Genomic DNA, 144,179 nt, shown 5'->3' on the forward strand with positions numbered 1-144,179 from the left:
AGTGTGCAATTTGCACTTGCGCTGAGTAATTAGCCGCGGCTTCTTCTACGCCACCTTGATTACCCGTGGCTCGGGGAATGTGTGGAAATAAAGCGAACAATCCACGCATGGTACAAACGAACTCACACCCAAATGCAGACACAAAAGACCTCCGGAAGGTACTCGACACGTAAGCGGGCTGACCGCGCGGACGATAAAAAGGTATCTCGCTTTAATTACTTCCCAACGGGCGTACCCGGAAGCGCAAGCTTCATCCTCGATGGCTCAGTTTAAGCCCCCCTCCGGAGTGATGCCATTTGGTGGTTGATCCTTAATGAAGTGTTTGCTCATGGAGGTGGACGGTGTCTTTTTATTTTTCGCCGTAAAACGCGATAAAAACCGCCCGTTGCCCGGATCATTGCCTGGGTACGCGACAAGCAATTGCGACGAGATGTTTGCGCTTTTCTTTTTGTCTGCTCCTGCAAACGATAGCTGGCACGTAAATGCAGCGTGCTTTAAAAGAAAATCATGTCTTTTCTTGCTGTTAAAAAGCACCACCGCTGGGTGCTACAATATTTGTGGTGGGATTTGTACATGCTTGCAAACATTCGGAAAAGATTTTCACCCACCCAAGTGGCCGTGCGTGAAGGTGAAATTGAAAGTAACGCTCCTGGTACGTCTCATCTCCGGGGAAGTTTATGGCACGGCCATAACCCCGAACGCCCTAGCCGAGCCCCATTTTGTGGAGGAAATCCGCGAGAAAACTCCGAGGAAACACGCGACTTTAGGGCTCATACCAGCCCACCAAGGCGTACCAACGTTTGGAGGACTATAGGTTTCAATTTCCGAACGCTCACTGAAGCACCGGCTGCATTAGCCAGCCAATGGTAGGAAGTTTTTACAACCGAGGATATTGTTAAAAAACTTAAATTGGTGCTGAATAATTTATCGGCTCGGTTTGCAGAGGGAGCGGTTTGGAGGGTGATAAGGAAAATGGCATGTACGATTGGGCGGGAAAAGTTAGATACATACACGTGGGGAGGCTGAGTAGTGATGGTAGCTCATTTCACTTGCTGAACATTGAATACCGTAGAACTTATCGACTTAACAAAATCTCGTGTAATTAAGAGAAAGCTCATAAAACTGCAACGGCTTGGGAGTTTAGTCACGGATGTGAAAAGTAGCTCTTACTTACTATCATTGTAATTTTACAGCATGAATTTAAAGAGTCTAAATCTAAGGCTAGTTAGTGTTGAGTAAGTTTGCTAAAATGACAATATATTTGAAGAATTAAAACTGATGGGTTTTTATTTAATCAATTCAATTTTATTTGGTTTTCATTAGTTACACATAAAATAACATTCAGTTTGAACTAGATTTGCGCAGGTACATTCACAATGTTTATTAGATATGCTTACGTAATATTAGTTTAAATATTTCAACTGTAAAAAATTTTGATACAACATTTTATTTACATATAATACCTAAAAAATCGTGTAGTTTCAAAATGTGTTGTAATTTACCTCAAAATGCAGCTTTAATTATTGTGAATTTAATCGCTCTTTTGTTTATTAATTTAAATAAAATAGAGGTAACGCCTAAAAACCGCTACTTAAAATATGATATATTTAACCTAATTCTTCGGACATCGATTTTATGGATTAATTTGTTTGTTCTACCGAATTGGTGCCTGTAACGTCGTTTGTCGTGTAGCTTTATGATGTTTTTGTTAAGAACATACCTATAACCTTTTGAGTATCCCTCGAGAGTCAATCTCAAGGGAAATAAAATGCTATTTACTCAACTATCTGTTATAATAAAGGAGTATCCAGATTAATTGTATTTACATAAGCACATCATAACCGAATTTCTGGCATCTAAAATTAGTGGCATCATCTTTGTTCGATTGTAGCTTGCTTTCACTTGACATTCTTTCTGTCATCCGTATGTCTGAGAGAGGGATCTCACGATCACCTTGGGAATAGGATTACAACGAGCGTGTACTTTTCCCATTCACCAGCGGTGTTCGGACATTTCCTGAGCACAAGCCCCAGCCAGCTTCGTTAAACACACAAAACAAAACCCCAAACCTAGCAAAAAATAACACAAACAGATGTGCTCCAAGGGTGCAGCAAAGTGACATGTAAGGTAGAGCACACAAAAAAAAAAATGTAAATATTTAATATCCCAAACCCCGGGCATTCCGGCGCACGATTGCAACGACACGTTGCACAAAAACTGACCCCCGGACATAGCCGGCGCGCCGGTTCTCCTAGAGCGAGCGAGAGCAAATTTGATTCAAACAAATTCCATGATTAAACACAATCGCATTCGTTTGCGCGATAAAAACAGGGGCTACAGCTGTGTAATCAGAGCCGTGCGATGCCACCCGAGGGTTGTTGCGACGTTCGAGGCTGTTGGCAAACAACATATAAATACATACTAATCCCGCACGCATACCCCGAGGGTTTGGCTCCCTTTAGGACCGGGAAAGTAGTTTGCTCGCTGCATAATGCATTACAAAACACGCATGTAAGGACGCTCGTGTAAGTTGGTGGCTTCGGTCACACACAGGGTGGTTCTGTTCAGAATGCAGTTCCCCAAATCGACCGTTGGCACGTCATTTACCAATCACAAGTTTTGTGTCAAAAATCACCCAAAAGGACTCGTCATATCTGCGTCGTAAAGGAGTCAAAGTTCGATTAGAATCGCATGATGCAATGAGGTCCCTTTTTAGTGCGTTCGTTTGAGGTTGAATAATTGCCCAACATCCGTTCAGGGTCGGGTTGCAATATGGAGCTCTTTAGAGTCTTCTTACGCGAGAACGATTTGCCCTCGCGCAGGGCAGACCCGACGAATAATAAAGCCGTCCATTTTGTTTGATCCAGACGCAACCCTAACCTGAACGTCAGCTGAAGCTCCAGAATGCACCGCACGGTGAGTTTTCCACCCGACCGAGCGGGCAAATGCAGGTGATGCTTGGCATCTGCACCATCCGGTGGCGTTTCGAACGTTGGTCTAACCTGCAAGGACCTCTCGCCGATCGGTTGTTTAGGACGTGCCGGTGTTTGCCGTTCGAATTCCATCCGCTCGACCGCTGCGTTACGGTGCGAAGATTTGTAATCCGCATTTCGGTTCCCGGCTGCCCGGTAGGCGCACTAATTGGCGATTTCTTGGGCACGGGCAGCCAGCAACGATGAGACGACAGCTCGAAAACACGCCACGAAAATCCACCCAGTGTGAGCGCCATCGGACCGGGAAAAACATTCCCAATTAGTCCCACGCCAGTCCCGCAGCGGGTGGAAGCGCTACCTTTCGGTGGTGGCGTCGATAACTTCACAATTTCCATCCACGAGGTCTCGTGTCGTCGTGGGCAAGGCACCTCGTCAACCGGGTGTTGTCCGGTGTAGGCCAATTAGCTCCCGAACGCATCACACGCGCAGTTTGTAATGGAAGCTACGATTTACGCACCTGCCAGCCCGGAACCGATGATTTGGCTCCATTATGCGGCCTGTTATTAAGAAGTCGTCAAGTCCGGTTCGGGACGAGTTCATTATCGCGTGCTGGTTCGAGGTCCTTCGTCCTCGGGTGCATATTTTAACCCTGCAAATCACGTACGCAAAACGTCGACCCAACATGGGGCGCACATACAGGACGATTGACGTCGCTTCTGTCGTTGACGTTTGCTGTCCTGCCGCATGGAGATGGGTGAGTGTGTCAGTTGCTTCGTTTTTTTCAGCTCTACTCCACTTTTATCGGCACGTTTTGGGTTCGCTTTTGGTGCTCCATTTCGTGTGTTCCTTCTTGCTGGGTGTGCCTTTTTTTTTCTCTCTCTCTCTCTATCTCTCCATCGCAGCATCATTTCGTATGCCCACCGCGTCGGTATGACACTATCGTTATTAAGCCATCACGCTCGTTTACATGCGCCAGTCGGGGAGTGGACGCGCACTAGCGTCAAATAATTTACTACCGCGCCGGCTGCAGCATTCGTGGATCCGGTTCGACTTTCTCGCACTTACCGTAGCACGAGATTGATCCCCGAGCATTTTGGTAGTTTTATTTTTATGCAATTTTACTTTTTAACACACGATTTTTAAAAACATGTCTCCCCAAAACACTGCTTTGCGGGCGTCGCTTGGGAGTACTTCCCGAGAAAAAGAAATCACAATCCTTGGGGATAAACAGGGATGCTATTCAACGGGAAGCTACGGAATGGGTCCGCTGCTTTGGCCCGAGCCGGTTCCGGTCCAGAAACCCGCAGGATCTGCCCTTCATCCTTCACCACACGAAGGGATGCTATCGGTGGTCAGGCGTCTGCGTTTGAAAACGGTCTCCCCCCGGTGTCGGTGTTTTCACACGCAAGGGATTCTCTTTTCCTTTTCGTGTGGCTTGTGTGCGAGGACTATGCCAGGATATACGAGGTTTGGGGGGGGGATAAAGAATAAAAAATGAAGAAAACATTGGGAGGGAGAGTTTCCGGTTGCCAAGAGGCTCGAATTGCCTAGATTCATTGACTACCTGACTGGAAATGTGATATTTATTGAATTTTTAATGGCGTGAAGCTTCCGATTAGATTTTTGTGGAAACGTTCCTGCTTCCTTGTCGCCCCCCCTCCCCCCCCCCCGTTTCCTTACATGCTCACTCACACACGGACAGCCATTTTCTTTTCTTGCTTTACCCCAAACCCAGGGGTGTTGGCGTGTGTATATTTGTGGTAGGGATGATAGAATGACGATTCGATTTCGGCGCAGCTTCCGTCGGTCGCGTGCGGGCGTGATTTCCGAGCTCGACATTATTTCTCTTCTGTCACCGATCGTGGGCGTGTGGAAAACGGCCGGTTCCGCTCGAGCGATGCTTCGCGCTTTAAGCGATGGCCGCCTTCGGTCGCCATTTCCATCGCAGGCGGTGTATGGGATTGTGTTGATTTTGCCCCACTCTTGGAGCCGGCTGTTGAGCTGAACAGATTGGTTGAGGCTGCAGAATGGTTGCGCGTGACGAAGGTGCCTCTCCATCACGCTTATTGCGACAAGGCTTGTGCGGTGGACTTAAAGGCACTTGGCTGGTGGTGCTGAACGGTAGGCGACTTAATTGAATTCCCACACGAATGAAAATCAATCCGAGGGAGAATAAGCAGCCGGTAAAAATGCGTGTTGAAGTCGACCGAAGGCAGCAGAAAGACAAGTGCTCGAAAAGAGTACAGCTTTAATGAAACCAATTGCTTGAAATATGCAGCTATAAATGCATGTCAAAAAACGGAGATTTACATCATTAGATGCAACATTTAAGTTCTTGTGTTCTTCGATGTGTAAGAAAAATACTGAAAATCTGTAAAATTTGATAAAAAGCTTTTATTTGAACATTATTTGAAAGAATCTAACTATGCCACCTTACAATGTTGTATTTTACATTCCTTATCGTTGATACTAATTTATGTTATAGCATAAGCCAGTCAAATTAAATTACCTTTTAAGTTTAGAAATAACACTGTTTTATTATAAGTTTAAGCAGTTATTCCTCATCTTAGAGATAATAATAAAAGCAATCAATAGCAGTCAATAGACGTATAAGTAAATCTATAAGTAGTTTATCGGAACATTTGTTTTCTTTTCTCTTGCCTCAATTAATCCCCTTAAATTACTTACAAATGTTGGAATCACACACCATCACGGGCGCACAAAACAACGAAAAAAACCCCAACGGCAGCATAACGTGCAGCGCATTTTAATGCTAGCCTTCTGTAAAGAAAAAATAGCCAAACTTTCCCGCCACTAAACGCCACGAAACGCGGCTGGGACGCACGCGACGAAAGGGCAATGTTCAGGAAATTTAAAACAGCTTACTCGATACGTGCAGCGTAAAAGGTCAGCCTTCGGCAGCCCTGGGCAGCCCTGGGCAGGGAACAATTGGTCGCTCCCGGTGTGGGTGGTGCACTCAACCCCTCGCACGAAACAACCACCATTCGTGAAGGGCCCAGGGGGTCTGCGAGCCGTTTGCTGAGGTCAGGGCGGAAGATTTGTTTAGTCGCCTTTCCTTTCCCGGCCAGCAACAACAACAGCATGCAGCAACAAAAATACTCACCCACAGACGCACATGAGGCCGAGGAAAGTCGAGAAAAAGCCACCCTCGCTGTTAGGGACGACGGAAAGAAGGCACAAAAATGCCACACTTGCCGCATGCAACGACAAAGTTGCTGCCGTTGAGTTGTCGGAACGATGATTTAAAGTTCTTAAAAGCTTGCTCTGGTTTCTCGTTCCCGCACGATGCAGCTGGAGGCCAATCGTTTGAAAAAGTTGTTGCTCAGAATCGTCCGAATGCAGCATGCCCTGCAGCACAACGGAGAAGAGGTTGAACACCGAGCCAGAGAAGGAGAGCCGACCAGGGTTTCACCAAACCGCGACACTCCCTGCGGCTCGACGAGGTATTGATAATGGGCCAGGATTATTATAATAAATATTATTTTCAGCTCATCTTGCAAACCCGAACCCGGAGCGGAATAAAAACACGCGAAGTAGCAGTATCTGGGCGGTGGCAAGAACACCACTCGGTCGGGAAAACTGTCGCACTTGGAAAATTGACGACTGGCCAGCGCCAATGAGCGAAACGAGCTCGATTGGAAAGTCGGGCCAAGGGGAAATGAGCATTTTTTTGTTGCTCGTTTGTTCGTTGATTTGTTTGTTTCTTTGTTTAGCGCCCAGAAGGAATAGAAGAGATGTGGTATGAGACGTCTGAACATGTATCAGACCAACAACTTACTGGACGACTGTTAGTTGCTCCCTGTGCGACCTGTCAATGCGAGAAGAAGGCTGGCTTTAAAAGGGTGTGTCTAGTTTCGTAGCTTCCGGCTACAAAGGTTTTGGTGGAGTGAGCTACAACAAATACATACATCTAGCTAAGGTGAGTTTTGTGAGGTTGTTTGTTCTTGGATCGTGTTACCAAAATATCATTGCTCGTAGAGAAGAAGCATTCCATGAACTTTTCTCCTTCATAGAAAAGGGGTGTAAATTTAATCCTTTTTAAAAAGGCTTTGGAGGAGATTCTGAACCATTCTGGATTCTGGAAATTCCGGACTTGCAGTTTTAGTTAAGATAATCAAATGCCTCTAGGTGCATTGAATCTAGCTTGGTATATACAACTAGGAAATAAATGTAATCTAAGCTGAAAAAATAAATAAAGTATATATTTTATTTCAGTTGAAGCCGAGGTTAACTGTAAGCATCAGGACTTGGAACTATTTTATTCACTTTTTACAGTTATGAAAATATTGGAAAAGTGCTACGGTAAAGGATCATACCAAACACTAAATGAATTGATACTAAAACGCATTCAAAGTAACTCAATTTGTTTCCAATATTGCAAAACAAGCATTTCTTATTTTTCACGTATACTCAAACACGTGTACTTTTCACCGAAGCTATCCTTTTTGATATTGCTGAATTCCCATCCAAATATTCTCATATCGATAAATAAAATTGTTACTGCGAATGGTGAACCTTTCGTGGCGAAAAACGTAAGCATTTTTCCCACCGATCCGCGGAAACAACTCCAAAGCCTTGACTCACTGCACAAAAGTGCATCCAGAGTGCATTCCCGAAACGCAGTAACAAAAACGCAAACACCCACCGCCCGGTTCCGGCATCCCAGTGCCACTCTTGGTTTTTTTTGTTTGCCCCGCAAGAGGCAGTAGTTTTCCTGGCTGTTTTTTTGTTGTTTCTCTGTCCGTCCGATTGCGCCCAGTATTGTTGCGCTTCGCTTCGATATTTCAATCGAAAATGCACCGACCGGATGGTGTTCGGTGTTGGTGGGGAATGTTCATAAATCGCTCCCGCTCGCGCGAAGGATCCCACACCCGGATGCGGCGACAACCCCAATCGGCGACGGCGAAGCGATGGGGGAGGATGGAAAAAAAAGGAAGAGAAAAGACGAAGCACGCGCACGAGTGCCAGGGGAAAAGCGAGTGCACAGCTGCATCCGCCCATCCACCGTGACGGTCGAAGGTGCGGCATAAATAACAAGTTTTCCATATTTCATATTAATATGCTTTATTTGCAGCATATTTTCGCGCGATGAATATTTTCGCCCGCCAAATGTGCGCCGTGCAACTTCGCCACCATATGGTGCTTGGGGTGGGTGGTTTTTTTTTTTCTCCCAGAGGCATGGTGACGCCTCTGTTTTTCTTTTTGTTTTTGGGGGACACCAGAAGGTTGATGGGTTCGTTGTCAGGTTATCGGTAACAGGCCGGGTGCATCATCGGGTTGCGAATGATGCTTACAACAGCGCGGGTTTCAGTAGGTCACACTGTTTGCTCGCGCCATTGCTGTGTGTCTTTCGGACGAAGTGCGTTCGATGGCCGCTAGGAGGCGCTGTCAGAATTTGGAGAACCTCCTGACGCTCTGACAGGTTCGCGACGTTTGCGTTGAGGTTCAAGGTTTTTTTTGCCTCACTCTCTTGTTTGTTCTTTTCTACCCATTCCCGGTTTGGTTAAAGCCAGCTGTCATCGAGCCGCGGCTGATGACTTCCGATCCGCGAAGCTCAAAAGCGACCGCGACCTCGCGTACTACCCGGGCGACAATAAACCATCCCGTAGAGTTTCTTGGTTCCAGATGGTCAACGCTTCGTTGCGCGCGGTGAAATAAAACTGGAATTAGCTCAACCGATCGGTTCGCGAAGCGCTTGAGCTTGGTTCTGTGGAAGGGAAGCGAGTACGGAGCTAGAATCTGCCCCAGGGAACAAGCACGTTTGACCGCGCGTTATTTATGGGCCATCGTCCCTCGCAGAGAGCTCAGTTTTGAGCATGCCCCGGAATGGCAGACGCAACCATTACATGGCGATGTGTGGCCCGGTGTCGATGAGAATCCGATTCCGATTTCGCTACCGTACTCGTCCGTGCACATGATGACGCTCTGGTGGGGTTTGAAAAGACCGGAAGAGCGACTGATCGATGGGGGCAGATATCCTTCCAGGACAATGGTGCACGTGGTGGACACAAAGCACTTCGGATCAGGGCTTAACTGAGATCTAGTATCTGGCATTTTCGAAGAGTATTATCACCAAATAAAAATGATATTATGAAGTTGCTATCAAATACTGAGTAGTTTAAGTTAGGTTGTAAAATGTTACATAGCGCATAATAGCGGGAAGTTCTAGTTCCTCCTGGATAAACAACTCAATCTGATAGATATTGTAATATTCGAGATCGAAGCATAAATGATATATCTTCAAGTTTTATAACTTCACGTTGATCCATTTACTAATATTCCTGAAACGCTTAAAATTGTATTCCATCAAACTTCACATTTACTCAAGCGTTCTTTAGCCATTTTCACACACAACAACCTAATCAACCCTACGCACCCAGCCCATAGTGTGAATGGGCTCGTGTTCCGGCCTCTGTGACCCAAAAGGACGACATCCCCAAGCGTATCCGGCTTCGGCGAAAAACGGCCCAGCTTCCCAGTGCTCCCTCGTAGTCCGGTGCTGTTGCAAATTGAGCTGTCAGGCGGATGATGTAAGCGCCGTAGCACCCAACCACCCACCCACAAACCCCACCCTGCACTCCCCCCCCCCCCCGGGGGTCACATCCCTCGCATGGCCGGATAAACGATGGCTTTAATTTCGCTTCGATCAAAGGCACATTACCTCGCGGCCTCCACAAGCCACGGATCACACGGAGGTGGACAAAAGATGGCACGCGACCGCACCCATTTCCGGTTCTGGTGGTGCCGGAAGGGTGGTAGGGGGGGGGGGGTGGCTGTGCCCATTAAGGGTGCTATCGCAAATCGCTTTTTCATACGCGCCACGCTGCACGCACACAGACACGCCGCTCGGGTCACTATCCAGCGTTTACGGGCTTCTGCAACGGTTTCGTGCAATCGAATTCGATTCATGTGAGGTCTCCGGCCCTAGCCCTTACCCCGTCACTTCACCTCCAGCCCGATCGGTCCAGTTCGATCGGTTTCGCAATTAAGTTATAAAACGCCTGCACGTCATAACGCTCGTCGCCATCTCTGCTCTCCGGGGGCGCGTGTGTCCTTCTTCTCGATATCCTGACTGCGCGAGCTCACACGCATACATCCACGCGTGGGGAAACATCTTATTGACATCTCAATTATCGCCCTCCCCACCCGCAAATCACAAAACCCCTTTCTCCACGGGCAGCTAATCTTGTGGTCATCGGGTGCAAAATTGTTTATGGCCCTGGTGCATATTTATGAGCCCACCATTCCGGCTTCGTGGCACGCGCCTCGACGTTGTAACGGAAGGAGGGGTGCGAGCTTGGGGAGGAAAAATCCGGAAATAAATAAGACGACCGAGCGGACGAAACCGATACGCTCGTTTATGAGCGTTATTACTCAACCACTTTTCTGGCTTCACCAGCTTTCGGGCTCTCGGTTTTGGCGCCGCATCCTTGCTGGGTGGCCAATTTCCGCCCAACCGGGATGGTTGTGAATAAATAAAAGAGAGAGTGTGAGTGAGTGAGAGAGAGAGAGAGAGAAACGGAAAGCCAGAAAGAAGGCCAGAGCACTGTGTGCTGGTGAAGAAATCGCTTGCCACGGAGGTCGATCGTCAAAAAGTCAACCAAATAGCAATTTGGCTGCGCCCAGAATCGAACCCCCACCCCCCCAGTTGGGGAGGGGGGGGGGGGGAAGGGGGTGCTCTAAGGGCTGCAGAGGGCGCCCGGCCCCGAAGGACGATTTCGTCGTTGGCTCGGGTTTTTCCGAAAGAGTTGGCGAAATTAACCTCATTTTTTGCCAGCCCCTTTTCGTATGCTCGCTCGGTTTGGCTTCGGCGTTTTTCTTTCTTCTCGTTTTCCCGGGCACACACACACACACACACACGGTGTGCCTGTCAGTTGCCGGTGCCAAGGCGTAGGGTACGAACGGGGGAGACAGAAAAAAAAGGGACCCCAAGCGAACAGCGAACAGATGGAACCGGCGGATCAGCGAGTCATTTATCTTCAAATTCGATTATCGAATTTTATGAGCTATCATTATCTTCATTTTATTGCAAGCCTGAAACGGGCACCCGAATGGGCGTCTGCCTCCGCGCCGTGCCTCTGGTGTTCCGCTGGGTGTCGGTGGTGGTGGGAGGAGCGAGGAAAAACCCCCGAAAATAAAGGGAAAAATCAACGTTTGCTCGCCGGGCCGAGAAGACGCCCGGGGATTCGTTCTCGAAGGTGTTGATTGGAATCGGAAGGTGGTGTGAGTTTACTGCAAGATTGCCCACTCCCGGTCAGGCCATCGGTCAAGATTATCGGTCCACATCTCACATCCTTCTCAGCCCCCCGCTTTGAGGGTGGCGCTTTTCCCGCAGGTGCCTTGGAAGGGTGCCTTGGATTTTATGGCGACCGCGACGACCCATCGCTCGGTTGCAGCGACCTGCCGGAGCCGGAGCTATCACAAATCAATGCAACCAAAAACGGGGCTGCTTCCACCCACCCCACGGGACAAGTTCGCACCCACGCGGGAGGGGTGGATTTATTTTCCAACCAGCGCGTGTGTGAGCTTTTCTTTCGCTGGTGGATGGGAAATTTGGCTGCCAAATCACGCGATTCTCCATCAGCTCGGTGCACGGTTTCCCTACTCTCACGGGCTCATACTAGTCATACTGGTAAAGGATTGCTCTTCCCCATCCCTTCTTCCTCTCCCCCCCCCCCCTCTCACCACCCCGGGGGCATCTCCTAAGGACCTCTCGCGCAGCGGACAAAAGTCATAACTTCGGCAAATGTATGTTCTAGCGATGATTTAGCGCTGTTTGCCCGGCAGTTTATTGCTTTATTACGATCTGCTATTTTGACTATCAAGCCGGTTCCGCAACCCTTGCTTTCCCCCCCCCCCGCCCACCACCGCATCCCTTCCCATCCTGCGGTCCTCCCACCTCACGCTACCCCGATCGAGCCCCGTTGGCTTGCTTTCAGCAGACGGTGGCCATCGATTTGAACGAAACGGGGTTATTATTTATACACATATTTATCGGAACTAGGCGCTCCGGGCGATGGGCTGGCTGGTGAGTGGCTCATAAAATATTGAAATTAACCATTTGGATTTTCGCCGAACCGGGCGCTTGTTCGCATAAAGAAGGGCAATAACGTTCTTTTTTGTTTTTTTTGGGAGGGGTTTGCAAAATACCGTCCTCCACCGGCTCCATTTTCTCGAGCTGGCCGGCGTTCTCGAGCGGAAATCGACGCCACTCATTAGCCGTCCGCTGGCCGGTAAGGTGGCTGATTTATTCGGCGCGCTTGGGAACGCGTGGAAAATCCGCTTTCGTGTGGTCAAGTGGGCGCTTAAAAATCGTGGAGTGGGCAAATTGGAAGCGGTGCCGAAAGAAAACGCGCAAGAGAGCTGGACAAATAAAAGGAGGAAGCTGCAAAACACACACACACACAAAAATGGAAGCATCAAATCACGGCATGAAAATGAAAATGCGTTTCCTTTCGCCGTGCCCGTGGCCTGCGGTAGTCAGCGCGAACGGGACGAATGGTGCCCGCGGTGATGAGTTTGGAGGGATTTTTAATTAACGCGCAAGAATAAATCAGCGGGCAAACCGAAGAGGAGCTGGATGATGGAAGCTTCGCCTCGAACGGGTGATGATTTGATACTGTTGTTTTCTTTTAATAAAATCGCCCAGAATGAGTTGTTTTCCTTCCCCATGGTAGTAGGAAGGGCGAGCGGGGGTAGAAAGCATGCAAAGGGTGGTGTTTGGGGTTGATTTGGTGGAGAAGAAAAGCCCCGCAACCGGGCAGAAGCTGCCGAGAGCAAAGCAGGACGCGAAACGCGAGAAGCAACTGGATCGCTTTCTCGTGGCGTTTCTGTGATTTTTCGTTGCTCGTGAGGGTACGTCGGGGTGTCGGTGGTAAAGGGGTTGAAGTAAAATCGATTTTGGAAACCATCATCATCCGCTGTATCGCTCCTTCACGCTCGTTCTCGTCCCCTCGCGCTCTCGAGACGCGTAAAATCCCGACCGATCGGTAGCGACTTTTTTTTTAATTAAAAACATCTTTTCCCAACTAGCCAGCCAGCAAACGGTAGAGCAACGTGAATATCCTGAAGGACCAACCTAACGATGCCTGACGGTGCCTGACGAAGGAAAATGGCGGTTGAAATGGCGATATTACAGCCGACGGGTCGGTTCCGCGGTTAAGCTATTGGGCTCACAGAATGCGCCTAAATTTATGCAACCCTCGTCACACCTTCACGTGGTGAGCCCGTTCTCGGTTTATTCGTGCCCTTTCACGCAGCTCACGACGCTTCGCACGCCGATTGATTCTGACGGGACCGGGAATGGGCACCCTTTATCTCGTAGCCTGCGAACCGGGCGTCTTGATTGATTCGATTGGAAATGTTATGACAAACGCGCTGACGCGCCACGGCATTCCAAAAAGCAGCAGCAGCGGGCTCATGACCGGGCGCTGGTAAAACTTCGCAAACGCACAAAACGTGGGGAGGGAGCTTCCTAATTAATGAAGCTCTTACTCATCGCGCACTCGAACTCAATCACTGTCACTTGACGCGAGGGTGTGCGTCAAACACGATTACCTTTCCGGTTGGCCCTTACGCTCGGTTTGCGAAAGTTCCGTAGCCACCCGGCCCGCTAAGGGCTCGAAGCCAATCGAAACTGGTTCGTTCGTTGGCATACACGGCCACGTTGGCCCCGGTTCGGATGGAGAGTCCTTGAGGGCTTCATTATGCCGGTCAGTTTCGGGCACCTGCACTCTCACGCACAACAGTGTCCGGTTTGCGGTCAACAACATCGGTAAATACGACAGGTCAACAACGCCACCAGACGCCGATTGGCCGTGACTGCCACGAAATTTTGTCCCCACGCGATGCCTGCATCTTGAAGGGACGATGTGTTTTAACAAATGCACAGAGTGGTTCATTCATACGCGTGAAAAGGTTTGTATGGATGCAGTTTTTGATGGAACTGTTGGGAAAATGTTTTCCATTGAACTGTAATAATGACTATAATGTATTGAATCGCTATCTACTTAACTTAGCTTAGCTTTTGTACAAATTTCATGAAGCTTTATGATTCGGAGGAAACATTATGTTCTCGCGAATTGAGCATTCTTCTGTTTGTTTTACAGGTTTTTATTATGAAATCTGTAATTATCAGAGTGTACTTATCATAATTAGGGTGTCAATGAAGCAGATCATAATTATAGCGTCCATTTCAGAGTGTTGGTTATTGAATCTTTTTCATACTCGTTCACATTCTATTTGTTTCTCTCTTCCTATACTATCTCTTACCTTCCACTGGTTTATTCCTTTATGTTGAATTTCTCACTTTTATTTACCTTTTTTGATTTTCATCTTTTAGTCTTTCATGCTCTTCATATGTCTCTCCTTTCTGCTTTCTTTTTGTTTGTCTTTGATTCCCCTTTGATTGTTTTGTGTTTGCGTCTTTCTTCTTTCGTTTGTGTTTATGTTTTTCTTCTTTTCTGGCAGAGAGCAATCTCTACTTTTTGTTTTTCCGCTTGGTTCTTATATTTTCCTTGAAAATGTTACAAGTAGAAGTGTTAAATACTTCTTCAATCGGAATCGTTCCATCTTTTCCGATAAACTAATTACTAACGCACTCATTGGTGTGGCTTGCTCCCGATAACGCCCCCGTTTCGTGTCATGTGGTGGTGAGAGTGAATTCGACCATCAACGCATTAAACCACCCCATTTTCCTTCTCACGCCACCACACTAATGCCTATACTCCATCAGCCCGAATGAATCTCAACCGACCGCACCCAAAAGACCGACTCGAACTCAACCGACCAGGACTGGCTCGCAAACGCGCGCTTGTTCGTGTGTGGGGTACGAGAGAGTGGGGTGAAGACAGGGCACCGGCACCGGGTGAGGGATGCTAGAATGAAAAGCCACCGTTGCTGATGAAATTAATTTATTTCCCAGTCGTCGTGCGGCTTGGAGGTGCCACGAGGTTCCAACGCTTTTGCCGTAGGCAAAACTTTTCGCACCCCTACTCACGCTCACCCCCGCCCACTCGCAGTAACCATTTACGATGGTGGGACGGAAGTTGTAGAGAGTAGTAAGGGCTGGGGCCAGCAAGGACGAGAAAAGAACAATTTTTCCGAGCCGCGCAGGGTCGCACGGGAAAGCGCCAAAAGCGCGTCTTAATCACTTATCCTCTCATATCTCATCACTTGCCGCGTGGCACCATCAACACCTCAAGCTTCTCCTCCACCTGTCCTCCGCCCTCCCTCACTACCAGGCCCCCGCTCGTTCCAAGCCGGTGGTTGACAAAAACGTTTTCCGGCCCTGCCGAGCCGAGAAAGGCCGATTTTGGAGGGCGCCGTTGACGAGCACAAAACAAAGTGAGAAATGTAGCAACACACAGCAAGAAAAAAACACGAATACCCCTGCTTAAAGGAAACGGCACGCACGTGGCCAGTTGGGCCCAAAATGGTGAACGACAAAATGGCGAATGTTGGTGGAACGTCTATTTCCATCACCCGGCCAGAGGTCCTTGGTCGGGCCGATCCGTGTGCTGCCTCTGAAGCCTTCATTTGGAGGGCACGATCATTTTGGTGGAGGAAGGGGGTCGGAGAAAAGAGAGTGATGCCCTTTCACTTCTCCTCCCTCCCCTCCCCCCCCCCCCATCACACCAACACTCACCCCCTGAAGGCTGAAGTTTCGTCGGCCGTGGGTCGTTGTGGGCAAAAGTTTTGCGTGTCTAACTTTGGACCTTCTTTAGGTCATGCCGTTGGCACTGGTAACTGGCGGGCGGGCGATGAACAAAACAGAAGGGAGGGGTGCGAAATTTTAGCAGAGCGACACAAGCAGAAGAAGCGAGAAAGAAGGAAGTGGAGATGAATAAAATAAAATTACACTTAATGCCTACATGGTCGTTTATAATATTTCCCGTAATTTATCACGGGACAGATCGGCTCAAGGCGTAGCTGTGTGTGTGTGTGTGTGTGTGTGTGTGTGTGGGAGGATGCGTCCAACCTCTCTTCCAACCACCCTTCCCTTTCCATCCCATCCAGCTTCCCTCGGTCAACTCCCACTGAAATGCTCCACTGCAAGATGGCGTCCGGAGTCGCACGCGGTGTGGTCCTTCGAACTGGACAGGTTGCAGGGTGTCCTTAACACCCCACAGCAAACGAGGACACCCTGTACGGTACGCAAGACCCGAGGAAGAAAGGCACAACCGAGCGAGATGGCAAGATGGCTCGGGCAGAGCAATAATAACAAACGCAGCAACATCAACGTCACCAACTTGAGGTTCGCTTCTTGCGTTGCGTGCCGCTAGCCCTATGGGCGAAGCCACCGTTGGGATGTCCTATCGGATGTTTTTCGTCCTTTCGTCCTGTGGGCTTTTATTCGCTTTGCTCCAGCTTCTCGCGAGAAGCTGTTTGGCGGCCGGTTCCGTTACAAAACATGTGAGCCTGAACGCCCCGGACGGCCATTTTAAGCCTCCTTCCCACCCCCTCCCCCCCTTCTTCACTTCCCTTTCTTGCATCCTGCTCTAGCTTTCTTGCTGACGCAGGGAGTGACAAGAGAAGGGCAAAAAGGAAAGAAAAGAAAATAACGCCAACCCCTGACTTCCTGCGCTTCCTGACGCCGCATGCTGCTTATTGTTGCTGCTGGCGTTTGTCGGAGGCTGCGGAGGTTCGTCCTTGCGTTTTTCTCTCTTTTCCCCATGCTCCTGTGCATCCCTGCGCCCCTCGACCATTGCTCGACCTCTGCGGACTTTGGATACATTTTTTATGGCACCACACGGCGGTTGGTTTCAGCTTTTTTTTCTTGGTCCTGTTTTATTTGTTACCATTCCTTCTCCTGCTCGTCCTTACGAATTTTCCTCGGCCCCAGCACGTTCGCGTGCTGTCTCTCCGCTTTTCCACACCCACCTCTGCACCGCGCCGGTTCTCACCTATCACACGCCGAGGATGGTTAGGGGCCGGGCGCGTAAAGTGGAAAGGAAATAAATTAAATCAAATACGACAGTCGGATGCGGCCGGTGTCGCTCGTCGCAGCTCGTATTTAGGAAAAGCGCCACGAAAAACCGACCCCATCCGCCGGGTTCGGGAAACTGGGAAGCCTAGCGAACAGCGAGCAATAGCCGATGGATGCAGTTGTTTTCGCTTTTATTTATTTATGTATTTATTAAATTCACTCTTTATCGATATTGATCACTCGGGGGTGGGTTTTGAGAGGGAGCGGTTAGCGGTGAAATAGGCCGTGCGGTGGGCGGGAGGGAAGGGAGAGGGGTGGATGCTATTGACATGTAAAAAAAAAGCATCACAACCCATGCTTCAGAACGTTCGATTATGATTATTTGATCAAACAAACCAAAAAGATTCTGGACCCGATTAGGTATTAAAGGAGGGTTATGAAAGGGGGTGGATAGTTAAGGGATGAGTCGAATGGAAAGCAGATTGGCCATACTCTTGACACCATCGTCTAGGTGGTAAATGTTAATAGACACCTCTTTGTATCATATCTCACGAGGAAGTTCGATTAAATAAATGAAAAACGACACTTAACTGAAGAGCTTAAATGCACCAGAAAGGAAAATAAGCACTCAAAAGTTTTCCATTTCTCGTTCCAGACGCACCCATTCAAAGGGGGTTGTGTAATTGAGGGAAAAGAAAATAATATTGCAAAAAAAGGCAATACAAGGGGCTCTCGATAAGGCCACATCCATCAAGCATCCAATTAGTTTCCCGGACGATTAAAGCGCCTTGGTAGATAAATTATCCACCCCCATTTTCCAACGGCTCCACGGGCAGTTCTTTTCAAGTGCTTTGCTGCACCAACGGTGACGGGTTTTCCACCACCAATCGAACGTCGCGCCAACCCGAGACGAGTTTGGAATAATTAATCATGACAGGGGCAGAAATTAGCATTAGTTTTGCTTTCTTTCGCTTGCTCTTTAAATTCGGTTTCGTTATTAAGCGCGTCCTTTTTTTTGTTTCCTTCCCTCTTCGAGGCTTTCGCTCTCGTTCTCGTTCACTCACTCGACGCCCCATCGATTGGCAGGATTTTAGATGGAAGCGTTTTAGAGCCGTGGGGCAGGATGGATTGGTATAATTGAAGGAATTTTTCAGCCCAATTGCATAAGGTAGGCGGAAGGAGTAATTATGGAGTGGTGCTCATCGGTGCCGATTAAATGCTGTTCAATTGGTGCAACTTCCTTCATTCATTTGGTGCATGGCGCTTGCTAAAGTGGTAATGATTTTCTTATTCTTTCAGAAAGATAATTTCATGTATGGATTTTGAACCGACTGTCATCTGTTGCTTTGATGAGGTTGACATTTGCCGATATTTTATATTATTTTCAAGAAATGACCCATGGCAAAGGAAATACTCTCACAAATTGTTCAACTAGTCTCAAAATAAACGGAAACGAGTTACTTAATCAACTATTATTTCAACGTAATGTTTAATAAATACATGAAATGTTGTTTAATACATTATTTTACTGTTTAAGTGCAAAACTAAGATTTATAGAAGATTACAATTAGAAGTACATTAGACAGCGAGAAGATGTATATTCTTTGAATCAAATATTACAACTCTTAAAACTAATACTGACAATTTTCTTCACATAATTTTTATGAAGCTTCACTTGCCATCGTTCACCATTGGTTAATATTTGTTTACTCAGTATTTATTTTATGTTATTTACAGCTATATCCTGTAGATATCCGAACTATAAGCTTTGTTTTAAGACCACACTAATGAGTTGAAGTCTGGCTGCCTGAGTTCTTGAGTAGATTCTTAAATTCTTGAGAAAGTCAGAATGCTTTTCAAAGAAAAACATAAGACAGACATCTTCTAGATTCTATATTATTTGAGTTACTGGTTCATCTGGTTCTTGACACCAATGACATTTTCCATTACTTAAACAGCATGCAAACAAGGTCGGCAACATCTGCCCCAGCTCAGTCGCAGAAGACCCTCCAGAAAGGTATTCATTACTCTATCGCCTTGGCTTGGGCTGGTCATTTGAAATTTATGACTTCGTTCGAGACCAGATCATCGAAATCCGACACCCCCATTCCGTTTGATCCATCATCTTGAATTCTTCTCCCGTCCACTCCCAACTCACCTACCCCCGTACGCTTCCACCAACGAGCGGCTCAAGGATTTGCTACGGCACCATCTGGGATGCTGGGTTATGAATTTATCTTACCCGCTTCGCCGAAGAAACGCAAGAGTTAGAAACAAGCAAACGATGGAAAAAATACAAAACAATAATTCAGAACTGACAAAACGCACCCCTCATCTCTCCTCCGGCTTCACAACATCCAACGTCAAGACGCAAAAAAAGTTCAACCCGCCGCACAAACGCATCCGTATCTCTTATCGCTAATTGAGAAATTAGTGCTAAATATTCAACCCCGAACGGTGGCGGGCTTGGGCGGCATTTGAACCGCAAGGCATGTCGCTAAGTGGATGGACCAGGGAAAGGGCTGGTAGTGGAAAACGGGGGGGGGGGAGGGAGAGAGAAAAGCGTTAGAGTAAGCGAGAGAGAAAGACAGGTCAATTGGATGATTCATTACCTTCATTCGTCGGCCGCTTTGTGTGTTGCGTTTTTGTGCCCGGGCAATTTGCCAATTGGATCATTAAAGCAAGGACTTCTTTAGCGCCCCCTTCCTCCCCTTTTTCTCCCTCCCAATGCCACCCGAGGAAGGGTTACCAGTACGGGTGGAAATTGGGTCCTGTTTTCCATCGGTGAGGGAAAGTGCCGGCGGCGATTTGTATTATGAATTTGCAAAACATTACGCTGGCCATCCTGGTGTCGGGGTAGGCTTGCCGGGTGGGGTGGGGTGAAGAGGAAAGGAGCGGGGGGGGAGGTGGAAGGTTAATGTTTGATTTGGCTAGCTCGTCGAAAATGCGGTGGTGCTATTTTCTTTACACGGGTGCCATTAGGAGAAAAGGCTCGACAGACGGAGAGCTTTAAAAGGTTCTTTGGATTTGAGTAATTTTTTTTTTTCAGATGCTCCATCTTTAAATTGGATTTAATTTCATACCAGAAAGGCATGTAACGTAACGGCTGCTAACTGTTTTTGACACCGACATTAAGCTACGTTTTCAAAAAAATTCTTTAAAAAGATAAAATATCATTAGTTTTTATTATGCCTTTGTTTGTTGGTTTTTCGTTATGTGTTTATTATTACTGTGTACAATAACCTGAAGTAAACCATTTTTTTCTCAATGATTATGGAATTTTAAATGTTCTCCATTGATTGATTTCCATGACAAATAATGGATCTAGTTTTATAAATCATTTATCATTATTCAAGCCAGATCAGACCAGCGGGATTTAAGTTCAATTTTCCCCAGAGTACTTCATTCAGCAAGCTAAAAGCTGCCTAGAGATTCTTTCCGTTCAAGTTAATTATTGCGAATGAGTTTTTTCTGTTCAAAGTATAAAAATGAAATATGTTAGAATTTTAAGAAGTGCCAATGCCTCAATAAACCACCCGCGTCGAGCATTATGTCTCTAACGATGAGTTTTCCCTCGATTCCAACACGGCTGCACTGCTTTCTTCCGGTGGCTCCTGCTGCCGCGCCAGGGAAACAAATTTTCCCAACCACACGACCTTCACGCCCTTCCGCTTCCCTTCCCACCCTCTTCAACGCATTGTCAGACGTCCCGGTGCAGCAGTTTGCATAATAAAAGTGCCCTGTCTAGCGCCGCGCAACCAACGGCACGACAGGGGGCGGTGTTGCTGGAAAACTCGCACCACGATTTCATTTCTGACTTCCAGATTGATACCCACCGGTGGGGCAGCTGGGTGCTATTTGGTGCTGGTAAAGGGAGGCGATTTGGCGTCCGGGAGCAGGATCTCGCCGGGAACAATTCAGACGATCATTTTCGATTCGCGAAATGGAGTTGAGATGCCTCAACAGCTCCGCTTCGGGGCTGCCTGCGCGGCCACCATTTGCATACGACCCCTTGAGGAGAGGGGGAGGGAGGGGGTAAAAGAAGTGGTAAGGAGGCGGGAATGGAATTGAACTTTCTCGCGGTAGCACCGGGCGGGGTGGCCGGGAAAATGCCGATGCCTTACATTAGCAAATTTTCCGATCGCATCGCTCGCACGCTCTTCAGCTGGTGGGGATGGTGCTGTAGGGGGAGGGAAAGGGGTTGGAAAGGTGACCAGGGGTTGATGCCGCCGCTGGGCCCCATCTCTTTTCCGCCTTTTCCCTTGCATGCCAGGACGATGATGCTCCTTGATGCACCGAGCCCGAACGAAGGAAGCTTTTGCGGAAATGTACGCTCGGTCGACTTCCCGGCGCGTTTTAAGGGTCGAGAGCCGAGAGGCAGGCGAATGGGGAAGGGGTGCGGAAGTGGTTTTACGAGTGTGAACAGTGGTACCGCAGGCACACCGGCCCGGGGGGGGGGGCCCGGTGCGGTGGAATGGGGTGGGTTTTTGCTTCAAAAGATATGAGTATATATTTTCAATTTGCCAAATCGCATCTCAACCATTTGCCGTTCGTTTCCACTGCACGCTTCCTCTGTTGCGTTGGAGCTGGTTCCTAACTCCTTTCTCCCTCTCTCTCTCTCACACACACACACTCTCTGTCCTGCTCGAACGATCTGTCTCATCCCGAGAACTCCTATCGCGATTTGTGCACGGAAACTCGCACGGCTATATCTTCCGAGCCGGAATCCGGTGGAATCGGATGGGGAAAGGGGCACGGCGATGAAGGGGTGAAATGAAACAGACCTCGGGGAGGGGAGGGGGGGGGGGGGGTAAGGCAAAAAAGGGAAGGGGGGGGAAGGGACATGATCGGGAAATGGAAAAACTTTTGATTGCTCACATCCTTCTCATCGACATATCGACAGCCAGCGATGACGAGCGAGTTTTCCCGAGGCCGAGCCCTTTCTTCCTTCAGCTGAGGTCCTGCGGCTGCTGGCGTTGGGATAGGGTGTAGGTGCAGGGGCTAGTTCGAGGGTGGTTCGCATTTCAGGCCACGGGAAAGCAAACGACAGCCAGACAAGGACACCCCATTGATTCTCTCACTCATGCAACACACTTTTCCGATACAGGATATGCTGTTTTCGCTCTCTTTCTCTCTCGCTCTCTCTCTCTCGTATCCTTGGGTGAAGCTTGCATGGTGGAGATGAAGGAGCTGACGCGGCTAGACCGATAGATATGGGGGAGCAAAAGTCATGCCCGGTACAGGTGCACTCGATTTTGCGATGGGTTCGTCTGTCGAAGTTCCAAGTCTGCAAGGACGCAGGCAGGAAGGTGGCCGACCGGATACAAATTTTAAAATTTATGCATCGCATATCAGATCTTCCCTCTCGCTCTCTTTCACGTTCGCACATTTGTTCTCGCAGCAATCAAATTCGTTGAATCATCGGTGCATTGGAAGTGGTTGCTCCATGGTTGAACACTTGCCTACATTTAGGCGCACCAGCGCTCCGATGAGACGGTACGGTGAAATGTTTGTGTTTGTCGCCTTCCGCACCGCACGCGGCGCAATTGATTTGATTCCCCGCCCTCCCCTTCCTTCCACAGAGGTGGCCCTTCAACCCTTTTCCGTTTCACATCCCGGCAGGCAGTCTCTATCAGGCTTCAATCGAACCGTGAGAGATGCCACGTTTGCGAATCGACCCGAGACTGCTGGAGCGCTTTGCTTCGATGCTGGACTTCGCGCGGTTTTTGGGAAACCGGCTTTCAGCAGCATCCTGCCGGCCGGTAAAGGGTGGACTTTGCCAACTCGGAAGCAGCCCGACGATAAATATGCAATACAATTAGCCGATATTTTCGACTCGTGTCCCATCGCTTCGTCTCGGCTGCTGATGGATGCGGAAAAGTTGCATTTCCCGCTACCTGCGGGTGGTGCGTTTGGGGGGAAAAGTTTTCCAGAATCTGGAGCCGATTTGCAGATTGTTACTGCACGATGGTTGTAAACCGCCTAATAGAAGCATTTATTCGAAAGCCGCTGTGAAACTTTAAGCCAATCGGTGATGGAGGTTGAAGTGGTTCGGTTCTGGCGCGATGTTCTGCCTTCGGTTGGTGGATGCAACTCCAGGCAGATAGGCTATCGAAGGAGCTTTTAAGCCCAGATTTAGGAAAAGTTTGTGCAAATCCTTGATGCAAAACTTTTAAAAACATGATATGAGAGAAATTTTCTACAGCAATTCTAATGGAAAACTTCTTCAATCTTACAAAAAAAGTTTGGTTTAGTTTCATCTAAACTCGTTTTTTTAATTATTTAATAATAGTTATTATTTAATTGATCAAATTATTAATAATTAAAATTGTTGAGGTAAATAAATATCTATGTACAAGAGATTAACATTTGTTGGTGATTCATACCAACCGTTTTTTTTTAGCAAAATGAACATTTAAGAGCCTTCCTTCGTTATGGTGCATTGGGCATTTTACACCAATCTGACGAGCTTGCGAGGAATAATCTATGGAGATTTATGAAGCTAAAAAGATTGATTCAAGCATTAAAGAAATGTAGCAGTTCACATGAGAATGGATTCATAACAACGCTCCGTCTTTTTGTGAGATTGTTGAGGCCTTGTCAGAGATATAAAACTTCTAGAAAAATTGCAGCTATTAATAAAACGGGTTCGTTGAAAATCTAATTTATAGAAAATTAGTAATCGACACAAGTCCTTTCATACGTTTGTCAATAGAATCGTATTTGATGTTTTGAATGTTGTCATTCTTAAGCCAATTATAGAAAAAAGACTCGTTTTTATAAATGCTTTCATTTAAGTTTAGCATATTGCCTTGACAGCTCTATGTTGAATGTTTATTGTAGATGTCCTAACGATTCTTTATGAACTGACATTTATACTCGTTGCATTTATTTCCTGCTTCAGCTATCTCTAGCAGCTTTATTAAGGACGAACCTCGTTGAAAGAAAGGACGCTCGTAAGACTCAAACCCAACGTCACATTCGCCACTCGTGCGCTACTCGCTTGGTCTGGATATTGATCTCCCATCCATCGTCGGCCTACATTCGCGTCCCATTGCAGGGCATGCGTAAATAAGGGAGCAAAAAAAAAAGGAAGCTACCCTGGGGGTTTTTCGTTCAATTTCCTTCGGCACCCCGTCGCGGTGTCCTGCGCCCAGCGGTGCCCATTAATAAAGGACCCGAGAATGGTTGGGGTGCGCACCAGGACGATGCTGGCCACCCTCTCCATCCAGTGGAAATCTTCCGAGAGTTCGTCATCGAGAGTTTTCCCTTCGGTGGGCGAACTTTTCCCGCTCCCGATGCTCGAGGAGCCAATTCTCAGCTCATCACCGAAAAATTACCACTCGTTTATGAAATCACCTCCCCACCGAAGCAGCTTTTCCATGTTCGCATTCGGTCCGGGAAAAGTGGTCGGAAAAGCGAGTCAGGGATGCAGCTGGCCCGGCCCGGATGTGATAGGGTGTAAAATATGGCGAACGAGATCGCAAAAGCGAACGCGGCGAAGGGCGCACACCGAACCGGGCGGCCCGAAGGAGCTCATTTTCATCAAAATATTTATGATGATAAACAATTTTCCTTCCCCCACTGGACCGGTCCTGGAAGCAACCTTCCCGGCGAAGCGAAACAAAGCGAACGGGCGAAAAATAATATCATCAAACCCAGCCCGCAGGCCTGAATGTCCTGGAGCGCGTCCTTACCGTCGAGGCCGGGATCGAACGCTCGTCAGATGGTCCTTTTTTTTTCGACTCGTCCTTTTTCCCGGGCTTGAACTGCGTGCTGGTGCTGGTGGGCACTTAACGCGCCCCGAATTTCTCACGCGGTTTTCCAAAGCTTCGTTCTTTCGACCGCTCGTTTGCTGTTGTGTCTCGCTTTAACGCTGTTTTCGAACCAGAAGGGGTCTCAGCTGGGACTGTGCGAGTTTTCGCGACATTACGTTGCTGCTGGTACAACACTCTGGCTTGGAAGGCTTTTCAGGGGCTTCTGATTAAGCTACCGGTTACGGAGACAGACGATTTGTGGCATCAATTCGAGCTATCGGGACATCCAAGGTGAACATGCAATCTGGATGCGCTTTCTGATCTATTTTTAGTTGCCGAATGCATTGTTGAAGGAATTTTAGTTGCCTTTGTTTGGTGTTCTCGAGAACTCGATACTGGAATAAAAATGCTGTGAGAAAGATCAGGAAATTATTTATAGCTATTTTGTGTTATTTTTCACTCTTTTAGTCGTGAGTTTGCAACTCCAAAGCGTTTAAAAGTCAACACGTCGACATGAGTTTACAAGCTTTTACAAGGCAGTGTTTACATGTTCCCATTAAAGGATTGAAATTGAGATCAATGTTGGATATGTTGTTTTTTTACAGGAGAAGCTCATTCATAAATAAAGGTGCATGTATTGTTTATCAGATAGTAAATATCATCTATTCAAACCTTATCACATAGATTGTATCTTAATTCTAATCTATAATTCTCGTTTTGTCTCATTGTTTGTAACATAAGGAATATAAATGACAGCGGCTCTAAAAAATGCACAATGATTTGTAAAATGTTAGTAAAATCAAAACGTTTTGAGGTTAGAAGATAAAGTGTTGAAACGCAGCTTGATTTATATCCTATAAGATGATTTTTCCCAGAAAAAACAGTTAAGATATTGTGCAAAATACAATTAAAATATATTGTGGGTTATCACGAGCTCCAAACAATTTAAACTTTCAAATGATTCACAATAATGAAAAAACTAAATTGCCTATTAAAATGTTTTATGGTAGTTATGCTGATGTTTCGATGGTAAGATTTTGAGAAATGCAACTGTAAAGTAAGTTAAAAAAAATGAAAAGATCGCATTCAATTTTTAAATAAAGGCTACTTGTGATAACAATATATTTGTAAAAATCCATCGTAGTATGGAGCAATATATTTCTGATCACCAGCTCGTTGTGGCTCGGATTCCAAACACATTCACCACCAGATGCACCCATTTCCAAGGAAGTCACTCACGCGTTCGTTGTACCAGGCACGTTTTCCGCACGACCGTGCGCAAACCACACTTCGCGCCCTTAATTTCTTCCCATCCCTCCCGCCCTGGGCACCATTTCGTTGGGTTAAATATTTTATCCGCAATTCACCGGCCCAGCCCAGTGATGGGCCGCGAGATGAGGCAATAATTTCCCGCCGGTCCTGGCCCGTCCCGAGGCGCGAGCCCGTGAATTGTTAATGCCGGCTGGGCCCTGCAGGGCGTTGCGCAGTTGAGACCGTGAACGTGACGAAGCATTAGCATGCCTCCACCTGCCGATGGGCACGACCTAATCTGTCACCTCAACAGCCACCGAGGCGCCCAAACGGCGATAAGCAAGACGGGCCGCGATGTGCGATATACACACCCTGCCAAGCGTATGATTTACTGCCACGCCACCCTGAAGGCAACACCTTCAGGGCGCAGGTGTCTCAGGAAGTGGGCACGAGCCCTTAGGGATGGTGGCACACCAGCAGGCAGGACTTCCGCTTCATCGAACGTTCCGCTGGTGGCGTGGTGTGGAGGTTAATTTAGTTTCGCGCCACGGGGACAGTTGGGGTTTTCGGAGTCACCCTGTGTCGTTGTGAAGGAGTGCGTACGTGCGAAAGCGCGTTGGTTAGTTGAGGGGCATTTGTTTATTTATTTTGGTGAGGTTTTTTTTCCAGCGAATTGCAAGTCCAGGGTTTCCACGAGCGTGCAAATTGAGCAGTTTATATCGAACTATGAAGCATTGCAATATGTAGTGCAGCATGGAAACATTTATACTGAGAATTTTAAACTGTAATATAGTAAAAAACCGTTGTGTATTATAACGAGTACCGCGTAGAGATCTATTTCTGCTCTATTTAATGCTTTTCTCTACGAAACAAGCACAAACATGGCACCATATTAACGATTAATGCGAGATACAGGGTGTTCTTTCGGTTTACACGCCTTCGTCGAGCGCTCGAAAGCCTTAAATTACGCGCGAAACCGTAAGCAAATTTTTATTCACTCGTTGGTGTCTTCGAAAACCATCTACAGCGTAATAGCGAGGCAGCTTAACTCATCTGCTTGCTTTGATCGCCTTAGATAGCACGATCGTGGTCCTATCAGGCGTTCAGCGTTCGGTTTTCTAGCATAACAGCAAACAACACCTCACTCACTCTAACGCCCATTGCATGATCCGTGTCCCAACGAATAAAAAAAAAGGTGAAATATAAAAACAAAAATGTGAAAATTCCATCTTTCAGCGAGCTTTTATCCCGGGCGCTTATCCACTCTTAGCACTGACGACAACCGAAACAACGCCACCGACGTTGACGCCATGGTGGGTGAGGCACAAAAAGAAGAGATAAAGAGAGAAAGAAAGAGAGAGAGAGAGGGATACGGAAAAAAGCAGGAAAAACCATCTAAACCACAACGTAAACCGGGCGATGCAAACCAAACCCCCAGCCTCGTTGGCCACCAGCTCGGGATAAACCCTGTTCCGGATCGTTACCACGACGAAATCCTCGCCGAAATCCGGATGACCGATGCTTTGTGATGGGCGTGCAGCCGATGGGGCGATGGTGGGACGTTTGAAGGTGCAGATGGAGGGGGTTCCGAATCCTCGCCCCGCTTTACACCCATCCCCCCGGGGCCTGTCGGTCAACTAGTCCGTAACATTTAATTTATTAGACCTTGGTTTCTCGCTTCGGTCGGGGCTATTTATTAAATTCGTCTTCTCATCCTCGTGTGCGGAAATGGAACCTAAGAATGCGGGAAGCTTCGCGGTGGGCAGTGGATTAGGGGAGGGGAAAAGGGTGGGGTGGGGGAGTATAATAACACGGAATAAGAAGAAAGAAAAAGGCTGCTTATTTTGAGCGCAGATTTTCTCAGATCGAGCGTTAAAGGACGCACTGTATTTAGGGACAATTTTATGAGCCCTTACCCGTGGAAGGTTAAAAATAATGCGTGAAAAAATAACTCATAAACAACATGTGAGTTTGTGTGGGTGTGAAGTATATATTTTTAAGGAGCTTCTAAACTCTTCTTCTTCAAAATTAACCGAAAAGTTTACCATATCAGGTTGTTTTTTCTTTGAGCTAATTCGTCTCTGAGCTTCTTTTTAACATCCTTAAAATCATTTTCAAGGATCTCACTATCCGCCAGAAGAGAAGGGGTTTGATCGTAAAATGTAATCTTCGCGAATTAATTAACGCTCGATGCGCACTTTCCGTCTCGGGGAGTTTTATCTCGAACACTTTCAATGCCGTGAGTCGAGCTGTGAAAATGGGCCAATTTTTTAATGGTACGCTATCTTTTTGCTAAAATAATATAAACCAGCTCAGGCAGCTATCAGCAAGGTATTGGTATGGGTGGTGGAAAAAAACGGGTGTGTTTCGACGTTAATTTTTGATAATTTTTATGCTTGAAAGGTGGCTTTTTATGCAATTAATTCAACCCTGCAAATAAGGCCGTAACATGTATTTAAAGGATTTTTCTACTCGATGAAAATGAGTGAGTTTATTTTTACCTTTTCGAATTTGTCTTTTTCCTCATTAAGGAAGAAATTAACCTATGACTTACCAAGAATTTTGTTGATTTAGTAAATCATGTATGCATGTATTTTTAGGTTGCTAAACATGCAACAGAACGTTTAATTTTTGGACAATTAAAAAGCCTCAAATGATTCAAGATTAAGGTTGACAAATAACATTTGATTTGATAATAGCTACTTCTGTTTGGTATTGTTCAAGTTCGTAATATTATCATCATATCGCAGCATCAAAACGAAACACATAAATTAGAAGCGAATGCCTATTGCCCCATCGAATTCCCAGTCATGAACCATTTTCAGACAATTCGATGCTAGCCAATCAACGCATTGAAACCTATTTGCTATCCGAACTGGAAGCATCCTGGCAAATGGCTTCCAAAGTATGCTCAAATCTTCCCGGAAAGCTGTAATTACGATCCACCCGATTCTGGGAGAACATTTCTCTGGCGTTCTCGTAGAAAAAAAATGCAAGAAAAAAGCACACAAAAACAAACCTTAGCTCCCGCTCGAACAGATGCTGGCCCGCAACACTCAATAATGCTGAATTATCAACAAGCTACGCTCCGTGTGGGCCTTCCCCCACCATGCACTCTACATAGCTGGGGGGGGGAAATTGCTCAAATCCAATTTAAATGACACGATCCCTGCCATATCGCGGGAGTGATGATAAATTGAATTTCCCCCGCGAGCACTCGCCGATTCGTTTTCTATAAATCAAAACTTTTGTTCTCGCGGTGCGGCTCGGAAACTTCTCGCGAGGGGGTGTGGGAGTTGAAGACGACCGGGCGAGGGGTAGGCTTCGAGGGGTTGCACAGGAAAGCGCTTCCGTCCGGCTATGTTGGGGTGGGGAAAACATTTCCCGTGGAAAATTTCACCGGACCTAGATACATTCGCACGGAATCGGCTCGTGCCAACGTTCCTCACTCACACACGCACGCGCCTGGGGTGCTCCATTCGCAGGAGACATATTTCTTTGTTTGCTTCCAACCCCCCCCCCCCCCTCCCACACACACCCCACGCCTCAGTCCCCACCCACGACGGATAATGCATATTTTACAAGCATAATTTAATAAACATGCAAAATGCTTTCTCGCCAAAACGACTCCTGGTGGAGAGGGAGCGGAGGGGTTGCGGAAGGAGGGGTGCATGGAAATCTCCACCCCCCCCCCCCTCCCCTTTTCCGAAACGGGCGAAATAAAACAATGCCAAGGGCCGGTGGCGTCATTGGGCGACGATATTCGCTCATCAAGCAACCGGGCGGCGGTGGCAAATGTGGGGAGAATAAAAAACAGGAAATGAAGAGAGAGAGAGAGAGAGAGAGAGAGAGAGAGAGAGAGAGAGAGAGGAAAAACCATCACACCATTGGCTGGGGGGTGGTGGAAAAAGACCCCAGAAGCTGTAGCTGGACAAACGTGAGAACTTTCGCAAAAGGATAGGCCGGAACGCGAGAATGGTTGCTGAGCCTTTAGAAGGAGGAACAAGAAAAAAGGATTCTTCCAGCAGAAGATTGACTAAATCAACAGCGAAGGATGCGAGTCCTGTGGCCCACGAGCGGAACGGTGAAGGAATGCGTTACTCTGATCTGGCACCAAAAAAAAGCAGAGAAGAATGTTGCAGGGAAAACCACTCCTTGGTAGGGGTTAATTTTTTACCTCATTTTCTTAAGACGACAACACCAAGCAAACCGTTCCAGCGATGCCGGGAATTTCTTCATCTCGTCCGTCACAATCCCAGCCACTGTCCCAGCAGTCGTCCTGCGAGCCATTTCCCTATCCCTGGAAAACCCCAAAGTCACCATGCTCCTTCGCTTGCATTACCTTCGAGCGCGTGCACCGAAGCTGCAGCCTCCGTTCAGCAGGGAAGGTAATTGCATCGCGCGTCACTGCTTTTTCGGAAGGGCAGCACCATAATTCATTTATTTAGACGTTTAACTTCCGTGATTTATGGTGCCGCGTGCGTGTTGTAGCCGGGCGACATGGCTTTTGTGCTTGCGTGGGCACATGTCCTGACGCAGGCCGGAAAAGCGCGACCGCACGGGCGCTTCTGCTATCATCTTGAGCCTTTTGCTCGTGGTGCCTTGGACCGGGACCTTGTCTCACCTTCAACCCGGAAGCCGGAAGCAGCCAACCGGAACCACCCCCGAAGGGCCGGTGTCGCGTGGATCAGCTTTTCTTGTCCGCAACCAGTCAAAGCGTATCCCGTATGTGGGGCACGTACGAATTATTACAGTTTCAGCATTTATTATTGCGAAGGATAGATGTATCAGCATCACCGTACGGTCGACTCGGGTCAGCAGGAGCCGTGGTGCTGCTTTGATTACACGCCGGCGTACGAACGGTTCGAGACGTGTTGCTTCGTTCGGTTTCTCTGCTTTTTAAATTATTTGCTGCCCATTCCACACGCCCACGAGCTGTCTCGTTCGGTGTTCGATTGATTGGATTGCTGGCCGTTGGCTTTTCTTTTTTCCCTTCGTCAGGCTGATTGAAATTGATAAAAAAAAGCCGCCGCCTCACCGCAGCAGCTCGAGGCAGCGTGGTGAGAAAGTTTAAAGTGTGTTTTATTCGGCCCACTGAACCTTCACGGGATGCGTTTAGATGGTTCGAGACGTTTTCTTCTCACTCTTAAGCGGTGTTTGTCTCGCTCTTAACTGCAACCACACAAGCAACCCAGCCAGGGCATGAATATTGCATGTCTGACACGTTAGAGTAATAAAAAAAAGTGGCACGTTAAGTGGCGGGGGAAAAAATCGACGACATTACGAATGCTGTGAAATATTTCATAATGCGATCGAACTCGCAGGACTAGCCGCGTGCGCGTCCGGTGGCACATCACTGGCCCAAGCACTGAGAATGATGCTGAGAGCGTCCTCGTCAGCATCCTGCGAACTCTTGGCTCGAGCTGAGCTAACAACTGCAAATGACGACGCCTCTCCTAAACGCGCCGAAATTGATAGAGGTTCGCTGGGTACGTCTTAGTTTCGGGCATCCATCCATTTGGTCCTTTCCACCCGCGCGAAAGCGAGAGGGCGTGTGAGTGAGTGAGCGCGCGAGAAAAAAAAAAGAGAAGGGATTTCAATTCACTTAATCAACCATGTTTTATTAATTAAACTGACACCGCTCATGAATACCAACGAGAGGAAGAGTGCCAAGCTTTTCGGTGGTGTGAAGAGGGAAAAAGCGAGCGTGGGGGTGGAGGCGGAAAAACCCGGGAGCGGTGCGGTTGGGAAGAGAGATAGAGAAGGCACGAAATTTACGAGCGTGCGGCAGCCGAATTCCTGAAAAGCGAGCTAACCGACCACACTTTCGAGCCCCATTTTGCTCGGTGATGCACGCGAGCGGTTCGTTTTCACTTTCACGCTCGGACCCTAATTTCCACATCCGCAGCCGGGCAGGTCCTGGAAGGTTCTGGTGCTGGGTGTGGGCGACTTTCGAGTGGAACCCAAAATTCCGTGGTTCCTGCAGAACGCCTCCGTGCCGGCGATGGCGACGACGAAAACGGTCCTTTGTCGGTGGAATAAAAGACACGGATTAATCGCGAGGATTACGCGTGGGTGGAGGCTGATTGGGAAAAACGGGTCGGTAACGTTCGTGTAACGGTTGGTAACGGGGATCAGTTCCAGCGAATTTGCATGTACTCGGGACGATTCACATTCCGAGCGTTTTTTTCTGCGAAGAGGTCAGTGGTTTTTATGCAATGAGACGAACAAATAACAACGCACATTTTTTACCAGTTTCTAGTTAGAGCATTTTATGCTCAATTTACTTTTTTTTCATGTGTAAAATTCGGCATAATTTATAACATTTTTATTAAAAGCTTTTAGAAGCATTTTTGAGTTATTTATTTAGAGACATAATTTGTTCACTGGATGGAATGATCATTTAAAAAAAGAATTGTTTATTTTCATATCAGCTTCTTTCTTCATCAATGTGTTCATTTAATATATGATTGTTTGAGCTTTAATAATATTTCTACATATGTAAGGCTATTTTTTTTTAAATAAATTTTGTTGTATCGATATTAATGAAACAAATGTATCAATACTATCGCTACAAATGTTTCATTACACAAGTATCATTTCAAACGTTTCTTTTAGTCGTTAAATAGGAAAGAATTTGTTTATAAATATTATAATTTTTCCAAACTATTTGTGTATTCACAAATTTGTATATATTAATTTGTATATATTAAAAATCAATAGAAAGTAGAATTTTTAAACTTGTTTATGGAAAAGAGCAGAATTTAAAGTAATTTTTATTTTCGAGAGATTTTGATTTTAAAAGGATTGCTAATGGATCACTTCAATAAGTGAGGCAAGTAATAAAAATTGTGCTTTGATGATGCGCAAAAAAATATAACATTTTATCACTGAGGTTTTACGATACAATAGCAATACATCTTAAATTGTCCAAACAATTCAACATTTTATGTACGATTATGAATTTTGTAGCCCAAAAACAAATAAAGTAAATCTCATTACGACAATGCATTTGTTCCCGGCGACCCTGCCATAGACAGTTCCATCATACTGCAGGCTGAAGAAGAAGCGAACTCCGTTGAGAATATTGACCCACTTCAACGTTCGCGTCACTGCAGCCAACATACGGCTCATTATAAAAGCAATCGTATCCTTTCACCGCCACTGGGCATCGATTGCATTGGCGCTGGCACTGGCCACAAAAAAAAAGGATATTGTGTGAAATCGGCCAGCCCGCTGTCCGGCTGTAAATGAATGGGGAAAAATTCGAGATTGCACTCGGGCTGTTCGGTGTAAGCTCTCACCCCTCGGTTTCGAGAGTGAAAGGAAGGGCACACGAGGGCCAAAAGGAAACAAAAAAGGATACAACGCAAAGCTGCGAAACCGTGATGGCTCACATGCCCGCCGCACACAAGATCCTGCAGCCGAAGGAAAGGAATAAAAAGAAAGGGGTCGAATCGTCCGCAAATCAGCATTCATTCGCAATGACATTTGGACGATTTGATCCCAATCCAATTGCTACTTGCCTCCTGCACCCGTTCACCATCACCGCCGCCCCAGTGTCCTTCGAAAGGGCCATCATCCTGGCGGCACGAGCCTTTGCACGAGCCTTCGAAACAAAGCACGGTCGCGTGGCACGTGGCGCGAGGCGCAAAAACGAACCGAAAACGGCACGCCATTGCCCCTCGGTTCAGCGCGGTAGGTCAGCAGCTCTCTCCCTCCCCCCCCCCCCCCGCACACCACCGTGTCACCCATCCGCATGCTCTATCTATACAAACATCATCAAAATCCTCACTCTTCTGCTGATGCGGCCTGATAAACCACGCAAAATATACGATAATCTTTTTAAAAGTATTGCCGAAAGTGCCATCATGCTTCGATGGGGTGCGCTTCTTTTCTCTTTTCGCCCTTTATGCCCTTCACCTCCCGCCCTTTCCCACCTCATGCCGGAGCTGCAATAATAAAACCAATGCCAAAGCGTGGCAGCAGCCGCCCTTTGGTCCTTTGGTACCGGCTTCGGGGGGCTGCAAAAATGTGGAAGATTGCTTCCCATGCCCCACCGAGTGGCCAGAGGGTGGTGGGTTGCGGAGGGTGACATGAAGCAAACTTTATCCCGCATGGGGTGGGGTTCGAGAGCGTCTCACGTATCGATACTCGCATGTGGACACATGTACGAAAGGGAGAAAATGCAAGCTGTGGCTGGGCAAACAAATTGTACCCCAGTGGAGGGGAGAGGGGTTTGTGGGGATGGAAAGGGAAGGACGTGTGCTCGTGCCGTGATCCTTTCGCCCTTTTGGGTGAGACACGCGGAATGGTTGACAGGGTGCAAAGAAAAGCGGAAAACTGTTCCGATGCGATCTTGAGCAGCGCGTTAAGCGGGGCTTGGATCGTGGCGGAAAGGCAGGATATTGTGTGTTGTGTGTGTGTGTGTGTGTTTGTGTATGCGTGTGTGTGTGTCCTCTAACCCTCTAAGCCCACCTCACCACCCCAGTGGACCCCGAAAGACCCATCAGGATCCTTACAATTCCATTCACACCCTACGTTCACCCGACGCCATTTTCCACGAAGCGACTTACAGGGCCACCGATTTGCTCTTCACTTCCGGCTTTCCCTTCGTGGATGGGTGTTTTCCCTCCCACAGGACTGGGGTGGGCGTGTGGGCTCGCTTGCAGTACATCGGAAGCACCTCCTCGAGGACGGTAACCGATACGCGCGCAAACCGATAATGTTCAAACCCGCTCAACGACAACGCGGAAACGGGTGCCCGGGAGTGTGAGCGAGCTCCATGACTCGCTTACCTTTGCCCTCATGTGCTTTGTGCTGCTGTAAGAGAGGGTGAGTGAGGAAAAAAAACCTGCTGACTTTACACGCACTTGAAGTCGAAATAAAAATACAACAAACACCGGCAGAACGAAGCTCGCGGCGCGCGATGGTGTATTTGATCGCACTGACGTCGCACCCTCGTGAGGGGTGAATTATAGAAAAACACACACATTGACTTCCTCCCCCCCCCACACACACACACCCTTCGACTCGGAGCGACTTCAGCATCGACTTTAATCTCCGCCGGGCATCTGCCTTTCATTTGTTTGGTTTTGTTTTGGTTTTTTTTTTCTCCTCCAACGGTTTTTCCGGCTTTATCCGGTGGTTTTCCTTTCCGGTGTGCTTTGATCTCGATGCTGGGCTGCGGAGCGGAGTGGAAGGTGGATGACAAGTTCTTCGATTACCGATTGTTGGTCGAGGGGGGGCAAGATGTACAAGCCGAGATTAATGGCTGCTGGTCGAGAACTCGGGCACGTTTCGGTTTCTCAAGGATAGAACGTTTGACATTGAATTTTGGGAAAATAAGCGATCGTGGGGCGTGATGGAAGGGCTAGTTTAAAGCCAGTTGATGTTGTTTGGACCATTTCAACCAAGGATGAAGAGCTGTATGAAGTGCAAACTAGAAGCGGAAGCAGAATGTCTCCTTTTCTTCCCATCACGAGAAGAAACAAATACTGGTTGAGCTCTCAGAATTACACCGGAACTTCAAACCGTTCAAGTTCTCCAACAGCTATTGGACTTCATCCACCAGTTACCAAGTCAATAGCAAGTAGTAAAAAAAAGTTCAAGGTTTAAGACATTCGTCTTAGTTTAGTATCCAAAAGACATAAAATGTTTTCATAACATCCTGAAATCAAAACCAAACCAAGCTTGGTGGTGAAATTCGAATGATTTGGTTGGGATTAGTCACCAAGAGCGACCAGAGATAAGCTGCACCAATGTTTACGGTTATAGGATTAGTTTTGTGAATAGAATCGTATTCATGAAGAACTTTGACATCGTTAATCCGAGTGCAACGTTTCCCGTGCAATGTTCAAGGGAAAAATGTCATATGCAAAAGCAATAACCGGTCGTTTTCAGTTTATTGAAAGTCATGAGATGTTCAGAACTGCAAAAATCTAGTGTTACGGGCTTATTTATGGAAAAGCTAGAGCAATGCTTTAACGAAATAAACCTTTAACAAAATAAAGAATAGTAGAAAACGAAAACTTTGAGAGAAATCCTAATAAAATTCCCACTATTGCTTGCTTGTTTAGATTGCTTTAGGTTCTTGGATATAGCATTCTACTGAGATAAATAACCTCAGCAGCATTTAAGAACTATTTTTAACACTCCAATGTAGTCAATGTGTAAGATCCTGTTCTGCAGATCTTTAGAACGTCCAGTGTAATGGACTTCACTTGCACTTCAACTCCACATTGCGACAATTTACGCGAATTTTAAAAGATCCCACGCTGTCGGACAACTTGACACGTCATCGCTCAGTTGTCGCTCTTCATCCCTCTCCTGTCCCCTTCCACCGGACGTCTCTCGATACAACAAAACGAACCGTGGGCAGAAATCCCACGCAATGCGTAGGTGAAGCCCATTATTTGATGTTCCTCCAGCAGCCTACAAAATGGAATGTTCAATAGCGGAAAGAAAAAGAAAGCCTCTCCCATGAAATGCCGCTCCACACCCAAGCGAAACATGTCTCCATCTCGCTCTGCTCCTTTCACGAACATGTCATCTGCAGGGTTCGTCCCACGAGCGACAACGAACGGGCTCAAAACGGGAACGCCACCGGAAGAATCTTTAATATTGCGCCACGGGAAAGCGAGGAAAACTCTCGAGCGTCTGTACCACCCGCGATGTAACGGTTTTCCTGTCGGCTCAGGGTTTAATTTGCGGCCCAACTCCCTGGTCTTTGCGAGCTGCAGATGCATCCAAGACCCACACCCTTCGGACCATCCTTCGGATCTCCTGAACGCTCAGGCCTTTCGCCATTTCTGATTGAGCCGTCGCAAGCCGTGAGCAGACTGATTCGATTTGACACACGACGCTCGGTGACGTGGACCGGAGAGGGTGGGCCAACAAAGGGCTGACAGCGTTCATTCATTCCCCTCTCTCCATCCCTCAACCCCTTCCGCTTTTTCCTTCGTCCTTTCTTCCACCCCTACGCGGGTCAACGGGGTCGCAATATGATGCTTTTATAAATAATTTATGACGAATCCTTGCGCGCGCGTTTCGTGTTTGGGTTTCGCCCAGTAACCCTCCATCGTCCTGTGTGGTGGTGTTTTATATTCACCCCGCCATCAACCCCTCATTCCCCAATGCAGAGATACACCGAGAGTGGATCCGGGTTTGGTCACGACATTTTTTTTTTGCTTGCTTGCTTGCGTGATGCGGCTGTTGTTTTCACCCTACTTATTCAAATGATGTATCCCTTTCCCGGACGGTTTCCAGCTGGTTCCGGCTCGGATTCGTTCTTTACCGATGACGGAGATGTTACCGGGCCACGGATTTGGTCTCGGGGTAAGAAACCCGTTCCGGGTCGGGGTTGAATGTGGGGAGGCGAGCTACAAAGAAAAAACAAAATCAAAACTTTTTCCGCACATGAAATGGTGCGCTCGATTGTCCGGTTCAGTCGTATCGGTTTGGGATTAGCAGATTTATTTATCCGCAGCATATATGGGTGACGTGCGCGAGGTTCGTGCTGATAGGTCAAATCGGTTGTGTGTATTTGATTGATGCGGTAAACCTTATAATTTGACGTTTTTAAATAAATTTCTAATGTAAAGATTGAGTGTGATGCATTTTAAATGCATAATTGAACTATATTTCATTTCACTTGCTATTTAAAAACACTCTTTCAAAAATAAACTCATTACCTATATTTTAAGAAGTTATTGAATGTGAGTTCAGTAAGTCATTTCTGCACCCCTACACTACTCTTCACTCGCCCGTGGCAAAAGAAAAGAGAAAAATGTCCGATTTGGTCGTTACTCAGTCAATCGAGTAGCTGACGCGAACGGTGCATTACACGCAAACTCGCGTCCCGATTGACCCTTAGCGCAAAGGTCGTGGTGTGAGTGGAAGCAAATGGAATGGATGCTTCTCCCCACCGCCAACCGCACCATCTCCGGAAAAAAACCGGAAGCCCAAGTTTTCCAATATAAATTATCTTATCAAAGCGTCCAATCTTTGCCCAACCACGTCGGGACTCGGAGAGGAGGAAACAATGGCGAATGGTTGCAACAACAAAAAAAAATGGTCGACGTAGGGCTTGTTCGAAAATGGAACCACCCTCCATCGTCCCGGAAGTGTTTGGGGTTTTCCGCGAGGAAGCACGAAAAACGGAAGATATGGGGAGATATATCGAAAGAAACTGCCCTTACGTGCTAACGCTCGTGGAGCCGGCTCGAGACCCCGGGCCGTTGTTCGTTGCGATGATGGCACGCGATGGTTGCAGATTCAGTAGAGCCCTTTCTTGTGGAGCAAAGAAGCCCCTAAAACTTCCCCCAAAAAGCAGCAAAAAAAGCCCCTCACACACGCGCCCCAAAGAAAAGAAAAAAGGGCCGTGAGATGTTGACGACAATCCGGAAGACTCGAATAGTTTCCTTGTGCTCTGGTCGCTCGAGGGTGACGTGAGCGAGTAGACCGAACCCGGCTGAGCCGGTGTCACTCCATCATCGTGTGGGGTGAAGCCTTCGGAAAACGGGATGTGAGCACGTGGGCGAAGTTGTCCGTTACGATCTCGAGAACCAATCGCCGAACTGTGGCGCAATCTTCGAATCTCATGCAAGAAAAATGCGCTCCCAACGCCGGGCACGCGACCTTTTGCTGGCTCAAACTGTGACAACCATGCAGTGAGGGTGCTGCTGTCCCACCCCACCCCCGGGGTTCCATTTTAATCCATCGGTTTTGTCCGATTCGCCTGCAAGGAGCTTCATGGAGCATTGAGAGAGCGGAAAGATTGAAATGGGGTTTTCGACACCTCCGCGAACCGCAAGTCAACTGCCTTATGGAAGGGAGAAAGTTGGGGTTTCTTCACCCTCGCAATCCCAATTGTTCGCCCGTTGCCGTATCATGGCGTGATTTCGTGCTTCGAGCAGTTTTGGGAAACGAAAATAAGGCACGAGAAAAACGTAAGAGGTAAGTGGGAAAAAGTTGGTGATGGAGGCTTTTTTTCTGCAACCGCTGCATGACTGCACATAGAGGTATGACTGACGGTTCTGCAATGCCGATGGAGACGCCTGGTGGTTGATGGAGACGCCTGGTGGTTGATGGAGACGCCTGGTGGCTGATGGAGACGCCTGGTGACGTTCAGCTACAAAGTGCCTGCGTCTGTTTAGCGTGCACAAAGTATGCAGCCTTTTTCTTTTTCTAATATTTTCTGAACGAGTTTTATTTTTTTTTTACACTCCCGATGAATGAAAAAGTAAGTTCTATTCACGGAGTCAAATGTGAAGAGAGGGATGGTCAAACACGCACACAGCTTTGCTTCCCCGGCAACGACGCCATTCCACCGTCATCTACAACGTTGCGGTAAGCGTCTTTTTACGCCATTGCTTCTTACCCACCCACACGAATGGGGGATTGGGTAGAGAGTGAAGGAAAGAACGGTAATAAAACGGTGATTGAGAGGTGACTGATGGCGTTTCGATCATGTTTGATGAGTTTTAATATATTTATAGACGATGACAAGTGATGAACTGTCAGTACGTCCGCTTTTACGCGTCATTTTGAGCCCGCGTAGCCCCACTTGACCGAGCCCGGCCACTGTTTGCCTACTGCCGATTCTGATAAACCCGCGTCTTTGGAAGGAGCCTTTTTGTGGCCATTTTCTCATCTCTCGGCTCGTTCATCCTCCCTTATGCACTGTTTTGTGTCATGAGCAGCATCCAGTGGGGGTTGTTTTTTCTCTGCCTTTCTCTCTCTCTCTTTCATTCTTCCCTTTGCGTAAGGGGTTGGCCCACAGGATACTTCCGATCTTGGTTGGCCGCAAAGATGGGGTGAAGATTAATGACTGAAACGTGAATGATTAGTTGGGGCGTTTGGGCCAAAACAGACCTGGGGAAGGATTCACCCTTGGGTCCAGCCAGTTTGAGGGTGGTTTGTGGTTCCATCCCCCTTCCAGGGCCGGTGGCGAGTGGGATGAATACATCTTTATCTTCTTGTTTGCAGCAAATGGATGCGATAACGTGCCCATTAGCTGACACTTGACTTTGGTCGTCTCGGGCGGGAATATTGTGGGGCTTAATGAAGAGCAGAGGCTTAGCGAACTTAGCAGGTTTTAAAATGCTGTATATCAGCTTTGTTTTTTTGCGTTATTTTTGAACGGCTTATTTAAATTAATGTTTATTCTTGTCTGGACGAAGCTCCAAAAAGTTGGATCAACTATTGCTTTTTAGCCGAGCTTTTCCATTATAAAACATGTCTCGAATGCTTCATTCAACATTCAACAAAACTTTAAAGTAACATTTGGAAACATGCATTTTTTTCGCCATTCCTAATCAAATTTTCTCCATAAAACGTACAACACCACAAGGTTCTCTAAAGTTCAGCAAAACTTTACCGCGCGACACAAATAAGCATAAACCATCAAAAACGCTGATTTGCCATCGAACAACCCCTGATTGGGATGTAAACACCGAAAGCGGGCGCCCAGTTTCATGGTCCCGCGATAAGGGGCAACCTGTTTGCCATAAAAATTGATTGTAAAGCTCGACCGACCACGACCGCGGGTGCTTGGCGTCGGAATCGATCACGAGCCAAGAACCAGCCAGCCCCCAAGAGCGACTTCTAGCGCCGTTTACAGTCGACCGATAATTTTAAGCGCTTACGCCCTCAGCTGGTCAATATCAAATCAATGCTTTATTGCCACCGCTCGAACCGCCGGTGCTGGTTGGAGAGCAATTAAAATCGCAACTTTCACCCTGTGTGCAAGGAGTCACCCTTCGAGCTCGTGGTTGCGCCTTTGAGATGGCAAAATGACGATCATTCGTCGATTTTGTGACTGGGTTGAAAGTTTTCCAGTGGCGAAAATGTGGCAGGGTTGCAAGGAATCAATTGACTGTCATTATTTTAAATCCTTATAAAATATTTTTTGAGCCAAACTCGTTTGTATAACAATGAGCTTTTATTTAAAGGAGCTGTAAATGTAGTCAATATAAAAAGATGAAGTCAATTTAATAGCACGGGAACATGATATTGTACTAAATTTCTTTAAAACAGCCACCAACCCTGCCTTTAACGACGAAGGATGCTTACTTAGTGCCGAACTTCACCGGCATAAAACATCGAGCTCTGGTTGCGCGGTTCTAAGTGTGCCATAGCCACACTCGAAACTCGACTCCTCTGTATCGACACCCCACACAACTGCAGCTGCATCCAGCAAAATCACAACCCACAATAGCCCAGACGAACGGAACCCAGCGGAAGATAAATAAACGTCCAAAATAGGTCAAACGATGTAATGGTAATCTTGCCCAACCGCGCGCTGCATTTCACCTCACGCGCGCCTGGCAAACTGCGCAGGAAAGCGCAATTTTTGCGACCGAAACCTCGAAACACTAACTCACTTCTTGACACTTTTCCTTCCGGTACGGAGGCCTCCCGCACCGTACCGAATCGATTTCTTTATCTTTTATTTCACTTTCCGTCATTTACTGCTCGCATTCGAGCGCCACTTGGTTTGGTGAGGGAAAGCGCTTGGGTTCGGAGGTTCGCCGGCGAAAGGAAAACTGTTTGGCTTGTAGCCCTGTTTCACCGCCACCAGCGGCCGGTCACTTCTAATGGCGGATGCCATTGTGTGCAAGCATGCCCGGGCGTAGTAGTGTCGGAGCGATAGCCAAGGCAGGCGGATGCGAACGGTGCTGGTGCTGGGAAAGTTGTCAAAAATGTTTTGCGACTCAGGCACTTCCCAACTTCGATCCTACTGAAACCCGGTGCCTGAGCTAGCCGGGACCAGCAGGAGCTAGAGAAACGCCAAGACGGCCTTTGCAACAACGGCATCCTTGTAGTTTTCCGGCTGTCTAGTTCGGGCGATCGTGGGATGGAATGCTTGCTCCACGTTCGAGGCGGCAACGTATTCGATACGGCTGGAGCGTTGCGTTTGTTGATTGTTTTTCAATTAAAACTTATTGGAAAACATAACCTCTTACAAGGTACGGCAATATTTTGTGTTAATTAAGGGGTTTTGCAAATTGAAGTGAATTTGGCCACAACGTATTCCCTATGAAACGCTTGTGCACGGAAGATGATTCAATTTTGCTGAGAAATTTCCATAAAGCTCATCGAGTGCGTTTAATTTACCATAAAAGAAAACAAAACGGCCTCAAATAAATGCGTTAAATTGAATTGGTTATTTCTAGTCATTTTGAATCCATCAGATTGTTCGGTTTTGTCAGGACAACTCTTTGTTTAAAATGATATTCTCAATTTTGACGCAAAAAGTAATATTCACAAAAATTTTCTCATGATTTAGATTGAAAATTTCTTTCGAGAAGTTAGCAAAAACAACCTATCTAAGCATAAAACATTAACCATTTATATATTTTATCATCTCCACATGTTATTCGCGACGTTTGATTATGCTATATTTAAAGTATGAATGTGGTATTAAAATGAAATATAATAAAATAAAAAATACAATCGCCAGCTGTCCAGCTTTTACAAGCACATCTCACGACACATTGACCTTTCGATCGAAAGATGCAACCAAACGCAGTGTAAACTGAGAAGCAAAACGCCGTCTTGCACTTCAGCTCAAAAGTGCCCTTCACATGCAACGAGCACACACACTTAAAAAAAAAACAAGAAGCATAAATTAAGGCACCACTCCACGAGCCCCCCGGCCACCGGCACGTAAAATCGATGACTTCAGTTCTCGCTCCTTCCACAAACGCACGTGCCCCTCGAAATACTGCAACCACTGGTGCATTTTTGTGCAGCTCCAAGTGCACGAGCGGTCGCCTTTGCGGTTGGAAAACTCGAGCGCATCGCAACGCGGGCTCGAATTCCCCCGGCGCGGCGCAGTCAAACAAACATTCGACGAAAACTGCAACCCATCGTCGCCCTTCAGCGTGACACCTAAGAGTCGGAGCGAACCATCGAAAAGAAGCGACAAACGAAAAGCAAAAAAGATGGTGTGTCGAAACAAAAACACCCAAAAAAAAAAAAAGCTGGGGGCGAGAACAGAGAAAAAAAAACAACGCTCGCACACAAGAGAGCCAAAATCCGACCCCGGCCGTGCACGTACTTAACACACGTTTTACAACGGCCCGCCTGGTGGTGGTTCGAGGCTCACCGTCGGTCCACTCCGATGGGAGCGATTTTTCCGACCAGCCTTGGGGTTTTTCGTTCATTTTTTGTGTTTTGCTTTTGCAGCCAGCTTCTGGTTTTCCGGCAGCGGAATGCGAGCGAAAATGGTTCCGCTGGTTTAATAACAGTGCAGCCGTAGGAAAAATGGCGCACAATGAAGTCACCTCACGCTGGTGGAAAGCTACGCCGAGAAAGGGATGAAAGTGGGAGCATTTTCGTTTATTTTTTTACCATCACATCCCACCCATGCTTGTGCTGTAAAACGAGAGGGAATATAAAATTTAACAAACAAACGAAACCGACGAAAAGCGTGTGAGAAGCGTGCGCTGGTCCGCTGGGTGAATGGGCAGGGTGGGAGCGAGTTATGGGGTGGTGAAAAACAGAATGTCCTCGGAAAAACCGGCCACCCCCACCGCGCAACCACCTCCTTGCCGGCGTCCCAAACGAGCCGGAATGAAGCGAAACAGAGCGCGCGCGGAATGAACCGGACCGGCTTTATTGAGAAACATTAATCATTGGACGTGATGCACTCGGCCCTTTATTCGGGTTGTTTTTAACTCGCGCGCACTCCGCAAGCGAAATCAAAGGAGAAGTGGCGTCGGAACAACCCGGGAGCTGTCTCGCCCTGTTTTTCCACCATCCCTGACGGTCGCTCGCTCGTTTCGACGCGGTCAAATGTCAGCTCGAGCCGTGTTTGGGACGCGTGCGTACGGAATTTCCCTGCACGCTTTTCCACCGCGCGTCGTAAAAGAAAAGCACAAACGCACACATGCCTCAAAACAACGAAAAAAAAACCACTCACACGACACACAAGAAACAAACCGACAAACGGGTAGCATGTGTGCGCGAACAGCGTGAATGGTGGGCGATTTTCTGGACCGAGAAAATGCGGTCTTTTCATCCCGACCGGTCCGGTCGTGTGCGTGCCATTTTTCCAGGAGCCTCGAGCCGTTACATCTTCGTTCAGCACGGGTTGCCCTTCGGTGGGCATTTCTTTTCAATCGCTCACCACGCGAGATTCATCACGCAAATGCAACCGATTTGATGCCGGTCCGGGTCCGACCGAATGGTGCTCTCCGAGGTTCGCGATGGGACCGAGTTTTCCGAGCTCGGTGGTGGACGTCCGCAGGCTGCTGTTCAGCTTCGGTGAATTAGTAATCAAGCGATGGCGCTGCACAGCTCGGAAATTGAGCTTAATTCAACGGAACGGTGAAAAATGCTCCATTTAATTGATAGTGTCTCCATTTCGCAAAGGGTTCATGGAAGGCGACACGTGTCGTTGGCTCAAAGCGACTTTGTATGATTATTTGACTAAATGTTATCCACTATATGGAAGCAAACGAGAGTTTTTATACTCGTACTGGTTTATGAATCTAAAAATGGAAAACAAAAACGGCTCAAAAACGGCCCGATCTGCTACTCTTGCGAACAACACTGTAGCGGTTACATAAAATGGTGTTTCCGATCTGCCGTGGGAAGCATTTTAAAGTGCCGTTTCGACTACTCCTACGGCTCCGTCTCTGTACCCACACGAATCAGCCAATTCGCTTCGTCGTTTTCCTCCCTCCTCACCCCATCCACCACACTTCCCTGCTCGTTTTCCTCTAGCAACGGCAATAGTTTCGCTTGCGCGCGCGGTTGTGTAATGCTCGGTGCAAAATTTGTTAGAATTTTCCCATCCCCGTCCGCGCACTCTCGCGTTGGGTAATCGAAGAGGGCAACCGAGCCATGGGACCGGTGGGGTCGGTTCTAGGTTGGCACGTGACTTGGTTGAAATTATCACCGTTTTCAATCGCGGCCTCGCGTGCATGCGAAGGGCGCTCCATTTAAATGCCAATGTCTCCAGCCGGACCTTCGGCGTGAGTGCGGGTCGCAAGTACATCACACATTCGTGTCCTGCCCGGGCTCGTTTCGCCCTCACCAGCTCGGTGATGAAAGCAGACGGGGTTGAAAAGGAAAAGAAAGAGAAAAAAAACGAGGGATTTTTATTGCAATCCATTTTCCTTCATTATTGTCTTATCTGTAATATGTACATGAAGATCGCATTTTGCGCCGGACGCACCGGACCCCCATTGGATGCTGGCATCGAGCCTGGGAGTCCTTGTCGTCCTGGGTATGTTTGTGTGTGAGTAAGAGAGAAAGAGAGAAAGAAAGAGAGAGATAGAGAGCGAGAAGAGAGAGAAAGATAGCCCGACGACAGCCCCGGGACCGTGCCGAGGGTGTTGTAAATTTTGCACGCGTACGCTAACTTTGCGCTGTTTAATAGGGTTTTATGGGATCCCCTTGCTTCGGTCCCGCGAAAAACCCTTCGAAGGGCCATCCCCTTTTTGTGGTGCCCGGGGCGGGTGCCAGCGGATGGTGCAAAGAAAGGCGGCGTACGCGAGGACACACATATATCCGCGCGTGGACCGAACCAGTTTCCGGGCGGGCGTCGTAATCGTTACTTCCGAAATCGAAATCGGACCCATCGCTGGCGAGTGACCGAGCGCTGGCACCGCGCGGTGATGGCCCAGGCGGGAAAAACGTGTGAGTAGAGCGTGGTGGAAGGGAAAAGTCCCCCGCGACTGAGCTGGAAAGTGGGGCCGTATAAATCCGTTGAAAGCGTTTATGCTTTGATAGGTTCGCTTGCGGCCGTCTCGCTCGCACTTCCGGTTCCGAGGGGAGCACGGGAGGGAGGGAGGGGGGGGGGAAGGACAATGGGAGAGAGGCAGGCGGGAGAAGAGTTAGTTTGTTTTTCCGCCATGCCAATTGGCCATCGGGAGCACACGAGAGGATTAAATCCGATTACAACAAAACGATATGGTGCCAAAGACGACGGTAGTAGGGAGGGAAACTGCAGAGGAGGGAGGAGGGAAATGACAGTAGTTTTCCGGCACGACGATGAACCCTTTCCCACCCACCCTCCCACCAAACAAGGAGCCACCAGAGCGGGAGGATTGGACGGATTAAACGATTGCATCAAAATCGTTCCATCTGACCAGCGCTGGCGTCCTGCGTTGCGTTTTCCCAGCTGCCCGGGTGGCTGGTGGCTACATAAACACATACTTACACACATACAGCGGACCCCTTCACCCTTGCGCTCTGGCCTCAGGGCGGTTGGGCTCAATTTATATGCAACAAAACGATTTGGCCGCTCCGTCGTCAGGGTCTTCGCTTCCCGTTTCGGCCTTAAGAAGAGCCTCAACCCATGTAAAGGTTGGCGGGTCCTAAGGGTGCTCGGAGGGAGGAAAAGGGAGGCACACGCTGCGATCCTGCACGGCCGAAACGAGGATGGGATCGTGGGAAATTCAAATTTCCACTCCAATGTATATGCGTGGTTCTTTTTCGTCTTCTTTCACCAGTACCGTTCAAACTGTCGTTTGGTTTCGTTTTATATCGCTTGTTTAATATTTCTCTGCTCCCTGGAACCCCACAACGGAGCCAAAAGTGGCTCTGGTTTGGGGAATGGATCGTGCCTGTGGGCACTGAGCGAGCTGCCCGATGTTGGACATGGGAAAATGGCGCCACTGGGTAGTTTTTTGATTTGCTTCCGAACGCTTTTATTTGCATTTCTAACTGATTTTTTAAAAGGCGTCATCGTCGTCACGTCATCGGGGGATTATTTCGTTTATATATTTTTGTGGTTTTGCTGCTCGAAGAGCCTCGGAAACGGTTCATCACAGAACCGGTGCGAGGGAGCGCACTTGACAGCTTCGATCTGTCAGTATCACTTGACAGCTGCCACCAGCGCCATCTGCCGAAAGGAACGACGACGCATATGGTGCCGTCGATCAGGCTCATCTTCCAACCCATCCACTAGGCTGTACTCCAACAGGCGTTTGCAGAGTGGCGAAGGGAAGCATCTCCTGCAGCAGAGTCAACCGAGTCAATCATCATTCCGAGGCATTACACTCCAAACAGGCCCGCTTTAGTCCTCTCTATCGCTCCCAGATCCGGTCATCTTCCCTTTCCATCATTCCGCAGCAAGCCGGATCTCGTGCGAAATTATGCCCGTTGTCGAAACGGTTAGCGAGACCAGCTGAGACCCGAATGCGCTAGATTCGATTTATGTCAATGCCGCTGTCACGATTTTTTCGCCTCCCAGCTACTCCATTTTGAAACCGAACCCCTGCCAGAGACTCCCAGGGCGCGCAGTGTTGAAGGCGCCGCTTTTTATTTCCCACCCCGACGCCAACACACACGTTCGGCTGCCTCGGTTACATTCCTTCCTCATCATGTGAAGGAAAATGGAAAAGGCTGCCGACACGCGGCGGTAATAAAATTAAACCTCGACGACGGCTCTCCAGCGAGGCTCTCCGGCAGAGGAACGCTGCCAGCGGAGGAGCAAGAAAATTCGCCAACCCGTTTCCGGCCGGAAGCGGCGGCCCGGTTCCGCCCTGTCAGTGTGACAAAATTCGTAAATGCCTCCCCAGCGTCCCAAGGCCGCAGCGGATCGGGCGGGCTCGATAGATTTGTGGAAATTCAGGCTAATTTAGTCAGTCGGCACGAATTGCTTGTAGAATGCATAATCGAAATCCATCCCGGTCGGGGTTTTGTTGATTATTTTCTGCTAGATTTTCCGGCGGCCTCGTTTTTCCGAGCCCACCGTGAACGTGCTCGATTGTCGTGGCGCGCTAGCAACAAGCCGATGCGGACTGGCGGGAACCACTTACACCGATGAGGTTCGATTGGGTCCTGGGTTTTTGGGTGTCAATGTGTCTGTTTCGAGCGTTCGTTTTTATGTTTTATCACCACCGGATGCGTGTGTGTTTTTAAGAACACTTTTTTTCCACCGCTAGTGAACAATGGCTACCAAGCGGTGACCATAAATTACGCCGCTGGTATTAGTAAGGGTGCATTTTTAGATGTGTTTTCCTTTGGACCGGTGGTTGTAAAAATAACATTTAAAACCAGCACACCTTGAGTGATGGCTGAGAACTTTATTTCCTCGCGACCTCCAGGGGAAGCTAACGCATATTTATAAGCTCCTTCAGAGCTCCTTCAGATGCCATTTTACTTCCTTCGACACGACAATTGCACGACCACCCTTAAAGGTAACAACGACGCGAGACGTTATAAAATTAAGCGCCTGTGAGAGCGAAAAAAATCCCCGACAACTCGCGCCATGCATAATTTAGTTGCCAAGACAAACGTTACGCGCTGCAACGGCAGACGGAAAGTTACCGACTTCTGGCTGCGTTCGTGCCGGTAAAGTTTGCTCACCGGAAAACTTTCGCCCGAAATTTGCCGCTCAAAAGGAGATGCTTCGAGATCACGTTACACCTCGCAGCACATTCCTGGCCGTGGGATGATGGCGGGCGATTACTGGCGGCAATGGGGCTCCAATTACCGATGGAGCGGCTCTGGATGTGCAAATGAAATGAGCTGCTTAGCGCTGATGTGAGAGGAAAAACTACGCCGAGTTAGCTAAATGGTGCAGTTTTGAGTGTATTGCGTGTGGAAAATGGGAAGATATTTATGTGAGACGAACACGACGTTACTAACAACTATTGGACTTAATTCAGACCAATGTACTGGTGATCCTTCTGTGCCTAAATAAGGTTCTTCTAAGGTATTATAAACCTCTCTTTCGTATTGAGTTGAACCATTTTCCACATCATTAGAACAGTAGTTAAAGCTTTAATGCCATTTAGTTCAGGTGATCTTTTACATAAAAAGCCCTTTAATAGTCTTCAGTAGTTCAATATGTTGCGGAAAATTACACACAAAAATACTCCACAAAACGTAGCGCTACAACTCCAAAAGATGTAGAAGGTTCGGCTTCTCAATATGCGCTGATTCCGAAGGGTCGTGTCCTATGAAAAATAACCCAACTGAAAGAGAGGAAGCGAACAAAAAAAATGCACGCAAATGAAGTTAGCCTCAAACCAAGCGACCGCGCTTCATTTTCATTTTTAAAGTTCGTTCCCTTTTTCCCTGAAGCAAACGATGGTGGAGCACATAATCATAACCGGTGTCTCGGGTCAGCCTCAGAAATTTCCCTCATCCTGGCGGGTGGAAAACCGGCCTCCCCGGAAATGCGGCAAGAAGCGCGCACAAGCGAAAGTGGTTTTACAAAGTACCGTCCGCAACATGAGCCGCGGGAGAAGTGCAAAAGGAGAGTTGAAGACAATAATTGACCGAGCGGGAGCCTAAGTAACGCTTCTCGAGCGGGTTCGTACGGTACTGACCTCCAAATGCTTTCCAGCGCTTGTGCCTTAACACAGGTACATGGCACGCTTTTGGGTTTTAATGAGAAATTTGCTTGCCATCCACACGGCTCTTAACCTGCCGGCAGAGAGAGGCCCAAAAAGCACTCAACCCCAAGGCAGCGCCTAATGATCGCATCGACTACGCCACTGATCGGGAAGCCCACTCGAGACGGAAAAGTTTGGCCTTTGGTTTTTTTTTGGTCTTCGATTTTTCACGTTCCTTTTTTCACCCTGACCCCCACTTTACAAGAAGGATGCGAATCTCAACGATGATGAATTAATTCTCGAAGGCTCGCAACGGCAGGAATCGATCAGAGGGTGTTCCGAGTGGGCTTCAGAGTGAGCCGTGGTAAAAAAGCGCGAAGAAGCATCGCCTGGTAGAGCCATCTAGCCATCTAGCCGACCAAGCGGCGTGTTTATGTTGCCAACAACAACACCACCCGGAACAACACCGCCTAGCGTCACGCTTCCACGAACCCGAGCACGAGAAAGAAACCCATCGTTGGGGTTGGAGATGGAGGCACAAAAATGCGAAGTTATTATGCTTAAACAATATCAATATCCTTGAGCGAGTGAGCCGCCCGACCGTGCAAGTAACTCGACCACCCAAATAAGCCACCAATCCAGCTGACAGAAGGTCCTTTTTTTCACAAACGCCCGGCACTCTCGCTGCACAAAACCGGACACCTGACCAAACGCCCGACGACACCCGCTTTCGGAACTCAATCACTCAAACACCATCCCAGCACTCACAACCAACCGAACGAGATGCCAATCATCATCATCATCCCAATCGGGCACTCACACGGGCGGATGCTGTGGGCTCGTGTTCGGGTCGGGTTTTCCGGATGCTGCGCTTCGGGTTCGCGATGCCTCTCGGGTCGGTATTCGGGTGCCGACCGTTACGAGCCAACGTTTTGGGGTTGGCCCTCGAACTCGCCATCATGGCCCCCTTTTGCTCAGTAGTGCCCGTATCCTTGCGTGTGTTGCAGCTGCAGCAACACCAGCCACCGTGTCTCGCCGGAACCGGAATCGAGGCGTAACTTCGGACGCGCGTCACGCGGGTGTGTTGTGCGCGTTTTTGTTTTTTTTTTTGCGACCGTAGTCGCGTGTCGCCTAGTGCCCAGGTGGCAGGTGTTTCACGGGGTTGGTTGGTTGATTGGGTGGTAATTTTCAGGTTGTTCGGTGGGTGGGTTGTGAGGGTCCCTGGGGGGAGGGGGGGGAGATTTCCAGCGGGGGCTCGATCGAGCTACCACGCCCAAACGTGCATCGTACAGCGCCCTATCGCGGCTCTTCGGTGGCTGTCAGTTGCACGAGTGACAGAAGTTGGCTGGGCCAGCCAATGGCGTTGACTTTTCTCGACGTTCATCCGACGAAGGCTAGAGCTTTGGGAGGCCAACGGTAGAGTGGACCAGTTTTCAAACCCCACGCATTCAAAACCCAATCTATCCGGTGCCGTTGTTTCTTCGAGCGGAATTTTATATGGGACACGAATTTGGGTTAAATTGTTCGTACCACTCACCGATTGCCTAATCGCGCTCGCAAATGGGAGCGAACCTCGAAAGGGTACCTCAGCTGTACTACGCCGAAGAAACGTGCCAACCTTCAGCTGCCGCAGAGTGTGAAGAAAAAATGTGCCATAAAAGACATCGCGTTACATTGGGGTGGTTTCTGGGTTTAATTTTCACTGTTGCTCTTGCGTTTTCTTTCCCAACCGCGCCCAAACAGTGCGTGCACCTCGTGCTTTCGGTGACGTAGAGTAGTGACGTTGTGGTACCAGTGGAAACGCGCCTCCGGACGCACGCAGCCCATCAATTGCACCAATCAAACGCACCGTGTGCCATGCCACGTTTGGGCGTCTTCTGACTGCGAGTGCTGTGGTTGAAGTTGTAGTGAAGTCCTACCCTCGAAAAATGGTGCTCCTGATGCAGCTGCTACGTTGGATTCCCATCTGTACGGTGTTGGTTGTGATACAAGGTAGGTGTTTCTGAGGTTCCTCAACCTCCCGGGTGTTGTGCAGGCTTTTGGCGCGTCTCGTAAAGCGTTGTACGATCACAAATGAGGGCCACAGAGCTTCTTCCTGACGTGAGCTGCCAGTGGCTGTATTATTCGCGACAGCTTCGCGGCTGTTTCCCGGAACCCATTAAAATAATCGTTGCCGGTAGGGGGAAAACGCACCACCCGGTATCAACCGGGTGGTTTGGTGCCATTCGCTCGCTGAACCTCCGAGAAAACCTCACAACACTCGCGTGCGAACACGTTGCTCGAGTGGAATTAATCTGGTTTTGATTAAAAGTACTCACTCCTCGTAGCACCGACACCACGCGGAAGGTGAACGTCGATACGATACAGCTGAATAATGCATCGAGAGCCCCCGGATCAATCGAGATCACGCGCAAAAAGGGAAAACGCGTTCCCGTTTTTGCTTTCCCGTTCGGAAGGGCGTCGAATTTCGGGAGCACACCATGGAAGGTGGCTTCCTGGTAAAGGGCAAATGGTTCCGGTACGGTTCCGTGCCGCCGAGCGCGAGTTATTCCGGATGCGTGTTTCGCGGGAAAAGGCGTACCGGTTGGTATGGGGGAGGGAAAATTATGATTCCACGAAGCCACCGATACTGCCCGGTGGAAAGCGAACGAGCTGACACGCGCATCAGTTTCTATTGCGGCTATTTACGAGTCAAGCGTGTCAATCACACACGGGAATATTTTAACAGGAATGCTTTTAGCGCGAATCGATCGCTGTACTTGGGGATGTTGGCTTTTTCATACTGGCTTTTAGAAACCGGCTGTTGAAATGTGATTTCAAGCTTAAGAAAATTCGGATTAAATCATTGGAAAGCTTAAGCTTAAATTATCATAAAAAAACAAGCTATCTGTCATGCATCAACAACAGTTCTTTCCAAAAACCAAATCAACTCACATTTGAATTTGGAAAAGGACGAAGTTGTTATGCCCTTACAAGAAATCCCTCAAGAAATGATGCACTATCAATTAAATGGTCAGGCGTCACATAAACTCCGCTTCGTAAGCACCTCTAATCCTATTTCGCATCATTATAGCTCTCGACCGTGCCGGCACAATGTAGTCCAGCACCCTGAGCGTCCCATTTCGCACAAGTCCCTCCATTAATGAGCATATTGTCCTAATACCATGTAGCGTACAGCAATTAATTTTTGCCGTAGAACCCTTCTGCGGGTACAGCAGCACACATGCATTCTATGTTTCTCGAGTAGCTCTACGGCTATTACTGCGTCGTCGGAGCGAGTGTAACGAGTCGTTAACTAGAATTGCGATTCGCAAACTTCTTTGGGACTTTCCAGGCCGGTATGTTGCCATTGTGAGGGTGCTTATTTTCGCCGGCATTGGTACGTTTCTTTCCATCTTGCTTCGGAGACCTCGCAGAACATCCTACCGTTGTTGAAGTCGCGTACTCTCGTTACTAAAATTGTATAAAAAAGCAGCTAGCGCACGCATGCCGCTGTTGATCGCCTGATAAACGCTATTATCAAATTTCATCAATGCCAAATGCCGCGGCAACTAATAGAAAGACGTCACAGCTCGTTTGTACGTGTTGAAGCTCAAATTTTTATATTTGCGTGCCGTTGTGCACCCCTTTTGCAGACGAGCGTACCACGATTTGCCACTCTTCGAACCACAAAAGCTCCCAACACTCAAGCCGGCAAGTAACCCATCCGGGACCATAAACCCAACCCCCCAACACCAAGCGCCGAAAGACGTGTCGACGGCCAGTTTTGACACGTCTGGCGCGGTTCCGCTTCCGGGCGATATTTTATTCAATACATCAAATTGAATCATTCTCGCCTCCGTCGGTTCGGCCGCCCTGATCGATCGGGGCATGTGTTACACTTGTCAGTCGGCAGGACGACCCTTAGCACACCGGTTTCTCTGTCACCTCGCTTTCGGGGGGCGGGGTATGCAAATGTGATCCATTTCCGCGCGTTCACCAAACCCCGGGCGCACAATAATCATGAAATATGAAGCTGCGTGTGACGAGTGTTCGAACTCGGGCGAAAAGTGTTCGCACGGATGAGTCGCGGACGCCCCTACGTGGCGCGTCCTGGGGCCCTTGTGAGGTACGTGCTCAGGTTCGGATCGGGGAACGTGCCGGAATGGCTCGTCAAACGCCGCCGGCACGAACACAAAATGGCGCAAAATGGCACGCCGTGTGGTGGCCAAATGATGGCCTAGAGTGTACGACACCCCCCACGAGAGCATGACGGCCTCGGTCGACGTTCGATCGAACGGAGGCTGAACGGCTGAAAACGATATGCAAAACTCGTTCGCCCGCCTAATTCAGCAGTCACCCGCCAGGGGGCGGGCTCGGGATTCATTAGAGTGGAGCTAGGGTAGAACGGTGACTGCGAACGCACGGCAACGTTGATGCAATAAAGAAGCTGTTGCACCTTCTGACGAGCTGCCAAAAACTGCGAGGATGGATCACTCTCGGCGGGTGGATGGAAAAATTCCGTCCAACTCCCCCCCCCCCTTTTTCCAACAGGTGGCCTGCAAGGCGAGGGTGTCTGATTGGCTACTGCTCACCTGACGGTTTCCGCAACATCCACAAGAACGCTGAACATGCCGGATGCGGCCGCGTGCGATCGCAATCGGATTTCCGGCTAACCATTAAGACGGCTTTCGATGGCGAGGTCCTTCGACCGAGGCTGTTGGCGTTGGCAACCTGCGATGACAGATAATGATGCAGAATGGAGCTACGAGGACGAACCTGCGATGCTACAATGTAATACCATCGTTTGGAACTGGCGGTGATTCAGAGTTGCATCAGCAACTGCTGGAGGTTTTTGCTTCGAATTTCATGACGTAGCTCTTGGAAGTTGGAGCTACGGGTAGTTTTTCCTTCTGCATGCTACTGCAACATTGAAGCCGATGGGCAAATGAACTGCTGTCTTCGTACACATCCTGCACTCGGCTTAGGGATAGTGCATTATGGCTCTTTTGCATTTGCCTCCTCATTGCTCCACGGTCACGCTGAAGTATCCGCAAACAAAAGCATGCACAGAAGTTTTACATGTCATGAAGAATCTTAAAATTGGACGTCGACTAGAAGTTCATGTCAGGCTTAGAAAGGGTTGTGGAAAGGTTTTAAAAAACAAGAAAACTCTTCAGGGAAATTGAGATGAAGCTGATTGCGGAATTGAGGTCATTTTTGAGAGTTTTCATTTCAAATCGCACTGAAAATACAATAATAAATTTAAGCCTTAAGTAGTAAAATATTTAGGCACTCTTTGGATGTATAATCAGATAAATGAAAATATTGTATCAGATAAATGAAAAGAAAAGCTCCCGTTTGAGTCTTTCTTTTTCGTTTGTACCTGATAATGATTTATATATATATATATATATATATATATATATATATATATATATATATATATATATATATATATATATATATATATATATATATATGTATATATGTATATATATATATGTATATATATGCGAAGTTCGCCTTGGTTCGACGATTAAATTTCAGTTCCTTTTTTTGAGATGTTAAAAGGAAACGTTCAAAATTCAACAGAAAATAAATTTCGATTCCTTAATGGCAGACGCAATAGCCCTTCCATGTAAGATTTCTTCTCCATAAGAAGAGACCAGACTTCAAGCGATTTGATCTTGGTACTCGACAATATTGAGCAATAATTTCACCCCGATTAAAGCTACTGCCACTTTCGATTCCAAGCATCGCAACCATGACTGTATTATCACATTCCAACCCACACCCCCGTTAGCGTTTCTTCCATACGATAAACACATTAAGCCGCCACCCTGTTCACCGAAATCAGCCATTTATCTCGCAATCTGAATGCATTTGTGTTATCGACATCTCGGGCGAAAGGATTACCGCGCGCAAAAGCACACCCAAGCGCTAAGCGGAATCCTTTTCGAGAGCATTCAACCCCTCAAATCGAGCGAATTCGCCCGGGCACCGAATTAATCGCCGACAAGCCCCGGCTAGCCAATGTTACGCCACGGTCGGACGATTTTCCGATCCGACTGCTCCCAACCACGGTCCATCACCTGGTACCGCTTCCTTCGAACCACCAGCAGCTGCCATCATCGCCACAGCTAATGTGCAAGATAACGCCCGGCTTAACGTACCGAGAATCAATTACCACCTGATCGTGCGATTTCGGCATTCATTTATGCTGATTAGCCGATGCCTAAGTGCTGGAAGTTAATTTGAATGTTTTTGTTCCGCGTCTCGCGCTTTCCCAACCGGGGCGTGGTGCGTTTTCCGGCCAAGATTAACTGTGGAGCAAAATAAATAATTATCAAGCAGCGAGGAAGCGAAGCGCCCCGGAGCGTGGATGACGGTGGGTTTTCCACAACCCGGAGGCCGTGAAGGAAGCACCAGTATTGGGGCACAAAAGAAGAAAAATGGAAAACCCCCCCCCCCCCCCCCCCCGGACGGTTCCTTGCGTCATTCTACGCCCCCCCCCCCGAAGGCGCCTAAATGTATGCACTGCACGTAGCACGGCAGCATTGCGCCTGGCTGCTCGCCACCGATCGGGCTGTTGTTTTGCCTAATTCAGGCCTTATCCAGGGACCGAGTCGGGATGATTTGACGGAGGATGATCGCAGCCGCACGCGAACGGGGGGGGGGGGGGTGAGACAAGCCGTGCTCGCCTCGACGAAGAACCATCGACGGGTGGATTATGGCCGCGCCGAGGAATGAATTCATTTAAATGTTAATTAAAAGATGGAAAACAAAACCGGCGCTTCCTGGCCGGGCTTTGGCTGGTGGTGGTGAGTGCGAACCGGAACCGGGTGGTGCCGTCGCGACGTGCTTTTGCGGGGGTTGCGTTGTTTTTCTGAGCGTGGTGTAGATTGCACTCTTTGCGCTTGGATTTTTCCGCACGCCGGGCACGCATAATTGGCGGTAAGCGATGGATTCCGCTCGCTTGCGTGCTTCGGTGCGGGTGCTGGATGGTAATGGAATTATTTTTAGGCTTCAAAGGGAAGGAAACGGATTTAAAGACACACCAAGTGGACGCGTTTCCGGGTCGTTTTCTTGCTTGAGATGCGTTCAGAAATTGTTGTTAAATACATTCGTTTGTGGGATGAAAATTGTGACAAGCTTTCTACAAGGACGTGCTTGTGGAGCTTTTTTATGATAATTCTTTAAAAATAATTCATTGCAAAGAAAGCTTATGAATGTCTGAATGAATTTTAAAAGAGGTTTTAAATAGAATTTGCTATAATTTAAAGTTTGTTCTATATTAAATTCAACTGAAATTAGGCACTTTCAAGGAACGAATGGATCTTTAGCAGCTTTCATGAGTTATTTCTCCTTTCTTTGGAATTGCTTTCTGCCTTTGGCAAAATCAAGACTAATAACTGTCAAGTTGAAGTTCGTGCACACCTATCTGTCATCAGTTGAGTCACATTCCACGTTAAGCATACCAGCAAGCAAGCGATTCCAGCGGTTGAAATTGGCTGTCGATCGGTTCGCCACCGTTTTACCAAAAAAAGCATCACCCAAAACGCCCGACACCGATAAGCGGCTTACGCTGGCGTGCAATTTAAACGTTCCGCTTCGGTCGGAAATGCTCGCGCCTAATAAACCGGGGCCCTCTTTCACGAACTCTCGCCCGAACCAAGAAGCATTCAAGCGTCCCTAATGCCAGCCCAAGTCGCACATTTCGTGCTCGAGAGCGTTCGTGTAATTAAAGCGGCGAAAAATCTACGCCTCCACGCAACAATGGCAGGCGCAACGGAATCGACCAGCGAGTGGTTGGGTTGGGGTTGGTTTTTCCTAAAATTTTCCCACCAACTGCGAGTTTCCATTTCCTTCCCCGTCTTATCACCCACTCGCCGTGTAATGCAGTTAATTATAATTGAGAAAATATGATGTGATATTGTTGTAAAATGTGTTTCACCCAAAACGATTCGCCGCCGGCTTCGCGCCGTTTGCGCCACTTCGAAGATCGGGCACGGGCGAGCGCGGAATCGAGAAACAAAAACTTTATCGCCATTTTCCCAACCCCCACCCCCACCGCATGCTCCCCTTGGGGAAAAGTCGCGCAACCAAATCCGCACCACGGCAACCCAACATTGTTCCCGGTTGGCGCTTCCGGCTCATGTCCCACCAGTTAGCTCTGCTGTCTGTCTACGTTTCGGGCGGTTTTGGGTTCGTTTTCTTCATTTTTCCATTTTCTTCCGCAAAAGGTTTTTGTTTTTCTTCTTTTGCTTCAAGAAGTAATCGGAACGCCGCGAAATCTGGCATCGTAACCCGCGCGGAGGCGACAACCCGTCCGTCGCCCGTGGAATAATTGCGTTAGCCGAGCTTCAAGCCCACTCGCTGCAAAGGGCGCTCAGATTAACTGATGAAGTTTTCAGTTTCATGAACTCCACCACCCTTGCGGGCACACCCTTCAGTGGTGGCCCTTGGCGGTGCCTTTGCGCCTCGTAATCCCATTTTCCGGTCGGCTGTTTGGTTGCGCGTTTGTTGTACCATTTTTTTTTTGTGTACTCCCGGAAGCTTCTAGGCAACTATTCCCGAGCGTGTCGCGAATTTCAGTTTCGCCGTCTTGCCGGAGGTGGTGTAACTCAATGCGGCGTCTTAACTGATGGAAACTAATTGCGCAACAATTAATGCTCAACTCCACGTGCCACTGGCACAGGGCCGTTGCTTTGGGAATGACTTTCCGTGTCCGTTTAAAGCCCGGATGGGCGACGAAATCGCTCGGGAAGGGATAATGTAAGGCGAGTTATTGCGAAAATGTGCTGTGAAAATTCGTCTGAGCTGGAAAAGCGTCATTTGGAAGCAGAACACCAATCTGACGTTTTTTACAAATTTACTATCATGGAAAATGTAATAAATGGTGTATAAATGTTCTTGAAAATAAGACTACGAACGACAGCATTAAGCATAAATTTCCTATCGTTGGATGCGCACATTAATTATGGAAATGCTTTCAAAAAGGATCTCTAAAGAAGTGTTTTGACATAAAGTAAAAGCTAAGTTTTAGTGAGATTTAGACAATTTTTAATATATATCGATCAATAATGTTGAATTCAAACAACATTATTGTTAAGAAATCTACTTTTTCACTACTCAGCCTCAACTTATCACTTAACCAGCTTGTGAAGGTTACTAAGTATGTGACAATATTTAGTTATACTGCTAAGTTTCAACAGGAACTAATATAAGCAAAGTTTGAATTTACAGAATAAATTCCAAAAGTGTCGCTTTATAAAAGAAAGAGTTTAAACGTCTTTTAACCTAACCTTTAGCTACAATATAGCATCAAAATCAGAAAAGAAGTATATAAATCAAAAACATTTCAAAATAAGATATGAAATTGATGTAGAACTGATGACCTTATAAGCTGATTAAGCAAGTAATGAATGTAAAACCCCATAACACCTTTCCCACAATCGATGATTTGATTGAAAAACGGATGGAGACGGAAACATTTCCATCGAACGGCAGCTTTACTGCTGCAACCGACACATCCACCGCTCAGCTCAACCAACGCCAGACCATTAAGCATGTCATCGAAAGAAATAAAGACGTACGGATGTGCTGCACCACAGGCACCCGAGGCCATCGATGCCATCGGGCATTAGTACCCCAAACCGAGCTCGTAATGGTTTTGCGGAATGATTAATTTCTCCAAAGCACTCGGATCGGTTACGGCCACGCGCAGGACCTCGTCCTTGTGCATTTTGTGAGTGCACCGGAACAGCGCGGCGTGTCCGAATGAATTCTACCTTCTCATTATCGAGCCGGTAGCGTGAAGCGGGCTAAGCGAGCGTTGAGCGGGAAAGCTGGTAAACGTAAACCGCAAATCTATCCGTGGCCCGATTTTCCCGCGGCTCCTGTGCCGGAAAAGCGCTGCCGGTGCAGTTTTGGAAATCATTTCAACCGACCAAATACCGGAGCACGAGTGCCACGTCAGGGAAGGTGGCGTAGAGCGGCTTTAAAGAATGGACCCAGCTATGATTGTCCGTGCCATGGAAAGGACATGCGAGGCCCGTTCGTTTACAACGTGGTATGAATTTTAGGCCAAGCCCATCCGTTTGCTACCCTCGCGCGAAGGGTTTCATTTAATTTCATTTCAGCGATGCCATCCGCGAGCCCGTCCATTGCAATCATGCAAATGCGCGAGGTGTACAAACGTCCCGGCTGGGATGTAATGGATGTAAAAATATTTTATCACCAATATGGTCGGGCTTAAATTAGCCGACGTAACCGGGGCACGAGCGTGGGTTTCGCAGCGAATGTGATAATTGATTCATTTGTCGCGAGGCGCCGTTAGGACATGGCACCTGGATGCATTTGCATGTGCACTGGCGAGTCCATTACAGGGGACTGTGACTGGTACGCTATAGCGATGATCCTGGGATTTAGAATGAAGCTCATATGCTAATGAAGCTTTTGTAATTATTTACTGTAATTGAGATGGAGATGGAGATGCAGATGGAGATGGATTCCACGTCTTATTACACTAAATTGACAAAGAAATATAAAAATAGAAACGATGAGTCAAACATTTTTTTTTCATTACCTACGTGTTCCGGGCTTTAAAACCTTCTGTTCTTCTAAATAAAAAAAGCTTTTATTGAGTATCTCACCTTGTACCCGTCCAAAAGCAGTCTAGACTTGATCGTGTTAAAAAAAAAGTCTATGAACGACACGAAAGCGCAAAGAATCGCAATCGCAAAAGACTGCATTCAACCAGAAATGGCAGAAATTAATTTCATGCGCCAAAGAGCAATCGGTTTGTGGCCCCGTAGACACCCCCTTCTCGTTCTTCTCTTTTTCCATCCGATTCCACCCCCGAACCCGAACACCCTTAGAACAAAATCAACCCAACGCTAGGCGCCCGCTTAAAAATCTAAGCTCATTACATTCACAACCATGAAATTTGTCGCACCGTCCGACTCAGTGGCAAATTGATCCCATCTGTTTCCGCGCGCACGTTTCGGAAAAGCAACCGGCCAGTAATCGGCGGCAATGGCCGGGCTAACCGTGCGGCCAGATAAAAGATGGAAAGCGTTTAAGGAAGGCCGAAAGCGCATAATTAATGACACCGAAAGCAGGTGCACTCACAGGAAGCGAGTGGGCGTGATTTCTTTTCCAACTGTTACAGCGTGTTTTTTTTTTCCTTTTTCGCTCACCGGCAAGGATCAAGATTCAAAGAGATAAAGAGATGCGCTGGTTCGATGAAGCAAAAGAAAAAAATCGGACGCGTGCGGTTGATGGACGGTTGCCGGCGAATTTCCACAAGATGGCTGGTGGCGGGTCGAAGATTAGTGTCGCCCGGCGCAATGCATCCGAGCGAGGAAAGCGCTTGCTAAATGATCCCAAATCCTCTTGTGAGCATCCCAACTATTCGAGCGATGGGCACGGGGATTAGACGCCCTTTTTGGCCCAAGCACAGCGGCGCACGCGGAATGGGAAGCGCAAAAAAGGGCAACCCTAATTCTATCTAATCTCCTCAGGATATAATAACATTATTTCGAGCCCCAAGAGAACCGGCCCAGCGGCGGGAAGCAGAGTTTCCCGAAGGCTCGCGAAAGGGGTCACTGGCTGCGTTCCTTTAGGGTGCCATTTTTTTTTCTCGTTTGTTTTTGCTGCCGTTGGTTGCCTTTCGAGTGTTTTGGTGATGCCGATTCGGCCGATTCGTCCTTTTCGGGGGGCTTCGCTTTCCGCATCGTTAGCACCGAGACGATTCCGTTCGGCGCTGATTTGCTTCGGAGATTTATGACTAACGATCAAATGTTCGAGTTCGCTGGCCATCTTCCGGGACTCTTTCTCTATCTCTCTCTCTCTCTCTCTCTCTCTCTCTCTCTCTCTCTCTCTCGATCCTTAAATATCCCTGCTGCATGGTTCATGAGACACTGGAAAATGGTGCAACCAAGGGTGACTTTTCGAGGGAAAAATGCAATCGAGCGATCGAAAGCTTTACTCCCATTTGTTAACGTGTATGTGTGTGTGCTTCAGTGAGGACATCTAAGCCGCCAGCAGGCACTTTTATGAGTCTCCCGCCCCCCCTTTATTTGTGAGTGTATTTTTTTTTTTTGGCTGCTTTTCGTACACCCCATCCCAAGGGCAGCCGGTTCGGGTACCGTATGCTTCGTCCGGTCGCTTTAATTTCCTCGATCGCGTGCTCCGGCATGGATGTCCTGGCTGGTGGAGGGGGTAGGAAGGGAGAAGGGGGGGGGATATATATTTTTTCCACTACTCGTTTCTTTTTTCTCTCTCTCCAACGTCGAGGCATAAGCATCGCCAACAGACGGCGGTAAAAGTGCCCCATTCGCAAAAGGGCGAAGGATTAGGTGGCTTTCCCGGAGCCTTTTCCCAGTGCAAGAAAACCCTCCCATCTTAGGTGAACCTGGTGCTCCCTTCTTCAGCCAGAGACGAGACAACGAATAAATACACACACACACACACACACACAGTCATACAAAAAACAAGCGCAAGATCGCTTCGAGGCTGCGACACTTTTCTTGCGCCGGCTAGGAAAATGGGAAAAGCGAGAGGTGGCATAAAGTATGCAACCCGGGGGGTTTTGGGGTGCGCGCTGCAGGGGAGAGGAAATCATTTATTCTCTAAATTGAGCGTAAAATCTCTGCAGCAAACCTCGTTCCAAATCTGTTCGTAGCTCGGCCATTTTTTGTCTTTTTTTCTTTATTTTGCTTCTCTTTCTCCCTCGCGCGCGCGCGCGCGTTCGTCCTTTCCCTTTCCTTGATTCAGCCGGGACGAGAGACTAGAGTGGCTGATGTTTGTTGTTTTCTCTTTGCTCAACCCCCCGCCCGCCGTTCGGGAAATTTCTCCCCCACCACCCACGGGGGTTGCATCTTTCGCTGGGGGCAGTGCAAGCAAATAATAATGCGAAACATAAACAGAGTGCTCGTCGCAGCACGAGAGCACTCGGCCGGTTTTGAGATGAGACGGCGAGGGTCGCTTTTTCGCTTATCCCAAGAAAATCTTCCACGGGGGCAACTTAGAGCAATGCGAATGCACTCACTCGACCGAACGCCGAAGAGGAGTGGGGAAAAAGCGTTCAAAAAATAAGTAGAGAAAAAAAAAACCGAACACCACGATCTCTAGAGCACACGAAATGGGTGGTATAGGGGTGTGGGGGGGGTGGAATTTTCCTCGCCACCCATTGGGCTGCGGCATTAGGGAAAACGCGGTGTCAACGTGCGAACTCGGTGGGGAAAAAAAAGGGGATGAAAAGGGGGGTTGGGTTTAGAAGCGAAAAGGGGGGGAGGGAGTTAAATAAACGAACCCGAGGTGGAAATTGGAGATTGCAATTGTTGAAAGGATAAGAAAAACTGCCTTGCGATGCTTTATTTTTTTTTTGTTTGCTGTGTTTGTCAGAGAAGGACCTTTTGCAGGGTGCAGCTTTCGAGCAGGATGGAATCCTTTTATTCAAAATGCACCCAATCGTGGTTGATGCTGATGATTTTCGCCACTTTCCGGTCCATTTTTGGTTATCCTGCAACCTGACCAACGGGCATCGCTTGGGTGATTAAAGCACCTTTATTAGCTCATCACCGGTTGAGGAGTTGTTGAGCGCGAGTCGGAATGCAATTAAGACCGGTTGTATAATCGCTAAATCTATTTTCTTAAACAGCTCAACTATCAAAATGGACCCGAAGGGGTGAAATTTTTGCTTCTTTTTTTAACCTTAGACAAGATAATATTTCAAGTAATTGTTGATTGTTTGAGGAAGTGGAAGTAACGCTCCAGTAATCGGCTTGAATCGTGCAAATATCCTGGCTTTTCTAAGAATTCCTAGATAAAGAAATCTAAAACATTCACTCAGCATCTGGTTTTAAAGTTAATGAACATTTTTTATTCGATTTGTTTAATAAGTTGCTTAACAAATCTGTATTATTTTTTAGAAAATCATTACCAAAATCTAGAAAATCATTACGTAATTAATGTTATTATGAAAATTCAGAAATTGATTGACCAGAAAACGATATTACCTATAAAGTAAACAAATCCTCCAATGAAGTTCTCAACTGTCACCTGTCAAACAACTTGTTATTCCTCAGGTCAAGATCAGGTGCCACGTCAGCAACTCACGTGATCAATTATCAGTCTCGATCTCCGAGGTGAAAATTCGTCCAAAAAACCCCAAAAGCCTCCAGCATCTTCAAGCGCTCAATCTGAGGCGCTGGCTTGCATTCAACTTCCCAAACCAGCGCACCAGTTATCGCCTGGTGAAGTGGACAAACTTTTTTCATTATTTAAATTACTTGATTTCGCCCGCTTCCTGATGGATGACGCCGCCCAAACTCGAGCCAGCCCACCGGTGGCAAGCTTGCGGAGGGCCGGAAAAACTTTATCATGTGTGGTGCAACATTGCGATAACAATCGGCGCCGAGCGTCGAGAATGTCGGGTGCATTTGCCGGCTTCCGGTGCCATTTAGCGCCCACGGACGACGGGCTGGTATGCCGGTCTCGTTAGCCCGGCTGTGGAATTTCTTGCGGACACCCACCACCCACCAGTGTCCATTTGAATTCCTCTCCCATCGGGATAGAGTTTTTGCTGTATTTTGTTGCTTTCTTTCTTTTTTTTTGGTGCCAGTTCCCGTCCAACCAGGACGTCTTGCTTTGCAATTCCCTGCCGAGTGAAATACTGCTGACACGAGCGCAAAGCAAACAAGAACTATTACCCAAACCACGTACGAGCTGGGAAATCGTCGGCTTTAAAAGCAAGGAAGTGTGGTGACTGGTACAACGCAGAGTGAAAAAAGGATAATGCTACACCGGCAGCATTTTGTTTTTTTGCGAGCCACACCTGAGCACCTGCAGCTTTGTACTGCGGCAGCATGAAGAACCAATAGGATGGGCAGCTTTTTCCAGCGCGTAGTGTGAGAAAAACGAGCGAAAAGAAAAACACACCAGACGCCGGTGACTTGCCAATGCAGCTGTCAAAAATCAGAGCACCCAATCGAGGGGCCACCAGGTGCAGGAGTTCAGACTTACCAGGCTATACTTAAGACTCTCCACATCTCTGTCTCTCGGCTTGGAGAGCTTTCATCTGGCGTTTCGTTCCCTGCGGGCCTGGAATTGCACACATTTCTGCACCACCTGAGCAGGTGCTGGGGTCAAGCGTGCCTGGCTGTCTGGGTTGCATTCCTCGTGAACACCCCTTCCACCTCTGTTCCCAACCCATCCCCTGCCCACTTCCTGTCACGCAACGTGGCAGGATGACAGTAGGATGGTAGCTTCTGGGATCGTAGCGTGAAGCGAACCAAGTGAGGCGAAATATGGGAAAAGTTTCGGATATGGAATTTATGTTGCTTACTTTTCGCACCTTTTGCCTTCCCCTCGTGGTGGCCAATCGCCCTTTCCCACCCTGTGCTCGCTGCCTGCCGCAAGTCCTTGAGAAAGGAAGCTCGTCGTTAGTGACTGACCATGGTTGCCTTTTTTTGTGCTTCTTTTATTCCGGTTTGACAAACCAAACAGTGGTCACTTGGTGTGTGCCCCCTCACGCCTTTCCTCCTCTATCTCTCCTCACTTTTCCTACCCACACAGGGTGGTGCAACTTGCCGGCTTTCGGGCTTTGTCGCCGTCGGTTGCTCGTGCGCTTTGTTTGAGTTCGTTTCTTATCTTGAAATTTCCGCCCCACAACCGGAAGGCGCCGTGTGCTTGAGTGTTTGTATGCGTGGGTGTGTGTGTGTGTGTTTCATCCTCTTGGCGTGTCGCTTCCCCAACCCTAAGGACATTCAAAGGCACATTCCGTTCGTGCCACGCCGCCAGCCAAAGCGAAGAGATATCACTCACGGGACGAAACGAAACTGCATGCAAAACTTTCCGTTTCCAAGAGAACACTTTCGCTGGGCGCGCGCCATTTCCACCACTTCCTCGGATCGCTTCCACCGGAACACGGGTGCCCCACGGACGGTGAGCGCTCAATTTTTGCTTACCCACCGCCTGCCCGGCGCCCTAAAAAGCACAAAAAAGGGTAGCATTCCCCGGTGCGGCGACTTTTCCGTCCCGGGACAGAAGTTCGGAAAATTAAGTTAGCTCGCCCGCTCGGGTGCACTGAGGGTTGTGTGTGTGCGCAACAGGACGCGCCCTTCTACGGCGCAAAGGGTCGTTCGATTCGGCCGAAAGGATCCCCAAGATGGTCGTCGTCGACAAAGAAGCATCCAACGGGGGCACATACACGTAGAAGGAAAAAAGAAAGAAACAGAAACCCCCCCCCCCAGCCCAATGGCGTGCGCCGTGCAATCAAGGGAAGGAGCAGACATTCCGCTCGATAAGCCGTGAAGAAGGGTGGGTGATGTAACCTTTTCCCAGCAACGTGGCGGGTGGCGCCCTTTTGCGCCCGATGGACACGCATTAGCCCGGTGCCGGGAGTCGTTACGCAGTCATTACGCAGTCCATCGGGGTCACGAACACGTGTCGGGCAAGTTTGTCGCTTCATCGATTTCATCTCGCTTTCTGCCCTCGACGGAAAGGGCAGCCTGTCGCCGACGTTTTCCCATTTGTGCGAACGGTTTTGCTGGTTCGGGGCCCCTTTCTTTCGCTGCTTTGGCGTGTCACACAGTGGGATTTGGTGGCTGGTTTTCTTGGCTAAAAACCTGGAACCGCTTCGAATGCCTTAAGAGTTAAAGAACAAATAAAAAGCCAGCAATACCAATACCAACTGTAAGACTTGAGTGCTTTGATTACAAAAAAAAAATCGTGAAGATACCAAGAAAAATCACAATTGTGAAAGTAAACGATGAAATAAACCACCAAATAATGCTGAAAATAACGAAATACAATCGTCTCTGTATCGAAACGAATTCAAATTAGCTCGTGTGGCTTGTTAACGTTTGTTTCTGCAATTAATTAATTAAGGCACCTAGCTGTATGCAACAAGCTCATCACTGTCCGACAACGCTCCCTTCCGATGCGCCATTCGTGGAAAAGAGCAAACTACGCGCACACTAACAAGACGAACGCGTGTTAATAAAAACGTGATAAAAATACGCCAACCAGCGTCCCCAGCCGGTGGCACCGACCTTTCGGACGGCTCATTGGCGCGCCCAACCGGACGAAGGAGTTGCTATTTATGGGAATGTCCTGCCAGCCATGCAATGATCTTGTTTTGCGAGCGAACCCCGAACCTCAGTCCCAGGGGGTCGTAAAGCCCGGCGAGCGAATTAATGATGCGAAAGTCGTAACCGAGCTTCGGGACCGGGTCGGGTCGAGCGACTTGTTGAAGTTATGATTGATTGTCGATTGCATGCATGCGTGCCAAGTATGCGAACGATGAATGCCAAGTGGCGGGTCGTCGGGAAGCGAACTTTGGGCAACCAGGATTGATGGGTATCGATTGGTTCCTGCTGGCTGGTTGGTGTCCGCTATGGTCGATTAGGTGCAGGTTTTGCTGCTGCCCGTAGCTGCGTATGTTAACCCGTTCCGGTCTGGTGGAGATGCGCGGTGACGTCGAGATCCAGGAGGAACTAGAGAAAAGAATCGACGGTTTAAAGTTTTTCGTCGAATGTTATCGGTTAAGGGAATATTACGTTGTTGCTGCTGCTTCTTTTCATCAGCAGTTCCTTCATTCGAAGAAAATGATGAACTAAGCGAGGTTTTGAGAACATTTTCCCAATTTTGGGATGACTAACATTCTTATTTTCGAAAGCTCAATGTTTGATTTGATGGGCAGGAATTACATGACAGTAAGATGATTTAAATAATAATTTTGATGAGTTATCGACCCAAATTCCAAGCACAAATGTGAACAAGAAATGTTGTAATTTTTTAAGGCAATTAAACTGTCAAATCAAACTGTAAAACAACAAGTAGCTTTATTTCCATTTCATGATTATTTCTTAAAGGTTAAAGCTTTTCTAACATTGATCAAAAAGAATCCACGTGGCTTTCTGCAAACATAACGTAATGCACATCATCAAATAAAGCACTTCCGGCAACCGGTTGGACCATTTAGCGATAGGTTCCCTGCACACCGACCGTATACTTATTGGTTCAAAACTTGAGCACACCCAAGAGCTTCTCCTTTTCCCGAACACCAACCAAACCCAGAAGAGCCATTCCACCCGAATCGAAGGAATGCCAAAATTAAACAAGAAAGACCACAATATTTCCCAATCGCCCAGCTGCTACCTGCCGTCAGCGGTTAAATTGGAAGAATCCCTCTCCCCCAGCCCGGGGTCAGGGCGATGTTGTCACGTGCGGGTTCCAAACGCAACCCCAGCTGCTTGCGATCCAAAAACACCGTCCAGCCGCCATTAAAGAGCGCAAACAGTGCTTAAAAAAAGCACGACGAAAAAGAGCAACGAGGAGAAGTAGTAAAAAAAAGCATGAAGAAAAAGCAACAAGACGCTCCCACAACTGGCCCGGTAGTTTCGTTAGGACTTTCCGGCGAAACTTTTGTACATCTTCCCGCCACGTTTCGGGTATCGTTAGGGTATCCGGTGCTATCAGCGAGCCCTTTTCCCATCGCTGGCTTCCGTTTTGTGCTTGACTCAGGCGGCGACCGCAAAGTCTTCCCGCGGAGTTCCCGCGGGGCACGGTTCCACCACACGGAGTGGAGCTAACTCTCGTTAGCTTTCGGGAAGTGAAGCGCAAAACCGTGTCACGCACCTGCCCACCTTCCCAGCGCCCTCTAGCGGGGAATGCCGCGGGAACTACTGGACGTGGTGCTTCTTGCTGGCGTCGAGGCTTTCACCGAGGAAGCCGCGAATGTGCGCCCTTACCGGTGGCTGGCAAGTGGCCCCTGGACTTCCTTTCGGGCTGGTGAGGTACCGCCCAGGGCATTAACTCCCTTCACCTCTCGCCCAACGGAGCTCGTGCTTCTTTGAAAGGACGATCGGATCGCGCCATCTTGCTTTCGCTCGTCCTGCCGTGGTGGGAGGTTGCTTAAGAAGCAGCAAATTAAAATAGATTGAAACTTTTGACTTTCGCCCCTCGCCCCTCGCGACCACTCGTTTCTCTTCCTCCCCCACCCTTTCCTTTTTGCCAAACCTCCACCCCTTCTGAAGCGGATCAATAATGCTTTTAAACACTTTATACACCACTTACCGATTCGTTCCGTGCCAACCAAGCGATGCTCGCAGCCGTGCCAAGCCGTCGATGGTGGCGTTTGGGTTCGCCATTTTCTTCCTCCCCCCCCCCCTCGCTCTTCACTCCCCTCAAGCCACTCTCCCAGCAGCGGTTCGAGTAGCAATCGAACTTGAAGAGGCGAACCGGCATCAAGTATCACTCCGGTGCAGGAGCAAACGTAAACTTCCCGCACTCGAAGGTCCGTGCGCGCCTACATCACTACCTTCCCCCCCCCCCCCTCCCAAAACCCCTTTACGCCCCTTGGGGATGACAGTTTCCCGAAGGGGGTGGTTGTAGGTCGCAGTGTTGTTGCAACACCCCGTGCCAGTGAAGAGAGCGCAGGTGGCCAACTCGAGCCACCGAGTCCGAGCGAGTGGCACCGAAGCGGACGGTTTTCCCATGCGCGGAAATTCATTTCCACCACCCCCGGGGAGGGGGGGTGCCCTCGCAGCCGGAAAGTGGTGACCCAAAATTAAACAGCACGAAAACGCCGAGAGAACGGAAAGAAACACACAAGAAGTGGCTGACGAAAAAAAAAAAAACACCCCGCCGCGGAAGAAAAACCCCAGCGATGAGAATATAAAATAAATAAGAGTGATCGCTCGATTTGCACTAACGGGAGAGTTGGGTGAGGAAAAGGGGAGGGGAGGGGAGGGGGTTGCCGGTGACTTGAAGGAGCTTGCAGGGGCGAGTGACTTGAAGAAGCTCGGGAGCGAGCAGAAAAGAAAAAGAAAATAACTTTAATGCAGCTGCGCCAAGTTGCGCTTGCATTTTCCCGCTAACGGCGTGGTTCCGCTTTGCCTGGTGTGTTTAGTTTCCGTTTGCCGAAAGGATTTGGCCCCGTTGCAACCTCCTTTCCGCACCTTTAGCCTGCAAGGAAGAAAAAAAACACCCAACGGCCAAGGGTGGCCGGTGTGCTATTTGGCGCGAAAATTTGCCTTTCTGATATAGATTAATTTAAATTGCAAAATTTTTACCGTCAGCTGGCGTTCGAAGGGGGGGGGGGGTGGTTGTTGTTGATAGGGAGGAGGTGGGTGGTTGGGTGGGATGCCTGTACAAAGTGGCAACTTTCTGGCGAACTGGCGGAAGCAAAAGGAATGGAAGGAAAACACCGACAAATACGTCGATTTGGCAGCACGAGAAGAAGGATAATTGACCGAAGGGGGGAAGACCACTGCAGGTGGGTAGGTGGGTAGAGTTGTCGGTACCACCCCCTCACCCCCTTTCGCTCTGTCTTCCTCAACCCTCTGCCTCCGTCAACACATCCACAGCTGGCCAAGTTTTAATCCACCCGATCCGACAGCTTGAAGGAGTGAAAAAATCGAACCGGACGCTGAATCGGAAAAAGGGGTTGTGATCTTTGCTCGCGTTTTCCTACGGAGGTACGACGGTACGTGCATGTGCACCCTTCCAAAGAGTGAAAGAGATAGCGAGAGAGAGAGAGAGAGAGAGAGAGAGAGAAATATCGGGTGGTGTTATCACTTGTTTCAAAGCTTGTTTTCCGTGAGATAAGCAAACATCTTTACCCATCCCGCTGCAACCGAATGACGAGCCAGTAGAAGGCGCCATTGGCCATTTGGCTTATTGGAGGTCCTTGCAGGATCCTTCCGTCGGGGGTGCTACACCCACTCACCCCATCGGGCGGAAGTTTGTGCGAAAGAAAACCCGGGCGGTCCTTAGCAAAGTCAACAATTTGACACTTTACACGGGCACTCACGCTCGCCATTGTTCGTCACTTTGCAACCGGAACCGGAAAGCTTACCCGTGCTCACACACACACACACACGTATGGGGCACGTATCCGGGTAAATGGGAACGACGAACTTAAGCCACCCACCACCCCAAGCAGGGATGTGACCAGCGTAAACCCCTCACACTGCTGAGTCTGTCGAGCTTTCAGCCAGGAAGAAGTCGGCGAGTGAAAAGCCGCCCCTAAAATAACCCTCCCCTAGCCGGTAGGACAACAAAGTGGTCTGTCTGGTGCTGCCACACCATTATGATCCCCCCCTACACACACTCACCCTTCCACTATCCCCCATCATGCCTCGAACGTGAGGCACGTTTCCGGGACGGAAAGGACTCCAGAGCTTCCGGAGCTTGCAGGTGGACGGAAGGGTGAGTTGTGTGTGGGATTTCCACCCCCAAGGATACTGTTTCCACCCACACAGGCGTACGTACGAGCTTGTTACGGAGGCGCATTTTTTATTCTTTTTCCTGTTTTGTTTGTTTTTTTTTTCGTCCCTGCTCCTTTTTTCTTCACGACGTTCCGCTGGAACGTCACCAAGTTTTCCCGGATGGGCTCGTGGGGGAGGTGGCGTTTTCAGCCACTTTCCGGCGTCACCCGGTGGCGGGTCGTCACCTCAGGTTCCGGCTTATGTTTTCTTGGAAAATTGAGAAAATAAGGGATAATATTTATCCATTCGTGTGTGTACCGGCCCTTGCGGATTCGGCTGAAAAGTGAGCTGTCGCAAGGCTCCCGTAAACGGAAAATGCACTTTACGTGTGTGTTTGTAGAGGTGCTCATGGGTGTAGAGGTTTGACAGGCACCTCACCTGATCACCCAAACACTGGGCACCGGAATGCAAGTGTCAAAAGTGCAGCCTTCTCAAGCGAGTTCCTAACAATTCTCGAACTTCTTCGGGCGTTGGTTTAGACCCAAGTGGTGTTGGTGAGCTTAATGAAGCCCACCAATACTAGTTCAGCCGCTTAAAGGCTCACGAGAGGGCTGAAATCAAGATGCGGTTACACTCTTAATCTCGCAATCAAACGCACCGCCCAACGAGATCTCGCTTTTATGAGACACATACAAGAATCGCTCGCTCAACAGTTGCTCATTTAGGGCGCAATGCATGCAAAGTAGCGACGTTACATTGGCTTCCAGCCAAGCGAAACTTTACGCGTCCATTACAGGACTCCCTGCGGAAGATAGGTGTGCGGATCGCCAGAAGCTTGGGGTGATTTTTGGGCAGTTTGTCATCGAAGCTCCAGGCGTTAGGGCACTGAAACTGAACTGCTCGTACGAATATTACTGACGGAACAGGAAGAGGAAGTACTCTAGGCCTCATCTCTCATTTTCAACGGACGGCTTCCACGGAACCCACTAAATGATGAACTTGCCACCAGAGAATACACGCCACGTGCCTCAAGTTTCTGACATCCTCCCAAATATGGCCCCCAAAATCGAAGACCTCACGCTGGTGAATAAAAGATGTGTTGCGTTCCTGCTACCTGTTTTGGCGCTTCCTTTTTCTTTCGTTTCCCTGTTTTTTTTTGTCCATAACTTCCACGAATCCCGTTGCTTTACATGCTTTCGGTAGCAGGTTTTCCCCACGTTCGGGATTTTCCTCAGAATTTCGTTCCCCAAAACGGTGCCAGATGGCGGTGCCGGGCAGGGACGATAGATGGCGATGGAATTTTATAAATCACTTCCACTAGCCTGCTGGTCTTGCAGGGTCGTCCGGATCCGCCCGAAACACACGCGCCAGGTGCCCTTGTGGGGTCGAGGATTGATGGATATCTGCGTCCCGTGAGCAACATGTTGCAGGATCACCTTCAACACGACCTGGCCCCGGGGTATATCGGCTACATCGGTGGTGCTGCGTGTTCGATCTGGGGTTCCATGTAGAGAATCGAAGCACGTCAAGCGCCTCGTGTACCTCAGCGGGTTCGATTCCACACGGTACGTTGTAATAGCTTCTGCCCATCCACCGTGAGTGCTTTAGCGAATAATGCCAATCCTGCTCGTGGTTTCCTGGATGGCCTTCTGGTGAAGCAACGACACGCTCGGTATGCAAAAGGCAAATCGGTGGCCACCCGAACCAGTGCAAGAAACATCGCGTACCATCGCGGATGGCTTCATCAGATCAGATCGGATAACGTTTATTTTTATTGCTTGTTTTATATTTCGACGGTTTGCGCTAAATCGTTTACGAGTTTTCGCGCCCGCCTGCGGTGGTGGTCTGGGATTCAATAATCGTGAATTTGGCACCACTGCCAGTCCTGTTTTTGGAGGGGGGAAGTCCTTACCGTGTCTGTGTTGCGTATTTTCACGCTTTGATGCTTTGATCCGCACATTCATCTGGCGATGTTGCTGGTGTATTGCGCCTGTTGCTTCCGGAAGCGTCTCAACAATCAACGCCCCGGTTGATACGAGTGGTTGTTGGGCCTTCTTTTTATCTCACCACGATTCTTCTCGCTTTATCGCGTTTGGTGCCTTTTTCCAAGAGCTTTTACGGTGAGCTTTCAATCGCGGGTATGTATTTTTAAATTTCCTAAAACAGTCACCGACCACGCCGCAGCTGTGACTTTAGGCTTTTTCTCCAGCGACACTTTGCTTCAATTTGAGACCATTTTCCCGTTCCCTTCGCAATGAAATCTCGAACCACGGTCGCGGTTCGGGCGGTGCGAACGGTTCTCCTAATCGCTTTGGGCGCATTAAGCGATGACGATTGAATTTACAAAACTTTGCGCCGGCTCGGCGAGGGGCGAGTGTGAAATCGCTCGTTGTTGACGCGAGATGGATGGGAACGTCCGCTAGGGGCATCAGTCTTGCCGAGAAAGGGGCCGGAGGAGCTGTGAAAACTAATTAATGCCTAATCCAGAAATATTTGAGTAATTTATCTACCAACCCCCAACGAGCGTTTTCTTGAAACGAGCAGATCGGTGTCGGAGGGCTAAACGGGCCAGTAGAATGGTTGAGTTTTCCGGCGCTGAGTGTGGTTTTCCAGCGAGATCGGGTATCGGTCTCGCAACCGCGATCCGGCAGCCCAGATAATGCCCCTTCGAAACCGCAAAACCCGGGCCCGTAACTGATTAATGTTTATCTATAAAACAATCCTCACCGGCACCGGCCGCAAGGAGCCTCAATTTAAGCCGATACCGATGCTGCTAAGCGGTGACACATTGGTTGGGTTGGGAAATGTGGAATTATACAACCGTTTTAAAATGTACCGCGAACTTGGTGATTCGCGAGAGCGGTGTAACTATTATTTAAGGATTTTTTGCTTCATTTTGGAAGTTCCCAAGCTTGACGTTTTCCACTGGAAACTTGTGATGCAAGTTATTCGAGAAGCTGGAAATGCTCAAGAAGCTTTAACGTTTCTGCGAGCGAGGTACTTGCACGGAATTTACGCGATCCATCTGTCCCAACGAGCGAGGCTCAATGTTGGGAAAATTCATCAGGTACTCTAGGCAAAATTGTTCCCTCGAAAATGCTGAAGTTCATTCGTAAAGGCTTGATACCGAGCTGAACAAATCTGTAAATTCTCAGAACATTTGACTCTGTAAAGCATCAAAGAAGTTACAATGAAAATTGATAACGCGCTCTAAAATCGAGTCTTCAGACTTCTTTCTAGATGATTTTGAAGTGATAATTTTGCGAAATGTAATCATTTTAGCGTGCTAATTTGTCTGCCGATCAATTACACATGTTTTCTGAAACTATATTTGGTCAACAGCATGTATTTTTTCTTTAACGGATGAGAAATTGTTAAAAATTTCTAAAAATGTTTGGCAAAGCTTTTTTTACAACAAAGGCAGCTGTTTTGTCACGTTTAATGTCACCAACAAATATCACTCCTTTTTAATAGGTTCTATTTAAAAATATTTAGTTTAAAAGTGTTAGATAGGGTTATTCATATAGATGTGCCTGATTAAAATTTCATAAGTCTCGATGTTCTCGAAAAATATTCTAGGAAAAACCATTCAAAATTCAACCAATGTGTCAAAAGCTCGAATTCGTGTGAACAAAAGTGTTAAGCCTCTTGTTTAATATGCTGTATGAACAAACTGAGTTGTTATACATGATGCCCGACAATGGTTGTCAGCTCAGTCCCACATTTCATCGCACAATGTAGCGAATAATGTTTTGTATTATGTGCTGTGATACATGAGCCATATCACTACCTGATTGGCTCCAACATTGACGTGGTGTGTGGTACATGAGGCGTGCATTCAGTCGATCAATTTTCTCGGAAAAAGTATCCATTACACACAAACACAAACAGCTTCTTTTTTGCCAAGCCTCTCTACTGCTTCAACCACGATTTTCCCAAAAACTCGCACGAGGTGAAATTTATCCCGCACGTGGAGTTCTGCAACAAACGTCAAATTTCTTCTCGATCCCATAAATTAGCTCCCCGTGTCGAGGACCTGCGAATGATACGATTGATTGATTAGCCTCGCATCCTTCTCCAGCTTTTCCTGCGGGTTTTTCGGCAACCATCCCCGTGCCAAAGCGTCACGCGTTCGGCGGTAAATCTTTCGCTAAATTAGCAGAACGATTCGGTGCCACTCTTCGAAGCGATGAAGTTCGCCAAAGTTGCACCTTTCGCATTCACGCCACGCAAGTGCATCCCCGGAAGCAGCAGCAGCAGCAGCAGAAACGGTCCATTATCGGCGAGGGAGAACCAATTTAACGCTATCGCCATTTCCCCGTGGCACGCCTCACATCCAATTAACTGCTCCAGAGTCGGCTTCCGGTGCTACCCCAACGCCTAGCCAAGTAGCCGCGATGTGCTTCTCTCGCCATCACCACGCTTGCCGTCTCGAGATGTGCTGGAAGGCTCGAAAACTTCATCCACGGTCTGTGTCGGTGCATGCACACCCGAACTGTAACTACGCGAGGGTACTTCCTTCCGGCGTGGTTCACCTTTCCCGAAGGTTACGGCAGGTGGATCAGGTTGCGAAGAGTGCCATCGTTATGAAATATGAACTATAGATGCTGACATAGCCTAAACAGGCCGCCCTCGAGGACCGACGACGGCGACAAACGAGCGAAAGAGCTCAAACGAGCAGTCGCTCGATGAGATCGTTGTTTAGCAAAATGTTTGTCTTTTCTTTTTTTTTTTACTGTGAAGCCCTTTTCAAGGCACCTTGGGCAGGTGTACGAGTGCCCTGAGAGGCTCAATTGTAAACCAAAACGAGGAATGTGCGGCGGATTTATGCCTGCATGTGGCACAACACAAACGCCCCAGAATGGGCCGGAAACGTTTCTTTATTCATCTCGCAGCGCTCCCAGGCCTGTGACAGGTCGCACTTCGCGTAAGCAGCCGCTTCAAACCAACTGCACTTCACGGTTCCGAGTGCACGAGCCTACGAGTGTGGGTTTCGTACCGTACCGAAAAGGAAAAATCGGTAGCGAGCGAATTGTGAACAAAAACCACCATCCACCTGCCGGAAAAGTGGACCGACCCGCAAAACGCCTGTGACAGCTTCCGGGTGGGGTGGTCGAGATGAGAGAAAATGGCGACAGACGGGGAGGCGACTTTATTCACCGAAACCGGCACGGGACAAATTACAATAATGGTGACGACTCGTCAAGTTTGCGGTGGCTATAATTTCTCCGCTTGCCTGCCATTTTGCTTTGTACTGTTTGTGGGTATGTTTGTTCTTTTTTTGTGTATATATTTTGGAACGCTTCCGAGCGCATTCATCCCCAGCGCCTTTCCCAAGCTCACCGAGCGGCGGATGCTGCACTTGGGGCAAATCTTGCGCTCGCTGTTGACGTTTGTGTGTTTTCTTTATTTTTCCGGCTGAGTGGTACGGGAAAAGCGAAGCAACCAGAGGGTGGTGGAAAAGTTCTAGCTGTAAATGGCCCGATTTAATGAGTGGCGCAGTTTGTGACGTGACGTGAAGTTTGATCATTTGGCGGGCGCAAGAATAATGGCGAATGAGGGTGAATATAAAACAACAAAAAAACAACAGGGAAACAGGAAATGAAGAGCCCGCTAAGAGCTGTTAGCGGCACGAGTAAGTGGGTGAACTTTAGGCGACTTCCAACGGCACCGGAACTTCATTGTGCTTCGTTTGGCGTTTCGTTTATCGTTTAATTACTCTGTTACCGTAAATTATTATTATGCCATTTTCTTGCTTTTCCGCACGCCATTGCTATGGAATAGTTTTCATAGAAAAACTACTGCAGATATACAGCGTTTTTGGTGCTTTGCAAAAAAACACCCAGGAATGTTTTGAACCACACTGTAGTCAGTTGTAATTCACACGCCACTGTCAGATAACCTGCTCGAGCTGAGCCAACATATATCATGACAAGCCAACCTACTCAATTATGACATTCACCGCTGCTTAATATTAGCGAAGCAATCGCCCAGGATATCGCTCGCAGTGTTGGTGCCGCGGATGTTTGAGTATTCAAATGATTTGTTTAAACGACGGCAAGCGAAAAGCTCGAGCGTGTCTGCTCGAGGCAACGAAGCTACACCGTCTCGTCTCCGGCTGGTCGATGCAATTGCGCCGCGAAACGTCAAATCCTCTGCAGCAAATTCCCACATTTCGCTCGACTCGCTACGATTGTTCCCGCAAACAACAGCAGCCCTGCCTAGGACCTTCCACCATACACTTCCACCTCGAGCGGGGGCACACGATTGTAGCGCGAAACGAAGCACGCTGCGGTGTCACTGCATGTTAACGAATTTCCACCGTTTAGCAGCACGTTCCCGGGTGTCGGTATCGGGGCCGCACGTGAACGTGCCAACGAAAACGACACCGTAAGGGCACGCTGTGCGAGCGAAACGGGAGCGAAGAAGAGCAGCAACAAAAAAAAAGGGGGGGGGTGGGAAAAAAAGGAACCCACGAACGCGCTTCCTTCCGCCGGCGAGAAGGGTGAATTTCCACACGCGCGAACCTGCGGCAAAGAGCGAAAGAAGAAAGCACAAAAGTTTGCGTGAAGCCGCGGAACGGGCGCTTGTTTCGGCTGCAACCCCCGTCGCCAACGCAGCCAGCTGCACGAAATGGAAGAAAAACAGATCATAATTAGGTTCGACGTTCGGCAAACGGATCCCCGGAGGCAGGCCAACGGGACGCAATCAGAGGGCACCTTCACACACACACACACAAAAAGCCCCTTCATCGGGCCATTCTAGCATGGCAGCGTTAGGGGGGGGGGGGTTCTCTTTGCAGCCCCCCCTTTTGACAGGTGTGCCGGCGCCCGAATGGCGGCAACACACACGACAGGCAAATATATATTTATTTATCTTTTTTAATTGTGTACGCGCACCGTTCGCCAACTGGTGGCACGGAAGAGTGGGAAGGAAGGAGAGGCGAGAGAGGAGGGTGGACGGAGAGAGGCGCTGCCGGAAGGGCGTCCAAAATGCGAGTGAAATAATCCAACCCCAAAGGCTCCACCGGAAATCGCGAATCTTCGCGGGCCCCGAGGCTCGATGTCTTAATGTCGGAAAAAAAAACCTGCACCCGCACCATGGGGGATGGAGCCGTGCGGTGAGTGGAAAATGTGAAAACAAACATACACTCACACAAAGGACACAAACACACACACACACACACACTACGCCGGTGTGATGGGCTGTTCGCTCGCAAGGGAGGTGTTTGCTAACCGCCATCGCACCTCTTTCTCATGTTTCGTGCTTGCGTGCTGCGGGAAATTGGCCGCGCAAAAGGATGGTAGCGCAAGGGAGCGCGGAAGGGGGCGGGAAAATCTGTGCACAAGCTCACGTGTGAAGGCCCAATTGTCGCCCCACCGAGCAGCTGTTGTCGAGCCAGGGATGAGGAAAAATCGCACTTTTTTCCCCCGGGAGCATGCGGCTAGCAAACACAGCTCACTGCGTGGGGGTTTGGGGTGGTCCCCCCCCCCCCCTAAAGGGGGAGGTGGGGAAAGATTGCAGAAACAAGGGAAGGACTGACAAGCAAAAAGGGGGAGGCTGCGTGGCTCTAGGTTCGATAGCACAAACGGTTGCCAAAATAAATACGCTCCCACCCTAGGACCACGCTAGACGCCGTCTTCGATGTTGTTCGTGCTTCGTTTTGCTTTAATTTCAACTCGCTTTACTCACCTCCCCCGCCCCGGGCACTCTTTAGCCAACCCCATTCCCGTGGGGGTGAGTTTTAGCGTCCGTGCAGCTTCCAGCAAAGCTGCATTTCGGAAGACGCTGGGCGCGATGGGTGCTTGGCAGGGTTTCGTGCCCGATCGGGAAACCTGCCTGCCCAGGACGGGTAAGCTCGGGCTCGAATGGGGATGCAGGGGATGGTAGGGGTGAGGCGCGAGCAGCAGGGCAGATAAAGAAAAAGCGCACTGCGATGCTTATCGCAGCAAGCAGACCCGGGTGGGTGCCGAAAATGGACCGTCAGGACGTTCAATCATCTCTTCCACAGCCGTCTCACCCCTTTTGGAAGGGGGAATAAAAGGGGAGCAAGTGGCCGAGAGGCAGAAGCGTGAGGTGCAGGTCGGAAAAGCGGTTGGCGAACGGTTTCGGTTGGGGTGAAAATTTATTTATAGACTGCATAACTGTCACGGCCGTGCTTTCGGGTGATGGGGCAAACGTAGGGGGTAGAGTTGGGGGTGGGGTGGGGGGGGGGGTTGGGGGCTCGTAGTGAACGGGCTTTTGCGAGTGCAAAAATAATTCGCCTCCCCCCCCCCCCCCTCTACCACCCACACAATAGCACCCCAGCCCGGGGTGCAGTTCTGTTTCGTTTTTGAGGTTATGTTTTCGCAACCCGCCGGAAAGGGGGCGTTAGGCGCGCTAAGAGCGGGGAAGCTTGCATTGTTTCACTTGTGCGATCGTTAAAAGGCGGTGCCGTCCTTGCGGAACCGATCCCTCCCCGCTCCCTCCTTCCTTTTCCACCCACCCCGAGGGTCCCATTATGGTCGGCCATTGTCGGTGGTGGTTTCGGCGACCGGCGTGGAAAATTCCAACCCCAAACCCCAGCGCCCGGAACAATGCATGATAATTTTCGGTGCGAGATGATCTGCGTACGGAAGTGCCTGTGCGATGGGTAGGTCGGGAAATGGCGCCGCTGGGTGGAAAATGCGGCGACGCTTTCCTCAGCCTTGGAGCTGGGACAAAAGGCTGAAAGGGTGGGTTTGCGTTGGGGGGGGGGGTTCCCTCCGGGCCGGTGCCAATCTCGCAATAAAATGTCAACCCAATCGGCACCACGGGAGCGCTAACCCGGGGGCTGATGTTGAGGTGGTGGGTTTGTTGGTTTGGGGTCAGCCCCGGAGGGTGTGCTTTTGAAAAAAAAAAGCGGAAAACAAATAACGTTTATCATTTTGGCCCGTCACCGTATGCTGGGAGGTCTATCAATATTGGATCGGTGGTGCATGATACGTTTTGGGGAGAGCGCGCAATGTAAAGGGGGGGTGAAATTTGAACATTGAAGTTTGGTTTTACGCGAATAAAGGAGCCCTGACAAAGGTCTGAACAGGCTGTTTAGTTTTCGAACACAAATTAGAAATTGAGCTGGCAATTGGAGCTCCATAAACTATGGATGTAAAACTCAAAATGGCTGAAAAGTGTAAAATGCAATCAACTAAATGAAAATTATATGATTGAAAAAATCAAATAGCTCTTCATTAAGCTCGGTTGGAAGAACATTTGAATCTTCACGCAAGAGAAAGCAAGGCTTAAAGGACTTCATGAAAGTATATGTCATTTCAGGACCTGAGCGAAGAGTTTCACGCCTACTTGACTTATTTGACAGCACTTTGTTTACCTCACGAAGGACAGGCGCTATCCATGCGTCAAAAACAATATCGACAATTTTAAAACGGTTTTCTCTTTTATTAAAAGCATCCTTTTCACGAATCTCAGCGCAACATGGAAACCCTTTAAATCACGGCACACCGTTTCAACCCGTACAAGCGATCGGTTCGCTACCGAAATCATTACGAACGAAAGCGGCTCAACTTCGCAAACCCAGCCAGTACAATTCGAAACCCCACGCCCTTTGCACCCTAAACCACCCAAACCGGATCCGCCATCGCACCGCAGCGAATTAAAGGATTATGAGCATGAAACTTCACATCCATAATTTTTTATTACTTTCATCCTCCCTCGCTGGCAGACGCCACAATTTCGCCGATGACAGCTCAGGGGCGAGCGAAGGGCTCGGTTTGCCATAAAAGAGATAAAGCGCACACAAAAAAGGGCCGCCCGGTGCGAGTGGACGCACCGGCGGGAAAATAAAGTGATAATGTAAAAGTGAAGCGAACGTCCCAATGGCTTGCTTTTCAATTTTCGATTTTCCCGCATCACCAACACCATCAGCATCATTATGCCGTGACCGGTAACCGGTAGATAGTTCGCTTCAAAGCGACGGACACGGATAGCTGGCCGTTATTATTGCTTGCCGTTTCTTCGCGTTGGCTCAACGCGATGGTGTTGTTTCGTGTGTGTGTGTGTGTGTGTGTGTGTGTGCTTTTTTTGCCTTTTTCCCTCTTTCTCCGTTTCTTTTTCCATTGCTATAAAGCTCAACCGAATGGTTGACGGCACTTTTATCTTCGTCCTTTGAAGCCCACGGGCGCAATCAATGGATGCACTTTTCCGCCCTTGTCCCAACCAACCACTAGCATGTCCACGGTTCTAATTTCAATAGAAACACCCACACACACGCACACACATGCCCTCCAGTGCGCTTGTATTCCCCAGCGAGTGGAGGTCCGTTTCGATATGCTTCTAATATTGATTGCGTGCCCTGAATGCGACCAGTCGTGTGGGACTTATTGGTCCTGGCTGAAGTCAACCCGGGCGGAACTGGCCCGGTTAGAGCGCTAAACGAGGTATTGCGGCTCCACCGTGACCCAGACCAGGGCAGGATTCAGTGCAGGGATTGCACTTTTGGTCGAAAGGCTGTTTTTTTTGTTGTGTGTGTGTGTGTGTGCATCTCGCGTTCTCTCTCCCTTTCATAACTCGGCTGACATGTTCGGGGCTTTTTCCCCTGTTTTTTTTTTTCCGCATCGATACCCGATGATGAACATTAAAGAAGCGACTGCAGCGATGTGCGCGGAGAACGAAACCAAAGCGCTATCGAAAGTGTACATGTTGCCCTTTCCGTGTAGGTCGAGATTTTGCCGCTTCTCTAATGAACGGCATTCACCGAGGATGCTTCGGCGAGTGGATGGTTCCTAGCTGTAACTGAAACCGTCGGAAACCGCCAACGATGGGAGCGGATATAGGGAGTTTTCTTTTCTTTTTTGTTTTTTTTTCCCCCTGCTCATCTCTCACCTGTGAAGCGCACCATATTCGAAGCCTCGCTTGCTGGATCTATGGTGGACCTCAACGCCAATAATCGCTTGTCCATGAGCCGTCCGTCGTGTACGTTGAGTAAATGGGCTGTTGTAGGTGCTCGACGTATGAAGCTCACGTTTAATGTCAACTCGTGAATGGATCGCGGGCGTGTTTGGATGTGGGAATGATTGAACTCGAAATAATGATTGGAATGGTGTCATGGATGTTTGAGCTGTTAGATCGAAACGAGATTCTGGAATGAAGGACATCAAATCGATGTGCCGGCGGAGGTTATTGAGAAAGATGCTATGATCGATTCGAATCATTATCGTTCGATTTATGATTTGTTTTACCTAAAGCAATATATTTTTTTCTTTGTTATGAGCACAAATTTTTGTGAAATACTGAAGAAATTGAGAGCTGTCACTAAATAACCTGCTGGGAATTAAATTCCTCAATCGTTCAGAGATGCATTCTGTACAATAAAAATACATTGAATACTTTTATGCATTTATATTTTATAGCTGCGTTGTCTGCAGTAAGCCGTGAAATTTCCCTACATCAAAAATATTATGTGCATGAAACATTGACAAATCAATTAAACTGGAAACAATTACTTTTAGGCTGTAAAATTAAAATAAAATGGACTTACTTCCAACATAAACTGCCGCTTTCTGAAAATTTGAATCAACACATAATTTTCGCTAATGAGATATTATATATATTATTTTAATGAGCGTGAGTTTGTGGAATTGGAAAAAACAGTTCGTTCATGGGTTGGTTTAAAATTCATTCAATTTCCAATCCATGATGATGCCGCTCGTTGTGCTCTTCCCTTGTGCCAGGTATTGGTGAAATGTTCGCGATTGCGCTAGTTTGAGATAAATAAGTTTTAGCGAAACGTTGCACGACAAAGCTTCGGCTCAACCGAATTTCCCAGACACATTGTGCTCATTGTTCCAGCATTTCCCGCAAACTCAAATGCACCGCATCGTACCGCTTTGCCTAAAATCGCTAGCGTTCGCTTTCCACCGGCTCACTGCAAATAAAACAAACACAAAAACGAGAGCGCACCCAGTGCACGGGCCAATAATTGGTGAGCGTTCGTTTTGGTGAAAATGCTGGCCCACCCACACCCAGCTCGAGCTCATTAACACTCGCTGTAACATATTTACACCGACCAGCAACCTGGCGATCGTCTCCCTGGCGATAAATAAAGCACTCGGTGCACAACCTGCGTTCGGTGCCACGCGAATCACAAACTAATTTCCGGGCCGCGTCGGAAAATTCCAAAGCCCCTTCTTCATTCGCTCAGTTCGATAACTGCACACGATTTGGACAGTGGCGCGAGCGCGCGCGCATGAGCCGTCGATTTCCGGAAAGCGGGCTTTGATTTGCCGTGCAAATGTTTGACTTTCATTTCGTGCATCCCCATCCCGAAAGGGCGGCCTCGGAAAAAGCGCCCCAAGCTCCGAAGCGAAAATGCAAAGAAGCGTGCAAAAGAGAAACAAAGAAACACAGCTCGCGTGCAGCCCAAAAGACCAGAATACCCCGCACCAACGCTAACATTGTCCGCATAACTTTTGCGCTCTATTTGCAGAATGGCATCGGACGCTTGCGCTGCAGCTGACAAACATGAACGTCCCGGAGGTGGTCGACTATCGCGACACGGTCACACTCTCCTGCAGCTACAACCTGGGCGCGCACCAATTAAACTCCGTCAAATGGTACAAGGGCAATAAGGAGTTCTACAGGTACGTAATCGCGAAGACGGGGGAGGGTTTTTCCAGGGGGGGGGGGGGGTGTTGATGGTGGTGGCTCCCGTTTTCCGCATTTCCCACATTACGCGACCGAGAGTCACAAACCCTCTATGTTTCGTTTCCTCGGGGTTCGCAACGATGGAATGGGGGTCGAATAATAAAATCTCATTGCCGGACGTTTGGATGGGTTCGCTTTTCTTTTTTTTTGTTTGGAAAAGGGGGCCAACACTCATGCAGCAGTTCAGGGGGTTGGATCATCAAAATGGCGCCGGTTTCACGAAGCGTGTCAGATTGCAGCCAGGGATTTGCTTGGCTTTCGGGTTGCCTTGTTTGTTTATGCTGCGGTTCCGCGATTCACCAGCAAACGGTTCGGGCGTGTGATGCACCTGGTGTGGTATGCGAGAGTGCCCCCTCTCTCCTTTCCCAACCTCCCTCCCCCCCCCGCCCTGCTCGCTCCCAGGGGCACCATTGAGCGGCGATCTGCCGCATCCATTACATTTATTGCCATGGTCGGCAGGAACGTCAGGCGTTTGGAAGCTCTGATTGAATCGTTCGCTGGGGCGTCCGGGATTGGATGAGATAAGCGAGATCCGCGCCGACGGGTGATGCTTTTGTGCTCGTTTTTTTTTTGTTTCTTCTCTCGGGGAAGGGTGGACGAGCACATTTCGCACGGAATGCTTCATTCCGGGGTTTTGCTTAGCGAGCGAAGTGTGGAAGTTTTTGTGGTAGCGCTCGGCCCAAAATTGCACCGCGGAAGGGCTGAAACTGAAACTCATTATCGACGGCACATCAGCCGTGATGCGATTTGCTCCGTGCATTTATTGTTGCATCATTATTTGCCACTGAGTGGTTTCTGATTAATTATTGCGCGCGTGTAACGTTATGAAGCTTTGAGGGGTGTTTGTATGAAGAGGAAGCGGAAGGTTCGAAGGGCTAAAGCTTTTTCATGGCATTTGTTTTATAAACAACTCAGCTTTATATAAGAGGCAAATGTAGCTGATAAGCTTAAAGTCTCTCTAAAAATCACATAAAAAATCTCGTCATATAAGCTCAAACTTTCTCAGTTTCTACGTAATTAAATTGTTGCTAGAGTTGTTTCTGAATCAAATATCATAACGATAATGATTAAATAATGTATAGAAGAGCTCATTGTACCTTTTGAAAAAAAAAATAATGTTCTCAAACAATCAAAATAAGTAAACGTTTTTAACAGATTCAGAAGCTGTTGCAAATGATTTGCATTTCCCGCTTTCCTACACCAATATTCGTTGCGATTAAAACAGTTCTCGTGAAATGTTTCAACACAAGAGGCGAATGCATTACGTGATGCAAAAAAAAAAGTGCACCGATTGTTTCTCGCAAATAAACTCATTTTGCCACTCTCATTCACCCCAACCTATATTCACCCCATTTCCAGGTACGCACCGATGCTGTTCCCAAAGGTGACGACCTACCCAGTCGATGGCATCGTCATCGCAACAGACCGACCGACGATCTGCAACCAGTACCTCTGCTCGATTCGACTAACCGAGCTGCAACGTCGCTCCAGCGGCGAGTACCGCTGCGAGATCTCTGGTGACGCGCCCGAGTTCAAGCTGGCGAACGGAACGCGCAACATGACAGTCGAGGTTCTGCCCCAAAAAGACCCCACCATCAGTGGGCTGAGCGCCAGCTACCTGCCACACGAGCACATCGCCGCCAACTGCACGTCAGACCAGTCCAGTCTCGCCACCCGGCTGCTGTGGTTCATCAACGGCCGCACCGTAAGTAGCGGCGCTGCCAACAAAGTCGACAATTAAAACCACCCTTTCGAAATTCGATCGCCCGCAATCAGGAGCTCCTCCTGGTTCTGGTTCATTCCGTTCCGGATCTCTTGTCCGAACCCATTAAGTTCGGAATGAACGCAAAACGCACGTGACGTTTCGCGAGCGGAACGCGCCTGAACCCCCGGGAGTCACTTATCTGATGCGAGTTGAGGTGCTACTGTGAAGGGAAAAAAGGGACCGAAGCAGATTATCCCCCTGGCTCAGGAGGATGCGACCCCTAATGGGGTTGACGAGGGCTAGCCTGAGTTGTGTGTGAGGGGTCATTTTTACATTTCACCCTTTCACGGGTGGAACGAAATCCCGATCGATGCCCGGTCGGGAGAGCGTATGGAAAAGCGATTGGAAAACTTTTGGCACATTTTTCATGCGGCCTAGGTGAGGTGAAATAAAAAAAAAAGAAGATGGCTGACCCATCGCACGCAATGGCACGGTGGTGCGATGCGATCTAAATCCGGGTGGAATAAATCGATCAAAATTGTGTTTGAATAGTTACGGCTCGTTGCGAGACGTGGTGGTGGCGAAATTTATGTGCCAACTTTCCAACGCCGATAAGCCGCAGTGGTACTCGAGGGAAATGTTCACTTACTGCCGTAGTCTCTATAAACATACCTGGCGCATAGTGTGTGATAAGGAAATGCGATTTTTGGGCGGCATTATCGCTTCCAAAATTTTGTATTGATCGTTTCATCAAGACTAGTTTAAAGGAGAAATCTTCATGTCATGTCACAATAGTTCATTATGTAATTTAATATAAATATCTTCTTTGATTACTACTACCGATACCTAAGATGAATATTTTCGAAAGTTTGTATTTAAGAAAATATCAGAAGAATGTCCCCCTCTTCACAATAACTATAAAAATAATTTAGTCTAAAAAAGATACATTAAATTATAAGATACTTTTTCTCAATTATACTCTAAGAAACTGTTAGAGAGTTTGTGACATTTTACATCACCTCTTAACATCCCCAAAAAGATTTTGAATGAGAAAAAGTTATAGAAAAAACTCCATTAGTTCTTTTCCACAACAAAGCTTTACTTTGATTGAATTTAACTAAACTCCACTATTCTTTAAGGTTAAACCTCATGATTCCTTCCAGCACTACTACAAATCACTACCGAACGTCACTGACATGTCATAAACTTTCTGCCTCACGTGTCCATGTGACAGTGTGCATCATCTTTTTTTTTGTCTCGCAGCTGTTTGTCCAACCAATCCTACCACAAAGCCAAAGCGAGCTTGCAACCTCGAACTCGGGCAGCCATAGATTGCGGTCGATGGGTTGCGAGGCATTGATTTGATCCCTGACCACACCTCATCCCAAACCACAAGGCAGCGGCAGCATAATTAGTCCAGCTTCCCCTACACCAGCGTGCCGGATGCGAACACTAACAGTTCGGTTTCCCTCATTTCCCATAGGTCCCGATGGAGTACCTTCAGCAGCAGCAGGAAACGACGCTCGAAAGCGACGGGTTCAACCTGCGCTTCCGCATGCTGGAGATGCGCGTCCCGGTAGATAGGCTTGTGCAGCGCGAGCTGGACAACGTGATCCATATCAAGTGCATCGCCTCGGTGGACGCCGTGCCGTCGATGGGCAGGGAGTCACAGGCAGATGTGGCCCTACGAAGTCACCGGTCGTCCCTGTTTGGGTTCGGTGGACATAGTCGCGCTGCTGGACGGAGTTTCTTTGGTCCGAGGTTTACGCTTGCCTTGGACCAGATCGGTGGTAAGTTGGTTGGGGAATTTTGGGGAATTTTGGGGAATTTTCGTAAAGGTGTAAGGGCTGTGTAATTTTGAGGAGAGTTCTAAAGTTTTCTAAGATCATGAAGCTTTTTAAAGGCACTTCAGATGTCGATTCTGATGACTTTTCATTTTCCAGAAGAAAAGTTTAGAGCTCAAAACTAGATGTAGAATTTGTATTCAACTCGTGAACTAATGATGCAGGATAACTAAGATAATTTAACATAAGTCTTCTCAAACACACTTCACGGTACCGAAACCACCCTGCAAAAAGGCAGCATTACTTCAGCTTAAACCTACGCTTCACGAAGCATAAGTAGAGCCTCTCGAGCTGCTGATGTAGCAATGTTCCGGAAAGCAGAAAGTTTGCTCCAATATTTTCGACGCACAACTTTCGTGCGGCATGTTGTAGCATGCATGATTCTTCCAAAAAATACATACAAACTTCTGCCATGATCGACTGCCGACAGATGCAGCGGAAGATGAGGTTTTCTACAATGAAGGAACCTTTTTTTGTGGCTACATATTGTAATGGTTTCCTATTATGCACACCACCGTAATGCTTCTTGCGAGAGCGAGCGTCTAACGTGTCGTAGCTAAGAAAATTTGTTAACCTACCGAACCGAGCAAACAGATTCGAAACCGTGCACTTCATTAAAATAGCCAACATACCTAATTATAATGCCAAACAATGCGGAACTCGCCGGAATAATGGACCTTCGGTTGAAGCACTCCACCCACCGGGAAGAAAACGCCGCAACAACCAACCCTGCCTGCTCACACTCGAGCCCAGAAAAACGGTGCATTGCTGCGGCTCACCATTCTCTCCACCATTAAGGGCTTCTTCTGCAAGATGCGGCTCAGATAGCAGCTCCCCGAACAAGGGTAGAACCCGAACAAAGGCGTACAGCGTGAGTTGAGTCCTACCAGCGATGAGGCTAAAAAGGGCTCCAGTCGGCAGTTTTACCTGGCAAACGCAGCGAAAAGACATGCCTGCGTTTTTGTTGCCTGTGGGTTTCGGGTTCAAGGGCCCCTTTTTTCTTGTTTCTCATCTTCTCCCGCTTTCAGGCAAGTCAGCCGAGTCCTGGCAGCTCAAACAAATCCGAACCGACGTCCAAGCACCTTCCATGGTCTGGCTGATCGAAACCAACACCGGAATGCCTCCCCAGCACGGGTGGCGATTTTTTTCCTTTTCCCGAGACCACACGAGGCTGCAGTTTTCCCGGCGAATGCACGCTTCTAGTGCTCCTGCGGTCAGGCGGGAGGTCCTTTTGAATTAGTTACACGCCCACACTGAAGCCGCCTGACCGGCGGGGATGTGCGTTTTTCTTCGACAAGGTTTGGGTTTCCGAGCTGGGTGTGGTGCGTGCTTTCTTTTCGCTTTCTCTTCCCGTGTGGTGGCTGTGCTGCTGGCTCTTGCGTAATTGATTCGAGCCCAGCCGACCCTGCGAAACCGAACGAACCAGCACCGGGCCTCGTAACGGTCGATTAGAGCGCACCGGCAACGTTTCGCTTATTATCGAGAGCACCACAAGCATCTGGTCAGATGATCCCGAGCCCGTGGAGAAGCAGCAGCAAGCTGAGCTACGGGGCTGAGTCAAGTACAGCTGGAAACCGACGGATTAACTTGGGCGAAACGTTGGGCTGCTGTTCGATGCATCGAGATGCCGACTTCTCGGTTGGCGTGGTTTGAAAATTTGTGCGAAGAAAGCCAACCAGCTGTACGGGGGGGTTCTCTGGTGCAGGATTGATTATTTTTATTTCCCTCCCAACCGGGCGCATCCGCTCGGGTCGGGGTTTGCTTAAAAGCGGGCGATGGAATCGAGGACACCCCACCGGTCAGTTGCAATCTCACCATGCTCAGGAGCAGGATGGGAAGGATCTGTAGCAAAGGCTTCATTTGCGATCGAAAACAATGGAACAATGGCTACGCCCAGTGGGCTGCTGTTTATCCAGCCCGTTGGTGGCTTGGATGCAGGCGAGGAATCGAAGATATCAGCACAAAAAAAAACGACACTGAGGCATAAGTCAACAACAGAGGCAACCGGGGGAACCGAAAACAATGCGACCCAGCAACATCAGTCCCGGTGGGATGGGTGAGTCTGGTGGGTGGATTCTCGGAACCAGAGTCGGTTTTCCCTAACTCACCCCCGGCCGGAAGCGAATTGTTAGGAACGCTTGCTGTTCGAAGCCGACCGCCATCTTTGTGACAGGCTGAGCTCTGAGACCGGTTTGGGGGCCATTGGAGCCTATTGCGCTTTGGTGGCTGATGGTTTCGATTTCCAGCAGCTGCCGGAATCCATTCGCCTTCCTCTCTCACCACCAAACCCTCTTCCACACCCCTTCCAGAAGTCACCCGAAAGCCCAACGAGTCGCTTTCATGCGTACTCAAATTTATATTGCCAGCTGCCTTTCGGTTCAACTCCAATCAAACTATCATATTTCTCCCCGTACCGCTAGCCGGTACGAAACTGCAACCGTAAGACGATCCGGTACGCGCCATGGGTCGCCTCCGTTGTTACCGAAGCTGCCCTCTTCCGAGGTCGCCTTCAAATAACGTCCTGGAAGTTCCTGGTTGTGATTCCGAGCCGCCATGCGTGCGCCGCTCCTCTCGCACCGGCGGGAGTATGTGAAAATAAAATACCGAACAAACTATGTCCGAAGGCCGAAAAAGCCTACCCAGCCATCGCACGCATCGACGGACGAGCGAAACTTCACCCACAGGCCGGCTCTTGAGTCTCGGAACCGTTGCCGCACGAGAAGTTTGCACGTTCCGGCACGCGTTCGGGTTTCAGAAATTGATATCGATAACCGGCTTGCCTGGGTTTGCCAGGAAAAGGACCTAGTAGAGTGGGTAAGATCAAGCCCTTTCGGAGCCCAACGAATACCAGGACTCTAACAGCTTGGCCGTCGCAGACAACCATGCTTGCTTTGGGAGGCATTTCTTCCGCACCGAAGAGCGGTTTCCGGATGTGGTGATCAATCATGTGTTAACTTTTATATTAAAATTTACAAAACACTGCATCGTGCGGGCGTTGGGATGGCAACGTCCGGACCTAACGTTCGGGTTTGGGTGTTTGGCAAAGATTTCGAGGGCGCTCTGAAGCAGCTTTCGACCGCTTTACAAAGGAGCACTAACCCGAAAGTACTCGAGCAAAATAATTGCATCAGATGCAAATTGCCCATTTATCTCTAACGACGAGCGTGCTCAAAGAAGTTTAACCTCCAACGAGCATAATCCATTTCCACATTCCGATTGACTCGCCATTCCGTGCCATCGGAAATCAAATTTAAACTGCACTCTCAAAACGACAGCGCAGATACGAACCGAAGCGACGTCAACAGGGGGCTTCTGAAATCGGAGCCTCTGAAGCTCTGCTCGCAAAGTCGTAAAGCGAGGGAGTAAACGTTAAAATAAAACTAAAAACGACACAACAAACGCCGCAATTCAGGAATCGGTTTATTTGCGTGCACTTCCAGCGAGAGCACCGGTCTCGGGAGAGTTTTATTTCATCGTGCCAACCATTAGCCACGCGGTGGGCCTTTAATCAAAGCGAATAATAATCGATCCCTGTGCAGGGTTGGAAAATCTGATGGGTACTGACGTTGAAACAAATCAGATAAAAAAATCGTATAAACTGCAACCATTGGCTACGCTTTCGAGGGTGTTTTTTTTTTGGGTGGAAAAACCCAAACAACGGAATTGAAAGTAAAATGAAGAGAGACAGAGTGAAAGAGAGAGAGAAGGATGTATTGAATCTGGAAATAAAAAAAGCGTATATTTTATTAGCAAGTAATAAAGTCAAAGTCGACGCTTCTCGACCCGAAACGCGCTTCGGAAAACGTTTGATCTTTAAGTGCGGCGCGAACCGAGAAAATCTTCCCCCCGGGGATGTGATTGATCCCTGCCAGCAGGGGGGAGGGGGAAAGTGAGACAACCTCCACCTCTTTCCCTCTCCCCACCCTTCCCTAGGGAGCCAGTGAACATAAACTGCGTGCCGGCGGGGTGAGCCAAATGCCATCAATTTAAAGCATCACGAGAACGGGCCAACATTACCATAAATCCGGTTCCGACGGTTGTACCCGTGCCCGGAAGCGGAAGCGCATTGAGTGTTTGGTTCTATTTTCTCCCCCCCCCCCCCTTCTCCACGCCTTTATCGTGTCCATCCCGGTCATCCCGGGTGCGGGAGGGACGATTTTTCCTTTCGGACGTCATAAAAGCAGTCAAGACAAGCAGCGAGCCTCGAAATCCATGCCGGGAGCATGTGGAGTGCGAAAAGAAAAAGCACACGGAACCTTCTCGGAGGCGGTGTTCGAGAGAGAGAGAGAGAGAGAGAGAGAGAACCTTAAGCCCGGCAAGTGGTCGAAGGTTATGACACCGTGGAAATTTGGGGAATTTGGCCAAGCCGGGAATGGCGTCGTTCCAGTTGCTTGTACGGGCCGGAGGAATGAGTTATGAAAAGGAAGGCGGGTGAACCAGCGCGGGTTATGGGTGGTTTATTTAAAATTTATAATATCGATGCGGATGCTGGCCTGCCGGATGAGTGGTTGGCGGGAAATCATAAGAGGAGTCCCGGGTTTCTAATCCTCCATTATCCTTGGCCGGGCCACTCGATTTCCGAGCAGTGCCGGTGGAAAAGTGCATCTTTTTCTGGTGCCCTTTTGACCCTTATAGGATTTAGGAGAGGGTCCTTTTTTACTCTCTCTCTCACTCTCTCTCTCTCTCTCTCTCTCTCTCTCTTTCTCCTTTGTGACTATTCCCGCAATGGTTCCAAGCCACACGCCTGAAGCTGATAATTCTTGCTCCGATCGACGGAGAAGTTCCTTCTAGGATATGCGGTATAAGCCGCGAGATGGAAACGGAAGAAAAAAAGATGGAGAAAATTAACACCCCCCCCCCACCACGCACTCACCCTCACTCACGCCCCCTCGGAGCCATCGGGTTGGTTATTTTTACGATGCCATTTTGCGCTGCTCGCCGAATAAATATGCGCCATTGAAAGCGCCCAACGGAAATCGAGCGCCCCCGGGGAGGATCCTGCGGCGCCAGGGCCCTTCTAGATAAGACCACACCAGCCGCGTAAGGAACCGTGACCACATAAAACGGTAGTGGGCCCGCTCATATGCTGCCTGCGGTACGGTTCGCTTGCGTTTATGCTCCGTTTGTTTGTACTTTTTTTATATATATATATATTTTGTGCTCCCAAACCCCCGGCTATAATGCTTTCTCCGGGGTGCGCGTTCTGAGAAGGTGACTGCTTGCGCTTTTGGCCAATCAATATAAAAATTATGAACCAATTGTACCACCATTTAACAGAAATGGACGGTTCCGCGCTAATGGAATTGGAAGCGCTCTTCCGGGAGCGATTGAGGCGAGCTGCTGCCAAGCTTTCGCTGAACGATGCGATTTGAATGCTTTCTGAGCGTGCTTCAGTACATGTCTGACTTTCATTGCGTTGTAAATATGGTTGTATGTGCTACTTTTCTTGATACAAGGATAGACTAGTGTCAGATTTATTCCTTTAAGCAAAAAAAACAAGATATCTCTGGATTTAACGAATATATCTTTGTTAAGAGTTGCCTAAATAATTATTATAAAACGAGAATATTTGTCTCAAAATTCATCAATTTTTCAGAAATCTGAATACAGGTATTGAAATCTTACTAAACATGTTAAATTTAAATCATACCCTACGTTTAATTTAGTCCTTAAACCAAGGCGATGACTGATGTGCCTAAAATTAGAAATTAAATACTGATAAAAGACTGGTATTCCTGGAAATTAAACTAAAATTAAACTAAAATGTGAAACAAACGAATCCTTGAGCGGTATATTCATGTCACTAAGAATTTCAACAGTTTGATTGGCTGACATAACCGTCAATTAGTATGTCATATTTGCATATAACAGAACTCGACGGCATTCCACTCATCGGCTTACGATCCTTTACGATCCTTAAAAAGATGATGTACCCCTAAAAGTGACTAAAATCCCTGCACGTGCACTCGCAAGATTGCACCCAAGACGCATCCCGCACCCTTGCAGCTGCAAGCATTAATCGCCTTGAACGACAGGACCCGCGAGGACGAATCCTTGCGTCTGCTAACAATTCCACCACGGAAAACGATCGCTCCAGCCGCCCGAAAGGAGCGTCTGCATTTTATTCCACGCGGGTGTGTATGTGCGTGTGCTGTAACCAGGTGGAGCAGCCACGATATGGAGCGATAAAACCCGGCAAACCCGTACCAGGACGCTCGTAAAAGAGGATAACGCGCTCGAATCCTGCCCGAAAGCGACCAAGGATTAGGCAGGCAGTAAGCGCGCTAGTTTATCGGTGGTTTTTCCCTCGCCGTAGGGAACCCCCGGAAGGGCTGCGAAACAATATTGTACTTCGGCTTCCGGATGGAGCCTTTCCCCCCCCCCCCCCAACCACCCGGCCGCCCCTCGAGAGGGATGGAAAGTTGAAAAGGATTTTACGATTTTCCGTCTCGGATTTCGGAACGCCGCTTTATTTCGGTTCGGTTTGTGGGTTGATTCTTTTGCTTGACTTTTTTTTTTTTCGCTCTCTCCATCTTGCCGGCTTTCTTTTATTTGCGAACGGGCGCACGGGCGATCATAATTCGGCATTCGGTTCACCGCCACCCCCTCTACCCCCTCCCCCTTGTGCCGTTTTATCGCGCCGCTCCCTAGAGGGCGGATTGGCGGAAATGAAATAAAAACCCGGCGCTCCCCCGTTCGCGTGGCTGCACTCCTGGTGGGGGTGAGCTTTTTTTTTACGCCCCCCCCCCCAATACGTTCCCCGGAGGGAGGGGTGAAGAGGGAGAGGGAGGGGGTTGCCGGTGACAATTCGAGGAGAATTTATCACCATGGCAGCGAAACCCCCGGGCAGCCCGCTCGATGATGGTAATTCGCCAAGGAAAAACACTCACCCGATGGGTGGGTTGAAAGTGAAAGGAAATAAAACTCGCACTGAATTATGTATCACGCCATGCAAGCCGGTGCACCTGCGCCCCGGCCGGGCCGTGGCAACATAAATTGAAATTGGATTATTTCCACGCGCGCACGTTTTGACGAATTGTCGGCGCCGGCGGTGGGCGCGGATTACATGGGGCGATCTTATTTATGCTCGGTTGCGCACCCGCCGCGGTTCATGCCGTTATTTATGTCTCATCATCGTTTGCCCTCTGCTTTACACCAGCCAACCGCACCCCCTAAAGTGCCCCTAAAGAGTGAAGGGGAAACCTGGATTTAGTACGGGTCGCCGGCGGAGTGACGCGTTTTTGGGGGACTTTTAGCGTGCGAATCGCTCGCGTGAGTGGTGTTGGAATTAAATTCGAGATCAAGCGGTGGGACAATTAAACTGAGCTTAGGGGGACCGTCGACCGGGGGCCTGAGAGGTAGTCATCAGGAGCGGCTTATTTCGCGACGTGTGGTAAGTCCCGCGGAGAGCAGATTTCAACTGGGATCGTATAATTTAAGAGTGCTTATGTTGTTTAAAATGGAAAGCGATGTGAGAAAGAAAGTGGAAGAGAAGGTCCTTTACAGCAGAGTGTCCTTTTTTTGAGCCACTGTGTGCTCACAAAAAGGAAAAATTTGAGTTTCCATCTGTGGTAGCAGCATAAAGGATAGAGAAAACGTTCTCAATAGTCGAAGTAGGGTCTATTTATCTGCTTGTAAATAATGGTTTCTGAATAAATTTTCACTCTCCCTTAGTAAAACATGATTATCATAGCTTGAGAGTTTACAAAATGAAATTGATAAGAGTACCCAATTCTAATACAATTCCAATAAAGAATCTCTTAACTTGCTGAATGGTGTTTTATAGGTGCTCAAGAAGCTCCGAAATCAGTTTAGAATTTATTTTAAGCAAATTATAAAGCATAAAAAATTGATACTTTTTATGCTTTAAAATTTGCTTAAAATAAATTCAAAACTGAATTCGGAATTGACGTTATTTTAAAATAAATTAGGGATTGCAAATTATGTATCTGAAAGCTCTCTAGTTCAAAATTGTTATAATATTTACTATCAAATGTAGTCGCTTTTTCTTCAATCAATTTGATATTAAAAAAAGAACCTTGAAATACAATTAAATACCTCTGATATAAATGGCTATTTGAGTACATGCTAAATATATCTTCAATTGATGAAATGCCAGCGATTTTAAATGCTTTTTTTATAACTTTTAATCGCCCTTCTTCATAGCAACATCATTGCTACTCATCGCATCGGTAGCCGTCGCGAGTCTGCGGTGGTACAGCGGGCAGGACCTTCGCCAACTTCTGGACAACCGACCCTGAGCTGATGAAGGCCAGACAGCCTGCAAAGCCAACACCGCTAATATATCCCCACTATTCCGAACTGGTTTCCACGGCGAGCCAGCAGCAGCAGCAACAGCAGCATATGAAAGCAGTTACCGTGCGCCCTCGCAGATGGCGCTACACGAGCGCCAACCGTTCTAGCTGTAAGAATTCAACCCCCAAAACCCCGATTCCTGCACACAATGCTATTGACACACGCACGCGGCCGTCCTTGGTGGGAAATTCGGACCCCACGGTATCGAAGGCGGTTCCGCGAAGGTTCGGAAATGAATGTGAAAGGAAAGAGGAGCACACGAGAAACGTTGCCCGCGGCACTATTTGGTTCTTTCTCATACAACGCCGAGCAAACAAAAGCGAAACATAAAGGAAAAGTCCGAACTTTGGCACAGCTGCGCGAGGAGTTGTCGCACCGAAACCGACCATCGGAGGGTGGACTCGCACGTGGACTAGCGAAGAGGAGTGCCGCCGGTCGCGATGGAACTCGGGAAGGTGAAACACGCCAATCCTAGACGCCTAAAAGCATGCACGGAATGTAAACCACGTAGAATAGGAGCAAGGATTTGTAAATATTGGAGCACGGCTCGAGAGATGGAACGAAAGCAGAAAAAGCATCGCTAGTGACGAAGCCGAGATGCTTGATAAAAAGCGATGGAAAGACAGACAGAGAGAGAGAGAGAGAGATAGAATGAGGAAAAAACAAGAAATTCGACAAAAAAATACACACATACACAGAGACCCATACAGATTGTGGAAGTAAGCTAATGAAGGGTGAAAAGGAGCCAAGGAAAACCAGCGCAAGCAGCGCACGGTGAAAATTATGATCCATCGGTCGGGAAAACTCAAACCGGGCCGGGTCGCTGCGAGTAGGAGTTTTTGGCGAAAGAAAAATATGAATTGAAACGAAGTTTTTAAAAGGCAAAGCAAGGATAAAATAAATACAAGTCGCATCATCATCACACTCACTCATACACCCATCCACACAACCCACGCAGCTAAGTACATAAATACTCACACAACCATGTGAAATTTCGCGAGGCAAGATAAAACATTTAAACAACACAAGAAATCAAATAAAACAAGAAATGGAAAATGCGAAAAAGAAAAAAAAAAAAAAGAAAAAACGCGCTTGAGTTTGCGGAAACATGAAAGGCTCCGAAAGCTGGTTTTCCCAACGCTTGTTGGTGCGTCGGTTTGGGGCTCGATTTTTGTTCTATTTATTTTCCTTCATTTTTCCTGCAGCGATTTTTCCTAGCCCGCGCAGGTCCGATTTTCTTAGCACCCCTAAGCGAAGGGCTCGCGTGGCGAAAGCTTCCCGCCTAATGAGCAAACGAGCCGCCCGAAAGCTCGGGGCGGAATCGCATGTGTCCCTTTTTTTTGTATTCTTTCCCCTTCTTTTTCTCTCTTTTTCCCTATTTCGCCACCACCTTTTGTCCTTCCTTGCGGGCCAGCGCCCGGTTTTGCTTTCGTCAGTTTTGTGAGGAAATCTCAATATTTGCCCCGTGGAAAATGGAACCCGGCCAGAGCTGGGCGACTGAGGTGGGCAAAAAAAAACACCCACCTGAGCACGAGAAACACGAGATGCCGACTCGCCGCCGGGCAAGACCGAGGATGGTCGAAATAATGAGTTGCTGATGGAGTTGAAGGGGCCGCAATGCCTCCATCTTGCGCATTCACTTTCCCTCTCGATCGTTCACTACTCGAACGCTCACCAAGCTCGGGTTTTCGTCTGGCTCCGCAAGGGATATAGAGCAAGTTCCTTCTTGTGAGGCAGAGATCGCACCGCGTGTGTACCAGCTGCACTATTTGCCTGGGTGAGTAGGTTCTCCTCGGCGATTGGCGCGCGAGGTTGAGTTAAATATTTGCCTAATAAATTGCACCACCTTTGGTGGCGGTTGGCGACTTGCTTTGGTGGTTGAAAGTTCCGGGTCAGGCTATTGGGGAGCTTTGGCAAGCAAATATGGATGGATGGGATCTTGGTGGGTTTTCGAAAAAGATGTTTTACGAGCAGGGTTACATTTCTTCTTGTGATTTTACTCAGTTATGCTGTCTCAGGTAACATTTCCGTAAGAAAACCTGGAGGGGACTAATTAAGAGTGGCATGCATATTATCTTAATCATTATGGAAAGTTATAGGTAATTTTATAAACATTAATTATTTTTGCAATCAACGTCATTCTTGTATATTTTTTAAGACATTCAGACACAATTTAATAAGTATCAGTTAATGTTACTTCAGCAAGTTTTCATTAAATCAACGGTGATTTGTGCCTGAATGTGCAGAAATCGATTGCACTAAGAACTGCCTTCATAAAACAATTTATTTTCGTTTAGTCGAATATTTCGATGATTTAAATCACAAAAACAAATATCCACAAATAGAGCTTGTCATATTTTATTTCACTATAAATCACAAACTCGCCAAAGTTCCTCATGAAAGTCACCCAACATGCAAACGGAAACAATGAAACGTCAAAAGTTCACAAAGCGACACAACCAATAGTTATAATTTCAACCAAATACGAAGGCCGAAAGTTAAAGCGTTCCGTTTTGCATCGTTATCTCCTTCAAGTGGCCACACACAAAAAAAGAGCATAAAAAGCAACTTCATAAAGTACCAACCGACGCCAGCTCGAATGAACTTCGCCACATGTTGCAAACCGAGCGAAGCCACATCGAACGGGAACGGATTGGCTCGCCTGCAAGATGGCTCTATTCCAGCCTCCAGCCTTGGCGTCACGTTCTGCATTTGCAATAAAACAACTGCAGCAACTTTTGCGTAACGGCGTGGACTTTGCGAGCCGCAACCGAACGAGACGCCACACTCGAACGAGCTTGTTCGTCTTGCAGGAGCACGTTTTTTTTTTTGCTATTCGCTTCCAACTTCTGCTTTTATGGCCAGTCCGGCCGCTGCCACTGGTCCGGTTGAACGATTCGTTATCAATTATCAACCCATAAAGCCCCGTTCAACTTTGCCCCGGGAGCTGATAATGTAATTTACATTCCTCGCGCTATCTCCAACCCTTAAGGTGGCTTTTGGAAGGTTTTCGTTCGATTTTCGTACATTATAATTCGCGGCTCGCCACGTCCTCGACAGCACAGATAGTTTTGATGGTCCTCGAGCCGCCGGTGAGGGCGCCAGTGGGCCTTTTGATTTTGTTTTCTTTCGAGTTTTCCACCGCTTTTCCCTGGGTAGGGGATGCCTCGTAAAGGACGGCCGGAAGCGCGAGCGCACGAAACAAACAAACTCAGTTTGGTCTAGTTGTTTTATTTATGACGGAAGAGTTTGTTTTTTACGAGAGTTGTGAATCGCGCTTTTATTGGCAAACGTCAAAACGCGAGCTGCGCTATTTGCAGTAATTGTTTGATGCGCCCGGATCCGCTTTGTCAACGAGGGCGCCGTCGAAGCTCGACGCCATAAAGTGGCGCCTCGGGTTGCCCTTCCGATGAGCGCTTCCGGTTGCTGTTTGGGGCGCCATTGGGTGCGGGTGATAAAATACAAATAAATCACCAAGAGCGACTTAATGAACGGCAGCCGGGTGGGCAGCATTCGGAATGCTTTGGAGCAACGTTAGCTCAGTTGACAGATGACTTCGACAGTTCGTTCTAAACATGCAATGAATAATAAACAACATGGTGACTCGTGTTCGGGTGGAACATGAGTCCTTGGAAACCTCACGGAAGTAATATCTCGATTGAGTAAGTTTCATTATCCACTTCTAACCAACAAACGCTTCTCATAACGTTTTTTATATTTAACATCGTCATCACATTTTTATCTATCTGCTGTCGTCAGTGCTACTAGACAGAGTTTCTGTGCGAATTAAATAGCTGGATGAACCTTAAAGAGTGCATTTCCACTGCCGAGTGATTGCGTAAATACAGTTAGCTGATTTGCTTAATCCATACAAGTATTACAATTCCATAAAACACCACAAAAACTTGTAGACTTGTATTTTTGTTCTTAAAACCAGTGACAGAACATCAAATCAAAAAATCTACTCAATCATGTCAAATGTTCACTCGCACGTAATATAACTTTGTTGTATTTTCAAACGGTTTTCAATTCAGTTGTGCAAGGAAAACTGTTATCAGACTGATCTCAAAATAAAATTCTCCTGACGGTTAGTTCATCACTCGTTTCCACATTTAGTTGCATCTTTCCTCAACGTCCAAGCGGAAGCAGATGCCGTGATGAAATAAATCAACACGCATTTCATTTCGTCTCTCGTTTTCTGCCAGTTCAAAGCAACGATCCACTCGATGTGACCTGAAGTAAGAATGGAGGATAGATTGCATATCCGTTTTCGTTAACCTTCGCTGGTTTCTCTCCAACAGACTCGAGATTTTTTTTTTAAACCACGTCAGTTTCATAGCTGACGTAGTGAAAGTAAATAACGAAATAATTAACAAGCAAAAACAACGCGGATCGCAGCTGCATCGCATACCACAGGTGAGTGTCCGGCAGCAAGATTACACGTGGAAAAGTCCTCTGGCAGCGTGGGGAAAAAAAGTGTTTTTCTCTCCCCCTTTCGAAACCCGCGTGAACATTTTCACGATGCAGTGACGCGCAATAAACCAACCGGGATTGGAGCACCGGCAGGCGACAAAAAGGCATCCCACGTGCTCTTCTTTCACAACCAAACCCAAAAACACAGCGAACCTCGACGCGGGCTAATGTTGATTTATTTCACAAACTATTTACCTTTTTCGCCAATTTGTTTTCAGTTTGATTTCGTGGGCTCGCAGCCATCAGGCCTCGAGCTTGCGCTTGCCATTTTTACCCCATTTTAGCAGGGGGGCCACACCGTGAAATCGATCCACCCAGGGGCTGATGAGGCAGTACCTCGGCGCGAGCATGCCTTTTCCAAATATTTGAAGAGCTGCGAGAAAACAACACCAACCAGTGGCCCAATCAGCAGCGGCGTTTGGGTTTGACGATCTAATTTATGGATCGGTTTGAAGCCGGCAACCCAGCACGCACTCGGTGCGCCATTTGTGTGGCGGCCATTTTTCCTCCCATGGCTGGTGTGCATGTGTGAGGTGTTTGCGTTTTTTCCTCTCTTTTTCTCTCTCTCTCGATGCACTTTCTTGTGCCACCATTCGCTCGACGAATTGACAGACGTGTGCGCCTGATTGGTATGCTTCCCGCGCGACATTCAGCACCGGCGTGTCCGTTTTGGGTGCAATTTCGGCGATTTATTCGAGTGACACTCCTTACGACACTCGCACCCGTGGGCAGGGTTGCCAGATGCGTCAACCTCGGCACGGATGCACGCTACCTACCGGTGCGGGTTGCATAATGAAATATCTTCTGATTTAGTGGGCAACTCGGCATGACGAATGGCTGGTCGTGCCACCGGATCACGTCGAATCGATGGCTTGGATGATGTGGATGTTGGCCGCATTATTGCCGGCCCGTTTGGGATGCGTTCTAGGGCATGGTTTAGCTCGTTTCGAAGAAATACGGCTGAGGCCAACCGAAGAACGTCATCTACACGAATCGCTATAAATTCGATTCAGTTTCGTCCTTTTGGTACTAGCTTATTGGGGTTACTCTGCGTCAATAAGTATCGAACCCCAAATCAATTCAGATGGCAAATGATGTACTGAGTTGTTTGAGTGAATATATTCAAAGATTTTTTTTCAAGTTCAAAAATAAAAGAAATCAAAATAGATTAAGCCAATTATCACCCTGCAAAAATTTCGTTCGATGCTCCTTTAACAACTTACTCTTGAATCAAACATTTCATCAAAGATTATATTTTTGAAAATTTCTACAGTTGCTATCAAGCACAAATGCCAATTTAAGCACCATCAAACTACTGCAGCTCGTGCAACGACCCATGATCGATGGTCATCGATATCGTTCGCGTTCACCCATTCGTTCGCTTAGGCTTCTGTTGCACTTACCTTTTTTCCGTTGGTTTTTCTTTCCTCCGCAAGACCAGCATTTGAGCTGTCTCATTTTTTTAACCGGTCCACAGAAAACAACGCCCATAATTTTCAACCGACGACCGAGCGAAGGCGCACCCAAACTTTACTGATCTTGAATGGGCAAGATCGATAGCCGTATTAGGCAGGAGCGCGTCGCGTGAGTCCTTCTCCACTTGAACGCTATAAATAAATCCAACCCGAAACGATGGCCGCTGGAAATGGGCCACAATTTTCGTTGCACTTTTTTGTGTTTGTTTCGGGAACCTTTGCCTTCTCTACACCAGTGAAGGCGTTCACCAAACGACCGTAGGTGAGTTTTGAGCCTGGGCTGGTGCCGACGTCGGCACTGCATCGTTTCCAATAAATAATAAACCACTCAAAACTGTACCTCCACCTGGTGGGTCTGGTGAGCGATTCCGTACAGTGCTGGATGAAATATTAGGCGCAACGGATCGTTCGCACGACCCTAACATACGATCATGTAAAGGGTTTATTGAATAAGAGCATGACTTGCCTGCTTTTCGTAAGGGAGTGAAAAAAATCGCAAGGACCAAAGCAATTAGGCAAATTAATTTCTCACCCAGTAGGGTAACATTTTAGGTATCTGCCATCGTTACTAGTGGGTTTTTTTTTGGCTGTATTCGAGTCAAATAGTCTGCTAGCTTAAACTCTCTTCTAACGAAGATGCATGGTTCGTGGAATGTGTACCGTACAGGGACTATGTTGCACTTGCAGGACCTTTTTTAAACCTTTCTACTGGCCATGCGGCAAGAGCGAACGAAAACCGGTCTACGATGCTTTTTACACACCCAAATTTCAATCGATAGCAGGTGCAGCTAAAGCGAAAGAATAGTAACCCTCTTCCGAACGTTGGAAGTTCAAATCCCGCCTCGACGCTGACGACGCAAAATAAACAGCTCGAAACATCACGCAGCCCATCACATCGTACCATTACAGGTCCGGCAAATAAAATGCTGCACCCCCAAATTGCTACATCGGCAAATTTTTCATCGCGAAGCGAAAAAAACCCCCCTGAACCAGGATTACACCTGCTGCAGTCAAGAATGGCCCCACGAGGGACCCTAAAATGGTTCGAAATCATTGAAGCAAACCCAAAAAGGACCCACCCTCGAGATTGTACATGCGAGGAAAAGTCCCGTTCCAGGGGAAAAACCCAGCACCTGAGCGAACGTGGCTCTAGAGGGGCCAAAAAGCCAAACCTCGAGCCGTCCAGTTGTGGCTGCGTTTGATGCTATTGGGCCTTGGCACTGAACCACCGGTCACCGGTACGCAATGGGGACATACCACAAAACATAACCTTTACCACCGATTTACCACATCGTCAATCCCTTTCCCCAAACGCTTCCTCTTCCGGTGGGTCTAAAGGGGTGAGAGAAAACAAAAATGGCAGCAAACATGGCGTGTTTTCCCGTGGCGAAAGCGAGCAGGAAAACACTTGCCCTGCGATCTCGGGAGCGATTTAGAAAGGGTCGTCCCTTTCGAGCCGATTCCCTGGGTTGGCTGGCGTGGTCGTGTATCGAACTGACCGATTAACCGCTGCGGTAAGCGTGGAGCCCAATTCGATCACCTCCCACGACCACGGTGGGGCTGGAAAACGGACCTTTCCGCCTTTGAATCGGGGGTTTGCCCACGTGCCGGGTGGTGGTTAAGATGTTGCTGGTAAACCGCGATCCGGAGCGATGTGAGAGTCCTGTAATCTACTGACCGTGAGCCACACTTCAGTTGGGTTTGGGGGAGTGAATTTCCCGCTTGTTTGCTTTCATTAGGAGGGGGTGAGTTTTCATTAGACGCATTTCGGACCCGCCCAAACACGGAAGGGTGGGTTTTCGGTGCGTTTGGGTTTTGATATCGATCGGACTGAGGGTGGAATTTAGGAGTAGAAAGGGCGCATTTTGAACTCGAACCGTAAACAAACTGTTACAGCACGATTGCGAAGCTTGACCGCTTTTGTTGTGGGAGGTATGCAAGATCGATATTGAAGATTTGGTATTTTATGCTCTATTCTGCTTCATCAGTAATGATGGGGAATGCTTTTACGAGTTTTTATCTACTTGTGAATGATATTCACGATTTATTCTATGAATACTGCTAAGCCTCATATTTTCAACAATGAATAAAAAGCTTATTTTTATTGAGCGAAGATATTGTCAAATTCCTAGCATACAAAGAAAATCAATCAATTTTGATTACACTTTTTTCAGCTTTCTTCCTTACTTACTGTAAATCAAAGAAATTCATGAAAAATTATAAGTTAAAAAAATTAATACATTCACAGATGATTTTATCAATCAACTGAATTTCAAACTGAATTAACTGAATTTCAAAAGAATAAAAACTTAAGCCTATAGGATATTGTCGCTCGATAGTTTAGCAAATCTTTTTTGAGTATTTCCTCTCATTTTCATTTTTCTCAGTATTTTGAATAAATGCAATTAATTAGTCGTTAAAGTCTACAGCTTTGCCATATTGTCCATAGTGCTTTTATATAATGTATACAATAATTTTTCAATATTATATCTTGAAGGAAAAACATTAAAACTTAAATGATTATTGATTGTTATTTTCAAACTAAAATATTTAAATCGAAATTGATTTACTTCTTAATTGATGCAAACCCAAAGCACCTTTTCCACCACCTTTTCAAATGCAGACACAGGTTGGGTTTCTGGAATCGGTTATGAATCTAACCGTGCATTTCCTCATTTTAAAATAAAAAGTAAAAAGAAAAAACATAATACTCAGCTGCAAATTTAACCGCATTGTAGTCAATTATCTTAATGACCTCTAATTACCTAATTGTAAAAGTGTTTACATTTTCCTCTGGTACCGTTGAAAGTGACATCTATCTAGTCTGCTAGGACACAAAAAATTCGAGCGAAAAAGGGTCCTTAAGAAGTTTCACACTCCGTACTTCATACAGTACCCATCCAAATGTGTCTCTCAATTTCTTTGACTTTGTGAGATGACCAAAACGAGCCACCAATCGCGCATAAAACATTCCCGTACGCACCACTGCCAGCATATTGAAGAAGAAACTCGCCCGCGCCGAACCGGAACCGGTTCCAAGAACCGCAATATTAATCACCACGCGAAAGAGCCACGCACCTGAGCCCACGGACAGGCCCCAACCATCTGCTTAGACGGCCTTCGAGACGCAATTACCAGTCCACCAGCGTCACCGGCGGATCCAATTAGGCCACCACCGGGCCAGACTCGACAGCTCGCGCAAATTATGCACGACGCTCACGCGATACCCTCCAGACGCCAAAAGGACATCTCGCTTCGTCCTGTGCGGTAATTAATCAGCCAGGGTGGCCGGCGGCGAGCGAAAGTGTGTCCCGGTCTGTGATCCGGGATTTTCATCGACCGGTAGTCAATTAGTCAAGGCCTCGACTCGGTGGTGCTGCCTTCCGAAAGTTAAAGATTGCGCCTGGTTTCGGGCAGCGGCGTCAACCGTCAACCGGCCGCGTTTTAAATCATCCGCCCGCTGCTGACTGACGGCGGTGTTTATACAACTTCCAAGCGACACTCATTATTATGTAAATAAACGCGAGACGGATTGATTCGCGCACACCAAAGACGCTGGAAACGAGCGGGCGGTGGCAGCGAAAAGTCCTGCCGGGGTCGGGGGTGCCAGGATGCGAAAACAAACCCCCGGACGGTACGCGCTGGGGCTCCTTCGGGCTTGTTATGCTTGTATTGATTAGGGTAATTAGTTTCTTAAATACTGATTAATTTTAACAGCTTGCCAAATCCGGCTGCCGAACACCCTGCGGGCCCTTACGCAAAACCGCACCGGTCCGGGAAAAGCCTCCGCTGCGTGCTAAGCGCCTCGGGTGTGTGTGTATTTGTACACGTGTTGGGTGGATCGGAAAGAGGCTCGTTGCAAAAAAAAAACATCTAACTCAAACTCGATCAGTCTTCGTTTACATTTCTCTGTCTGCGAAGCGGTTTAAAGGGCGATACTTTTGGAACTACGGTTAGGAATATGAAGCTTAAGATATTCTTTAAATAGTTTTTTACATCTAACAATGCGCTAGATTGAGTTTTTGCTCTATTGAATATGAATTACTCCAAACAACGATATATATTGAGGAAAGTCAAGTATTTATATACTTTAGGTTCGTTTCTCCAGACTCAATTCAGAATACACTGCTGATGTTTTAATTCAAATTGTACTCATAGCACTAAACAACATTATAAGTGTAAAATTTTTTGAAAAATATATGCAAAAAGTAAATGCTAAAATGAAAAGCTTTGTTTTTTTGGCTATACACACGTTATGAAATAACTTCAAAACGTTCAATAAAATCTTATGGATCATAGAAAAACAAAAATAGGCTTCATTTCCCAAATTTATTCTTTAAAACAGAGTATTTTTGTATAAATTTTATGTTTTATTTGTACCTGTCATATATTCTTACAATTTCCTTTTTAAAATACTATTATTGTGAGTGAAACATGGACAGTATTTCCGCTTTTTATATTCAGTCAATTATTGAAGTTATCAAAGCAACAAATGCGTCACAAAATACATCAATCTTCTTCCTTCTAAAAGAGCTATTGAAATATGTTCCAATATGAGATTATTTTGCAATCTATGGCTGCTATCTTTGCATTTTTCAGACAACTGATAATGGCGATTTTATGGCAACTTGATCTACGAGATAAATCAGCTTTATTCGAGTGTTAAATCTTGTTGCATAACATAACATATTCTACATGCATAGTTTTTGACATTAATCGCTTACAAAAAAAGCTTTTAAAAATGAGTTCTAATTAAATAACGATACCATTTAGTCCAAACAATCGAAAAGCAGCTCAAGATGCGTATGCTATAAATATTTTGCTTTGTTTTTCAAGCTTAAAGTTAATTTTTTCACTATCCAACGCTACTAAACCATTAAAGGAGGCAATTTTATTGCAGCCATTGGCTACCACCACGGCTAATTCTAGCGAACTGTGCTCAACTCGTGCGTGAGATAGTGGAAAAAGCACCAACATCGCATCTACCGATTCCGATAAAGCTGAAACGTTGACAGCCAAACTGGCCATAACCAAGCTCCTAACACACGATCGATCGCCCAATCGATACAAAGCCAACCGGGAAAACAGCACACCTCAGCCTATTTCCATCACCCCGAGCAGGGGATGGGGATGGTTGGCATACATTCATATATTTCATCCCTCCCGCTAGCTAGCCGTAAAACTTTCTGCCACAAATAACTCAAAAACTAGCCCAACCCGCGCCCGCCTCACCCCAACCGGATAAATCCCATTAACATAAACTTTCCGCAAACGGCTGACAAACGTCCGCCGATTGTTTGCCAATCATTGACTCGCAATCGGTCGCGAATTGATTACCTTCCTGCCAGCGAAAGACGGAAGCGGGCACCGACCGGTGGCCCGTTTTCCTGAACTGCCTTCCTGCGAGCGCGACTAACACTCCAAGGCCAGCGCAGTGATGCGTGCCCAAAAGCCACCGGGCGCCTCCATCGGCTGGACACTCGCTCTCGAAGCTCGAACCTCGGGATGATCTCGGGCTTTCAGCCAGCAAACAGCGCACTTCGGCCGGCGACGGTGGAATTATTTATGGCGATGAATAATTTCTGCTCATTATTATTGCGCTTCGCTCCCACCCTTGCGGGCCGGGTTTTTCGGTAGCCAGGAAGGGGGAGTTCAGACCCCCGTGGGGGGGGGGGGAGAGGAGAAACAGGACGCAGGCGATGAGTTGCAACTCCACCAGACGCCGGGGATTGGGCGCTGAGCTGCTTTGTATGCGCCACACTTCGAGTTCCGCATCGAGCCGGAAAACTTTTGCCCCCCCCCCCCCCCCCCGCTCGCCTACCCCTAAATCTACACCCCCGTTTCCTGACCGGAACCGGTTGTCGGGTGGCGAGAGGAAAGGGAAATTTTCTGGTCATTTTTTTCCAATCTCTTCCATTTCTCGTTCTCACTTTTTCGGGGCGAGGTTTTTGCACGCATCCACGAAGAAAAACCACAACGCGAAGAGTAATCGCTGGACTCTTCCCGATGCTACCGAACCGAATGCAACCACCCGCCCAGCTCCTGCGAAAAGAAAATGGCACCCCCCCCCCCCCCCGGACGCGTGAGTTTCCGCTGCAGTGACGAATTAATATTCATGACGTTCGACGCCGAATCGATGATAATGAATGCGCGCTTTGGGGGTGGCAAATAATGGCGCCACAGCCATCGCCCCCATTGCCGCCATTGCAAATCCACCGGCGGAAGGAAGATGACCAACAAAAAAGAAAAAAAAAAAGGGGGGACCACCCCACCACAACCACGCCAAAAAACACCCAGCACCGCCATTGCGACGCGGTGATCGAAAAACGAGCAAACCACATCCGGTGGAGGCGCCAAACACCTTTTCCACCGCGGCGGCAAGCAGAACCGGGCAGATTAACTTTTCGCTATAATTATGACACCGCACCGTGCCACTTCCGCCACCGGACGCACGGGTTGGGAGCACGAAATTAATTAAACATTATTTCCGCCCAAAAAAGCACACCCCCACCCGAGTGGCGCGATGGCGACAAAATGGCGATACGATACCGGGCAGGGTGGGAGGAAAAACGCACGTGTGCGAGCGCGAAGGTGGCACCCGTGACCAACGGTAACGGTCGCCAAGGAAGCGACAGCACCTGCAATGTTATCGCGAGACTTCCTGGGGGTGGTTCAGGGTGGTTTGGTCAGGAAATGGTGCCCAAAATCCGATTGCATCGGTCGTGGGCTGCCGCAAGGAACAGCTTTTTGCTGGTGGTTGTTTGGCGGCGAATTTTCCAACGCCACATGCCACACGATTGGTTGCCGTGAGTTGGTGGGCTGTTACACGCTATTATTGAGCTCTGACCGAAGGGCTCATTGGTGTAAATTGTGCTTAATTCTAATTGGGCACACTCATACCACGCGATGAAGCTTCTGTCACCGTTTTGTGGTGGAAAAACAGATACAAAAAGACCTGCGCTGATCAAAATAAGGTTATTTGAATGGAAAATGATTGAATGCTTGTGGAAACCCTTTTTTAATTTTAGAATTGGAAGGTAAACTTTTAGTTCTATTGATTACATTTGACTAAAGAAAACAGGATCTAATATTCGTAAGTATTAAATCAGGCAATATAAACACTAAATAGACTCCATAAAACAAAATGCTAGTAAAATTAATGATTTGTGCTCCATCCATTAAAAGGTAATTTGTTATAACAAAAAGCACAGTTTTTAATTTCTGACATGTTCTTTTTGATGTTAAATTTCTAGAATTTTCAAAATAGCCAGGTAAGTCTTTGAAATGGCTTTAAAACAACATCTTCTATTCATTGATTCTATCATTACAAATAACCTAAAGGATGCCATAAGTCAAAGCAGGTTAGTTAAACATTCTTAGATATATTATTTTAGAACTATTGCAAAAAAAAAAGAGCATAAATAAAACATAAAAGCATTGAAACACAAATCAAGCTCAAGTCTAGAAACTTATACAATTTACATCATCTGGTTGCGAAAGAGGTCTCTCCTACAGTAGTTACTTCCTCGTACAAAACTCGCCACCGAAGCAGCTGCCACGCCCCAGCTCGAGCACAGATCGCAACCAGTGAGATCAGATCATTTATTCCAAATTATTTCAACTTTCCGACAAAGATGAGCTAACAAATTGGGTTAGTGCGAGCGAGTAAGCAAGCAAGACAGCGGTCCCCAAGGTCCTGCTGCACGATGACGGAATAGTTTGCCAGATAATTACGTTTGATGAAGAGAAACATTTCACGGCACTTGGCGCTTCACCAAGCCCGTTCCGTCTGCACCTTCGCTTTTGCATGTCTTTTTTCTTTCTCTCTTCTTTTTCCACCTTTTTCCTGCTCTCTCATTCGCATACATTCGAAACCGCCTTCAGCGCTCTCCGTGATTACTGATTCGGATGCAAAGCGCGCCGTCCTGTCCGAAACTTTTCTCGCCGGCCATTTGCATTCGGTTCGCTTTTCCACCCGCCAGCGCTAAACAAACCGCATCCATCCGCTCCAGCCCTGTGTTTGTTTTCTTGCCTTTCGGTGTTGTTTGTTTTTTATGCTCGTTTCAATCTACAATCCGAGAGCTGCACACCATTGCAAATGCAGTCCAGCCGGGGTGCAGCAACCAACCAGGCCGGGCATGTAATGCGCTGCATTTATTTGATATTCATTTCGTCGTCAGAATGCATGCCGTACGTGGTGAGATCCGGCACTACCCGCAACGGGCTTCCGAGCCACTCTAGTGAGTAATGAGCTTATTGGAAAATTAATTGTTCGCTTACGGAAAACGGACGCTCGGCGAATGATGAACAATGCTGGCAATCCACCGGAAAAGTCGGTGTAATCTCGCGCGAAAATTTGTCCCACCGGTGTGTGGGAGCCGAACGGTGGCATGAGGGTAATAAAAACTAATATTTAGCTGTGATTAGCAGCAGAGCGATATTGAGCCTTGTAATGGATTCCTGGAGCTCAACGCTAGAGCTGTGCTGAAATTTAATAATGGATATATTACTACCCGTGCCTGTTGAGAATGCGAGTATATTATGGCTTTCGATTTGGTGGAATGAATAACAGAGAAAATTATTCCGGGAATAATTTTAACTATAGGATTTTCTGGCCTTTATTGAAAGTTGAAAATCCCAAGAATAACAAGCGAGCGTTGCTGTGTTCGATATCCACTCAAGTTGCACTTTTAATCTTTTAAATTTATTATACTACGCCATTTTGATGATGATAGCATTACAACTGATGTTTTATTCTCTTATTTTTTCATTCATTTTTTACGGGTATTTTTCATTTACACACATTTACTGACCTGAAGATTTTTTGTAGATTTGACAAATATTAGAAGATTTTAATGATTTACATTCGAGTTTTGTGGTGTAGAAAGGCTTGTTAATAAATTAAAAATAGGTTTAAGAAAAATAGTTTATCATTAACAGAGAATTCACACGAGCTATACACATGTTAAATCACCCATACACAAAGCAATTATTTGAAAAAAAAATTGACAAAATCTTGTAGCACGTAGCTTGCTACTATAATTCTAGATTGAAATCGATTGAGAACGTGTGTGTTTCTTTAAAATATTTTTCTCGATTAAAGACAAAAGCCATTTCGATTGAGACACTTAAAGTGAACATCCGAGAGAGGTTGTAAAGAGGGCGCCTGACTCCTGTAGAAGTGTAGCCCTTACAGGTAGCAGTAATTGCCGCATCCATCTGCTTCGATCTATTCCGGCTCATCAAATCGTCATGTCTTTCTCGCTAGGATTGAGCGGCGTGAGAAAAAGTATGAAAAAATTGAGGACAATGAGAAAAAAACACTCACACGCGACACCCTTTTGGAGGCCCTTTGGTGTCCTTAACAGCTAGCAGGATGGCATGAAATGATCAACTTCATGCTCGCGGCATAAAAAAGCACCTCATTCGTTCGCCATAACGGGCGTGCCAAAACTGCGCTCTTTCCCCGTTTCCTTCATTCGCGCCACTCCCGGGATAAGGGCTCAAGAACGAGGGGTGAGTCTCACGGAAAGCAGGCTCAGTTTTCCACCGTACCCGAAACACATTGAGCGGGCTTTTCCTTCGAGCCAGACCCGGTTATGAATAGGGAAATGAACATTTTCCCCCGTGCCGGGAAAACAAAACTTAAAAAAAAAGCAGCACGGTGAAAATCCGATGCACGCGCCACCCGCTGGGAACATTGTTTACTGCCAGCTGCCCCTCTACGTTTCTCGAACCCTCATCCCTCGAACGAAAGTGGAGTTTTTTTTTTTGGCAAAACCATTGCATTTTCCGACCCGTTTTAAAGCTCCCCAACTTGGACGGGTAAAAACGCGACAGAACCGGGTAGACCAAAGGGGAAAACACACCTAGTCGGTGGCAACATATCACCAGGATGCGAGGGCGGAAGGAAAACGCCATAACGACACACGGAAGGAGTCGCGAAAAATCAAAGAAAAAGGAAAACCTCGTCTGCGGGGGGAGCATTTGCTCAACGGAGCAGATTGTGCGGGAACTAGCGCCCTTTGGCACGTTCGCGGGAAAAGGTGAAGTCACCCGTCGCCTACTCCCACCCTGAAACGGATACAACCCACCCTCTTGAGCCGGGTGGAAAAAGAAAACTCCCCGGATGACGGAAATGATGCGGGAAATGCTCTCCCGAACAGCCGGTTTCGCGATTCCCTTGCGTTCGCTTGTTTCTGCCTGCTCTCGCCGATGCTGCCAGTCGCATGTGAGTGCGTGCGTGTGGGCTCCGGAAAACCTCGCGGAAAGCCCCGGATACGCCTCGGAGCCGAAGGAAATCGAATCGCCGGCTGGGGGTGGGTCGGAAAAAATCCACCGAAAACAAACAAACAGAACAACATAAATTTACATATTCTTGTGCTAATCTTTTACGAATACTTCTTTTTCTTTTCCACACCCGCTTTTGGTGGCGCACGGGGGGTTTTCCACGGGGTGAAACCCGGGAGAAAATGGCGTGCTCGAGCACGAGTGCGGCTTTTGCGGATGATGCGGTCCCCAATGCGGGCTCGATGTCTTATTCCCGATTTTCTGCCCGACCCGCCACGGTTTTTCATTGTTCCTACTCGCGGGTGTGGTGTCTTTTAACTTCCCCTCCCTTTCCTCATCTCACTCACCTCCACGACCCCCCCCCCCCCCCACACACACACCGTGGAAAATCAGCAGCGATCCACGCGCAACGAGCGATAGGGAATTTACATTCGAATTACTCCGCTTCGCCTTTCCGGCTGGTCGCAAACGGGAAGTAAGAAAGCAATAGTGGCGAAGGGTGGTAGGAGGTGAGAGTTGTGTGGAAAAAAGGAGGCACACTTTCCTCACACCCACTCCCACCGAGACGCTTCAAAGCCAGCTTCCGCCGAGGTCGATTTCCCGAAAGGCATTCTTGCAAAGCGCTTCAAAGCGCTTTTCCGCTCGGTTTTCCGCAACCCCAGCACGGATCGAAAGTGAAACTGGCTTTTCCTCTTACACTTTTCCCCCCCACCCAGTCGTTGCCTTTTTCTCCTCCCCTCAACCTTCGCTTTCCTCTCGCCGGTTGCCTGAGCTAAACGCGGTTCCTTTTTTTTTCTTTCCCATCCCACAGCGACGCGGGTTGGTGGAGGGAAAAAGTTTTCCATTCCGAAAGCGGCACGGCCGATTTGCATCCCGCCCAGCGTGCAGTATCGATGCATCGATGGCCCGCAGCCATGTGTTCGCCTGTTCGCGTCAAATCGCCGCCAAATTGCTGCTTTAATCGACTTTTCATGACATATCGATTTGTGGCAAACTTTTCCCGCGCGCGCAACCTTCGGTCGGTTTCCATTTTCCACCCCCTGAGCCGCGTGTGCTAACCTTTTTCCTGCGGAATGTTTCACTGTTTTCCGTGGCGCGTTTATGCCTCCCTTGAGTCTGGTGTACATCTGGTATTTATTATCTTTCGGTCCACCTAACCAGTCCGTTGGGTAGTTTTTTTCTTTTTATATTTTGAAATTTTCCGAGAACCAAAAAGGGAAACGGGATCATAATTTTTGGTATTGGCTTTGTGGCTCGTTCCTGTTAATTTGTGAACTTATTAAACATAGAAAGAGAGAGTTGGCAAGTTCATTTAGGAAAACTGTGATTGAAATCAAATGCAACGGAATGCCATTCGGTTAAATCCAACCGTCTGTGGGTATAAGAGGACATCAAATGCACTACTTACAATAAATACCCTAAAAGCATCCAACATCACCAACTCCAGCAACTAAAAGCAACCCAACTCCAAAGCTCAGCTCGGAAGGTTTCTTACATGTCCCATATGCTGCTGCTGCTGCTGCTACAACGTTTCCGCGCAGGGCCACGAAGGGTTGGTGAGCAATTTTCCACGTCAATGAAACCCTCGGTGGTTCCTTCGGTGGGTTGAAGGCGAACGGCGAAATAAAGTGAAAGTTAACTACGCATATGAAATGAACAGCTTTCGGTTCGACGCACCCGACGGCAGCCCGGAGGAAAGGTTCATAATGCTCTAAATTATGTCCAAACGATGGCAGCGGGTAAAACGGGATTCAGCAGCCGGGCTTTTCCCGGCTGGTAGAGTTGCTTGAAGCGCGGGTGCGGGCTGCTCGTTGAAAGGGCTGATTTGATGGCAGGCAAAGAAAAGAAACAAACTCGATTCATGCGTCGTGCAACAGGTTGCTACCTTGACGACATCAAAACGATGACGTTGAGGAGGTAGTAGATAATTGAATGCGTTTTGCCGAAATAAGCGAATAGTGAAGCCTTTTTCAAACATTTGGTAATTACCTGCATCGAAAAGGAGTTTTCTTTTGCCATGAAGGATGTATGGCTGTAAACAGGGTTTTCCAGAACTAACTTAGGGTCACATATATCAAAGGAAAGGCATATCTTTTCTTTGAACATATTTTAAACTGTTTTGGAATTTATAACTTCACCGGACATTATTTCTTACCCCCAATTGAGGATGGAATGTTCCGTAATGGTAAACATTTTGCCATAATTTTCTATTAGCATTCTCACAGCCTTAAGAGTCGCTTTAAAAAGCAGTATAATCCTAGCCACGGTACCGCAAACATTCCCCGTTGAATGACCCTTGCGCCGGCAGTTATTTGTTCCTACAAAATTAAGCTAATGGTTCCGCGAAATCGTTCCGCCTTTTCACGTTTCATCTAGCAGCTTGTCGCGCTCCTTTTGAAAGCGCCTCATTCCGGCCAGCAAAAACGGTGCCTTCAAGTTAATGGAACGCACGAAAAATGAGCTCCCCATTGTAATTGGCTTGGATGAAAGACGCATCGGACGGGCCCCCTCTCTTTTAATCCGATTAACCTGCCCACACGGCCCCAACGTCCACCAGGCGACGATTTATCGAAAGGGCAAGGGGCCCTTTGTTTTGCTCCATTCTAAAGGCGAGCCTTCCCAAGGGCGAAAGCGAAACAAAAGCTGTAATGTAACTACGAAAAAAAAAAAAAAAGCAACCCCCCTAGGAACGTTGACAAGCGGTGGCTCTTGTTTGCATCCACGTAAAACATCCACCCGGTTGCGGGTGGCGAGTCCTTTCTGCCCATCCACCAGGAGGGGTTTGGTTCGTGCGTAATCGAGCCGGCGAACGACGTCACGTCGCGGGAAATCCGCACGGAAATCGGTTCCGAGCCCTTCAAGCGCTAAGTAGCGCAGGCTCATCAGCTCGCGTTCCGCCGGAAAAGTGCCACACCCGGGCGGGAGGAGAAAAAAAAAGGGAGTGCATACATTTTTACCAACCCACACACACACACACACACACGGGCACGTATTTGAAAATTCAAACACAACACACACAGACAGCGCCAACGACACGGTTGATAAGGGACGAATTCGAGAACGGTGGCGCGTACGTGATAAATACAACCCAGCAGCCGGTGGTGGAAAAGCCCTTTCCCTCATCCCTCTCACTCTTCCTAACCACCCCCTTCCTCTTCCTTCCCCGTTACCCACCACGATGCTTTAATGCAACATTCATAATGTAATTTACAAACATAAATTTAAATTTATTCGCGCGGACCCGCAGGATCGGAACGGCTCCCAGGCAAGGTGTACATCGATGTCGAGCGTAAGAAGGCGCAAGGGAAAGGGACCACCGTAGGGAGGGGGGGGGGGGAAACGGGAAAAGTTTATCACCATCGAAGCCGCCGGGACGCGACTGGATTTTGGCACTCCTCCCACCCAAAACAAAAAAAAGGGAGGCTGCGGAAAACTCGCGAACCAAAGGGCCCGATGGTGGGGCGCTTTTCCTGCGATCATTGCAGCACGTCTCGGGGGGGAAGGCGGGGGGGAAGGGCGGGTTTGCGAAAAAGAGCGAGCGCAGCCAGCGAACTTTGTCCAAAAACCTTAAAACCGAGCACGTAAACGTAAGACCGGCTCGTGCCGGCGCCACTGAGCAGGACTTTCGGCAGATGTCCTTTTTTTTTTAATCTTTTCCACGCTGCTCGGGCTGCTTTTTTCGCTGTTGTCTTCTTTTTTTCCTTCGCCCACCCTCAGCTGCAGGGGGGGGGGTCGAGCTCATTTTTCACGGATAGACTGCGCCGAAGGACTCGTGCCAAGCTCCAGCATCCTGGGACTGGGGTGTCAAAGAGTTTAGCGCTTAGAAGGCGCAGTGCGGAAGCTGCTGGGAGGTGTGTGGTTTTGCTTTCTACTTTTTTTTTGTGTTTTCCACCCTTTCCACCCACCCATCGCTTCCCTCAAAGCCGCGTTCTACGAGGTGGCTTTATCTCGCGCGTTATGGGAATGGGATTAAGCCGGATTCGCCGGGAAAAAGTGTAGTCTAGCCATTTCCCAGTTGGGGTGCGCTTTTTTTTTTTCTCCTTGTTTAGGGACTATTTTTCCCACGCGCCTATCCTCCCACCGACAGGGGACGATTTTCCGCATTCACCGAGGAAATTGTAGAGATGCTTTCTTTCTCTCTCCCTCACTCCCGCACACACACACACGCTTCTTCCCTGTTCTTTTAGGCAAATTACGCCACCGAGATAAGCGTGACGTGGGCTGGGTGCCATTTTTTAACCACCCTTTCGCAACGAGTCACCGTGTCATTAGGTGTCGTTTTTTTTTTTTCTCTCACCCCAACCCATGGTGCCCTAAACCCCTTGATGGAAAGGGATTATCGGTGGCTCATCACCTTCGGGGAGCCACACCGTGCTCTTCCGCGACTCGAATACAACCAGCGGGTCGCTTTCCCGCAAGGACATCGCTCCCAGGCGCTCGGAAACGTGCCGCCGAACGGGGTGAAAATCGTTACATGATAGCGCAAGGAAAACTCACCCCCCCCGAAAGGGGTCGTACTACATCGGTTTTCAAATTGGCACCCAACACTCGGCCGTTTTCATGCGAAAATGGGCATTGTTTGTTCATCCCCTGTCGAAGCGTTGGGACTCAGCTTTCGCGTATCCTTTTTCGTACCCTCGGTGAGGTTTTATTTCTTTTTCTCTCTTTCTATTTTCATTCCATCATCCCTACCCCCGCGGGGAAAACACTTGACAAAAGTCAACGCCGGCCGGCCGGCCAATCCGACGCTTCTTCTGTTTTTGTTGCGTTTGTTCTCCCTTTTTTTTCGTTTGCTTTCTATTTATTTCACAGTTACGGATGCTCACGCGTGCGTGTGGGTGGGGGGGGATGATAGAGGGTCCCTCTTTTTTCCACTTTTCGTTTTCGGTTCGGCTGTCGTCTTTTGTGTTTTCCATCGCAGCAGCGCAGGGTGTGGCTTTCGTGTTCACCGCCTGTGTGAATTACCCGATGACACTAGACACATTTTAGCCGCCCGGTGGCAACATGCTCCCATCCCGTTCGTCACCATTGTAGTGTTGACCAGGAGGGGGGGGGGGAGGGAGAATGGGTACTCGGGGTAGCAACAACAGCAACAAAAACGGAAAAGCCACCCCCTTCGCACAACCGCAACAATACATCGGTGCCGGGCTGTAGCGCAAAAAAAAAGGGCTCACAAGCTCGTGCACCCACAGCAATGTGCGGAAAAATAAAGCGAAAACATCCCCTATCACCTCACACACACACACACAGAGATAGCCCCGATGGGGTCTAAAAACCAAACAGCACGGTGTCGGCAGCCTGCACTGTTGCGGTCGCACCGTTCGCAAAGCGACCGATGTGAGTTTTAATGAAAATTTTTCCACATTTTATTATCCCCGGCAGCGTATTTACCCGAGCCTTATTCTTTTTTGCTGCTCTCCGTCCCCTCCCCACGTGAGCCCTTCGCAGCCCGCCCTTCTCCTTCAGCAGGGTGTTAGCTAAACCGTCGGAAAATGCTCCGAGCGCCGCGGCTGACGCGCGAACGAACGACACGGCCCAGGAAGGGTGGCTCGATGGCGCAAATAGTTAACACTAAAATGCAAGTAAACAGCCCTCTGGGTAGTGGGGAGGGGTTTGAAGGGGGAGGGAAATTTGTACACGAAAAAAAAAGGGAAAAAAGAAGCAGCAAGGCTACGATACCTTGCGGAGATTGGGTCCTGGCGTGGCGGGCGTAAAAACAAAAACTGAAAGCACCACACAATCTTTTAAACGCGGAAGTTTAAAAAGCACGAAAAGGCGTGCAAGGTGGGAGAGGGCGAGGGGTTTACTCCTGGCGTGCAAAAAGGGAGCTGGGCGGTAAGATAGGAAGGAAGTCTGTATGCATAAAACCATAAAAGCGCTGCTCCGTTTGGGGTCCGCTCGCTTGCCGCAGATTGCATCGACGGTGAGCGTTGGGAACGACGCCAGAACGGAACTTCCGGCTGTTGTGCGGGGGTGTGAAAGGGTGCTGATGGTAAGGGAGGGTAGGTCGGTGGAAGTCCTGAAGTGGATGGGCGGAACAGCCAGCAACACGGTGTAAAATCCGTGCCAATTGTCAAGCAAGCGCGGCTTGACGAAGTGCGCGCGGATTGCGAAGTGATTCGGTAGTAATTCCGAGGGATAAAGAACCTCCATACGCTACTGAGGTAACGTTGGAAGGTATCATCACAGGTTCTTCGGTAGAAGACACTAGTTTGGAGGAATTTAGGTCGCTAAACCGAAGTAGAAACTAGTCAGAAACTCTCCTAGACGTCCTACAACATTTTAAAAGTTTGAATGTACGAAAACCTTTCGAAGTTCTACCATTAAATTGAATTCCAGGTACACAAATATCTTTAAGAGAAGTATCTCCCAGACCAGACAACGAGTGGATGTCGCTACAAAACTGCAGACCTAATCGAATGCGCTCAGAGCTTCTTCGGAAAAATGAAGGCTCAATTGAATGTGTTCTGAACTCTTTCGTAGCTCGCCGGTCGTCATTCAATGTTGCGCTGCATCTACACCTCTATCCACATTCGCTACACAGCAAACGAAAACCCCTAACTCCTCACAATCCCAAGGAGAAGCACATGTGCAGCGCCACGGAGCCATCCCGAACGCGATACGACTGCTCGTAAAAGATAAGTATAAATCAATAAAACAAAAAACCCCAACCCACTCCACCAAACGCAAAGTTGCCAAGGGTCCGCGACGGGACGCAGCTGTTGGCCGCTGTAACTTGTCAGGCTCACCCACCGTGCGCTTCCGGTGCAATTTTCCACCCATGCAGCCACATTCCGACGGTTCTCTTTGATCGGGGCGCACAAATCGTGCCGTTTGCCGTTCTGCTTTGTTCCGCCATGTTTTTTTTTTTTCTTCTTTTCTCCAGTGGCCTGGGACAGGTGTGAAGGGGTGCAAAAGGGTGTATGAAGGGTGCGAAGGGCGCAATGAACGGGCGCGCGAACGAGCGTCCAGTACCCAGTTCCCGCCACCGGCAGGTTTCAACCTTCATTTGACATTAATTTGCAACTGGAGGCTAACCGTTTGTGCCCTAGCCTGGAGCGGCAGAACAGGGTAGCTGAATGGGTCTGTGAGAAGGTCGAAAAGAAGGGAGGAGGGACTGTGGTCTCTCGAGCATCTTGGTCCGAGAGTTATGGCCGTTGTACTCCCAGGGCATGCGAGGCGAGTGTGGACGCGCGAAAGCGAGAACGCCATCCAATGCATCCGTTTCCGCCAACACGAGCCGTAGACAAACCAACCCTTTGTGGTAGAGTGAGGAGAGGTGGTAGGAGGGAGTGTAAGGGACGAGAACAAGGGTCCTTGGTGGTCGGGGATTGGTTGGAAATGGACACATGGGTGCAATCAGGTAGCATGGTTTTGCGATTCCAGCGTTGACACGCTACGGCGCCCTGCCATTCGCTCTTTTTGACGGTGCTCTACCAACCAACGGCAGCCATTTTGTTTCCACGTTTGCTTTTTCCCACCTTTCTTTTCCTTTTGGTCTCACCCGCCCTTTCCCTTTGGCCAACACACTTCGCGGTACTTCCGGCTGCTTTTGTGTACCATCCAAACGACCAGCAGTTTCAGCCAACTCGCTGACGTAGAGCGCCCTCTGGCGGGTGACTTCCGGAGTACCACCGTTGCCGGTGCATCTGCCTCCCTGCCTGCACCCCCCCCCCTCCCCCCCCTCGGACGATAATGTACACGATGTCACGGGGGTTTCCGATCCATGAATATTTATATCAAATTTGCCAAAGAAGCCGCGCATAAATACTGCACCGAGCGTGCCTCCCGAGCGTGTTCGCCCATTGTGTCCGAGCGTTTGGGAAGCCGGTTCGGGCCGGAAAAGAATTTTCCCGTTGGTGGGTGGGTGCGAAAAAAGTGCCGGAGCCACGGGAACCACGAGAACCACGGAACACGGCGAGGTCACCTTGGAACGAGTGCAACCGACGGGCTTGCGAGCTGGTGAAAAGTAACGCTTAACGCTTCGCTGCTACGGTCGTGCTTCTTAAGGATGCGCTCGCTATGGGTAGAACTGCAAGGATGCCCTTTTTTGAGGTTCCGCGTGGGTGAGCTGGATGAGGCATTGTTGCCACGCCCGGTGCGAACCATCCCCGTGGGGCCAATCGACGCTCTACCGAGCGAGTGCGAGTGCGAGCATACATTTTAATAAATATTTGATTGAGCCGCTTCCGCGCACCGGGTGTCAGGGCTGCCAGGATCGCACGTCTCGCACATATGTGCGCGATGGGTTTCACTTCTTCGAAGGGGCGTCCCAATATTTGTTCAATCAATTTCCTTTGATTGATAGAGCGAATTAAACCGGATGCCGGAGAGGTTAGCGGGACGATTTGTTCAGCGTGACCTACAACGCCTTATCTGTATTAACGTGCGTCGTTGACCATCGGCGAGGAGCGTGTTGGGGGCGGATAAAAATTTGACAAATTGATTTGACAAGCTCGATCGATGATTAATTACGGTCGTGCCAAAAATGTGCCGCTAGTCGTAGGAACGAGCTTTGCGTGGCTACTCTGACAGGACGCATGTAGAGAGGAATTCCATTTACGTTGTGTGTCCTAGAAATAAGCAAAAGTATACCATTTTTATGGGCCTACGATGATTCAATCGCGTCCAGAAAATAGAAAGAAAGAACAAAAGAATGTTGAACCAAAAACATCTAGGACCAATTGCAACATGTCAGCTCGATTACACCTCATTTTTCTAAAGATGGATATATCTTAGTCACCTGTCAACGTAATCTTCCAAGCAATCACAGTTTTCGTTAACGAAATAAGTATCCAAAATGGTCAGAAGATGAATTTTGATTGTCTTTTAATAGTTTTCAGAAAAGAATTCTTTCAATCAATATAACTAAAAACTGTAGATGACCAACATGATTAGGACTAAGATTTGTTTAATCCTTTCAAATATTTAATGTGCAAAAATATAACAAAATGGTAATTTTTATTAAGTTAGTTGATTTGATCTGCAAAATAATTTGATTTTGCTTTTGATTTATTTTTCGCTGGCAATTCGTGTACAATATAATTTATATTGCAATTCACACTCATTTTCTCATGCATCTTATTTATATACAGATCATTTGCGTACTTTTGTGTTATTTTTTAATGAAGAAAACGATTAATCGATCAAGTGCAACGGTTCTTAAACTCTGCAATGCTTAAAACATAATACATAAAAACTGAACTACATTAAGCATTTTCTTTCAGCCTTTTTTTGTTACATTCTGCTTCTATTATTTGGCAATAAAATTTAAAACCAGTTGTACGCTTTTTTTTTGCTTTTTTACTATCTAGCTTCTGTGTTAGTTTTGATAGTATTTTACAAATGTATTCCCCACTATGTTGCTGTAATTTACACTTGTAATTTCCGTCAACTTTTTTGTCCAACAAAAAACTTAATATCCATTAAGGTAAGTACTATAGCATTTCACGTAGCATTTCTAAACTACGACGGATTAGAAACTCTACAATCTTGAATATTCCAAATCATTGAAAAATTTCGCTTATCGAAAATAAGTAAAATAATGAAGAAAACAGAAGCTGGAGCTCTACTTACGAGATATGTCTACATAAATTAGAGTAAATCGATCTTGTAACCTGTTCGCTGCCTATCTAAATTGAACTTTATAGGGTTTTTAAATTAATTATTATATATATATCACTTCTCTATGAAGCTGATGTGTTGTAGATGAAAAAGCTAGAGTTCCAATTTCTGCTCAAATTTCAGCAATAATAACTTGAAAAGCTAATATATATTATGTATTTCTGTAGTGTGATCATTCCCTGGCATTCAGATTATTATAATTTACAATCAGCTATTACTTTAAGTTGTTTTTCATCTGTATGCAAGTAGCCAGACGGAGGGACATCCCCTAAATATGGTGTTTTACTAATTCACTATCATTAAAATACCGTAGCTGTCGCGCAATAGTTGACAGAGGTTTGTTTTGCTCCCTCGCATGTATAATTGCCAGACATAAAATCGAAATTCTATCATTCCTACAATCTCCTAAAGTGCCATTCGAAAGGTGACATGGAAGTCATGCTTTATGTAAGCCCGATGCCGTTTTATGTTCCCATCCATGAGCGGGTTCGTTCGGCAAACCGTTGAACTATACGACGGTGCGCAGATATTCCGGGCGCTCGCATAAACTGCTTTAGAATTGATGGATGATAATCACGAACCGCTTCGACGCTGATAAGCAGCCGCCTTAATAGAAGTTATAAGAACGGCAACCCCAAGACGCTCTCGAAAACCACAACCGAAGCGAAAGCAACGCAAACACCCGAAAGCACTTGGAATGAATTTTAATTTATTGCTCTCGCGACCGCCTGCCTGCCCGGCCCGGCTGGGAAGGGATAATCCGTAGGCTTAGATTTTTACTTGGATTGCTTTACAACGCGCCTCGCCACCAATCGCGACCAGCCCTCGTAAACGGTGTCCTTCCGCAGTCGTAAAGCGCACTCTCTCCGCGACAAAGACGTGATCCCTTTTCCGCTGTTGCCGTAATTGTTTTTAATCAGCATATGAACCATTTCACCGCCGAGACGCTCGATCGTTAAATTGCGACGCCGTGCGGGCACATGAGGGGTGAGGGTGGCCCGTGGGGTTGGCCGTAAAATTTTCCATCCCAGCCCGGTCCCTAAGCTGGTCGGCGAAGTAAAACCGAACTGAACTAGGGCGCGCAAAAAGCCACACAATCGAACCGATTTCCCAACGAGCACAACGCGCGTGGTTTTCCCGGTGTGGAGTGAGTCGGTTTTCATGATTTTCCTCCGATTTTAATGTGCGTTCTAGCGAGTGGTTCCTGCGAGTGGTGACGTGCGATCGGACCGATTGGTTTCAGGCTCGTGTCCGTTAGAGAGAGGGTAGTCTCGAAAAGGCGACCCTAACATTGAGTCAGGACGCGCAGGAATCCTGATGACAACAGGAGATAAACGAATGCCCGTTGCTGAAGTGGTTGGAAAATCGGTCTTCCCGATTTTCCGCCGGTTGTTGGACGCTTTTTTGTGACGTAATACACAACGAACTTCAACTTGGTTGATTTTTTGCTGGGATTAACTTCCTGCAACACTGCTGTTACTGTTGTACTATGTCAGATTTGAGGCATATTTACAGGTTACATTATAGTGAAAATAAAAATTCATCTTTTATTTGCCAGAATTTGAAACATAATTATGAGCTTTTGAAGATGAATTTTGAGGAATTATAATTGAGAAGTTTCAACATTGCCTTGACCGTCTGTATTTGTGGTGCGTGACGAACTGTTTGACCATCAATATAAAGAAATGCTGTGTAGTGTCTTTTTCCAGGAAAAAGGCTTGTGTTTCATTTAACTACTCGCTGTCAGGAATTTCAATTCCTCGTGCTGTTGAAGTTAGAGATCTCGGCGTTCTATTAGACAAGAAGCTAGTTTTGACTAATCATTACAACTACATTTATTCAAGAGCACTTCGTACACTAGGCTCTTAGGAGTTTCTTAAGAGCTTTCAAATGACCCTTTCACGCTGAAAAGCCTCTACTGCTCGCTCGTGAGACCCATAATAGAATTCGCTAGTGTGGTTTGGTCTCCACTACACAAGATACATATTGACAGGCTGAATCTTATCCAAAAACGTGCAACTAAAATTATACATAACCGGATGGCTTGGGTCAGCAGGGTTAAGGCTAACTACAGAACGAGGTGTTTACTCTTTACTCTTGAATCCCTTGATCAAAGAAGGAAAATACCCAATAGTATGTTTGTAATTAAATTACTAAATGGACATCTTGACGCTAACGATGATGGCTAAAGCGTTCAATAAAATGTCTCACGCGAATAAATTTAACTTATCTATGTTCAGTGTTAAAATGCGTCTTCGTGATCTTTACAGTTTATGAGTTGTGTGCCTCTTTGATTGTTCATGTTTACTTTGAGTCATTTTTGTTAGGCGGTTTTATGTTAAGCATTTTGTTAAGCGTATTTTGTTTATAGAGTTTTGTAGGCCTCTTGTGCTGGAAAACTTAGTGTTAAATATATAAATAATGTCTCTTTCATCTGTTTTTTTAGTAGAATTTCTGCACGGTAAACACGGCTGAATTGACTCATTCATCTTGTCAAGCATACATTCTAGTAAATTTTGAAAGATTTCGCAGTGTGCTCTTTTAACAACTTTTTTCATTAATGTTTTAAATGCTTGATTTCTGTAGGAACAGGAAACAATTCATGCAGCATTTTTTTCCATAAAACACGTTTATTAAACACAATTTCAGAGTTTGTACAAAAGCTGGTTTGATTTTAACAGACCATTTCATGAATTTTAGTTTATCATTATTGGAGCAAATGACGTTCAGTTCAGTTGATTGTTATTATCCGCAATGTGAGCAGTTTAAAATATCATATTCACTTTATATGACCATCCGCAAGCTATTGGACCTAATCTTATAATTGATAATCATAGATTAATACCCATTTCATGCACGCATCGTGTTCATCCTCAGTTTCCAAGCCCAGCACCATATAATCAACCATTGCGTTAACTCCCGTTGCGTAATTACCTCAAGCAACGAGTCACATTTGTAACCAACACCTGCCCAAGCCACTCCGAAAGCGCAAAGGACACGCGCCAAAGAGACCATCAGGCGCGTTACAACATCCCATCTTAGCCGCAAGGACCTCCGGAACCCAACCCCCGACAGCGATACGTAACCCTGTCAACGGCGCGTCCTGTGCGGCACCAATCCCGAAATGATTATTTAATCGAATGTATTGTATTGTAATCACGTGCGGTGCTTCACATTTCAGTTACAGCCGGAAAAGGCGGATGAATTACTGGTCCCACCGGCGGCGAAGGACCCCATTACGGCAGGATGGGGTCACGTCGGCAGGCCGCCACAATCGTGCTGCCAGTTTAATGATGGCTTTCTGATCTTCTGTCACCTTCTCGGAGCGCCTCGCCGGCGGACGTGACGTGAAAGCCGGATTGGAGGTCGCGCTTTTTTTTTCTACTCTCTCTCTCTCTCTCTTTTGAGGGGGTGAAACTTTTATTTCCCAACCCCACTCGAGCTGACCCGTGTCGCCGTTTTTGGTGAATCGATTGACTTGGCTGCGATGGCGCATCCCTTGGTCGGCTTGTTGGAGGCGTGACGGTTAAGGTCACAACGAAGTTAGAGCGAACTTTGTCAATTTACAACCCCGCCGCCGGGCACGGGGCTTTTAAAAGGCCACATTGCAGGGTTTTTTTTTGATACTAAGAAAGTTATTCGTCTTAACGGTAGCTCTTTTTAGGGGTTCTTTGAGTTTGTTTCTCTTTTATTTCAATCAATTTCAGCAAATTTTCCACCGACAAAAAAAAAAAGCAACACTGGCTGTCTGATGCGCGTAAAAGTATGCAATTTTCCAAAAAGGATGAAAAATTCCCCACGCTCCCGGGGGCACGGTAAGCGTGAGATGCGGAAAACATTCCGCGGTTCCCTGGGCTGGGAATGAAACGCAAACACCAGCAAAACGCCACACATCGAGCAACAAACCGAAAAAGCAAGCCGAGTACGATTCGAACGAAAGTTTGGCTCATTCTCAGAACACATTTTTCGATCTGTTGCGATTGGTGGTTAAAACATGCGCATTTATAATTTGCTGTAAATTTAAATATTACCCAGTAAACAACGCCCACCTGGTGGTGTGGAGAAATTCCACAAAATTCGCACCCACCAAGCGCCCTGCACGTCAACATTCGGTCAAAACTCGTGACAACCGTTTCCGGTCCGAATACCCACGCCACGGATCTCGAGGTGTGAGGTTGAGTTTTGGACTTGTGGATTAAAACGGCCAAAAAAGGCATCGCCGAGTGAGAGAGAGAGAGAGAGAGATCATCCGCTTCAATTATGTTTGCCCACCGTTCGATTCGAGCTGTGTGAATTTACGAACGGAAAATCACCACCGGCGAAGGGTTACATTCCGCTATGGGGGTGGCGTGCATGTGTGTGTGTGTGTGTGTGTGTGTGTGTGAATACCAGTAGAACGAGTGGGAAAAAAAACAACAGAATAGGCTTACTCACATGCACTTTAATCCGTCATACGCCGGCGACATGGCAGGGCGCGTTATTTGCATTTCGCGTTAGGCAGCTCGTTGCAGGCGGCCCGCTTTTCGTTTTGTTCTATTATTTATTTGCTTTTTATTTTTGCTTCTTTTTTTATTGAGCAAAGTGCGCACACGCGCATGTGGGAGGGGTTGCGCTTTTTTATCCTTCATATTGCATTGCCTCAGCTTGACATTCGTTATAATCGTTTTACCGCTGCAGAGCGAGCGCGCCCGAATCAGTCGCAATCAAAACAAGCAAATTAAATAAATCAAAAATCGCAAACAGTGCGCCCGGTGGGAGAATTTCATTAAGCCTGCCCTGCGCCTCCCTTGGGCACGGTTTCCATCGGCGTATTGGCTTGGTTCTCTCTTTTTTTTTTTGTTTAACGCAACCCCGTGCAGGAAGCTTGTTTTGTTGAGTTGTTTCCAATCGCGTCCTTTTTGATTTCGTTTACGATCCGCTCGACCAGCCGGGCGTTTCGGTGAAAATGTTGTCCCTTTGTTTGCATTGCAAGCTGCAAGCCCCTTTTCACACACTCCTCTACTTTCACCTCCTTTCTCTCTCTCTCACTCACTCTCTTTCTCTCTCTCTCTCGCTTCGTTCGATGCATGCTCGCTGTCACATAAACCTACTTATTGGATGGGAGGCGCAGGACACACGAAAAAAAAAAGGCAACCCCCAATCCTTGTTGCATGCGAAGCGACACGTTTACAGCTGCGTGTTCGGGTGCTACGGTGCGCATTAAAGCTAACCCAATCATGCTTCGCGGGTGGCATCCGGGATCCGGGTGAAGTGCCTCATCCGTGGACGGCAAACGATGGCTTTTTTTTTGTGCGCCGTTTTGTTTTCTTTTTTGATGATTTTTGATATCCACCACCACGTTGGATAGTAGGCGGGGGGGGGGGGCAAGAGGGGCTTCCCTACTCCCGCACCCCTTTACTGCACGAATTTGCGATAATATTTGTACAGAGGAAAATAATACCCGAAATATCTCAGTTCGAGAGCGTCGAGTTTGGATGATCATGTTTTTTATCTCGCTCTCTCTCTCTCTCTTTCTCTCTCTCCTCCTATCTTTTTCCCTAGCTCTCGCTCCCTGTTTTTTTTCGCTTTATTTGATGGATTCATCCGATGCCGCATGGTTGCAACATGTTGGCTGATTGCAAAAGCACCACTAGTGACGGATTTATTTTTCCCGAGCGCGCGCCCTCCCCACGTGGCACCGGGCATGGCATATTTAAAATAAACATTGACGCAGCGAAAGACGATCCATTAAATTGAATTAATTCTACTTTTTTGTTGTTGTTGTTGTTGCAGCTCAATCAGTTAATGAATGTCGTTGCCTGTTTGCCGCTAAGCCGTAGTTTCGAGAGCTTTGGGGACAGTGTTTCACGCTGTTTCAGTTGCGAAGCTTAACCGCATGTTTCGTTCTTTTATGTAGACATCTAAAATTCAAGGATATAAAGGAACAAAACACAAGGATATAAAGGAGCAAACAAAAATTCAAGCATATAAAGGAACAAAACACATGTTCACATATCATAGTTCTACCGTTTTCCACATACCTTTAGGACTGTACGATTCATTCGATCAATTTTCATTTCTAATCTTTTCAACAGTAAATGCCCTAAAAACAACAGCAAAGCTTATTTTATTCTTAATACCAAAACACCCTCGTTGAAAGTTTCAAAAACAAACTCTTTTAATTAAATTACAATCAATCCGTGCACAATTTTCCACTCCCACAATCACTCGCAGTTTTCTTCCCACAACTACACTCGCAGTTTTCCCGCCCCTGTTCAGTGGAATATGCAGATCGAAGCTCGCAAGGATGCCTCTCCCAGTGCACCGGTGGCATAAAATCCGTGCACCGATCGCTCCCCGCGGGATCAGCGGCTTCCATCGGCGCAACCAACAGCCATGGTTCGTGCGAACCATGAGTTACGGACGACAAAAGTGGTAGCCTTTATTAAATAACACAGCGGTAGTAAGTTAATATGTTTACGGATGCGGATTACGGCCAGCCGAACGGATGGGTTTAAAAGGAGCTGGAACAAAAAAAAAAAAAAAAAGGTGGGCCCCTGGCCCTGGTTATGGGTTTTTGTTGCACGCTTTTCGCTCCGTTATTTTCGCATTTCTTTTTTTTTCCATTTCCATGCGCCCGACCAGCTTTATTTTTGCGGACCATTATTTTATGGACATTTTTATTATTTCGCTTTCCCAGCGCGGGCGGGCGCTTAAAAGCCTCCCAGGATGCAGACCCGAGAAGCGTGGAGGTTTGCAAACTAAACCCGCTTGTTTTTCCTACCCCACCAGCCACGCGGGGTGGGATGGTGGCGAGAAGAAAAAAAAAAGAGAAGAGAAAACAAAACGAGGCGTGAAAAACAATGCGCTCCGCAGTGCGTAGGAGCGCGCCTTTGTTAGAGCCCTTAGCCCTTAGCTTGGTGGTGTTTTCCAGCCCTCGGTTTCCTTTCATTATCGCCGCAAGCAGTATCTTAACGGTGGCATTTAACACGCCTCCGGCGGTGGCCGAGATGTGCGCGGATGGGGGAGTTGATTTGTTTTTGTTTTTGTGTGAGTTTGTTGTTTTTTTTTTTTTTTTGTTTTTGAATTTTCCTTCGCCTCCCGCCTTCGGTTGTTATTATTTTCACAAACAGCTCCATGCCGTTTCGCTTGCATGCATGAGCGTTGTCACTTTTTTGCCCGCCGGCCATAGTTTATCGTTCTAATTACCACATTTTCCAGCCCGAGTTCGGGGTGGCGCGTGTAAGCCCGCCTTTCACTCGCGAGCTTAATAAAGCTCTTTTCCTGTGCGGGTGGGATTAGAAAAATTACGAAATACTCTCGCACGCAAACAATGTTCACGGGAGAGAGAGAGAAAAAAATCCCTTCCCCGTTCAAAGCGAGTGATAATTTTCCCTCGCTGGTGTAGGCTCGCGTTTAGTGAGCACACGGTTTCGTACAAACAGGCGGATAAACTATTTCAATTATGTCAAACAATACCCAACGATGGAGGGATCATGCAAGGGATGGTTCGTTAACAGGCAGTTTTTTTGTTGTTGTTGCTTCGCTTGGTGTACTTTTTGATGCCGGAGAGTTGTTCTTGTTGCGCTGTTCATTATAACTAGAGCATCTAAATAATGAAACCGCAAACTCCTGTGGTTGCGCTGGATGCGAGAAGGTGTTCATTTCGTGGAAGAAGACGATACGAACGTTACTAAACTGTGATATGTTCAACCACGAGCCCAAAACAGTTACTTCATCCAACGCTAACAGTTGCCTAATGGCAGTTGATTTTCGAACAACCACCACGGCTGCCCTTGCTGAGACTTTCCAGCCTAGACCGTGCTGTCACTAAAACCCCTTTTCGGATGGTGCCAGTTTCCCGGCACTTGTTTGGTGAAGGCATTATCCTGGCCCAGTCCGGCCCGGGTCGCATATTGACACATCAGTTAAACAAGGCAACATTCTGCTCCATGCTCGATCCGATCCATCGCCAAAGGCCTTTCGGAAGGGTGTTTGCCCGAGCCACAATGTCACATGCACCTGGTACGGCCACGTGCCACCTGTTGTGCGAGGACGACGCACCGGACCCGGGAAGGACTTCAAACGGGGGACACTTCAAAAGAAGACGCACACACATTCTCGACCCCAGTCCTGGACAGTCGTCATCGCACGAAGACGTGCGCAACGTCGACGGGGAGTCTCTAACCAGGATGTCTGCACTCACGATCAAACGGCTGCCAGGACACGTCGAGAGCTTAGGACGCTGGTGCTGCTGCTGGTGTTGTTGACTTCTGGCAAGGGTGAACTATGCTCGCTTTCACAACCGGCGTTTTCGTAGCCCCTCCGAGCGGACATTCTTTCCGATAGGCTTTTACAACGCGCAAAAGCATGGCCGGTGCGCGAGGTTTTGGCGAAGAAAGGACGCTTTTCCTGCTACCGATCAAAGGAAAATACGCCGGCGCTTCCAAACCGATCGGGGCCCCTTTTTCGCAAGACGCGCGCGTGGCGATTTTGCTGCAATGCGAGCGGTGGCGGCCTGGAACTGGCCAAGGGCGATGGAATTTAATATTCAAATGGCGTTGTTGACCTTTCCCGACAGCTGTAACGGGCGCCCGCACGAAAGAAGGCGGCCGGTTGAAGCCCGTCGTGACATTGCCGTTGGAGTTGAGTTGCGTTAAACTGCTCGGGCAAACGACACCGCTGGTGGGAAACAGCACTTTAGGCTTCGTGATTGAAGTGGTGTGTTGTAATAAACGCGTCTACAAAATTGCGAAAATAACTTCTCGAACAACAATTCGAACGGAGTCAATTCAATAATGGTATTATTTTTGAGCTGTCAAGTTCGGAGTCCCAAAAACGTTCGATTTGTTTGTTGAATTTATAAATTCTTTCTTCCTCTTTTGCTGCATTGAAAGAGTCCTTAAAGGCTACAGAAAATGCCATGCTTTTCCAATTATTTAACCTTTTCCACATGTTTAATACCTACAAATAATAACAATTATCAAATCTCCTGCACGTGTTGGACACAAAACTTCTCATATCTGAGCCTACGAGCTACACCAATCATCTCTACCATTTTTCCACCCAAATTATGGTTACAACAAATGCCCATAAATCGCCAACTTCTCCCAGCAAACTAACAAAAGTCGCAACCTTTCCATTAACACCGTGTCCCATTTACTCCCGCGCAGGTTTCCACCCAATGAGCCGGCTGTGTCTTACGAGACTTTAAACGTTGCGTTCCGTCTTTTTTTCTCTCTCTCAGCCGCGACCACGCTCCCCGCCCGGGGGAAAACCCCCACTATTTGTTTTCGTGCGGCGTAAATCAACGCCCTTTACGGTACGCGCGAGGAACTTTGTCTTCCGTCTGCCGTGGGCCGCTGCAGTAAGTCGGCTAACACCCGGCTAAACCGTGTCAGGCGGCCGCGGGCACCAACGTGCGCGTCAGAAAGAAGTCAAATCTCGTACCGGCGTTGCCCGGCACGGAAGCATTACGTCACATGCATTTCAAATTGCGACCCGTGCCCGCTCGCCTGGTCCGTTTCCCGCTCGCTAACGAGCGAAAATCAAAAACTTCGACATTCGCTACACGTTTTTCCGCCAGGAGGATGCGGGACTAATGGTAATGGCGATCGACCGATCAGGCGGCAGGAGGCGTGAATGGGTGTGTGTGTGTGTGTGTAAAGCGACAAAAGCGGGAAAGGAAGGCGACACCGAAAAGACGCTGATGCCACCCAAAATATCATCTGCACTCGTGGCATGTAACAGCGACAGCGAGCCGGTATCGAGCCCCGGCAAAGGGGCACTTGGCAAAAGAAAAACCCTCTGGGTGGGGATGGGGATGGGTGCAAGAGTGCCACGAGTGCTTCCCCCCTTCCCGCGTGACCTTTTCACTCCGGTGCACTCCGGTGGAAAACCCCGCGGCTCCGGGCCCACGGGTTGCAGCACGAAGCGAAAGCATAAACAACAGTTTTGCTGTCGTACGTGTTGCACAGTTTAATGTGTAGCAGTAGCTTTTGCAGTGGCTTGCCGCGAACGATCCCCCACCCGGGATTCCCACGTCCGGCAGCCCCCTCTCTCCCTTCCTTCCCACCCCCCCCCCCCCCCCCCCCCCGCGAGGTGAAGGAAAGAAATGAAAATCCCTTTTCGCAGACCGCCGGCCCGGGGGCCGCAGCGGAAACTGTCACATCGTTGGGAAAAGTTTCAAATTTCCCCTGGGACGCGTTCCTTACGCCGGCCGCAAAGGACCCCAGCGGGGGTAAGTAGGGGGGTGGGGTTGGGGGTGTAAGGGACCGCAAAGAAATATGTCCCACCAAGGAGCCGCAGACCCGCAGCCACGAAAACGTGCGCCAGAAATTGTGCCCGATCGGTGCATTGTGCGATGGAGCCGTGGTTTCGTTCACCAACGAGAGAACTCGCACCCAACGTCTACTGAGCAGGTGTACCTGTAATGGTGTCTTAGTTAACCACGAAAGTTCTAGCGAAGGAGAAGCACACCGCTATAGGAGGACTTTGAGGGTGGATCTACCCGTTGACTCCTTAGAAGCGGGTTTGATGCATGATTGACAAGATTTTCGGGGGGCCCTGAGTTCTGGAGGTGATTATTCTACGTTATTAGTTCAATTCTCAATCACGTCGCATCGATGAGCTTCTTTGTGGGTTCATTGGGGTATAGCTCGAAGGACATCTTCGGGTATTTTGTGACATTTCAACAACATTGCCCCAGGATTAAGGGTAGAGCCGTAAATAAGTTTTGAAGGCACGTTTCTTTGATGAAATCAGATGTCAGTAGCTGCTGCTCGACGTCAGGATCAGGAAGAAAAACCCAGAGGCGTCAAACCCAACCGTCTGTGAATTTTCCCGCCAGCTTGGTGTGGCACTGATCCCTGACGGTTCTTAGCACCGAGACGTCATCAGCTCTGGTGAGATATTAATCAGGATCTAAAATATTCGTCACTCCCCAGATGGAGACCCTTCTTGATGCTCAGTTCACGGCGTCCAATCCATATCAAACAGCGTGCAAAGTGGCTGGTAGTTCATCACTAGGGAGCGATTCGAACGAGGTGTTTCCAAGAAGGACGCGTAATCGCCCACCGGCAGAGTGTGAATCAGAAACGATACATCCAAGGGTCAGCGGCTGTATAATGGGTAAGCAAAAGTAGAAGGGGAAATTTCGAAGGTCCTCCAAAGGGTGGCTGAAGAAAAAAATATTAACCACACATTACCGATCGCTCGATAGGCTGGTGTGGGTTGTTGAGCCGGCTCGTGTGTCAAATCCACCCGCAACTAGGCTGGGAAATGCTATTTAAATTTATTTACTTTACCCTCCAAGTGGTGGTGCCGCGTTTGGTCGAACACTACGCCGCAGGAATCGTCGAAAGGCTGGAAAACGGAAGGAAGAGAGAGAGAGAGACTGAGAGAAAGCAAATAAAATCCAACCCTCCTTCCCAGGAGACGCGCGAAGAGATGTCTCCCCGATATGTGATATATTTTGACAGGAGACAAAGCGAAACAAGCGGAAGAAAATAAAGATACACCAGCCGGATTGTTCCGGGTAGGACAAGTGTTACGAGCAAGAAGCAAAAAAAGAAATCCGGAGATCCAAAGAATATAGCACGAAATGCCGTAGAGGATAAAACGAACACACAAACGGAAAATAAAACACACGCTCGCAGGGGCTGATAGTTGTTGATTTAGGATCCAGTTGAGACTGGTGGCACGACACCAACGCTGCGAGAGAAAACAAAAAAGAAACAAGCACGAAAGGACCAGCTCGAAGCGATGGAAAAAGGGTCGTAAATTGCTTTTCATCCTAGGGTGCGCCCGGAAAATGGCAAGCCTTTCGATCGTTTGGGGGAGCGTGCTGAAGAAGCGCCGGGCACATATAGAATCGCCCGCAAGAAATCCGTCCTTTCCATTCGATGGGTTTCTAAGTGCACAGAAGTACCTGCTGAGCCGTGCCAGCTGTGCCTCGAGCGCTCAAGTAGTGGGTGAAAACGCTGTGACAACGCGAGCGTAACTTGAGCGCATGATCTCCGAGATAATCTCCACCACGGAAGTTCCCCGTTACTCTTGCAATCGCTGCACATCACATTCGAACGAGCTGCCAAATCATGCTTTCGTTCGCAAGGATTCGTGATCGAGGCAACAGCGCCAGCACAGGGTGGCGATCAAAAAAAAAAAAAAAAAAAAAGAACTTCCTTACACCGGAAATCCCAACCGGAGCTACCGTTCGGCTGGATTGATTATTTATTACTCAAGCTGTAATGCTCGCTGCCGCCGGGGTTCGATTCCGGTGCCGCATCCTGCCAACGGCTGTTCGATAAAGTGCGGTTTCATGGCGACTTCTCGCACCGGTGTTTCACCTACCAGCCGCGATTCGTAACCACCTCTCGGCCCGCGTGCGATTAGCGTGTTTCGCGGTTTTCGCTGCCCACGCCCACACGCTGGAACAACCGCTCCGCTGCGGGTACCAGGTGCACGTCCGGCAGGTTGCCTACCTTTCGGGCGCACTACATGGTGAGCTGGCAACCGCTCGTCGTGCAATTTCGGTGACAGAAAATCAATCCACTCGAAACTTTTGATGCCAGCAAGTGGTGTCAGGGATGGGGGGGGGGTGATGGAAAAGGGTCTGTGTCCTTCATCTCCTCTCTGCTCTTCCTTTCCTCGTCACATCATCGTCCTCGTCACGCAAGCCATAACCCATTACCATCAGCTTAAAGAACGCTGACGGGTGGCTTCTGTTTGACTCGACAACACGCGAAATGCAATGGTAGAGCGAGAGAGTAGATGACAGCAAAATGAAGAGACAAACAGAGAGAGAGAGAGAGAGAAGTAAAAACCGCCAACAACCAGCGAGGACACACGCTCTAGGGTCGGGATCGTGCACAAAACCGATACGGTTGGCACTTTGCGCCGATGTAGTGTTTGATGGTTCCACGCGAGGTGGAATATTTTACGAGCCCGGAAAGCGAACGAAAACCACGGCCACCCACTTCCGCGGTGCCATTACGGGGCCCTTTTGCCTGCAGCCGCCATGATGGACGACTGCAGTCGCGCAACAATGTCACCGTACCGTGGCCAACTGGCGTCAGGACGAGCTTTGGCGTCTCGACAGCTCGCCGGCAGCCACGTATGATTGCGCTAAAACTTTTCCCAACATTTCACCCACCAGCGGCAAAAAAACGAGGGAGCCGTGAAATAAAATATGATCGACTCAGAGAAAAGATGCTAAATCAGGTCTAAATCAACACGCCATCAAAGGAGGTGTTGAAATAAATTAAACGTAAGCTGGCACAGCAACCGGCGCCTATCCCAAGCGCCTTGTTCTTTTTTTTTTTGTTTCGTTTCGATTTCGGCGTTTGCATTAACGGTTTCGGTGAACCGTGCTTGCTCGAGATGAATGCCTTACATTCGTCTCGGAGGGGTTGTCGATTCTCGATTGGATTTTTACGATCCCACGCTGCGACTTCCGGAAACATCAAGCATGATTTCAGTCACAAAGAACACCACTCAGGATCTTTGAGGGAAAACAGGGTGGTATTGTGACTTTAAAATGCACAAAAATATTTATTTTGAAACATCTATTGAAAGTTTCCCCAAACTGTAACAAATGGTTTTTCATACTCAACTTGAATAGACCTTGAATAAGTGTATATAGTTATTAGAATTGTAAAAAAACCATCGAAAACAAATCGCTCCATAAGATAAAATACGAACTTTTCTTAATTATAACGGCAACATCCTAGATAGCAAAAAGTTATCTAAAAAGTCACCCAAAAAATCTGAAGCAACGCCACCATCTTGTAAATGATTTAAATCGCTTTGGAAACGAAATAGCTTCAATAAAACGAGCCACCCTGTCAGTGCAAAGAACCAGGACGCATTCAAACTCCATCGAAACCCTCCCTTCAACCGACGGTCTGTGATAGACAGAACTCGGTCGCGAGTTGCTTCCGTGATCAATTTCATCAGGCAACAAATAGAAAGTGAGCGACAAAAAAAGCATAAAAACCCCGCCAGCATCCCCCCCACACCGAAAGCGGCATTGAAGGATGAGCAAAATTAACTAATGAAAGCTGTACAACTCGTGGCGAATTTTCCGCGGCCGCGCGGAAGCGAAATTGCGCGAGCACGGATTGGATAAAACAAAACAACGCCTTTTGCTGCAAACCATTTCTGATGGTCGCCTGGGTGACACCGTGCACGCGGAACGAGGGTTTAATATCGCCGGATTTGTGGTTCATTTTTGCTGTAAAGCACAGATTTCTTGAATGTGGACGGGGAAATTTGGAGCAACCGAGGAAAAATCGTTGGCACGCGCACACACACCCACACACAGCCCCATCGGGAAAATGCTCACGAAGGGTGGCACCACCATTGCCGTGGATACCAACCCCAGAGGTATGGCAATGAAATCCAACGGCATTGCTATTTTCCCCTTATTAAGTGTGCGAAGCACCACGCTGGCGAGATTTTAGATGCGTTACAGATTTTTATTTTGTTTCGTTTCCGTTTTTCCTCCCGCTCGAATGGAAAGCTTCGTTGGAATTTTCCTGGCGTAGTTTTTTTTTCCTTTTTTTGTTCAGCTGAATCCCTTTCTCGAATGGAGCAAATATTCCTCCCGCTTGGCAAGGGTGGATTATGACAACGCGAGGGAAAAATATGAACGCTCAAATAAGCGCTTGTTGATCGGAATGCAGATGCAAATGAGCAACCCGGGCGCTCGCCAGAGCCTTGTAAAACCTGTGTCGACAATCGCGCCACTCGTCAACGCAATGCCAATCGATTGGAGGCACAAAAAAACCCCTCGGGCGCAATTTCCATTATCAATACAAAGCGTAATGGAAAGTTGCGATAGCTGGTACTAACCGTTCTTCGCAGTTACTTCGAAAAGTAATTATTTTACTATCTCCAGGACGAAGATTTGCAAACTGTTGCTAAGCCGATGTCACTGCCAAACAGAATAAGAAATTTGAATACTTTGTTCGAAGTGCTTGTTGAGTGAGCCATCATTTCAATATGTCAAAACGATGTCGAGAATGTCTACACGTCAGGATAACGTAAACTTGAGGGTTTTGAAATCTTAACTCCAACACTTCCAAAGCATGTAAAGCAGGTGTTGATGTCATTCTGCTCATCAGCCTGCACTTACCTATATTAATTTTTGAATTCTAAAGCTTGCGTAATGGAAAAGCTGTATTTCTAGCCACCACAAGCACGTTATTAAGCCTCAAGCTAGCGTCATAATACGTTTCGCATTAAACGTAACGCTCATCATCGGCCAAGCCGGATCATCGGTTAAAATGTAAGACCGGTACGGTTTCATAATTGTGAACGCATGTGTCAAATGCAGCATGAAGATTAATTATAAATCCATCCGTTGAAGGACTCCCGTTTTTGCCGGCAGCACACTTGACTTCTTTTTACTCCGCTCGCTTATCTCTTTTTTTTTCTCTATCGCGCTTTTCCACAGTTGTCGCTTTCTCTCTCTCACATCCGTCTCTGCGATATACAACCGCGACCGCAGCCTGTCCATTTTTTTTTCGCACGCAATTTTTTGCTGTTTTACAAGCAATAATACTCATAATGACATCGAACCGGAAAAACGCAAGCTGCCCGCTCATTTTCCACGCTTCCTCGGATTAATCGCTTGTCGTTCTGATTTCCACCCGATTAATCCTTAATTTGCGTGCGAGTTTCCCACTCGCCTCGCTGGCACGACCGGTGCGCGGAGAAGTCGATGGGTGGTGTGGGGGCGGGAGTTTTTGTTTTTCCCCCTCTTTTTCTCGCGCTCATAAAACGGAGCTACGTTTGGGTTCATTCTTTGCTTGCATTTTGTTTTTGTGATTGGTAGCGTTGGCTTTATTTTATTTTATTTGCCCATCAGCGAGCTGGGGACCGACGTGAGATTTATTTTTTTTTTCGTTTCCACACCATAACACGCCAAGGGCGTGGGAAAAGGATGGCCAACCGCAAAACCACACCGAAGGCGGCAAGCTATAGCACATATGGAATAAAAACCGCCAGCGGAATCCCCTGGCCGGCAGATGGACAAAGCAAAGCCTACCGACCACTCGCACGGCAAAACGAATATTAATCTGATTCGAGCGATAATGATCGGGTGGATAAAGTGCTGGAAAAATCATTTCATCCGCTCGATTCGTTCCATGCCGGCTCGAACGCACATTATTGTGGGGAGTTTCATTTTTTTATGCGTTCCATGAACTGTCATTTTCAGATATTTTAAGCAACACCAATGCTGCTGATCGTCTTAAACGTAGGAGAGATATCAAAGAATTAGCTACTTCAATTTTTTTTAATTTTGTTTATACCTGAAACACATCAACATTGAAACAATTGATCCCACTTGAAATCAGCTGATAAGCCTTCGTTTTAAGTTGAATAAAAACATGAGTAAAAAGCTTCACTAAGAACTGAAAAGTCAATAAAAACAGAACTATTGACTACTGTTTAGCACTATGACATATAAAAAAAAATCACGCATCATATAAATAGTCCATAATTATAAGAGGAAAAATTCTTTAGTAGCTATTCTTAATTAATTATATGTTATACGAAACATAGAAAAGTAATCATTGAAATGAATATCAAGTAAAATTCTAGCTTCTAATGTTTGAGTTTAGAATTTATCTTAGTTGTTTTAAAGTTTGTATGTTTCTATTTTTTCAATTTATCAACTTGATGATGTTATCATTTTCAGTCGAATTTTAAACACATTTCCGAAAAAAAAAGGATAAATTTTAAATTTTACTCAGTTCTGTTCCATTACTCGTGCTATTGACGATCCATTTCAAACACTAAACCGTATCCATTGCTATTGCTATAAGTAAAGAGTAGAAGTCTTTATTTTGGAGGATAAACTGCACTCAATTTTTAAAAAGCATCAAAAACGAAATAATAAAATGTTTAACAAAATTATCTAAAATAGAGTAATTGAAATCCAAATTTAAAGCTTCAAAAAACCATCTTCCGAGTCAATGGCCGTAAAACGTACACCGCTACCAAAAAAAACGCACCTAAAAGCTCAGAACGCGCGCCATTTTCCTCGGCACAGCCTCCACACACTCACCTCATCCACCTAGCTAATGCAGAAGTTCGATCGGTTCGAGCGAAAGTTTCAATTCAATAATCATCCCCCCCTTCCGCGTGTCCTAACCAAACGAGCGACCCCTTCCCCCCCTCCCCCGAGAACCACCCCCGGAACCGGCCAGGACGATAGGCAAAACGTTTTATTGTCGGCTAATTATCAAACTTCCGGGACCAACCTAATTACAGAAACTCCATCCCACTCCGAGCGAGCCAACCGGCACCTAGCCATCGCGCCGACAATGACGAACTTCTTTCCATCGAATGCCATCGGAAGGGTGGGGTGGAAGGCGGGAGGGAGTGGATGGGTCAAGGGTGGGGTGGGAAAATAAAATTCCTCCCCCAATCGACGTGTACGTAGCAGCCGCAAGGGTAGCATTTACAGTTCGTCCACTCTGACGAGTCCTTCGCCAGCTCCTTGCGGCTCCTCACGCTCGCCTTGCTCCCCTCTCTTTATCCCACACCCCCCCCCCACCCCCCACTCACCCTCCCCGCACCAGGCAGCTCGGGCAGCTAAAAGGTTATCGGCAATTCACTTTGCGGTGGGATTGAATTTTCGCTTTTTCCCGCCCGGTAGCGAAAGACACCATTTTTCCGGGAGCCGCATCTTCCGCTCCGGATGCGCTCCCGGTGCGGGGGGTGTGTAATAAAGTTGAATTTTAATTCCTGTTGACAGTTTCCCACCCCCCCTCTCGAGCACGGGTGCTCCCGGCGTCCGCAAAATGGCCAATTTTGTATGCCAATTTTCGCTCCCACCGCGAACACCTCTTTTGGAGCAGCCTGCCTAAGGGCGCCTGAGGTTTTGTGCGTATGGGTTCGAGTCTCGGTTTGTGTGAACGGGGGGAGAGAACCGTTCGCTCTCTCCCGCTCACTCGCTTGATGCCGGTGTGGGGGTTGTGTGTCCCCGAGAAATATTCTGCAAAATGCAATTTACTTTTGGCAGGCATTTTTACCGCGATGAGTTACAGCCAAGTGTGTGCTCCAAAAGAGCCGCCACACAGTAATGGGTGGGGGGGGAAAAAAAGCACTCTCGCCTCTGCGTTGCCCTCTTCCTATTCCTTCCGCATTCCTCGTGCACCGTTCAAAAAGGAGCTCGCGCGCGTTTCTAAAAAACCGCCATTTTTTTTGCCATTCTACCGCGAAAAGTTGTACGCAGCGGGCCAAAGCGTAAAAGGAAACCCATGAAGAGGGTTTCCTTTTTTTAACAACGAGTAGCGAGGAGCGAGAAGAGAGCGAGGAGGGTTCAATAAAATAATTTATAATTTCGTTTGCTCTCTCACCCACACACACACATGCAGGCAACTATGTCGCGCCGTGTGAACCGATCCTGCGCGAAGGCTCCCTCGCCGCAGAGCCACTTTACGCAAACCCAAAAATATGTGGTCAAATTACGAAAGCTTTACCCCCGCCCTCCCTTTGCCTCGCATCCTCTCGCCTTCCTGCAAGAGCCGCGCATTCCCGCCGGCACACCACCACTCTGCGGTTACACGCCTATTGATTTCGGCATTAAATTACTGCCGATTTTTATGTCGCACGACCTCCCGAATCTCGGTTTCATTCCGCCCGACCGCCGATTGGGAAGAAACTTGCCCTACGTAACCCTGCCCCCGGTGCCTGAGATTGGGAGCTTGGCTTGGCCGGTTCCGGAAGCGGGAAGGTTGGGTCATAATTTTTAAATTTGTCGATCGGCGAAACCACCGCCGCAGCAGGGCTAATAAGGCTGCCACACCGCGCTAAACGGTTCGCCGGCGATGTAATTTCATTCATTCACCCCCCCCCACACCCTTCTCACCGGTCACCCCAACCCGCCCCAAGGGTGTCGCTTTTCCGCCGGCACTGCGCTGGATGACAGTGAGTCTCGAACGCGACCATCCGAGGGAACGGCGATATTCGCGGGACACGTGGCGCGGTGTGGGAGGGAACTCAAGCCAAGAAGGGGGGGGGGGGGGGGGGTGAGATGGCGCGTGACGGGGTGACTCATAACACAAAATTGAAATTTGCATATCGCCGGCACTAAATTCAATAACATATTTCTTTTTCCGCTAAATTGGCTTTCAAGATGAGCGCGCAATGAGTCGCCAAAGTGCCGCGGTTGCGGCATCAAGTGGAAGCTGCAGGGGGTGGGGGGGAGTTTTCCACAACCCCTCACACCCTCGGGTGACCCCTTCAGCATCTCGTTGGTGTGTGGCTTGTGCCAAAAAAAAAAAAAAAAAAGCACGCGATATTCTGTCTCGAGCTCGGCAGGTAGTATCGATGCCGGTTTTTCCGAGCGAGTTTTCCAGCCGCGTGCTCTAGTGGGGCAAGTTTTTCAGGGGGGGCTTTTTCTTTTCCTTCACTCGCTCCCCTTCACGTTTCTTTCAAGCTCACCGGTGGTAAGCAGGTCAGGCGAGCACACGGTCCCGGGAGCGAGTACACAAACAGCATCTACCCCCGTCGGGCGCATCTTCGGCGCCGCATTTTCCACCAGCGGCTAAAGTGGAACCACTCGAGCGGCATAGGCAGCAATAGCTCACGGCAACAACCCTGGTCGCAATCGGCCACATCCGCCCGTCGCACGGTACCATCGGAAACCTCTCCACGTCCTGATTGCGCCCGCACGAGCGTGGGGGTGAGTTGCAGGAAAATCAATTTGTTTGCATATGGTTAACGTTCCTTGGCTCGCGCACTCGAGCACACACACACACACACACACACACACGGAGTTGTGTCGCCTTAAGGCTCCGACAGCTAGAGCCTTCCGATCGGGACGATTTCGGCTCAACAACTTTCCGCGTGAAAGCGGCGCTGGCGAAGAAGCAGAAGCAAAAAAAAAAAAAAAAAGGACACCCCAACACCCGATCGAAAAAGGATCAAACCAGGTGTGATGGGGTCTTGGAGGGATGTTTTCTGCGGCTCCTCACACCGCACGTCCGGCGCCCTTCGCGGGTGAATTCGCGTGGCAGGGGGATTTAAGGGACACTAAATATTCTGCTCCTTGAGTGTCCCTGTGGGTTCGCTTTTCCCCGCTTTCAGGCTGCTCGAGCCGTGACGTGATGGCGAAGCTATCAGTGCGTACATATTGGCGTGATTTTTCTTTCCTCCCTTTTTTTTTTTGCTCTTCGTTTGCGCCCGTTTTACCCTCCGAGTGGAAGCGAACCCACTCGCTCGAAGGTTACGTGCTTATCCGAGCGTGAGTATTGTTCAAACACATTCACCACCGGAGGCGGCGTTTCGAAGCGTTCGCCGGCGGTGGCGCTTTCGTTTTGCGTTCTTAGGAGTTATCCTTTAGGTCGCCTGCCGTTACCTAATACCTGTCACTAGCGCGGAATGGAGAAAACATAACCTCACGTGCTACCATTTCGGGGGCGGATGTCAATTTTAACGCGCCACGATCATTTTCCTTCAGTTCGCTCGACTTGCGGTGATTTTTTTTCTTTTCGTTTTTTTTGTAACCTTTTACTGACGTTTGGGGTTGCGCGTTATCGATATCATGTAGTACGTGGTGTGACGCTTGACCTCACGAGAGTACCTTCTCTGGTGCTGGTTTGACGTCTTTTGAGGAGATTTTTGAAGGCGATCAGACAGTTACTGATGGAATTCTAAGCAGAAGATAGATAGAAGATCAAATTAACTTCAATTAACCACCAAAAGGTGGCATTTCAGTGCGTCCACCAAGTTCGCTAGACAAACGCACCTCATCTTCGATCCTTGTTCGACCCAGGCTTCAAAACAAGCCAGCGCATGCTAGTGAGGCATGCCTCTGTTCGACCGCCTTCGGTCGGTTTTCAATTTAAACACCCACGAACCGGCTACAACGTGTGACAAACGGGCCGCAACCGGAGCCGATAACGGTTGATAAACTTTCGTAATTAAACTTTTCAAATTAGCATGATTTATTTTGCCCACCGGCAGCCAGCACCGTGGAATGCGCAGTGCATTTGTTTGCTGCGTTCCGTTCAGGTGACGTGGAATGTCTTGCTCCAACGAGAAGGCAAGCTGCAGGCGGCTGTGAAGGTGTGTCGGATGTTGGAAGGTTTCGTCGTACCAGTCGTCTTGGTGTGAGACGCACATTCTTACGATTTCAATCTATACCCGGGAAAGCTATGCTGGACGTTGGGAAACTACGGCAAGTAGGCCATTTTTCTTCCTGATCGAATTCTGACCATAACAGTAATAGAGCTCTTTGTACCATTTTGTACGAAAACGCACTACTTCAGGTAGTAACATGGTTGCGTTAATTTATTTAATTTATCTAATTATGATTTTAATTTAGGCACACTTCTGCAACAATCTGCTCGCGATCACGACAACCACTTTGTGCAACGTCAAATTAAACAAAGCAATCATTTCGAGGTATCATTTTATGTTTTAACCCATTGAATGTCATTGAGTATAATTAGCGCATGAAAAGAGCAGAACAACAAAACGGCTTCAAACGAATGAAGTTCAATGAGATGTGTGACCCAATGTTAACCTAATTATGAACTACAATTTACGGAGCTAATTATGGACAATACCAATCAATTATGAGATGAGTATTATTGCCTAATTATAGGAAATTGAACGTACTATTACTTGGTACTCGATCCATTATGAATCAAAGTCAATATAAAATTCACAACATTATTCGGTAATGATAGTTGGACTCTGAATATGATCGTGTAATCGTTACAATACCAGGAGTCTCCATAGACTTACAGGAATAACTGCGATAGTTTGTACAAAACAGATTACAGCAAGTGCTTTCGATTCGAAAACGCTTTTATCCTAGCTTAGGAAGCCTTATTGGAACTAACAGCTTGTAGCGATCGAAATCTCCAATAAACACACCGAACCCATCTTCTAACCGAAGCTTGCATGCATAAATACAACGCGTTTAAGTCAACTCCCAAAAAGCACCACAGCACGGGAAAAGCCCTCAGATCCCAAAAACCATGAGAGCTCGATTAGAGCGCTTGTTACGGATGCGGTCCACCCTCGGTACGGTTTCGCGGTTTAAACTCAGCGCCTAGTTTTTGTTCCCTCATTTGGTTTGACTTTGACCCGCCACGAGACCAACATTTATAAAGCCTCAGCGAGCCCGTGAACGCCCGGGACGGGTCGGAATTAATTTGCCTTAATGCGCGATGCCCGGCAGATGAATAAATTGCGAGCCCGCGTGTGTTTGCTAATTTAGCACAAAATGAAATGATTGCCAAACAAAACCCACCACCAGCGGGAGGTTTGCCCGTGTGCGGTGCCGAAGTGACCAGCATTTATGTAAACGGGGATAGCCTTTTTTTGTTGGTGGATTTCCGGCGCCAACAACCACCTGAAAGGACGCACCAGGAGAGTAGCCACCGCAGTACTTGTTCTCTAATGGGGATTGGATATCATCCGGTTCAAGAACGGGAAATAAGCTATCGAGAAATCATTTTCTTCACAATATTGGTGAATCCTATCTTGCTTGGCTTTTAACCTGGTGCAAGCGCTTTGAAATACATTTTACAAGCATCGCGTTCATGGAATTGAGTTTTAATTTTGATTGATTAAACGCCTAGTGTGGTATAGGCTGCTTAAATTGTGAGGCTTCAAAAAGATGTCTGGAATGGTGCAAATTATTTACGGAAAGTAGCAATTCAGGCATTCAGTTTCAGATTAATTATATCAAATATTACAACTATCTGTCTTTCTACTGCGATTCATTGTTGCGGGTTGTAACTCGTATAGTTGTTGAACGACTGACTTGACCTAGAATCAAGTGCAGAGTTGCCGTTGATTCGAGAAGTTATTTGCAGATTACCATTTTTTTCTCAAAGATTGTATCATCTAGCTTATATAAACATCACATTAACGACCAAAGCGAAAAGGAAAGGAGTAAATATAGCCTTACTTCGAATTATTATTTCATATAAAACCACCCTTTTTAAACATATTGCATTAAAAAACATATTTAAACATATTGCATGATAAAAGATATTGAATTACTATTTTGCCATCAAATAAAAAGAAATTTAATTTAACAGCATATTTGGCACGATTTTTGGCTACACAAAATCCACTCCAACCACCGAAAATGAAACATAAAGCTCGTAAGTTGGGGAAGGATTTTAACGTCTTCCATCACCTTCGCACTTTAAAGGCCAGTGAGACACCATAAGGCTCCTGCTGCTGCTCAGGGACTTATTAACTCCAAGCGATGCCGAACACTTTTGTCCAGCTTAATTAACTCGCGTCGTTATTTACTTTTCTCGACCTCCTGGGAAATTCACGCTCTCCCCGACCACTTCGGCGCTTTCGGGCTTATCCCACGGTGGAAAAAAAAAGCACCGATCGTGTTTCGCTTCG

The 144,179-nt window shown here is 47.8% G+C and overlaps 1 protein-coding gene across 1 annotated transcript; it reads left to right on the top strand.

Moving 5' to 3' along the window:
- The first annotated feature begins 51,107 nt into the window (after window positions 1-51,107).
- Window positions 51,108-94,904, top strand: LOC128728605 (pregnancy-specific beta-1-glycoprotein 11-like). Its single transcript, XM_053822232.1, has 5 exons — window positions 51,108-51,184; window positions 82,859-83,012; window positions 84,436-84,781; window positions 86,265-86,571; window positions 94,792-94,904. Exons 1-5 carry the CDS (start codon window positions 51,121-51,123, stop codon window positions 94,884-94,886), a joined length of 966 nt encoding a protein of 321 aa, XP_053678207.1. The 5' UTR covers window positions 51,108-51,120; the 3' UTR covers window positions 94,887-94,904.
- The last annotated feature ends 49,275 nt before the right edge of the window (window positions 94,905-144,179 follow it).

Source organism: Anopheles nili, chromosome X, assembly GCF_943737925.1.
Source record: "Anopheles nili chromosome X, idAnoNiliSN_F5_01, whole genome shotgun sequence".
Taxonomy (NCBI): domain Eukaryota; kingdom Metazoa; phylum Arthropoda; class Insecta; order Diptera; family Culicidae; genus Anopheles; species Anopheles nili.

What these genes read in the sequence shown, in the direction of transcription:
- LOC128728605 (XM_053822232.1), top strand. Translation starts at nt 51,121, where the DNA reads ATGGTGCTCCTGATGCAGCTGCTACGTTGGATTCCCATCTGTACGGTG. An exon ending in GGTGTTGGTTGTGATACAAG is followed by an intron (nt 51,185 to 82,858) that starts GTAGGTGTTTCT and finishes CTCTATTTGCAG; the next exon opens with AATGGCATCGGACGCTTGCG. An exon ending in GGTTCATCAACGGCCGCACC is followed by an intron (nt 84,782 to 86,264) that starts GTAAGTAGCGGC and finishes CATTTCCCATAG; the next exon opens with GTCCCGATGGAGTACCTTCA.